General features: G+C 45.8%; 1 protein-coding gene across 1 annotated transcript; it reads right to left on the bottom strand.

Moving 5' to 3' along the window:
* Positions 1-43561: 43561 nt before the first annotated feature.
* LOC147693256 (uncharacterized) lies at positions 43562-118741 on the bottom strand. The gene is made up of 8 exons (XM_086933651.1): positions 118658-118741; positions 91308-91403; positions 84243-84338; positions 68399-68494; positions 63255-63350; positions 55175-55270; positions 49751-49846; positions 43562-43756 (listed from the first exon to the last, which is right to left on the bottom strand). Exons 1-8 carry the CDS (start codon positions 118722-118724, stop codon positions 43752-43754), a joined length of 648 nt encoding a protein of 215 aa, XP_086789777.1. The 5' UTR covers positions 118725-118741; the 3' UTR covers positions 43562-43751.
* Positions 118742-144179: the final 25438 nt, after the last annotated feature.

Genomic DNA, 144179 nt, shown 5'->3' with positions numbered 1-144179 from the left:
CGAAGCCCATGGAAACTGTCAGGCTGGGTTCACGCTATGTAACATGGCAAACTAAGGGGGTTGGGCGGTGGACGGGTCCCAGCATATCCTTCTTTGAGAGCCGGCACGTTCACCATCATGAACAAAACCATCATGAACATAAGGCTTGCTATAATGTTCTGTGCTCGGGAGGGTGGCAGCATCAGAAGACGTAGATGCGGGTAGGCCCAGTGGCACTACATGCTTGAAGATGCCCCTAAGCTCCTAACAAGACTTGGTTGTTTACATTCTTGGAGCAAAATTCATGCCGAGTTAAACATGGAAGCAGTGAGGAGGATCTTTGGGCTGGGTATGTAACGTCCTTCCACATATTTATAGTCATGGCTGGAAGAGTGCAAGGGTGGCCAATGTTAGATCTGGGGGTCTCTAGTTGGCAGAGGTAGGCACCAAAGTCCAAATATGGACCCTTGCTTCTACTCAGGGTAAGGGGGATACACTCTTTAGGTAACCCCTGCTCACCCCCTTGGTAGCTTGGCACGAGCAGACAGGCTTATCAAAGGCAATGGGTAAAGTGTTTGTACCAACACTTAAGCCTTTAGCCTATTTTGGGGCGTTCCGGATAGCAGAGCTAGTGCCAAGCTCCAACATGGACAGACAAGGAGGAATGACGTTGGGGGATGTGGTGGTGGCCAGTGAATTACTGCACGTGAGAGTGCGGAGGTCGAAAACAGACCCGCTAGGGAAAGGTGTCTGGGTGCAACTAAGAGCGGTTCAGGGGGCAGGTTACTGCCCGGCAATATTGATGGAGAAGTTCCTGCAGATCAGACCAGGGTGTGGGGATGATCGGCTGCTGGTACACGCAGCTGGTACACCTTTGACGAGATTTCAGTTCACACGATTATGTAAGCGGGCGGTGGAATTGTTGGATGAGGAAACAGCTCATTTCACATCACATTCATTCCGTATTGGGGCGGCCACTATGCAGCGGAATTGGGACTCTCATCGAGCGCAATTAAGAAGGTGGCAGGTGGAACTCATCGAGTTTTGAGCGCTATGTGTGACCACAGCTGGTGTAGGTAGGGTCCGTACTTGCGGCAGATTAGTATTTATGCACCTCTTTCTCTCTTTATTTTCTTTTTGGGTATCGCATGCAGGGGTGGCAAGTCAGAGGACACAAGTATGCTGGTGTGGAGATTCGGTCATATTCAGAGCAGGTTCAATGGTTCGGAGACAAGAACCACAAGAGGTGGACAAGACGCAAAGGGCCATGGGAGTCGTTCATAATTGGATAGGGATTGAGGGGCAATGGGCAGAGGATGTCTCAGCTCATTTGCGGAGTGCAATCAACAAAGATTTGCCTATTCCAGACATGCTGGTGATTCACTCGGGGGCCGAGAGCATGATCCCGGGGGCAGGAGGGGAGCGAAGGAGGCCTTATTCTCTCTTCTTACATGGATCAGGCAGGCATTGCCGGACACAACAATAATTTGGCCAGAGGTGCTCACTTGGAGAGTCTGGGGTGGTGACGTTCCATCAGCCATAGTGAACACGTCGATGAGGAAGATGAACTGTTGAGGGGGTCACAGATACGTGTTATCAGACATAGCCTGCTGCAGGCATTGAACTCGGATGAGTTTCGGGCAGAAGGGATACATCTGTCCAGGGCAGGGTTGGAAGTGTTTGTGCATACCATTCTGGGAGCCATTGCTTTACACCTGGGGAGAGGAGCAGGGCCTCAGTGAGGAAGCAGTGGTTGGAAGGGGGAAGGGCAAGAGCGCCAGTGGGGCTTCTTGCCCTGTGGCGGGGTCCCAGATAAGAGAAAAGGCCGGAAGACTCTTTTTGGCCAGAAAATGGATGACCCTGTAGCACGGAGGCAGTTATGGGGGCTCTGGGCTTGCGGGAGAGGGGGCCGTCCTGCTGGTGGTCCTGGACTCTCAGGCCCTACCCTGGTAGCTTGTGCTTGGAAAAGGGGGGGTGGTGTTGTGTCCTGCTGGTACAACACGCCTCCAAAGATGCCGAATTGTAAATACATGTTAACCTGTGGAGCATATGTATGGAGCGCATCATTTATGTGTGAATTTAATAAAATGGTCAATGTGGAAGGTTTTACCCACAAATAAAATGGTGTTTTGGTCAAATAATAAAGGTACGCAGAGGAAACCATTCAGTTGTAAGCGTTTCACTGGGGGATGGGTGATCAAAGGGTGGTGAGCAAATGGCGCGAGATATCCTCACTATCCCAACGCTTACTGGAGTGTCACTGGAATACTAGGGCGAACTCCCTTTACGTTTCTGCCAGGCCATGTCCTCAAATCCAGACCGGTGAGCATCATGCACACAGGAGTGACCTTGCATGGGTGCAAATGCACATCAGGGTTTCTCCCAAATATTTTTGACCTATGCAAAAACCCTCCCCTTTATTGTTGTTTTGTGTTTTTTGGCCAGTTTTCAATAGCGCAAACTCGACCCGACGGTATTGGAGTGCTTTGCACGAGCACCATTTACGTTACACAAGGACACATTCATTTTTGTTAGGCACGGGGAGATTAAGTGATTTGCCCAGAATCACAGGATGTTGAGCGTCAGTGCTGAGAATCTAACAGCGGTTCCCAGTTCCAGAGTGAGCTGCTCTGGCTGTTACGCCCGCTTCCTTTTTGTGAGGTGTTTCCTACCCATTCCGACCCTGGATAGGGATTTACTCCTGCTTCAGGCGGATGAACGCTCCTTCACCAGGTTCAAAATCAGCATCTCTGGCCGTTATGCCACAAACCATCCCCCTTACCTCCCCTCTTTCATATCCGTTACCTCTTCTCCCCTACCTTGCTATTGTCTCTGCCTCTCTCCCCCACATGCGTTCTCTCTTTTTTTTGCCCTTCTACCTTTTTCCTCTTTTCAAGCTCCTCTCTGTCACCCTCAGCATATGTCTGCATCTTTTTGACACCTTTCTCTCCCCATCTTATCTTAGTCTTTTCCCTCTTTCTCCATCTGTTCTTTCTCTCTCTCAGCTGGCTGAGCCTTGCTTTCCCCTTCTCTCCCTGTTCCAACCCTCGGTCTCTCCCTCTCTGTTTATATCCTTCTGTCTTCCTTTCTCCCCATCATGTCTCTCTCAGTTTCACTCTGGTAGTGCAACAGTCTGTGCACTCTAATTCCACGTCCACTCGCTCAGCGCTGCGTCTGGCACTATCATTCAGCTGTCTCATTCTGCCTGGGGAGTGTAGGTTGGATAGTTTTTTCATGGTTAAACACCTCCAGCTGCATGTGAATGTTTGCTCAATACTCCAGTGTGTAATACAACTACAGAACATGAACCTATTTTGGCTTGTGCTTCTGTCAGCGGTCTCTTTTGTAATTGTGAAGCCTCCTCAGAATGGTATGTAAAAATGACCTTTTGTCCTGAATTTTGACCCTTTGGCCTGAATTTTTTTTTATTATCAAAGTCCAGAATTTGCCTTCATGCCAGGGGGTCACCCTAGTCCCTAGGGGATAGGGCTCTGGGGTAGTTTCATCCAAGGACAGTCAACAGGATGTATGAGTGACAGGCCATGGAGAACGAGTGGGCGTGCACCAGAGGTCATCAGGGAAGGGTCACAAACCAGGGGTTGTCAGGGTTCCAAGTCTTTCAAAGTGACTGGCTTTACTCCAGGGTAAAACTGTACTTAACCTGCAGAGGGCGCTCCCACTACAGGTCAGAAAGTCCCTTATTCAGTGTCTGCACCCACCCCATAAACAGAACAGAATGTGTGGTTGTAAAGCGCACGTTCACCTAGAAGGATATCTTGGCGCTGAATAACAGATGTTTATTGTCACCCAACTCAATGATACTCATTTTATCGACCTCAGAAGAATGAAAGGCTGAGCAAACCCACGGGATTTGAATCTGTGACCATGAGGGCAAGCACCGGCCCCTACCATGGGCGCATTAGTCCACTAAGTCCCCTTCCCGGCAAAACAAGCATCTGCAATGCAATAGGTCTCGTTTTACATTGTAGTGAGGTTTTGTAGAGCGCCCGTTTTTGTCATTGCACAACATACGAACAAAGGGTTACAACTCAGTTCCCACAGTAAACTTCAAAAGGATTGCATTCATGTTTCAGAAGCCCGGAACATAATTACAGTAGCATTGCAGGTTCCCAACTGTAAAAGCACATTAACTTGCCGCTCGGCACATTCCACTCTGGTTGTAAACGGGCGAAGGGAGAGGATAGAAACAGGTGCAAGGAAGACAGACAACAGTTTGAAAAGAGTTTGGGGGAAATATCGGAAGCGTGATCACAGGATCAAAGTGTTCGAGCCGAGCAGATGCAAGGCTGAAACAATAGACCGGCACAGCAAGATTTCCTTCGAGCGGAGGCATCTGCCTTTGCAGTGCCATCCCCCTCGTCATAAAAGACGCACAGAAGGAATATGCATCTTCCGTAAGGCTTGGGAACCCCAGGGTCAAGAAGCGAACAGCTGCCTGTTCGCTGGCTACGTGAGGGCAAGAAACAAAATGGATGCCGTATCTAAAATGGAACCCGTGGGTTCAGATGAAGAAACCCTCAAATAGGGCGAACCCTTCCGAGTAGTGCAGCGAAAACGCATACACCCACTAAACTCGTCATTTGCGGTTCATAGATACCAAACTCGCCCATATTCGTTCATACTTAAAACGTCTTTACGATTCTCACGGAACCTCAGACGCCCCTTTTGCCCTCATGTAGGCAAGCACTAGTCAGAGTCAGAATCAATCTCGATATTCATCAGATCAGTCAGTTGTTGCTGAAACATTATTCTATCCATCAATGTCTCCTTGGTAACAGGTGGCCTTCTTATACACGTTGTAGCGCAAAGGCCACATAAGGCAGGACCACACTGCACGCAAAGACAACACGTGAACAGGAACGTTACAACAACCCCTATGATCATCAGAATCTTCCAACCCCAAGTCGACATCAGGCCCCAAAACCATCCTAGAAGCGTCCAATCACCTTCGTCCACGTGTATGGACTCCGAGATCTTATGCAACTTTGAGATGGCTTGATAGACAGTTGGAGCATTATCAGGTATGAAAATACAGCAGCTCGAATGGATCACCTTGCACACACCACCTCTATCTGCCAGTACAACGTCTAGAACCATACGGTTCTGCAACGTCATAAGTCTATCCGCCTGAAGCTCTGCCGTCAGGTTACCAAGGGCACTTGCAGTTATGTTGGCAGTTGCTTCTACTACACGGGTTAACTGTCTCAAGTTCCTACTATTAACCATAGGACCCCAAAACGGTAGAAAACCCTTAAAGAAGTCTCCTGCTTCTTGACCGGCAGTATCCTCTTTACTAATGACACCTCTCACAACTCTGGTCTTGTGATAATCTGAGGCAACTGTAAAAGTCGGTGGCAAAAGATTCGCGATATAACATGTGCCCGAGAAGTCAAGGGGCAACCACGTATGAGCACGATCATAACACACAAAGTAGGTACCCTTGGCAGTCAGGAAGACAGGGGAAGAGAGCATCGGTAAAACATACGTCTCAGCACAAGCACTCTTCCCAAGCTGAGCTCGCGGACTTCGACCACGGCCTTGTAGACAAAAGTGGCCTAAATGCGGTACGACCCAGATTGGAGACGAGCTCTTAAGCTGTCTTTCACCCACTGATATACTATACTCAACCTCACTCAGATCCTTGTATGCTCGCACCTCCTCCTCTGGGATAAGCGATGCGTCAAAAATATCTCTATCTAAGTCAGCAATAGTTTCAAGTTTCAAGTTTAAGTTTATTTGTTTGATTAATTAAAATCTTACAAAAAAGTACACTTTAAAAGAAAAAAGAAACAAAACAAAAAAAAAAAAATAGCTTCAACAATAAAAAGTTTAAGAGCATAAACAGATAATTTTACTAATCTTCTAAAAAGCTAAACTCTAAATAAGATTTGCCTTAAGGCCTTTTGTAATCACAGATAAAAATTTTACAAAAGCGGAGTTCATTAGTAGATCGTTCGTGCTTAAGCACGCCATTAGAGCTTGTCTACAAGTTCTTACACCTCTAGCATTGAATAACCGCCTGAGGATTACTTTCCTTTCTACTTCTATAGCAGGACACAAACATAAAAGATGCAACATATCTTCTTGGCCTCCTTTACACAATCTACAGATCATATTTCCTTCATTTAACTTCCACGGTGGAAGATGACACCAACCTGGCCATAGACCAAAGCGCACACTAATAAATGTTCGCTTACTTTGGACAGACCAAGGAGTTTCTAGATACTTCTGGACTTGTTTTTTCTTATAATCGTTTACAATTGGCCAGGAGTGTTTTCTTTTTACAAGTAGTTCTTTGTCTTTTAGCAGTGATAAATGAATGACCAGCTTATTAATTGTTTTTTTAAAACTTTCCTGGGTGATAGTATTTTCCCAAATTGATGTTAATCCAAAATCTTCTTTTGCTTTGTTTAAGTATACCCAGGCTTGAAGTTTCCTATTGTCTCTTACTTCTTTCCATAATGTTTGTGACAATTGATTAACCTGGTCATTTTTTACCCGGTTCCATACTTTTAAAATTTGGCCTTGCCGGGCATAAAGCTGATTATTTATCCCAAACTCCAGCCTTATTTGTGCCTGTGAAGCGTTACATGGTAGGTTGAAAAGAATTTTATATGTTTTTGCCACTGCATTGTTAATTAGCTCCGCATCCTTCCCATTTAGGACTTCGGCACCATATGTTAGAGTTGGTAGTAGTTTGGCAGATATGATTTTTAATAAAGGACCATATGTCAAGGCTGTTACTTTCTTTTGTATGGTTCTGAATGCGGCAACCAAGCTATTTGTTTTCCTAGAGATATCCTTCTTTTGGGGGAGAAAACTTCCGCTCTCGTTAAATAGGACACCAAGATACCGATAGCTATCAACTTGTTCTAATTGGGTTTGTCCCAGCATCCATTTATTTTTTTGTCTTCTGCTCCGTGTGACTACCATTATTTTTGTTTTTGACTCATTTATTACCATTTGGTTATCCTTTGCATACTTGAGTGATCGGTCAATCAGTCTTTGCAGTCCTACTTTTGTGTGGCTCATCAACACCACGTCGTCTGCATATAGCAAATTCGACATTTGTTTTCCCGCTAGCCTCGGTGGATGTGAGTTAACTTCATTCAATGATTCAGAGAGGTCGGCTATGAATAAGTTAAAAAGTAATGGTGCAAGGACACAACCCTGCTTGAGACCACGTGTCACCGGTATTTTTTTAGATAGTGATCGGCCGTCACCGAGCCGCACCCTGACCCAGGTTTCAGAGTACAGTAGTTTGATGAGGGTCAGTAATGAGCCCGGGATACCATAATCAACAAGTTTTCTCCATAGTAGGGACCTATTAACAAGATCGAAGGCCGATCTAAAATCAACAAAACAAAAATAGAGGGACTGTTTAGCTAAAAGTGCTTTATCCGTTAAAACTGATAGGATTAAAATGTTAGTAGAGGTTCCTAAGCCTTTAATGAACCCGGTTTGATTTGGGGGTAATATTAGCTTTTCTTTGACCCAATTAGAGAGAGATAATAATAAGAGGCCCGCAAATAGCTTGGCATCCGTGTCCTGGAGAGTGATCAAACGATAGTTCTCAGGTAGTTGCCAATTACCCTTTTTGTAGATTGGTGATATTAGTGACCCTCTCCAGGATACTGGTATGTGCCCTGATTGGATAACTTCGTTAAATACCATTGTCAGATAGGTAGCCCATAGGGCAGGGTCCTCTTTATAGACTGCAAATGGAATACCGTTTGGTCCCGGTGCTCCGTCTTTTTGTCTCTTTATTAAATTGGCTACCTCGCACTCTGTGAAGTTTTTCTCCAGATCAATTTCCTGTTCCCTCTCAGTGATCCCTGTATGATTGACATCCTGAGAGCAGAGATCTTCTTCGACATATAAGGTCTTTTTTAGGAATTTTACCCAGTCCTCCTCTGATATTGGTGACGCTATCACATGATTGTTAGGTCTGTTTATGGCATTAATTATTTTCCAAAATTCTCTGGAATTCGCTTGGTTACTTGCGTGATAGAGTTTTGCCCACAAGACCTGCTGCCTTAAGTTTTTTTCAGACCACAGTAATTTCCTCAAATTACTGTTCGCACTTTTAAGTTGCTTTCTAACTTCCTCGTTAGCTGGTAACCTAGTTAGCTGTGTCCTCAGTGTGTTGCGAGTTCGCCTAACTTTTTTAATGGTATACGGAAGATTAATATTAGTATCTCTATTTGTTTTCCTCCTTAGGTTGGATTTCCTGCAAGTCGGAGTACTTTCATCCAATTCAACTACTTTCTGGGTGAACTGTTCCCAATGCATAAGTATAGACTCGCTTGGATGATCCTTAAAGCATTCTTGTACCAATTTTTGGGCTTTTTTTTCCACCACATATTTTTTATCCGGTTTCCAAATGAGTTTCCTATGGTTAATTGTACAGATCTGACCTTGTGTAGTTAAATAGGTATGGTTTTTTGGCAGTTCCAAATAAATTTCCAATATTTGCTGGCTGTGGTCACTCTCCATAACTTGTTTTAATCTATAGGAACCAATTTTATCAAAAATGTCTATTGACAGTAATGTAAAGTCTATTCTTGATTTTGATTCATGGTTGCGGAATGACCATCCAGCGGGCTGATCGGTTGGGAACCTGCCATTTAGTGCTCGGAGACCCATGGCTTCCAGGTCCATCAGTAGGTTTTTTCCGATTGGGTTTTGTTTGGTATTTATGCTGAGGTCTAAAACTTGTTCAGGGATTGACCATTCATAATTTTGAGAGTAGATAAAATCGTCCCGTGTCATTTGAATCAGCAAATTTATATTAAAGTCCCCTGTAGCTAGAATATTCACAGACGGGTCAAGTACTATTTGTTCCAGTAGAAATGTTACTATTGCGACGCTTATGTTCTTGCGAGATGACTGGTTTGGTGGGATATATATGTTAAGTATTATTAATGTATTCCTGTTTTTTTGCTCACCGGTTGCAAATGTTACCTTAACTGCTTGTATATTTGCGTTATTTGTGTCCAGCTGTTTATGCAAAGTTTGCAAGTCAGCCCCAATGAATATTGCCAGACCCCCACAAGGACGTCCAAATTTGGAATATCTAATGGCTGGTACGTAGTATCCTTTGTAATTTTGTAGAAAGAAAGCGTCCGTTTCCCATGTCTCCTGTAAACATATGATTTGATAGTGAGTAGACAAGGATTCTACTTCCGCGTTTTTGATTTTTTTTCCTAATCCATTAATGTTCCAGGAACATATGGAAATCGGGCGTCGAGGGTAGCCCCTTACCTCAAAAAGTTTCTGTTTATTTTCTTGTCAGTGGTCGTGTAGTGCATTCCTTATCCAGTTTTCGTTTATTTGCTTAGATTCTACAATTTTTTGCTCTTCCGAAATCTCTTCTTTAGCCTCGTGTGAGCCACCCTGGGGGTTTTTTAATATGGAATATACCGGATTCTTCTTTGGTTCTTTGGGAGCTTTTCTTAGGAGTTCTTCCTTATTTGACGGCGTTGGATACGGTTTGGGGAGAGGTTGACTAATTTTTATCCCCCAACTTTGAAAAATGTCTTACTCTAGCATGATTTGATCCACTAAACAGGCTGTGTTTAACGTTAAGACTGTGAGTGGTTGAGTGCCCTCCAGGTTTTGTGCAAAGCCCACAGATTCAATGTCTTTTGTTGTTACTTTTTCTAATGAAGGTATTGATTTCATTAGTTGGAGGATATTACCTCTATTCAGGATGTCGTTGGAGCCTCTGGAATCGTATAGTGGCGTCAGTATTATTTGTGACAATGTCTTCGAGAGTAGTGAAACCGTTTTATTTTCAGTTTCATTTTGGTGAGTTTTACAGGTAATTAATTTGCCTTGCGCCGTCTTTGTAATTGTTAGTTCTTCGTTGTTACGTTGGAAGTCTCCAGTGGCCGTCATTTTATTTGATCGTTGTAGGTTAGTCTTGATTACACCTGACTGTTTTTGATTAGGGACTATGTTTTTATTTTGTTGCAGGGAGTTTGTAGGTTCGTTCAGAGAGATGTTTTTTTCTTGAGAAATTGTCCTCTGTATTCCTAAATCTAATTGATTTTTTTCCCCATTTAACAGTAAGGTAGACTCTACTTCAGAAAATCCAGTCTTTGTTTCATTCGGGTTACTTTGTATATCACTTAGCTGGCCCCAGGAGATACATCCATTTCCTTTTTGAGTGCGTATTACTTTACCATCCAGCGCCTTTTTTTGCTCCTCTTGATGCTGTTTTTTATTTTCCTTAGTATGTCTTTGTGACAGCTGTTTTTGATCTATACCGTCTTCAACTGTAGTTTCGTAGAGGACATGTGACTTATTTTCCATATCCTTTTGTGATGATTTGTTAAAGATGTCATAATATTTTTTGTTCTTTTCCACTTTTTCAGACTGGGTCACATCCGCCTCAGTTTTTTCTAAATCTATTTGTTCTTGTGAGAATTCTTCCAGTTTTGTTTCTAGTGTTTTCTTTGAAGGTGGATATATTTTTACCACATTATCGTTTTTTGTCTTGTTTCTAGCTTTACGAAGTTTTTTCCTTTGTCTCTTTGAAGTTTTATATCCTTGGCTGTTATCCGTTTCCTTTTCTATTTCAGTAATTATTTTCCCCTGAGTTTCTTGCGCGATAGTTGGTGACAGTTCAATAATCGCATTTTGACCTGTTGTATTTTCCATTTGTTTTGGTTGAATGGTTTCCACCTGCTCCCATTGCTTTTTTTCTGAGAGATTAAAATGATCGTAATTTGACTGCTGAGCCTGACATATTTCATCTTTTTTATTGTTATATTTTTTGTGAACTAAATCTTTCACATCCTCTAATATGGTGTTCACTACTTCAGGGATAGTGGAAAGTTTATTTATAATTGGTTCACAAGTGCATACGGATTTATTCATTTCTGCGTGTTTTTGGGCTTTAGTTATTAAGCGGTTTAGTTCTGTCAGTTTACGGTCTATTCCGGTAACCGCATTAGCCATTACTCCCAGTATTTCAATCTGAGTGTCCATTTTATTTGACTGATATGTCAGTGCTTCTAGTGTTAAAGTGGAAGTTTGGTAGAAGATATCCCATGTAGCTCCTGGGTCCATATTAGTTGATTCTTGCAATTTCCTCTTTTTCGTTATGTCCACTTTGACCTCTAGTGGGAAAGGAATTGGCATTTCCCGTTCTTTATTTATGGTATTATTTGTGTTTTTTTTTAATGAAATACATTCTGCTACATGTGGTTTCGTAGTGACAAGGTCATTATAGCTTACTTCATCCAATTTTCTCTTTTTTGTTATGTCATCTTTAACTTCTAATGATAGTGGGTTTATTGGTTCCATAATTTGTTGTTGCAGAGGGTTGATTTCAGCTGACTCTTCAATCCCTCTTTTGCCCTTATTTGTTATCTCTACATTTTTTTGCTGCAATGGGATGTGATGTGCTTAAACCCTACTTAGGTCAAAGTTTTCACATAAAGAGACCTTCTGGTTCTTTTCGTTTATTGGATTTTTTTCCTCGGTTGATTCGGATATTTCATCTATCTCTCCGATATTTTCCTTATGATTGAGCATGTTTAGCGGTTCAATTGGGGTTTGTAATTGGTTTTTGGATGTGTCAGACTCCATTGACATTAATACCCCGGCCGGGTCAGCTAAAAAGTCGAATTTCTGCGGTATTTTAGTTGATCTTTCAAACATCCTAGCAATTGGTGAGATTAAGGTTTGGTTTGATCCGTTTGCCTGCACTTTTATGTTTTGGACCTTCAGTGTTTTGTTCTTGCGCACCTTCTTTGTCTGGGGGCCTGTTGATCTTATCTTCCCAGAACGCATCCCCGGTTGTTTTGGTATTCGATTCCTCACTTGGGTTGAAGAGGCGTTGTTATCGCAGCGCGGTCTACCGCGCTCACACCTCTTACAAACTGAGTGTAATCTGCTGGCTCCAGGGTTCTCAGGCTTCTGACTCGATCTCACATGCGGCAAATCTGTCGCAGGCTGTGTTCCCAATTCAGATGAGACGTAGAGAAACTATAGTGGCTAAATGTGTAGTATTCACACCCTCAGTCTTCTACCCAAAGCCTAACCCTCACGTTAAACCCAACCCTCCCAAGCCTATCTGCCTCTTGGTAAAGGACAGCTGCCGTCAGGGAGGGAGCGGGGATAGGAGGGAGGCGTTGTTCAATATGACTGTTGTAGTGAAAAGATCTCTCTTGAGTTGAAGGGGGCAGGAATCGCGACCGTCCTCATAGGTAGCTCTTAGGTAGTTCTTGAGGCGCCTGTCTGCGGTCTTCTGCTGTTACTATTGTTAATGCTGGTGAGCCCCCCAGAACCAGCCCCCTCTCTCACTGCTCTGAGAGGGGGATGTAAAGGGGCTAGCGCGATCAGGCACCTTTGTTAACTTCTGCCACCGCCACCGCACCTCGTGCTACACCTGCTTTCTCCTGCTTTCTCCCGTCCTTGCGTGTAGCTAGTAAATGTGGCTAGTGGAGGCGAGTGCAGATGGCGGCAGGCAGGCAGGTAGGCAGGAAGGCGGACGGGCGGGCAGGCAGACGGGAGAGACAAGAAGACTTTAGTGTCCCCCCCCCTGACCCGATCTCCAGGTTGGCTGTAAGGCTCTACCCCCTCCCGCGGAGGTGAGCACAGTACCGGTCGGCGCACGCCAAACCGTCTCCACGCCTCCTGGTTCGTGATGCAAAGCTATGGCCCAGCTCTCGCACTCCCTCTCCCGCTGCAGCACCCGTCAGCACCCGTCAGCCAAACACAGACTCGCTCAGTTCTCAGTTCTGTGTGGCCCGCGGCCCCCAACGAGACACCAGCACAGGCTCACTGGCTAAGGGCTGTGTGCTGCGGGTTAATCACCACGAAATCCCGATACCTGATGTCCCAGGTCCGGGCTGCCTCCGTTCCGCTGTTCCGCTGTTCTCCGTTGGACCCGTGGGTCCGGGTTGCTGTGGTTCTCCGGTTCTCCGGTTTTCAGCGGTTCTCAGCGATTCTCTGCTGCCTCTATTGCTGAGACTGTCGTCCCGCGCTCGTTCACTTGCTCACACTGCAGCGGCTCTGCTGCTCTGCTGCTCTGGGGCCGCGCACGCGATCGCCACCTAGCGGACACCTGGTCACTCTGCATGCAGCGTCCCACAGTACCGTCAGAAACTTGCCCGAGTGCTCATCACTGCTATTGAGTTTTGAATAGGACAGCTATCGCCAAAGACTTGCGGTACGGGCCAGGACCCCAGTGTAGAGAGCGCGGTTCTCGATTGGGGTAGGAATCTAGTGCACTACGAAACATGGTTTGGAATGCTCGAGCTGACCCCTGGGGACCCCTGGGGACTATAAGGAAGGCCCAGATATGGAATACCCTTATCCATGGTATGTGGCATTAACCCACACACCCAACAGTTAGTAGTATTCATCACCAACTGATGTTGATGCAGAAGTTGGACAAAGGAGTTGTTCATGAATTCCGCACGTCTGATTTGTTCATGTTGTGGTAGAAGATGAAAGGAATGTGGGGAAACAGTGGAGACAACAGTTAAGTCGTAAGAAGGAGAAGTAGTGGGAGTAGGAGGTAATAGCGATTGAATCCCCAAAAACACTCCACCCACCAATAGCATAGAAACAGTTATGAACAACAGAAAAACCTGAAACAGAAAACATCTCGTATGCAGTACTCTGTGCAATTTACATCTTTGCGCCGACATTCTTTCTATTTCCGACAGCTTAGAAAACTCCATCCCCTAACGACCGTCCGTGGCGTTCTTGACGCACCTCGTTCTGTATAGCGATTATCGATTCCCAGGAGTTCCCAGAAATCAACAAAAGTAGCCGACCTAGTGTCAGAAACCTACTAAACAGAAGGAGGTACCCGCACGGCCAACCTCGATGGTATATTTTAATCAATTGAACATTCGATTTAATTTAGTCTTTTAGCTGCAAGAAAATAGGTACTCATATAATGTCCAATATCCACAATATTCACAGCAAAAAATAATGGTGTAATGTGATTTCAAAAATAAAACAAAAAAAATTAGTTTAGTAGTCTTTATCGCGCGGTCGAAGACAATATCGACTTTTTCCAGGTCGGGTTTGCTCTTCAAACAACGGTTCAGATGGCACACCAGTGTTCGATTGTTCAGGTGATAGTTCAGAACTCGAATTCTCCAATGCTGATGACGAAGGTGTAGTTTCAGATGATTCAACAGGAATGTCTCCTACAGGCTGAGCATCACTGAACAGCACATAACGCAAAATGGTATCGGTCTCAGACGAGGCGACTCCTTTCTTTATCCAAGTGTCTGCTGGCAACGGAAGCGGAACTTTCTTGGTGTGGGTGGCATGCACCCAATTCTTTCTGCCTTCCAGCCGAACTGCAGTTCTCGTCGCGAGCAGCACTTGGTGGGGTCCCACAAATCTCGGCTCAAGACTTCGTTTTCGTCCAAAATTTCTCGTGACCACCCAGTCACCGGGTTGGAGCCGATGACCAGGTCCTTCTGTCTGTGCCGGTAAAGCTTCAAAGACCTGTTGATGAATCAAACTCAATTTAGCAGTCAGATCATAAAGATAGTCAATCAACATTTGGTATTCGAGTCTATCGAATTCTTTTGGTCTCGGCACTCCCCAAACATTCGCAGGACGGCCAAACACAATCTCATATGGGCTAAGCCCTACTCGGGAGTGCACAGTCGCCCTAGTCGATAAGAGAGCTAGAGGCAAAGCGTCGGGCCATGATAAACCAGTCGTTGCCTGGATTTTGGCAAGCTTCAATTTCAAAGTACCATTATACCCTTCCACCAAACCCGCTGACTGGGGATGATTAGCACTATGAAATTTCTGACGTATTCCCAAGCTCTTACACACACTCTTCATCACACTTCCCACAAACTCACTTCCGTTATCCGACCATACAATCCGTGGCATACCATACCTTGGGAAATATTCCTTAAGCAGAACTTTTGCTGTGGACAGGGCAGTATTATCTTTAAGAGGGTAGGCCTCAATCCATCTGGAGAATGCACAAACTACAACTAAGACATACTTCAAATTATTGCATCTCTCCATATGGATGAAGTCCAACTGGATAACTTCAAAGGGACAGGTAGGAGGAGCAAAGTGGCCAGGTGGAGTGGGGGTGCCCTTACCAGGATTGTACATCAAGCATACCATGCAATTCTTAACCACTCTCTCCGCACACTTAGTAATCCCATCATTTTTCCATACAGGAGACAGCAGCTTACATATGCCTTTCGCGCTAATATGTGACGTGCCGTGAGCCATAGTGACAACGGCAAGCACATATGCATCCGGTAACATCCATCTCTTACTTTCTGACAAATCAACCCAACATCCAGTCTCATCTAACTTCCCCGTACTTTCTTTCCACTTAGTCTTCTCTACCTCAGTGGCCTCAATCTGTATCTCCTTCACACTCTCAACAGTGTCCTCACACACCCCAGTTTCCGCTGGCCATCTCACCGAACTCGCAACATACATTCGATTCGTCAAGTCTCTGGCTGTCTCTTTAGCAATCTCATCCGCAAACGCATTACCACGGCCAACATCGTCCATCACGTTCCGATGCGCACTACATTTAATGAATGCCACCTGCTAAGGCAATGTAAGTGCATCCAAAAGATCATTCACAAGCTGCCCATGCTGGATCTTCGTGCCATGCGACGTAAAGAATCCCCTTTCTCTCCACAATCGTCCAAAACTATGTGCCACGCCAAATGCATACTGACTGTCGGTAAACACATTCACCCGCTTTCCTCTAGACAACACACACGCTCTCGTTAATGCAATAAGCTCAGCCGCTTGGGCTGAATTCTGACTCAATCTCGCAGTCTCCACAACCGTACTCAAAGTCACTACAGCATACGCAGTCGTCACATCACCATTCGGCAACTTGAAACACGAACCATCAACACACAAAGTACCATCGGGATCTACCAATGGAGTGTTTTTCAGGTCAATACGACCTTTCGTCTCTTCTTCAGTTCTTAAGTAGCAGTCATGCGGTGCTACATCACCTGATTCCATGTTGATTGGCAACAATGTTGCTGGATTCAACACATTACAACGTTTTATCCGTATGTGACTTGCCAAAAGCGTCAACTCATAACCAGACAACCTTGCGCTCGTCAGATGTTGAGTTTTTGGCCGATTTAAGAGAGTGTCAACTGCATGCGGGACCATCACCGTAAGCATATTATCCATGACCTGACCTGCGGACTGTCGAATGGACACCGCAGCTGCCGCTGTTGCTCTTAAACAACTCGGCAATGCTCTAGCTACTGGGTCTAAGGTCGAGGAAAAATATGCGCATGGACGTTGTTTGTCACCAAATTGTTGCGTCAAGACACTCAACGCACAACCGTCCCTCTCGTGAACGTATAGTGTAAACGGCTTACCGTAATCAGGAGTGCCTAACACAGGAGCCGAACACAACGCATCACGCAATTCAGAAAAACCTTTCCGACACTCTTCAGTCCATGGCAAAGGAGTCGAGACATCCTTACACGTGAGAGCTAACAATGGCTTTGCCAACAATGAAAAATTTGGAATCCATTGTCTGCAGTATGACGCAATACCTAGAAAGGCACGTACATCTCTCTGAGTTTTTGGCACAGTCATTCGAGCAATCGCTGCAATTCTTTCTGGGGTAAACCTTCTTCCCTCCTTTGACAATAAGTGACCTAAATAGGTTACTTCTTGACAACAATATTGCAACTTAGAAGGCGACACCTTGTGATGTAAGTCACACAGGTGTTGTAGCAACATTACTGTAGCAGTTCTGCAAATATTCTCAGTATCAGCGGCCACTAACAGGTCATCTACATATTGGATCAAGGCCGCACCCGTCGGTAACACAAATGCATTGAGTTGACTTTTAAGGGCTTGACTGTAGATCGATGGACTCTCACAGTAACCCTGTGGTGCGCGTTTAAACCTAAAACTGCGACCACCTAATGAGAATCCGAACAAATCTCTGCTTTCCTCAGCGATCGGAATACTAAAGAAAGCATTCTTTAGGTCGATCACCGTGAACCAGGAGGCAGAGGCTGGAATCAGTGTCAATAAAGCTGTGATGTCAGGCACCACGGGAAACTGTGGGATCACCATTTTATTTACTTCTCTCAAATCGATTACAAAACGGTACACAGGAGGTTTGGAGGGTTCAGTTTGTTTCAAAATGGGTAACACAGGACTATTACACACATTTCCCCGAGTTTCTTCAATGACATCTTTGTCGATCAGATCATAAATGATCGCTAATAGCGCACGCTCGCCATCGAGAGAAATACGATACGGAGGTATACTTGGCAATCGCACATTCGATTTCAATTGGACCAAATAAGGTGGAATATCCAACAGGCCCACATCATTGGGACCCGTGGCCCATAAGGACGCAGGAAGGGAACTCAGTTCCGGCGGGAACTTATCAGTTGATAAGTACATAGGAAAGATCACTCTCTGACCTAATGTAAGTTCCACTCCCGCAGGAGAGCAATACAAAGTCGTGTATAATCGTTTCAATAAATCCAGACCCAAGAGATTCTCACCACAACCAGTAGATAAAATCAACGGAGCCTCTAGCTTGCGAGGCCCGATTGTAAGGGACAAAGGGCTAGAGACTGGGTTGCTAACCGGGGCGCCAGAGAATCCAATGGAAACATTCGTTAAGCCAGACAAAGGTGCGCCAGGGAGTTTAGAATGCATGATGGAACTTTTAGTTGCACCAGTGTCCAACAAAAAAAGCTCAACTACGCCTGATGTAGCAACCGCGACATACGGCCCTCTCTGATCAACCGGAACTGACACTACTCCCTCACTTTGTCGATGGCTGTCCTAGTAATTGTTGTCGGCATCAATCTCATGCTCAGTGTAATAATCATCCACATGGTACTGTGCAGATCGATCAGACCTTGCATTTCGCTGATCAAAACAATTGTTCTCGTCCGATGGAGCAGTAGAGCGCTCATTCTGATTTTGAGAAGTGCCACGACCTCTACCTCGAGATGCCTGCTGAGGACCACTACGGCCTCCTCGGGTCGAGACACCACTATTGCGGTCACGTAAAGCGGGGCAATTAAACTTCAAATGGCCCTCACACCTACAATATGCACACTGATTATACCCAAGCATAGATCTGGGTGCAGAGAAGTCAGGGCGTGACTGCGCCCTAGAAGACTGTGCTGGCTGTCGATACTGTTGTTGCGAATCATTTTGATTCGAACGCGGAGGATACGCTTGCTGCAACAAAACCTTTGTTTTAAGCTCCTTTGTTTTCTTATCTGAGCGATCACTTTCTTCTTCTTCCCTATTCTCATAGTATTGAGCCGTCGCTAATATTTGAGCAGTTGTTGAAACGACCCATGCACTTTCCGAATTTTTCAATTTGTTACATAGATCAGGCAATAAATTTAACACAAACTTATCAACGAACAACCGCTGACCTCCCTCAGTGCTCATATCCTGTCCACTATGATCGACAAATGCCTCCTCAAATCTAGTAAAGAAATCGGAGACACTCTCGTCTTTCTTTTGTTTGCAAGCCAACAGTTTGTCCCAATTCACCCTCATCGCTGGCATGAGTGTTTTCATGAGCGTGATGATTCTTTGGGGCAGATCCGTAATTAACTGTTCAGGCTTAGCCCCACCAACCTGTCGTCCATCAGCTGCTACTAGCGCAGCCCAATCACCGCCTAACTCAGCTAAATGATTCTCTTGGCGAATTTTCGCCCAAATCGGTTGCGGTACAACATTACCGAACAACATGTCGATATCAGCAAGGTTCATAATAGAAGCATCCACTAATTGGGACAACTCCTTATAATAACCGGCCGGATTCTTGCGTGGATCAGGCAAAGATTGCTTCACCTGCAAGACTTCTGATCGCTTCCATGGGAGGTGTATCCAAACTCTTTGGAAGTGTGGTAGAATCGGGGGAACAGCAGCAGCATTACCTGGCATCCACACTGGCGGAACCTCTCTTAGGGTACTGACCAGCTTGCTGATTATCGGAGTCGTCATCAAACAACATTCGAGAAGGCACTGCGGACCTAAAAGCTAACAACCGTTCTAATGCACGTCTCACATCCTTACCTACAATCATACCGGTCGTAAACTGACTCTGAAGTTCAATCAGTTCGAGCGGCACATTATCTAATTCCTCATTATCCCACTCTTCTTTCAAGGAATTGCACATTTCTTCGAACATGAATCTTTGTGTGGGCTCGTTAAACTGAGAAAACGTCTCGTAAACTATGCGTGAAGTGTACCTAGCAGGGTGTCTAATCCACCTACGCGCCATAGCTGCTAATGTCGCACCCTCCCTTCCACCAGGGATTTGACTCCGTCTCTGAGTAGGATCAGAGACATCAGATTGATATGCCGATCCGAGAAGCGGGGAATAAAGAGTAGCAACAGTAGTAGGGATACGATTATGAACGGAGGGAGAAGAGGTAAGAAGGACAGGAGCAACTACATTAGAAGTAAACGTAGGAACAGTAGGGTTAGTAGTAACAGTAGACAGAGAAGGTGCAGGCAAAGGAACAGTAGGAAGAGGAGCAGGTAGAGGAACAAAAACAGGACCAACGACAGGCTGACCAGCAGCCGCCGGAACGACAGGAGGAACGACAGGAGGAACGACAGGGGCTGTAGCACCCTGTGCGTAAGGAGGTGGTGATTTCATCAAATACGCTAACAAAGGATCTTCTTTCGATTCTTCCTCCTTTTTATCAGAATTTGATGGCAGAACCAGATAACATTTATCCACCATCATGTGATGCTGTCTAGTAGAAACTTCCTTTTCTTTATCCACTTTTTCTCGTATATATCGGTCTGCACCTTGCATCATTGTAAGGATACCTTCTCTCTTATTTTTCTTAAGCTGTTTGATTTCTTTCTGCTTGGCCTCTTTGCGCCATAACCGAAAGGAATCAAACATGGCCGGCCTAGCTTTCTTTTTAAACAATTTCGTTTCTAGATTATCTAAATCTCAAGGTCAAAACTTCCATGGGTTGGCCAACTAAGGACACCGTCTTTTCTAGTATAGAGGATCCAACATTCATTATATATAATAGGACCTACTTCGTGTCGACTATAGAGCTCATAAATCGGAGTTCCAACTGGAGGTATCGGACACGAGTCCTCCAACCGGGAATCCATACTGTTACATTTAAAGCAACCAAAGAAAAAACTACGGCTAGGCATCGTGCACACTAACCAAGTATCAAACTTCAAGGGTTATCGAAGTACGATATTCTCGCAAAACACGAGACCCTCGGTTTTGGCAATTGCAACTGTCAAACAACAACTAAGCACCAACAACAACTAAGAACCACAAATGCAATGGAACCATGCAAACCACCAAGAACCACTAAGCACACTGGGAGCGACCCACAAAATACTTAACTGAGAGCACAATGGCGTCACCAGGAAGGCCTGTCTATCGTCTCGCCGTACAAAGGACTACGCCAGGCGCCAAAATAGGTCGACAGTCAGGGCATCGGTCCGTCGCAGCCATCAGGAGGCGGGAATCTTCGCGGGAAAAATCTTCAGACCACTTATTTCGACAACAGGATCGATGAAGCGGGGTGCACCTTCCCTCGGAGATTTCACACGAAGTTCCTCACAATCGTCGGGCTTTGGACCGGTACCGTTGATGCCGCCCCACGTTGGGCGCCAACTGAAGGACTGGGCTAAATTAAGGCCCAGCGGTGCCAAGGAGCAACACCTAAAACCTTCGTGGGATACCTGTTCAGCGCACAAATTACAGAGACACGGGACACTTCCATCGGCATCAAAGATCAGCGTTTATTTACTGTAGGGATACAGAGATCGCGAGAAGTACACAGCGTGTAGGTTCTGAGAGTCTGCTTCAAATTGCAAATGTGGATCGCTCTTTTTATACACGTTTTTGTCATTGCACAACATACGAACAAAAGGTTACAACTCAGTTCCCACAGTAAACTTCAAAAGGATTGCATTCATGTTTCAGAAGCCTGGAACATAATTACAGTAGCATTGCCAGTTCCCAACTGTAAAAGCACATTAACTTGCCGCTCGGCACATTCCACTCTGGTTGTAAACGGGCGAAGGGAGAGGATAGAAACAGGTGCAAGGAAGACAGACAACAGTTTGAAAAGAGTGTGGGGGAAATATCGGAAGCGTGATCACAGGATCAAAGTGTTCGAGCCGAGCAGATGCGAGGCTGAAACAATAGACCGGCACAGCAAGATTTCCCTCGAGCGGAGGCATCTGCCTTTGCAGTGCCATCCCCCTCGTCATAAAAGACGCACAGAAGGAATATGCATCTTCCGTAAGGCTTGGGAACCCCAGGGTCAAGAAGCGAACAGCTGCCTGTTCGCTGGCCAGTGAGGGCAAGAAACAAAATGGATGCCGTATCTAAAATGGAACCCGTGGGTTCAGATGAAGAAACCCTCAAATAGGGCGAACCCTTCCAAGTAGTGCAGCGAAAACGCGTACACCCACTAAACTCGTCATTTGCGGTTCATAGATACCAAACTCGCCCATATTCGTTCATACTTAAAACGTCTATACGATTCTCACGGAACCTCAGTGGCATTGGGGTCCATGAGTGTGAGAGGCTCACTGTGACATGTTTATGGGTGTTAGAACCCACCCAGCTGAAAGAGCAAGGGCCATTTTTAGATCTCGCCTAGCTATCGCGTTAGCGATGCTTTGCAAGATATTTAGTGGGGCGTCTGAAAGTGCTCCTAAAGTCTGCAGGTGGATCAGGTAGAGTGCATGTGTGCCGGGCGCTCGCACCATTTGTCAGCCTGCAGCCTTTGGGAGCATTTTCGTGGCTGCTTTTATGTTCTCAGTGAGCCGCGTGGCCACTGAGAACATCAAAGCGGCCGCCAAAGTGGTCACCATTTGCCATCCGAGCCGCGCTTCTTGAATGAGCCATGTCTTTCGCCTTCCTATGCCTCGTTTTCATCCTCACTTGCTCTTGTGAAACTTCCATATAGCCTCCTAGTTTCTCTTCTTGTTCACTTGTCGCTATTTGTCCCTTACTTCGATCCTTCTTTTCTATTCCCTCTGAACCTCCTTGTATGCCCATCTCCTGTACCTTTCTTTTCTCCAACATTTGCCACGTCTGCTTTCCTCGTCTCCCCACACATTTGCCTCCCTTTACTCCTGTATCCTTAGCTCCTCGTTTCTCTCGCCTACTCCCACATCTTTCTTTTCTTTCTACCTTCTCACCCCCACTTCTCTTCATGCTCATATTTTCTCCACACATTTCTCTCACTTAATTCATCACTCATTCTCTCTTTGTTTCTGCTTACTGACTAAATCCAATCGCTTTACCTTTCCTTCTCGATTTTGCCCACAACTCTTTGCATACACATTTTCCCACTTTCCTCGTTACTTCACTCCCGTTCTACGCGCACTTTCCCTCTATCCACTTCTCTACTATTTCTTATCACCACATAATTACACTGCACTCAATGCAACATACACTCCAAATACCACTCAGTGCCATATAGTTACACGCCACATAATTACACTGCACTCAATGCAATATACACTCCAAACAATACCACTCAGTGCCACATAATTATACGCCACACAATTACACTCTACTGAATACGACATACACTCCACACAATACCACTCTGTGCCACATAATTATATGCTACATAATTACACTGCGTTCAACACAACATACATTCCAAATACCACTCAGTGCCACATAATTACACTGCACTCAATGCAACATACACTCCAAACACCACTTTGTGTCACATAATTACACGCCACATAATTACACAGAACTCAATGCAACATACACTCCAAATACCACTCAGTGCCACATAATTACACGCCACATAATTACACTCTACTGAATGCAACATACACTCCACACAATACAACTCAGTGCCAAATAATTTTATGCTACATAATTACACTGCACTCAATGCAACATACACTCCTAATACCACTCAGTTCCCCATAATTACACTCTACTGATTGCAACATACACTCCACACAATACCACTCAGTGCAACATAATTATATGCTACACAATTACACTGCACTCAATGCAAAATGCACTCCACACCATGACACAGTTTCACTAAGTATAATTTCACAGAACACCACAGTTCAAGAACACACAATTCAACTCCACACATTTCCAATACACACTGCATAATTACACTAAACATATTTGAACTCAAAAACTCCACAATCCACAACGTACCTCCAATCCACACCATATAGTGTCACCATCTGAGCACCAAACCTCATTCACCACCACCATTTTGCATCAGTGCACCACCTAAGCATCACGTCAGTCTGCCCTTGGAATCTGGCATCTGTTGATTCTCCCCTATGTAATGAGGACCACGGCAGGTATAATAAGGCCAGACATTGATGGCACAGTCTGGCTTATCACATGAGTACCCAGCATCAGCTTGGACCTGTTCAAGAATATACACAATCTTTCATATAAATACCCACTTTTGAGCAATTTTATATGAGCGGTTCACAGCATTGATTTGTGAACATATGCCATAACATATAACTTTACACATTATAATAACTGCTATCCAATATATCAATCTGGCCGCCATATATGACCCCTGGAACTGACTACACCATTTGCAGGCCATGTGCATATTAATTTGTTAAGTAAGAAAACACATTCTAATATGGTTGCCAGTATCCTCCTGGTAGTGATTCTTACAATGGATCGCATTTGCATTATTCAGACCAGATATGCATCTGCCCGGTGCTAGAGTGTGATCGCAGGAATTTACTGAGGAGGAAGTCCAATTCAAAAGGCATTCGCACCGGTCGCTCAGCAATACTAAAAACTGTGGACTCAGTTGATCTACAATTCATTTGTCAAATAATGGAATTTGTGACCAATTTTGAGAATTTATTGAAAGGATAATATAGGTTACAATTATAGTTCAGCAGATTCCGCTTAAAACAATGTTTTTAAAATGTGGTATCAATAGTTTACATCTAATTTATCGTAGCATGTGAATGAAATGCATTTTATGTTCTGGAACATTGTAATGGTTTTAATTAACTATACAATAAAGAATTTCTTCATTAAATTAAGACTTCATCTCCACATGCCGTGTAAAGCGCTCCAAGACCTGCAAGTTGCGTTTGCGCTATATAAATATGCAAAAAAAAAAAAATTTGAAGGGAGTCCAGGATTATGATGTTTGCGTAGTTGGCTGGCAAGAACATTCCTCAGAAATATGTTAGGGAGTACAGATTTCACTGGGACCAGTAATTTCTGATTTCTCTGGCTGGCCGTAACATCTCGTTTTTGTTGGCCTTGAAAAAGTCCATAGGCCGAAACATATGTCGGCTGCCAGTGAGTCCCTCTTTTTTATAAGACCGTAAAATAAAAGAAGAAAATCCTATTTCTAAACACTTTCCTCTGAGTCCTCACCTCCAAAACTCCCTTTTACTCATCCAAAAGCCTCCTCCTATTGCTAAGACCTAAAAAAAATTAATAATCTTTCACTCTTTTATCCCTCCACTATCCTTTTCAATCGAAATTAACAGACTAACTCGTTCACTTCTCAAATTCCATATTAAACTACACTAATATACTACCCAAATAACTGAATAACATATCCACTACTCAAATTACTTCATATTTATACTATACTAATTTTTAACAGTAATCCTTTATGGGTTCCGGAGTAGCGTGCTACTCGCCAGAAAAGCGATTCAACACCCATCATGGGTAACAAGTGCTATACTAATGCAAATCTTTCTTCCCCTTTTATCCCTCCGCTATCCTTCTCACTCCAAGTAACTGACTAATATCCACCACTGAAAGTACTTCATATTTCACCATATTAATTCACCACTAATCCTTTGTAGGTTTCCTGAATAGCGTGCGTCAACAAGCGCTATATAAATGCAAACCTTTGTCCTCCTCTATCCTTCTGCTATCATTCCAAATCCAAATAACTGACTAACCTATCCACCACTCAAAGTGTAGTTGCATGTTTCACTATACTAATTCAACACTAATCCTCTATGGGTCCCGGAGTAGCATGCTACTCGCCGAATAAGCGCTTCGATGCCTCGTCAGGGGTAGTATGCCCTATATAAATGCAATTAAAATACAAAGTTACTGTATGGACTACTTTTTGTGTGCCTCAGTACTTGTATATGTAAATAGAGTTCTGAATACAGGTAGTCTGTCTGTTCTTATACTAGATTGAACATGGCACTCATGCTGAGCTCCACAACATGCCATGTGAGTGTATACACAGGAGTGTGTTAAGGGTACCCTTTAAGAACCACAGACCTGGGTGTGCACAGGGATTCTCTGTGGCTGATATAAGCGAGTTGCTGGCTGACATGAGACACAGGCATATAATAATATAAGATGAGGCATGGTTCTTTTGATATAAGCGGGCTTTGTGAAACCTGGAACCTGAAGGTGTAGTAGAGCCTTTTAGGTCCCGCCTACGCAGCGAGCATGCGCTGTATAGGAAAAATACCTTTTAAAATCGACACAGCTTTGCTGGCAAAAAGGTGCACGTGTTGCATTGCTGTGAATGGCAACGCGTGCACATTTGGCGATTCCCCTGCGGGAGCGAGCTTTGAAACCATTTGGTTCCTGCTCGCTCTGGCAAGGGAAACCGGCACAGACCCCCTCCTCTCTCCCCTCCCCCTGCTGCCTCCTTTAAGTGTCGACATTTCAATGCCCCCCTCGTCCATTCTGCCCCAGTTTCTCTGGCCCCCACCCTCCTGCAAGCTTGGTTTCTCCTAGTGCAGATTCCTGCTCTCACTGTCTGTAGCTTTGCATCCCCAGCAAGTTCCCTGATGATAAAGAAATCCCTTTCGCTGGACTTTCTCAACGTTGGTTTTGATTTGATGACTCTCCGATCACTGATAACGTTGAAGCAACATGTGGCCGCTGTTTTACCGCCTTGGACTGACGCCATCTTGTTCTCTGCCCTCGTCCCTCACAGTGCCCCGAATGAGGTTCCTATTCATGGTGCGTGTCTTGCCACTGTGTGACGTGACTTCTGTTTACAGTTACTGACGAAATGGTAAACCAATAATAATCCATCCTTAGAATGACGTGCCGTTCACGTGGCCGAGGGACACCACCGTCAGGGTAGCTGTCAATAGTGCTGCAAGTGCAGTGGTACCGGGACCTATGGGGAGCACTGAACCCTGCTTATTACAGTAGGTTGCTATCCTGCCTGAAGTCAGGTGGCCTATTTTGATTGCCTACACTAGGCACTTTTACTATGCCAGGGCTCACCCTCTGGCGAGTTGATGCAAATTGGGCCTGTCATGACTGCCCTCAAGCTTTAGAACCTCCAGTACTGTCGATAACCAGGAACATGGTGGCCCAGGACTCCTGCGCTCTTACTCAGCGGTAAGCTGGGGTTTGCTCAGTTTTGCTAGCAAATAGATGTGTGTTTATCTGTGTTTATGTGAGCACCAGGCCTGGTGATAGTTTAATCATTACTTGCATCCCACTGAAAACCTAGGAATTTGAGCCAGAAAGGTTTGAAAGCTGCACGTTTCTTCATGTTTAGTAGTAGTGCTGCTGGTACGACTTAATCCCCTGACCCTGGCCCACGCCTTTGGCCTACCTGATGGAAACGTATGCTGGCCTCTCTGAGGGAGGCGGGCACGCACCTTATGTAATTGTTTCATTTTTAGAAAGTGTTAAAAGTAGTTAGAGGTATTTACAGTAAATATACATCAAAGAGGCCCCACTATAACGTGTACCTCAAAAAAGCAGTATTTTATTTGTTTCCTGGCGAAGGTTATATCATAAAATGAATCACCGTCAGCCACAGCCCATGCGAGGCAGAGCTGCTCAGAGGCGTGCGGGTGCCACCTGCTGGAGGATCGAGAGTATTGTCGATGTACCTGGCATCTTTAAACTTGCTCTGTCCTATGATATGGTGGAGGGGTTAACTTGAGAGCTCTCTAGTCTACATGTTTCAATAATGAAGCACTGAGGCATTGTGTGCGCTGGCTCTTCTAGGCTTTCCTGTGCCATTCATGTACACACTCCCTCTCTCTATGCCATTGGATAGTGCCTACACATGTTAGTAGAGCGCATTGAATATTAAGAGGAAAAGATGAATAAGCTCCCAGTTAACTTTTTTTCTTGGTATTGTTTTATTACATCTATTCCTCGGTATTCATTCAGAGCATCTTCTTTGGCACGCGGCAGCTTCAGCGGGAGATTCTGTGTATAAATGATCCGCCCCGCTGGATTCTGTGGTGGAAAATCTTCAAGTGTATCAGGGGGGTATCAACAACGGGGATGTGTTTTTAGTGCATACTTTTGTGATGTACTCAGAACACTCGCACTTTACACAATAAAGAGTTTCAGGTACTGTGTGTAGTGAGCCACCCGGCGACTGCAATACTCTGTAGTGCAGTCAACTCCCTGGGTCGGGCGCAGACCAGGGAGTATATAATAAAAGGTGATGTCAGCGCATGTGGATGACGGCACACACTGAGCAACTGAGTAGACATCCCTTATTGCAGCTTCACTGTCAGCAGTTAGGCCTCCCCTTTGCCTTACTTCCTAGAAGTCAGTTGAAGCCCCAACCGCATGCCCCAGGGATTGCCCCGTAAGCTCCTTAGACTACTGGTGCCTCTCAAGGTGTTAAATTGGCGACGAGGTGAGAGTGGCCAGCCTTCGTCTTCGGACGAGTGGTTGGGGCCTACACTGAGGGGTGCTGCGAGCCCGCCCCTTCCCTCAGCGTGTTCTCCTAGCCTGCTCAGCTGGTTGCCAGGTGGAAGGTGTCCGTGTCTGCCCAGGGAAAGGCGAGGCATGGTGCCTGGCGAGGATGGAGTGGCGTAGTTCTTTCACCCAGAGGCCTGGTGAATCAGCAACTGCCCAGGTAGGGTAATGGTATTCAGCTGGGGGTGTGGTGTACCCATCAGTGATGCCAGACTCACCAGACAGGGACGCCTCCCTGGGAGCCGGTGCTGCGGGTGGGCGGCCTGGTCACACAGCCGCAAAATCCCTCCTGGAATTCAGCCAATTAGCAGATCTGGTGACGGCGGCTCTGCGCTGGCGGAAATGACTGGGGTAGCTGAAAAACTATTTTGTTGCCACACGGGAGATGGACAATTCGGTAAAGCCGTTGCATCTGCTGCTGATGTGTGGTGATGAGCTGTATGACCTGTTCCAGGATCTGTCTGACACTGGTGACAGTGACGATTATGAGGAGTCAGTCCGGGCCCTGAATCGTCATTTTGAACCGCAGGTGAACCCGGATTTGAACATTTCAAGCTGCGGCAGGCAAAACAACTTGACGATGACATGTTCTTCGCACGGCTGAGAAAGTTGTCCACCACTTGTGTGGGTATCGATCGGCAGTTTGAGATCAGAGGCCAGCTTATTGTGGGGTGCAAGTCCATAGAGCTCCGCAAGCTGATCCTGCGACAGCCGGGGATCAAGTTGGATGATATTCTGGTCTTTGGACGGTCGCATGAGTTGGTCGACATGAGGGCGGGCGAGATGGAAGTGGCTCTGGCGCAGAGGTCCACGGGAGCACAGCCGCTGTTCCCGGCACCCATCAAGGAAGAAAGGGTTGAGGCACTCAAGAAGGGACATGGCCGAGAGGCCGGAGCCGGGGCCAAACGGGAGGAGAGGCGCCAGAGGCGCGAATCCCGGAACTGTGGCATGGGAGCGCATGCACCGAGGGTGTGCCCAGCCCAAGGGAGGCAGTGCCTCAAATGTAGCAAGTATGGACATTTGCGAAGGTGTGCTAGAGTGGGACACTGCAAGGTGGAGGTAGGCCTCTGGGACAGGGCCTCTCAAAGTTTGCAAAGGCGTAAAGGAGGAGGGCCACCTGAACAGCCGATGTCAGCAGCTGGCAGTCACAGAGGACGAGGTGGACAATGTATTTGTCATCTCCCACATCAGCCCGACGCCTCGACTGATGCCGATCGCGGCCAGGATTCTAACGTATGGAGGATACACCCCGATCCCACTGCAGGGAGTCATGGATGCAGAGGTCAAGTACAAGGACAGAGTCACTAACACTCGATTCTATGTCACGTGTGATCGGGTCACTGCTGAGTTGCCACACAGCTGAAGATCTGGGGTTGGTGATGTTCGCGAAACATATCCACCAGTCGCAGGCAGACCAGATCCTTGCAAAGTTCCCTGAGTTGTTCCAGGGTTGGCCTGCATGAAGGGAGTAGAGGTTCAGCTGCACATTGATGAGACTGTCAACTGGTGGCACTTCGCCACCGAAGAGTGCCGTTCCATCTCAGACCACAAGTGGAAGGCGAGAGGGTTACAGGTCCAACGCCATGGGTGTCGCCACTGGTAATAGCACCCGAGCCCAAACACCCGGTGGCCATTAGGCTGTGCATAGACATGAGACTACCAAACAAGGCCATCTGCCGGGAGAGGCACATCACCCCGACTATTGACGAGATTGTCACGGACCTCAATGGGGCACAATGGTTCTCAAAAGTAGAATTGAAATCTGGGTACCATCAACTGATGCTGGCGGAAGAGAGCCGATACATCACCACTTTCTCTACACATGTGGGACTGCGATGTTTCAAAAGAATGAGTTTTGGGGTGTCTTCGTCGATGGAAGTGTTTCAGGAAGCAGTCCGAGAGGCGCTGTCGGGCCTGGTGGGCGTCAATGTCAGCGATGATATCCTGATTTACTCAAAATCGCTGAACGAGCACCACGTGAGGTTGAGAGCTACTCTTCGGAGGCTGGTAGAACAAGGGCTGCCCCTGCATCACACCAAGTGTGACTTCTATGCCACAGAAGTAGAGTTCTTTGGGTATCGGTTCTCAGCCCGGGGGTTGCAAGTGGATCCGGCTAAGGTGGAGGCCATCAGAACAGTGGCGATTCCCCAAATGGCCTCCGAAGTACGAAGTTTCCTGGGAATTGCCAACTACTGTGACCGGTTCATTCCTCATTTGGCAACCATCTGGGAACCTCTTTGGCAGCTCACCAAGAAGGACGTCAAGTGGCACTGGTCTGACAAGGAAGCACAGGCGTTTTCTGATGTCAAGAAGGCTCTGCTGAAAGGTGCAACCATCGCATATTTTCGGCCGGGAGCAGCCACAGAGCTTATTGTGGACGCTAGCCCAGTGGGGTTAGGAGCAGTGTTACTACCGAGAACAAATCAAGATGAGTGGGTGCCCGTCGCCTATGCCAGCCGTGCCCTCATGCTGGTGGAAACCTGCTATGCACAGATAGAGAGGGAGGCCTTGGCCATCTGGTGGGCGTGTCAACACTTCAACATATGCCTGTGTGTACACACGTTCACGGTGGTGACAGATCACAAGCCGCTGGTGCCCCTCTTTGCGGGCACGGCCAGAATTGGGACTCCACTAATTGAGAGGTAGGCTGTCCAGATTCAGCAATACCAGTTTTAGGTGGTATACCGCCAGGGAGCGAGCAACCCGGCTGATTATCTATCATGGCACCCGCTGGCGCCGAGTGGAGTCCAGGGGCAGGAGGTGGATGAAGGAGCAGAGGCATTCGTAAGACAGGTGGTGGAGGAGGCCCATCCCCAGACCTTACTCTTAGAGGACATTAAGGAAGCGTCGCTGCGAGATGAGTGTCTACAGGAGGTTGCCCGCATGCTACGTGACTATCAGTGGAAGTTGTTCCTAAGGGGAAATGACAGGAGATCAACCGACAAGGAATATTGGGAAGGTCTTTGGAGGTGCAGAGAGGATCTGAGTGCGTCGGGGGATGGCATAATCTTGAGGGGCCCTCGCTTAGTGATACCGACAGCATTGCGGGGCTGAACAGTCGAGCTGGCACACCAGGGGCACCAAGGGATAGAGAAGACCAAGGCCCGCTTGAGAGCTAAAGTGTGGTTTCCACACATGGATCGGCTCTTGGAGGACAAAGTAAGAAAGTGCCAGGCATGGCTAGTGACGGGGGCTGACCCGCCGGAAACGCCTATCATAATGGAAGGGCCGAGCCAGTCACCATGGGCGCGAGTAAGTTTGGACTTTGGGGGCTTCCCAGATGGATGGCAAATGGCAGTGTTCTTAGACAGCCATTCAAAGTTTCCCGTGGTGGAGGTGGTCGCATCAACACTATTTGAGTGCATCCAGCCGGTACTGGAGAAGACTTGCCGGGAATGCCGGAGGAGTTCAGAACAGACAATGGGCCGCCATTCCAGGGACAGGAATTCCATGCTTTCCTCGATAGGCATGGCATGGCATACAACTTCGGAAAATAACTCCCCAATGGCCACAGGCGAATGGAGATGTTGAGCGTTTCAAGAGGACATTGAACAAAGCCTTAAGGATTGGAGTGGCTAAAGGCAACAACCTGGAATCATGTTTGCACCAGTTTCTAAGTGCATACCGTCAGACGCCTCACTGCACGGCCAAATGTGCGCCAAAAGACGACCTGCTAAAAAAAAGCGGTGCGGGATGGTATACCTAACAGCAAAGTATGGACTCCTGCGGTCCTGGATGTGGAGAGGTCCCAGGCCCACCGCCGACAGAACAAAGACCAAGCCAGCAAGAGGAGAGGGACTCGACGGGCGGACATCAAAGTAGGGGACTATGTGGTAGGAAAAGAATGACACCCGGGATCCAATTTTCGTACGCCGTTTGAGCACGAGCTCTGAAAGGTAGTGAAGGTCCAAGGAATTCTCGTTGTTGCGGAGAAGGGAAATAAGTGGATAGCCAGGAACATGCTATGTTTAAGAAGGCCTGTGGCCCGAGTGAGGCTGTGTTGGAGTTTGATAGAGATGTGGGAAGAAGTAGAAGCTGAAGTGCCGATGGATTGGAGCCAGACTGTCGAGGCCACCCCGGAAGAACAGCGGGATGTAGCAGAACAAAGTACCCAAGTCCACTGCTGTGACAGTCATCACTCGAGTGCCGAAAGCAGCGAGGACCGGGGCAGGCTCCACCACTATGGGCTATGTAATAATCCGGAGACGAGTTCCAGGTTGCGGGACTTCTTATGTTAAGGGCTGCTGGATAAAATGCTGAACATGTGACTGCATTGAAGACGCCTCGTGAGGCGATATCTGTAAGTGACTATAATGACATTCTGTTTTTGTTGTTTATTCTAAAATCCATAGATTGGATGGGATGTAGTGAGCCACCAGTCAACTCCCTGGGCTGGGCGCGGACCAGGGAGTATATAATAAAAGGTGTCGTCAGAGCACATGGCTGACGTCTAGAACCGAACAACTGAGTAGACGCCCCTTATTGCAGCTCCGCTGTCAGCAGTTAGGCCTCCCCGGTCCCTTATTTGCTAGAAGTCCGTTGAAGCCTCGGCCGTATGCCCCACGGATTGCCCAGTAAGCTCCTCAGACTACTGGTGCCTCTCGAGGCATTACACCGTGCACCGTAATAAAACTATGACTAAACGTAACTGAGCCGCCCAGGATGCGAGTTCCCGCTGTGAGCCCGCCATGTTATAGGCAGGCAGAGAGACACCATAGTTTCTGATCCAGAAGACTACGAAATTCAAGGAATTTCACTATTGTGGTATAGAATTCTGTTTGTTGCGCTGCCCAGGGCTTCTTCCATCCACTTTACTAAAACAGTGCTCTGGTGGGCAAATGTGAGTACTATTGGTTTCCTTACAGAAATCTACCAGTGTTAAAGCCGCTTTCTCTGATTTTGAGCCCCTGCTACTGCATTTTTATGATGCTGAAACTAATTAGCAGAACTATTCCCACGACCAAGATATTTGCAGTGGGACAGGAAGGCATGAATGTCAGAAGCTCAATATTAAAGTAAATAAAGGAATGCCCTAGTGTCCCCCTTTTTAATGCAGTGCTGTGTTGGGACATTGTTCCTGCTGCCTGCAAGCATTACTCAAAAGCACATTGGTGAAAGAAAGGCAGGGAGGCTGGACCCTGTAACAGTGAATGGTGTCCATCAGAAGCATTTCTTTCCTATGCTCTTTGGTGGCAGTGGCAGTTAATAAGGGCAGCTGCAGGAGAAACTTTTAATGAAGGCAAGGGCAGCGATGCGAGGACTTATTCTTTGGCCAGACCCAGTTTATGGCAGGCCAACTGATAAATATTCAGCCTTTCTATCAGACTCCGTGAGGACATCTTGAAATGGGACCGTGTAGTGGATATGGTAGTCAATATTATCCTTTTCAAAATACTATCAGTGTAACAGAGAGGCAGCAACTTCTCTCCAGTCACGCAGCTTTGTTTGGATCTCTTGCCATCTGTGGGAAGAGCAGGCTGTAGCTTTAACCGACAGTGCCAGTAGACCCATGTTTCCTCCTCCGTTCCTTAGCGAATACGGTTGTGGTGTTACCTGGTGTGTTCTTATAGGAACTTGAAACCATGGTGCTGTCTTGGACAACAGCACAGGTGCCACCCTCCTAGGCTCCGTGCCAGGTCACTGCAGCTTCTGGAAATATGGGTGCAGAAATCGGTGCATATCACCAACATCATTTGATGGAGAATGATTTTTACAACATATGCAGGAGCCTTTTTAGCTTTCTCTTTCCAAAGGTAGCAATTTTGGTCCGGTTAAAGATCCTATTGCAGTGTAGTACTGTTTGAATCCCATGGAGGGATTGGCACACAGAGATCTAGGTATTCTAACGTGATGGTAATGAAGCTGTGCATGAGATAGTACTCTGCAGTGAGTGGAAGACATTCCTCAAGTGAAGTGAACACAAAAGTGGGCAGGGCAAAAGGGGTCCCACTATCTCTTCTATCACCCAATTCATTCTCATAAAAGGGAGAAGAGTCTTCAGGTGATATCATGTTTAGGTCGAGTCTAGCACAGCGCATGCGCTGCACTAGGAAATCAACCTCTTGGAATCACTTCAGCTTTCTTCCGGTTTTGTAGAAGCTTGTGCGTGTGGTGCTCACACGCGATTGGCCTTTGCGTCGGGCTTCAGCACGCAATTGGCCAAAGGCGTGTGGATGTCTCAGCTTCTTTAGAAAGGTTTACTCCAAGAGCGTTTTTCTCTCTAGGAGCCAGCATCGGCGTGCAGAGGCCATCTGTTTTTAAGTAGCGTGCCCGCGCTGGTCTCCCACGCAGTGTTTCTCCCCCCCTGTGCAGGAAATGTATCCAGTTGCCCTCCAGTGTGTGTGCGTTAAGGTAATGAGATGTTGCAAGAACCTTAGCTCCCAAAACGTTTGTCAAAATAACTATAATGCATATGTGCCAGGAAAAGCAGCGGGCACTGTTTTACTTTAGGTGGACGGGACGTGTGGAAATGAATCCGTTCCGCATAAGTTTGTGCTGATGGGACAATAGCACACTGTAAGCATCCAATATGGGGCAAACTATTAAGGCTGCGGGAGGGTGGTTTGACGGCACAAAGCAATTTAACAAGTTATGCGTGGGGTTAGCTCCTCCTGCCCTCACGACACAAAATATCAATACTATCAACTTGTTGATGAGTTTAGGCGATGATGTGTGCTTTGGCTTGAGGATGAAGCTGTGTTTTGGTTAAGACACCCCCCTATGGGTTAATGGATAATCCAAGCACTCTTGGGCCGTCCTTTGCTTACTACCCTCGGCGCAGGGCTCACCTTCGGTTCCTCTGGTGTGTGTCTTCCATGAAAAGCACCTCGACCTCTACAGCAGGTGAGACCATGCGCTTGTGGCAAGCACTTTTTTTGACCGTGGGTCCGAATGCCCCACTTTTGATAAACATGGGGATTTGAAAGTAACTTTTTGCTTGGGTGTCTGCATTTTACTTTCTCCCCTTCTCGCTATGGCTTGTTTTGTTTCTACATTTTCTCCTTTACGTGCAGCCTTGGGGCCCCCTTTCACCGATTCAGGACCGCGTGGCTTATTGCTGGTAGTATAGACCCTGTTCTTCATGTCCACTGTATCTTACACCTGTTTTTTTGCTGCCGGTTTCTAAGTTGCATGAATGCATTAGTGGCGGCTGCGAACAATACTCTTGGAGCCTGGGAAATTGGAGATCTGTGTGAAGGCGGGGGAAGGAGGTGAGGCTCTGATGTCCCTCCCACTGATGACATCCTGAGGTGCCGAGTGATCATCACCCGGACGCCTTCGTGCCCAGGGCGTTTCTCTGGGCTCCTCCATGCCAGCAAATGTTGCAATACGAGGAGTTATAGAGGAGTTTATTATTCACATGTTAGTGCATGAAAAGAGGGCCTACCAGTTAGATGTCGAGCCTTGATAACATTTGTTTTTTAGGCTAACAGGGACTCTCTCTGTGCCGAGGATTCAGTTGTAAAACGACAGACTCGCTTTACTTTTGTAACACTTTCATCAGTCCCACCTGACACTTTCCTTCTCCCACAAACTCTCTCTTCATTTCTGTTTTCCTCTTCCTTTCACTCTTTCTCCATCTTCCCCTCCCCAGTAATTGACTCTCTCGCTCACTGGATTTTCTACAATAGCTCTTCAATCTTTTGTGGTACAGCACCCAGGATAACATGCTGCATAGCTAAACACTTATAAGGTCCCAAAGGCGAGACCTATTGGCTATGCCAATGCTTGTTTTTGATGTATGCGAGTTGCTGGCTGACATGAGACAGGCATATAATAAGACAAGGTCGGGTTATTTTGATAGGAGTGGGTTTTGTGAAACCCGGAAACGCAGGGTGTAGTGTAGCTTTTGTGGAGCATGCAGTGACAGTGCACGAGTTGCAGGCGGATGTGAGATACAGGCAACAGTGTATGCTAGCACAGGCGTGGTAGCAGTGATACAAGAGCCTTCAGCCTCTGTGGGGGATGGATAGGAAAATGGATAAATGAGGATTTGTGACTGTATGCGAGTCACGGGTGGACACGGAATATGATGTCAATCGAAATAAGACGAGCTGCATGATGATGTAAAGGGCTATCAGATATTAATCGGAACTCTACCATATACAGAGGGTCCTATAAGGATTTGATGATAGATTGGGGGACATCTGTTTACATTGAGTTTTAGCATCAATACATATTGGAAGTATCCTACATGAGCACTATGGTGATTAGTAGTGGGGCACAAACGGATAAACAAGGAAGGATGTGTGACACCAGATAGTGAGAAGAATGTATGAAACGATGCGCGTGAAAAATTGTAGTTGACAGACCAATTATATTATATGTCAGTTTAACATATAGAAATAGATAGAGTGGTACTGGGTAGTATCTTTAAATACAACATATATTTCTCTATTTCTCTACAGACAGATTGGTATAACAGCCACACAGCACCCTAGACTCCACACAGGATTGTGGGGCCACATGAGATTAGATTTAGTTTATTGTATACAACCATACTCTAGCTTATGTAGAGGCAGTTTCTGAAGGTGTTCATTCGTTTACAGACAATACGAGGACAATCCGACTTCTTTTTCTCATTTGCGTACATTACCTGAAGACTAGGCGAGTCTGACCTTTTGTGACAACTACGTGGACCCAGGGGTCACATCTACGAATGGGGACCCCAGTATGTGCATGTCAGAGGGTGACTTTACAAGTACCTTGACTTAATGAATAATAGTAATGGACTCCGTGTTTAACAACTAATACCATATTGATGGGAATTTGTAAATACATTGACTCACAATGTTTTTACTTCTGACCTAAAGTGCTCACTCTTCTACACATAGGGCCGAAGTTGATCATGTGATAATTTTTAGGGACTGACCCATGTGATGGTCTCTTAACTACTTAGGTGCTCCTTCCTAAATTGTGATTATATTAATGTTTGTGGCCCTGATGAGGTCTGAGGCAACATTATCAGCAATAGAAGAAACACCTGTTGGCGAGGGCAAAATGCATTCATGGATATCTAATAAAAAACATATGTTAAAACCACAACATCAACTCTGAATTCTAGAATTCTTGAAAAACCCCTTTTTGAACATAGTGATGCAACTAAACTTATGTTTGTGTGCATGGATTGTGTTGAAATGAAACCAGGAGATGGTGTTAGACAAGAATTCCTGACAAAGTTAGAATTGGAGTACATTATCTCATTGGAAACTATCTATCCAGGAGGTCTGAATCAGGGCAAAGAACTGTGGGTTCATTTGGATCAATAAGGGTATATCAATGTAGCAACACAATGTCAATGGACTGATTGATAAGCTGTCTCCAATTTGGAACGGTTTCTCCTTTCATTTACTTATTTTTCTTGTATATGTAAAATGTCATAGTTTGTTTCTTTTTTGTAAGCTTGGTATGATATACCCAAATTATCTGACACAGTTTTGCACAGATACTCATTTAGAGTAACTTTGGGGATGTTTATTGTGTTGCAAAATACGTGGTCTATCACTATTCTGTCCACATCAGTCATTTGAATGTATCATGATAGGTATAGTGCCTTTTTAATGAATAAACACCTTTTTTTAGATTTTTATTCTCTCAGATTTATCTTTGATTGCGTCCCCTGTGTCCATTGACATCCTACTGGTGAGAGGCGGTTTGTGTACGAATTTTGTACGAATGGTGTGATAAGTGTATCAATCCAAAGGGGCTTTTTTTGTGACTTTGATGTTTATGCCTTTGGAGTATAAACCATCTATAATGACAAATTGTCCACTGGGACTATATTGGTATAATTTTTAATTTAAAGAAATCTTTAATTAGTGATTGTCAGAATTTTCTGAAAGGATGGAATATGGGAAAGTATATGTGCAATATTCTAGTGTTTGACTTTCAGTAATATATTATGTATAATAAAGAAACCCTACTCAAATTTGGCAGCTGTTTGTATCCGAAAGTTGTAACAACGTTTGTAATCCTATTTTATGTTCTGTGCTGTGACTCAAGATGGCTGAATAAGTCAACGGTTTAGAAAAACGGACAAAATGCTGGTCAGAGAAAGGTTTTGTTTAGACTGAAATGTGTAATCTGTGTTTAACGCTATGCAACTGAACATATATATGCTGATTTTTTTTTTTTTTTTTTTTTTTAGTCGAGACATGTTCGGAGTCTCCGTTGCATCTGAATTTCGTATCAGTTGCCCAGCGGAAGTCAGCGCTGGCTGTGTGAGAGGGTCGTGGGCAGAACAGGGCAGCATTTTTTCATATATACATATAAGTATGATTAAAATTTAAAGTGAATCAAAAGTTAGATGTAAATGTAAGTTAAAAATAGCATTTTAATCTCAAAAAAACATTTGCCATGAATGGTGATGTCATTAATCCTGTCTTTCAGATACAATTATGGATCTTATCGATGATATCACAGAACAAGTCCTGAGCGATGTAATAGGTGCTGTCAAATGAGAGGGCAAAATCATACTTGGCTAGTAAGCAAGTTATAGTTACTTCATTCATCTATAACTGGAGAATACCCAACTATAATATCACTTAACCATGAAAAGCATATACTCAGGAGCCCAGTCAGATCCTTCCCCGCACGACATCTTCCACAGAGCAGCCGCCTCCATCGCCTCTCAGCTTTGTCGCACAATCAACTGTTCCCTCAAATCGGCCACCTTCCCCGAAGGCCGGAAACACGCCAAGATCAACCCCCTGCTAAAGAAGCCGCCCTCAAACCCGACTGACCTCAGGAACTCCAGGCACATCTCTCTCCACCCCTTCCCAGCCAAGTTAATCTAGAAGGCCGTTCACGCTCAACTTCGTCCACGTTCCTAGAAGTAAACCACGTCCTGGACACCTCCCAATCCGGAATCCATAGTAACTAAAGCACAAAGACCACATTCCTCGCCACACACTGATGACATACGCTCCCTCGACCAGTGTGAGACTGCAGCCCTCATCCTACTGGACATCTCGGCCGCCTTCGAGACTGTCTCCCACTGCATCCCAATGACGAGACTCCACAACGCTTGCATCCGCAACAAGGAACTGGACTGAATCCACTCCTTCCTCGCCAGCCGGATTCAGCAAGTCAAACCACCCCCATTCCTCTCAGAACCAACAGATCAGCTGCCGAGTGCCACAGGGTTCGTCCCCGAGACCCACCCTCTTCAACATCTACATGGACCCCTCACAATCATTGTCAGAAGCCACAAACTCAACATCGTCTCCTATGCTAACGACACCCAGCTGATCCTCTCCCTCATCAACGAACCCAAAACTACCAGAACCAACTTCCACAGCAGAATGAAGGTCGTTGCTACCTGGATGAAAGGTGCTGCCTCAAGCTGAACTCAAACAAGACTGAAATACTCATCCTGGGACCCACCCCTTCAGCCTGGGATGACTCTTGGTGGCTAGCCACTCTGGGATCCCCTCCTACCCAGTCGGACCATGCAACGCAACCTCAGCATCATACTGGACTCACGGACCACGCTAGCACGCTCTCGCTTTTACTTGAAACTTGCAATTTTTTAAATCGCCGCTTTACTGATGTAAATGTCTAATATTTGCACGGTATATTTTTAACTTTTGTGGGCACATTAGCTAAGTCACCTGTGTAGATATCACGGCTTACCTCCCCGTTCCACCGCAGCTTGTGCAGTTTGTTGTGGAGGGAGTGTCTAACGCGGTACAGAGGGAGCCCTTTCACCCTCACTTCCGGGGGCCATCTTGGAGAGCTGACAGTCTAGTGGTTGGACTAGGACCATCAGCAGCCTCCTATTTAAAGCTCACATGGAGCAAACGCGCAGCGGTTACGCGCAGCGGGCGCGCCATAGGTGCGCCGGAGGTTCGCCAGAGGTGAGCCCATCTTTGCCCATCCGTGACCATCCGGGGCCTGGGGCCAGAACCCCTGGCCAGAATGTTTTATTCAAGGGGTGACTTACTACAGCTTAACTTGGGTAAGTCCCATCTGGAGCCGGCTACCATACATCGGTTGGGTTGCGAGGGTCTGCTAATCTCACCTAGGTGCATTGGAGGGCGACAGCGCACTCCCAACACACATACCCTGAGCCACAGGTTGGAGGTCTTCACACTTCTGGAAGACGGGGAGTTAGACGTCCTCGCGCTTACAGAAACATGGCTGGAGGATTGCTCAGCGCCAGATTTAGTGGCGGCCCTTCCAGATAACTATCTGGCTATCCATTTTAACAGAGAGGGAGCCAAGAGAGGAGGAGGAGTAGCCCTTTTTTATCAGTCATGCCTCTGTGCCGACAGGTTCCTCTCTGAAACCCTTGGAGGAGCAGAGGTCATGGGGGTCAAGCTCAGGAGGGGAGCGGTCTGTGTGGTGTTCTTGGTGGTATATCGGCCGCCTTGGGCGTCGCCAGACTCCCCCACTCTCTTCGTGAGATTGGTTCAGGACTTGTGCACAAGATATGATAAAATGGTGATCGTGGGGGACTTCAATTATCATTGGGAAAAATCTCCTAAAGAAGGACAAGCATTACAGATCGAGGAGGCGGTCTCCTCCTTAGGTCTTACTCAACAGGTCAAGGGACCGACACATGAGAAAGGTCATGTGCTCGACTTGGTCTGGACCACCATGCCAGCCCAGGGCACTACGGAAATTCTCCCTTGTGCTTGGTCCGACCATTCTCTAATAAAGGGTAGACTCATACTGAGGGGCCCCCTGTCCAAACCTGGGGAGGGCTGGAAAACGGCCCGCAAATGGAGAAATCTTGATGGGGAAAAATTGGTCCACCTCTTAGAACACCACCCTTCAGCAAAAGAGCAGGATGACAACGTTGATGCTCTATGTGGACATCTCCAGCATAAACTGGGGAGTGCCATTGATGTGGTGGCACCTCTTCGCAGGATGAAGAAGGTGGCGAGAGGAGCTGGGGCGCCTTGGTATAATTATTCTCCGAGGGAGATGAAACGTGGGGTGAGGAGGAAAGAACGGGCATGGCGTAAAAAATATGACGCCATCTCCAAACAAGAATACGTCTCATCTTTAGCCCACTACAAACTAGCCATACAATCTAGGAAGGCTGCTTTCTTCGAGGAAAGAATAGCTGCTGCAAGAAATCCGCAAAAAGAAATCTTTCGCGTCCTGGCGGAGCTCAGGGTGAACAAAGAGCAAAGCCCTGAGTTCACTCAGGAGGACTGTCAGAGGTTTCAGGATTTCTTCGTGAAGAAGATATCCGATATCTTGGACGAAATTGCGGAAACTGCACCCCTCGAATGTCCTCGCCTACCGGACCTTATCGTCCCGTTAAACATCTCACCTCTAGCTGAGTTCTCCCCTATCTCCAAACAGGAATTACTTAAAATCATAGGCCGAGTTAAATCGGGCTCCTTGGTGGACCCTTGCCCTCCTGACATATTCAAGGTGGCATTACCAGGAATAGAGGAAGAGGTTCTGCATCTATTGAACACTTCTCTACGCACAGGACAGATCCCTCTAGCTTTTAAAGAGGCTCGTCTGATCCACTTACTGAAGAAACCTGGTGCAGACACAAAATGTCTGAAAAATTTCCGGCCCATCTCTCAGCTGCCTTTTTTGGCTAAAGTGGTTGAGCAGCATGTGTTAGCTCTACTATCGGGCCATCTAGAGAGCAACAACCTGCTGGAGACCAATCAGGCAGGGTTCCGTGCTAATCATAGCACGGAACTAGTTATGCTATCCATTCTAGATGAGTTAAGAACGCGGGCTGATGTAAAAACATCGAGCGCCCTGATACTACTGGATCTCTCCGCGGCATTTGATACCGTGTGTCACAAACAGCTTCTGTCGCGGTTGAGATCCTTTGGCGTCATGGGTACAGCACATGCATGGCTCACATCATTTTTGCAGGGTAGGACACAACGAGTGCAGCTGGGTGACCTGCTTTCCACCCCTGCTCCGATCACCTGTGGGGTCCCACAGGGCTCGGCCTTGTCACCCCTACTCTTCAACATCTACTTGCAGCCACTAATTGCTCTCCTGAACAGGATGGATTGCCTAGTGTACAACTATGCCGATGACACCCAGATTATCATCCGGCTGGATGACGGTCCGGGAGCATCCACTAGGTTACAGGACATATTGAAAACCACAGTCAATTGGATGTCCGAGAATTCTCTGAAAGTAAATCCGGATAAGACGGAAGTGTTGCCCATCTCCATCTCGGGCAACCCTTGGAGCGAGAAATTCTGGCCTAGGGAGCTGGGCGCACCACCAAAACCGGCAGCCGCAGTCAAGAGCTTAGGCCTATATGTGGATAATAAATTATCCATGGAAAAACAAGTTACCACTGTAGTGGGTACTTGTATAGGCCTCCTAAGACAACTAAGGAAGATCTCTGCCCTACTCTCATTCCCTACTTTGAGACACGTGGTCTCAGCCACAATTTTGGCTAGGCTGGACTACGGGAACTCCCTATACTTAGGTTTGCCACAGCGGCTGCTGGACAAACTACAGGGAGTCATGAATGACGCAGCTAGGCTGATATTTAAAAAACCCAGGACTGCCCATGCCTCTCCCCTGATGCAGGAGCTGCACTGGCTCCCAATTCGTCAGAGAATGGTCTTCAAAGGACTGTGTATTGCTCACAAGTCGCTGTATGGAAAGGCACCAAAATACTTGAAATCTCGACTATCCCCCTACACACCGGGCAGGACTTTGCGTTCGGACGCCACTCTTCTGTCCCAATCCCGCTTCAAATTGACCACGGTGGGGGGCCGTGCATTTTCCAACACGCTCCCAGCTTTATGGAACAAATTGGATCCAGAGCTCAGGAAGGAAAGTAATTTACTTTCCTTCAGAAAAAAACTAAAAACTGTTTTGTTTAAACAAGCATGGAGCAGATCTTAGGTGCACAGTTGGTTTCAAGTGAATGCAACATCTTATCACGTAAATCTGGACAGACAGCGCTTAGAGACCCCTGTGGTTATAACGCGCCATATAAATTAAATAAATAGCTCACAATGAACCGTCAAATGAATGCAGCTTCCTCAGCCGGATTCCACACTCTCCGCCTGCTTCAAAAGACATTCAGATGGATCCTCACAGGATCAAGAAAGACTGTCACACACAATCATCACCAGCAGACTCAACTACAGCAACGCACTCTAAGCCGGCGACAACCAGAAAACATCTCAAGAAACTACAGAACGTCCAAAATGCAGTAGCCAGACTGGTCCTCGACATCCCCCGCCACAGCCACAACACCCAACTCCTTCGACAACTCCACAGGCTCCCAGTCAACAAGAGAATCACCTTCAAGCTCCTCACACATGTCTAAAAAGCTCTCCACAATGAAGCACCAGCATACCTGAACCACTGCCTTGCATTCCACGTACCCACCAGACAACTCTGTTCTGCCCAACTTGCCCTAGCCTCCGTCCCCAGGATCCACAAGACCAGAACCAGAGGAAGATTGTTCTCCTTCCTTGTCACAAAGACCTGGAACACCCTGCCCCTCCACCTCAGCAATCTGCGTAACTGACCCTATTCAAGAAGGCCCTCAAGACCTAGCTCTTCCAATGATCCTACAACCTGAAGGACCAGCAGCCCCCCCCAGTGACTGGAGGACCCCACAGGTGAGTAACTGCGCTATACAAGCCCCTGATTGATTGTTTGACTTCAACAATATAAGAATTTAAATATAAACTTAGAAATGTTGTAATATTGTTTCTGTTCTATGTATTGAATAATTTATTTTCAAGTTGCATTTTTATATGAAAATATTATATACTGCTCACCCAAGCCCACAAGACCCTTCACAACAACGGTATGCATCATGAATGCGTAGGTTATGAATTTATGAAGATTTGTGTCGTCAACGCATGAACTTATCTGCAATATATTAAAGAGCAGGATTCTGATATTAAAAAACATCTCTTTATTTTTCCAGTTATGCATCAGTGTACCAAGCAATATCATAAATGACAAGTTGCGACAAACAGCATCCGCAAACAATGCCACAACTGCTCCATTCTCAATTGGCGCGAAGAGAGAAGACCCAGGGCCTGGTGGACATCGAATGTTGAGACCCTGGATGCAGATGATCCTATTATTCTGAAAAACAAGGATACAATTCAATAAAAGGCCATGCATGGTTTGTACGCAAAGTTAAGGATCAATGAGGCAGCACAACAAGGTAATCTGCATAAGAATGGTTAACCTGGCCAATGTTGAACCTGGACCAGAAGCTCTTGACTAGTTTAGAAGTGTACTGAAAAATCTCCACTTCAGTCTGCCACATATTCACAAAGGGATTACTGGTAGCAACAAATACATTCACGGTTGTGGATTCCTCCACTATGAATGGAGAGACACCCGCAGTCATAAATCCCACTAAGGGGAACTCTAATATCACCCCCTCCCTCCAAATGGCCAGAGATTTATTTGAGCCAAGGGCTGGATCACTCGGTTTTGATGGGGTGGGGGAGAAGTGCTTTCTCCTAAGGCAAAATGTTTTACTGAAGAAAGTAGGAAAATAAAAAAAATATGTTTGCACAGCGGGTTCCATTACAGGGAAATCTTCAAAGCCTAGATTTAGGCAAAGGTGTAGAGGAAATAGGAGCACAGATACCATGTGACATTCTCAGTAGTTTAATAAACACACAAAAGATGATGGGAGACATGCTTTCAAAGTGTATGACCACGGACACTCACTATCATTCTAATCCAGCATTCTTATTACCCCATCATGCCATCTCAGGTAGCACCATATGCAAACCAGTCTTGACCCTGCGCCAATAGGAACAGTCCAGCCCGAACAGCCAGGGGAGTTCCTTCCTGAACCATAACACAAGTAACGCAAGACTAGTTTCGCACTAATTGGGGCTCATCAGTTGGGTGTAGGTTGCTACTAGTCGCACTGACTACGGGACCCGCGTCTGAGCATAACTTTGCCACTTAAGGCTGTACATCAAAATGTGATGGAAGGAACGCTTGCACCGTGGCTAGACCCAGGTCAAGCTGGTTGTAGGGCTCCGCACTGCACTACTGTGGTCCTGATAACTGTTCAAAAAGAGCTTTGCATGATCATTGGCCGAGGAAGAGCTGCCACTGAGTCTTCTTGACCTTTCTACAGCCAATGACCAGATTTATCTTTACTTGTAAGGCCGGGCGTCAAAGGGGAGTCCAAGGGTTGGACTGGTCTTTCTTAGTGGGCTGTACCCAGGAGCTCTGCATCCCACCCCTCCCAATCTATTTACTACATACCATCTTTCATGTTTGTCTTATACCCTGTTGGTTCCAAACCTTGATAGAAACACCACTGGAGTCCATAATACATTACAAAGGGGATTCAGAGCACTTGCATGCTGGATGACAAGAAAAAGCCTTAAACTTAACTCAAACATAACTCTAAGGGTGCTGGGTTATCTGGGTCATCTATTTCATTCTCAGGTTGCTGACTTGACACACTGGGTCTCAACCCAGCTTCTTTCAGGACTCTTACAAATCCTGGGATGATATTTGATGAGGACATTTCCTTAAAGATCCTGATTACTGAGGCATCGGAGGGCTGCTTCTTTCACCTCAGAGTTTTAGGGGAAAGAATTTCTATCATCGCTGACAACACTAGCTATCCCACTATTCAAGCCATAGTGGGTGCAAGAATAAATTATGCAGTCCACTGTCAAATATGGACAAGTCACCAGAATAGCCGATGTACAAGATGTGACAACATCTATGCTTTGGTACTTATGACATCAGATGTTCCAACCTACTCTTAGGCCCTAAGATCAAAACGTGTGACTTAAACAAAAGCCTAAATTTACTACTCCTAAATGGCCTTTGTGAATACCGAAAGTCGTAAAGTTAGACTTTAGTCTGTTAACTTTTGTGAATCAGGCCCCAGGTATGTAACCCTTGCTAAAAGACACAAGGTGCAGAGGTCTAAGGCCAGCATTGAGGAAAATCACTGGTGAGGGGTGGAATGCAGGAATTGATCTGTGCATTTGGTAATTACTGGGCCACATTTCAGACCCTTGTTTTTTGTCAATGTGCTACTTTAAACAAAGATTGGCCAGATGTAAATCAGTCTTGATTCCACTCCAATAGGAACAGTCCACCCTGTAGTGCCAGGCCAGATCCACCTCGGAGGAAATGCAAGAAAACCCAGGCAAGATTTAAATTCGTAATGGGATGGTTTAAATGTCATTGTGAACCTAAGAGTGAATGGGATGGGTAGTGAATGAATGTAGGGGGTATGCTTGAGTGTCAAGTGCTATGTGTGAATGTGAAGGGGTGTGCATCAAAATGAAGGGGTATGTGTGAATTTGAGAAGGGTATGGGTGAATGAAGGGGTGTATATCAACATACAAAGCTAAGTGTGAGTGTGAAAGGACATGTATGAATGTGAAACGGATAAATGTGAATGAAGAGATGTTTGAATGTGAAGGGGGTATAAGTGAATGCCAACGACATGAATGTCAAAGGGTATGTGAGTGTGAAAGAGTAAATGTGAAAGGGTATTAGTGAATGCATAGCGATATATGTGATATGAAGGTGTATGTGTGAATGTGATGGGGCATGTGTGAAATTAAATGGGTACGTTTGAATATGACCGGTCTTATTTGAAAGTGTATGGGAGGTCTAAATGTGAAAGGGTAGGGGTGAAGCGGTATATGTGAATCAGAGTGGCATGTGTGAATGTGAAGGGGTGCAATCCCTCACGGCGCATGCCTGAGCAACGTGGTCTTAACAACAACCGTGTCTTAATTATGCGTGTCTTAACTATGCATGCCTTTACCACGCATGCTTTTACAACTGATTTAGTTGAAATAGCATTTTTGGTAAAGGCGTATGTGCGGTTAAAGTTATGCCCTAGCATCCCCTTAGTCCTAAAACCTATCCTAAATCCCAGCCCCCTGCCCAGAGTACAACCCTAGCCCTAAAAACACCCCAGCCCCACACCCTGACTTCTGAAAGCCCGGACCCAGCTCTAAAAATGAAGCCCCCCCCCCCCCCTCCCAGGCACTGAGCCCTAAAAACCCAGCTCCCAGCTTTGAAATTGACCCAAACACCCGGAGCCCTAAAACCTTCGCCCTGGACCTAAAAAAACACCAGACTCCCGCCCTAAACGTCCCTGCAGCTGTAAAGTACCCTGACCCCTGTCTTGAAGGCCTAAAACACGGACCTGCAGCCTACCCGGGCCCCCCCACTGAGCCCTAAAACAGGCCTCTCTGCCCTATAAAGTATCCTGACCACCGGCCCGGAGCCTTAAAGCCCTAAAAAGTTACCCGACCCTCAACTCCCAGAAATCATACTCACCAAGCCGTTCCTCGTCCAGGCAGGAAGTCACCTCTGACCTTCCGCCTCGAGTAATGAGCGCTAACTACTACTAACGTCTAAACCACGCATTTGTGTGGTAAAAAAAATAAGCGGGGTAAAGACATATGCGGGGTAAAGGCATATGCGGGGTAAAGGCATATGCGGGGTTCCGCCTGCGTTGTTTAGTCATGCACAGTTTAGGCTGTGTGGTTAAGGCTGTTTCATGTATGTGAATGGTATGTGTGAATGTGAAAGGGTATGTGTGAGTGTGAAGGGTCATGCACGAAATTCAATGGGTATGTTTGCATATGACATGATTTATGTGAAAGTGAGTGGTATGTGTGCCTCTCTTCTTCGTCTCACCTGTCCCCTCTCTCTCCCCACCGTATGTTTCCATTGCATTCTTCATTTCTGTCACTAACTGTTTCTCTGTCGCCCTAGTCTCAGTGCTTTATCTTTCTTTCTCACTAACTCTCACTCAGTGCCTCTGTCCGAGTGTGTCATGTTACTTCCTGTGATATCACTGATGTCAAAGGGTGTGTGATGTCACTTCCTGTGATGTCATTAATGTCAAAGGGTGTGTGATGTCACTTCACTAACCCTAGTATTTCAGGGGATCAACGTCCAGGGCAGCACTGTTTATCAGGGGTGACCACGGGCCTAGAAACGGACGGATATTTGATCTGATGGCGGTGTGTGGAGATATGATTTATTTGGGGCACTAAAGCCATAATTGGTGACCTCGAGGATGTGGAGCCGGAGGGCATCTGTAGGCATTACCTACACCCACCCTGGTCTCCGCAGGTGTGGGGTTGGGACTGCAGCCTTACATGTGCCTTCTCCACACTTCCTTCTGTGCAGTCAGTCTTTCATGAGATGCTGCAGACACAAGACGGGGTGAACCTGGGGGTGTGGAGAGACCCCCCCCCCCTCTGTATTTAGAGCAGGGACTCCCTTCCTTCCACCTACTTGAGGCAAAAAGAATCAGGGAAGTGTCCCCTGTGCCCTGGCAGGGTGTCTACTTGGATGTAATGACGCTGTACGTGTGTGTAATCTGGCTTCAGGGCGCTTTAAACCCCAGCCCACTGGGAGCAGCACCTGGATGTGCACTAGAGGCCCTGGGGGGGGGGTCGCTGCATGGAAATCTCTTATCTGACCTAACATTAACCCTTCTACTGCCTAATGAATACCTTGTCGACTCCATAAACACAATTTAAAGGTGTCATACCAAGTTCTACACGTCTAAGAACAGTTGGGCATATTTACTAGGGGATGGTGCAGCGCAGCATTGAGCCGAAATTGCTAACAGCACACTGCGCCATTCTGAAAAGGCAGGGCTGTGCCGTATTTACGATAATACGGCATAGCCCTGCATTTCCTCTAGCGCTGGCTCTTAGTTCAGCTGCAGCACCAACGCAGGAACCCTTGCATCATAGTGAAAAGGTGATCCGTTGAGGGGATAATTGTTAATGAGCAGGAAGGTATCCCTTCCTGCACATAAACAATCACTAATGGTGATTAGTAACTCCCATGTGTGCTGCATTGTGCAGCACACTTACAAGTTTATTTTTTTAATGGTTGTTTATGTGCAGGAAGGGACACCTTCCTGCACATGAACCATCATTCATGGCGATTCGCTCTTGCTCTGTGTGCTGCAGAATGCAACAGATAGAAACAGCAAAAACGAGGAGAAAAAACTATTTTTGTTTCGCCAGATTTAGACCAAGTTTGTTATTTTTGTCTTCATTTTGGGGCTGCCTCCCATTTACACCACCCTTGTAAATAGGGGGCAGCGTCAACATCAAAGAGTGTTGCGACCAAATGCCCAATGCAACAACCTTTCCCAGCCCTTTCACACTCATTGTAGCGTGAAAGGGGGCATTTACAAGGCGGCGTTAAGTGGCTTAACGTCGCTGTGTTATTAACGTGAAGAGTTTGTGGCCAAGGAAACGTCGCAAGAAGTGACGTTCCTGCAGCAATAAGCCTTCGTATATATGCCCCAGTGTGACTTTCAGCTTTGTTTGAGGTTTACCACCAGTTGATATCTAGAATCAGATTTATAGAATTGTAAAGCAAACAAAAAATGTTTTAAAGTTTCTTTGGGGTTATGCTAAACTGATATTCATTCCAAAGGGACTGGTTCAATTCTAAGTGTGGACTATGAGAGTTTAATATATGTCCCTGTTCGTGACATCGTTGTGAATTAAATATGCTAACTTGTCCCATTGCTATATTTCCCAGGACTTGTGGCCAGTGTTGATGTAGTTCTATGTCTCGGTGCTTTTGAATTCAGCTGCACCTGCAGTCTGGCTTGCTTTGATCTGCCAACAATCACCACCAGACTTAACCCCTTTCATGCGGCCGCGATTCTGCCGCAGAATCGCGAGTGGGCGGCTTTATGACGGCCCCCAGTGGTCATCAGCATGGAAGGGTTTAAATAGTAATATTGCCCTTTATAAACACAAAACATAAAATATACAAATAAGGCTATACCGCAGTTCTATATTAATGCACACTATAAACAAAATATGTACAACTCGCACACCATATTTGATCATCTTAGTCAGTGATCTACCACATGATCTCATCACATGCCTCCATTTTACTACAAGACACAGATGCATTAAGGCTTTATTGCATCAGACAAAGGCTCAAGGCAGCATCACAGCCCAGGGTGGGACCCTCACAACCCTTGGGAGGAGGAGTCCCACCATGGGAGGACCACAAGACTGGCTGCCAGCCTTCTCTTCTCAAGCTGCCCATTTCCTATCACGCGTCAATACTCACCGGGACTTGGTTCGCACACATGTCCACAGTCATTCCTTACGCAGGTCTGACCCTCAGGACAATATCCTCCTCGTCCACACCGTTCAGCGCACAATCCTACACGTAGAAAAGAGCAATACGGCAGTATGAATAGACGTTATTAACATGGTAAAAACCTGTGAGTGCCCCATTCTGTCACCATAGTAATGAAATAGCATCTTATTGCCTGAAGATGTTCATGAGTAATGGCAGACGGGAGTCGATAAGCCATTCCCTCAGAACCATGAACCTCCATTGGGGCATATCACCAACAACCGGTGATAATTATCGCTAAGCGCACTTAGCACTAGGATAATTATTGCCGGTTTCTATCGCTGAGATAGCACGCTATCAGCGACGCTCATATCAAAAGCAATAGGAATACCAGCGATAGCTGATGAATGTGCGATTACCTTTTTCCTGGATTTCCAGCGATAAACTGGGATACATATGATTAAATAGGCAGGATATAACCACGGCCTGACTGGGAACGAAAACTGGCCCTGGGAAAGTGCTCGGCCGGCCGCCCAAGCCCTCCAGAAAAGTGGGAGGGGGTGACCGAGCACTTTGACTGGGCCGCTTTTCAGCTGCAAAAACGGCCCTGTAACAAAAACAGCCCCCAGGGGCCCAAAATCGCCCCCCACCCTTGCTGCCCACAGGGGGATTGCACGGTGCCCGCAATGGCCAGTCCGGGCCTGGAAATACCAGTAGGTTTGTATATAAAGGGGTATACGTGAATGGAAATGGTATGTGTGAGTGTGTAAGGGTATTTGTGAATGTAAACGGGCATGTGAGATATTATAAAAGTATTTGTGAAGGGTATTCCTGAATGTGAAGGGGTATATATGAACATTCAAAGATGTGTGAATGTGAAAGACCTATATGAATGTAAAGGGTATGATTGAATGTGAAGGGGTAAAATTCAATGTGAATGACGTGCTAATATGGAAGGGCATGTGTGAGTGTGAAAGGGTAAATGTGATATGAAAGTGTATGTGTGAATGTGATGGGGCATGCATGAAAGTGAATGGGCATGTTTGAATACAACAGGATTCATTTGAAAGTGTATGGTAAGTCTAAATGTTAAAGGGTATGGGACAACGTGAAGGGGTATATGTGAATCAGAGTGGTGTGTGAATGTAAAGGGGTGTATGTGAATCAGAGTGGTGTGTGTGATTGTGATGGGGTGTATGTGAATGGAAAAGGGTATTGTTAATGTGATGTTTATCTGAATGGCTTGTGTGAATGTGAAAGGGTATGTGAATGTGAAAGGGTATGTGAGTGAAGGATCATGCAGGTATGATTTTCTCCCTCTTTTCCCTTCAGATTCCTTCTGCTTCTTTGGATTTCTCCTTCACACCATTTTTCCTTCTCTGGTAATCTGCGAAATCTTCCCTTCCCACACCTCCTTCCTTCTCTCGCTGCATCTCACACTTCCCCTTTCACTGTATCATACTGTTCCACTCTTCTTCTCTCGTGTTTCTCCATCTGTCCTCTAGTCTCTCCATCTGTCTTTCCTCACTCTCTGCCTCTTGCTCTCTCTTATCTCACTTGCCCTCTCACTATCTCTTCTCTCCCAATTTGTCCTTCATAACTCACAATTTTCCCTTTCTCATTCTCCTTTCCTCTTCTCACCATCTCTCTCTGCCTATCTATCTATCGATCTCTTGGTCTGTCTCGCTGTCTCTCTCTCTCTCTCTCTATCTCATCCCCATTGTGGGGCAGAGAGACAGATACACATTGAAAGGGTAAATCACACCCATATGAACACACCTAGCTCATACCTCTGCAGAGGGGAGTGGGCAACCACCCCCTTGCTTTTGTCTTTTTATCTGCTGACCTCACATCATTTAGGGCTCACCAGGGGGTGCGGTTCTGGGGTTACCCTTTCAGACCCCTAGCACTGCCTTTCCAAACTCTGGCCTCACAGGTGGCAAAAGAGGCATGAACAGCATGTAACCCATGCAGTAATTCTGCTGTTTAATTTCTACAGCTCTGATTGGGACATTACACTCTGTTTGGTAAAAGAAATGCATGTCGAATCAGCACTAATGGAGGGTATATTTAATGCATTGTTGCATATTGATTTATATTGGTGGGTTGACCATTTATTTAACAATGTTTTACGTAACTCTCCCTTTTATTTATCAATACATACACTAGGTGCCACATTGATCAAAGTGTTGCGTTGCCCTTGCATCGCGCAATGTAACGCAACAGTAATGCAAAACTAAAGTCAGATTTACTGAGCCACGCATGGCCCCCTTGCACGTCCCTGTGGGGCTTGGTAAATCTGGAGTAACGCAACAGTAATGCAAAACTAAAGTCAGATTCACCGAGCCATGCACGGCCCCCTTGCACGTCCCTGTGGGGTTCGGTAAATCTGAAGTAACGCAACAGCAATGCAAAACTAAAGTCAGATTTACCGAGCCACGCATGGCCCCCTTGCATGTCCCTGTGGGGCTTGGTAAATCTGGAGTAACGCAAGACCGCAGAAGTCGCAGCTTCCATTACTCTGCCCATGGAGGCGTTCCATGGGTGGAGTCACATCCGCCATGAATTTAGGCGCAGACCCAGATTCACCATGAGTGTCTGACCTGGAATATGTCAAAATTCGACGCCTTCCCAAGGGAGGTGTAACGAGGGGAAATATCATGATTTTTCCTTGACTTTTATTTCTTTCTCTGCGTGCTGCATTCATGAGGAAAAGCATCAGGTGTCCCTTCCTGCCCCAAAACAATCCTGCTTAAAACAGGCACACTTGCAGCATGATGCAAAGCAGCCTTCACTGCGCTCGACAGCCAAAAGCACAGCCGTGCACGGAGAGGCAGGAATGCACCATATAATGTTATATATGGGGCATTCCTGCCCTCTCCCTTTTAGGCGGTGCAGCGCCGCAAAGTAGCTGCTGCGTTGCCTGAAAAATGTAATATCGTTCTTGAGTGGAGTGGCATCAATTATTGTGATGTCATCAGGCTCAAGGTCATGTTGCATCACTTTCTGGGATTCAAAGTCATATAATATCACTTCCTGTGCTATCATTGATCTCAAAGGGTGTGTGATGTCACTTCCTGTGATATCATGGATGTCAAAGGGTGTGTGATGTCATTTTCACTAACCCTGGTATTTCAGGGGATCAACAACAAATAAGCTCTCGCAACTACATGTGTGTATATCAAAACAAGGTTCAATGACCAACAGTAAAAGGAAACGCAGACGCAGGTTCTTTGGTGTGATACTTCTTGTTACAGCAAGATGTTAACTTTTCTCCAGACTTAAGAATGATATCAATCGCCGACACGTGTTTCGTCGTGTGCGGGTGAGTCAAACACGACTCTTCAGGGCTTATACTCCCAATCCACAGTGTGGTTGGAGTAAGTCTGGGTCTTTACAAGCTCAGTTTCAGGCAATGGGTATTCTGTGTGTTCATACACAGACGAGGCTGGTTAATAAGGTAATCAATGGTAGTATAGGAGTGGAGTTATCAAATCCCATTGGCAATCTTGTAGAGATAATGTAGCGCTGTATCCCGCTATGTCGTCAGGCGGTGAGCCGGGAGGGGATTCTTAAATCGTGCCTAAATGAGGTAATGAGTCTGTATCCTCTGAGGCGGTGTGCCGCTTCATGCAATCCCTCCTCTGTTTGTTCCCGGCGGTCGTCTCTCGTGTACGAAACTGAGCTTGTAAAGACCCAGACTTACTCCAACCACACTGTGGATTGGGAGTATAAGCCCTGAAGAGTCGTGTTTGACTCACCCGCACACGACGAAACACGTGTCGGCAATTGATATCATTCTTAAGTCTGGAGAAAAGTTAACATCTTGCTGTAACAAGAAGTATCACACCAAAGAACCTGCGTCTGCGTTTCCTTTTACTGTTGGTCATTGAACCTTGTTTTGATACACACATGTAGTTGCGAGAGCTTATTTGTTGTTTAATTGTCTTGTCTTTGACTTGTTTGGACGGTTAAGGGCGTTTTGCCGTCTGCTCTTTACGCACTACACAACGATACGTTTGCTCCTTACACACTTTGTAACGTTTCAACCCAGGCAGTGCGCCCCCTTAGTCCTATTTTTCTAAAAAACCCCATGCTCAGTATTTCAGGGGATCAACGTCCAGGGCAGCCCTGTTGATCAGAACTGATCACGCGCCTAGAAGCGGGCGGATATTTGATCTGATGGCCGGTGTGTGGAGCTGGGATTTATTTGGGGCACTAAAGCCATAAATGGTGACGTCGAGGCTGTGGAGCCGGAGGGGAGCTGTAGGCATTACCTTCACCCACCCTCGTCTCCGCAGGGGTGGGGTTGGGACTGCAGCCTTACATGTGCCTTCTCCACACCTCCTTCTGTGCAGTCAGCCTTTCATTATACTGAGATGCTGCGGACACAAGACGGGGGTGAACCTGGTGGTGTGGAGAGACCCATCCCCCTCTATATTTAGAGCAGGGACTCCCTTTCTTCCCCCTACTTGAGGGAAGAGGAATCAGGGAAGTGTCCCCTGTGCCCTGGCAGGATGGCTGCGTGGATGGAATGACGCTGTACTTGTGTAAGCTGGCCTCAGGGCGCTTTAAACCCAGCCCACTGGGAGCAGCCCCTGGATGTGCACCTGAGGCCCCGCGGGGGCTGCTTATGAACATTAACTCTTTCCCCTCCTAATGAATACCTAGTTTACTCTCTAAATAAAAAATTTGATACCAACTTCCACACTTCTGTTTAAGATCAGTGTGGCTTTCAGCTGTTTGAGGCATACCACCAATTGACATTTTGAAAAACCTACACAGGATTTATAAAACGGTAAAGCAAACCAAATTTTTTTTTATTTCTTTGGGATTCTGCTCAAATGTTTATTTTAATTTGGCTGATTTTATATATATTGGGATGTCCCTGTCTAAGACCACATTGTGATTTAAATATGGTAACTTATCCCATTGCTATATTTCCCAGGTCTTGCGTCCAGTGTTGATGTAGTTCTATGTGTCGGTGCTTTTGGATTCAGCAGCACCATTAGTCTGGTTTGCTTTGAACGGCCAACAAACATTACCCGACTTAAATAGTAATCTTGCCCTTTATAAACACAGCATATAAAATATACTAATACTATACCTTAGTTATATATTAATGCACACTATAAACAAAATATGTACAACTTACACATGTTTGATCATTTTAGCCAACACTGTGTATCCAGTGATCAGTCTCATGATCTCATCACATGCCTCCATTTTAGTAGGAGACACTGGTGCATTAAAGCTTTATTGCTTCAGATAAAGGCTCAAGGCAGCATCACAGCCCAGGGTGGGACCCTCACAACCCTTGGAAGGAGGGGTTCCACCATGGCAGGACCACAAGACTTGCTGCCAGCCTTTTCTTCTCAAGCTGCCCATTTCCTATCACGCGTCAATACTTACTAGGACTTGGTTCGCACACATGTCCACAGTCATTCCTTACGCAGGTCTGACCCGCAGGACAATATCCTCCTCGTCCACACCGTTCAGCGCACAGTCCTACACCGAGAAAAGAGAAATACAGCAGTATGAATAGACGTTATTAACATGGTAAAAACCTGTGAGTGCCCCATCCTGTCACCATAGTAATGAAATAGCATCTTATTGCCTGAAGATGTTCATGAGTAATGGCAGACGGGGGTCGATACGCCATTCCCTCAGAACCTTGAACCTTCATTGGGGCATATAACCAACAACCGGCGATAATTATCGCTAAGCGCAGTTAGCGCTAGGATAATTATCGCCGGCTATCGCTAGTTTCTATCGCTGAGATAGCGCGCTATCAGCGACGCTTATCTGAAAAGCGATAGGAATACCAGCGATAGCTGATGAAGGTGCGATTATCGCTGGAAATCCAGGAAAAAGGTAAACTGGGATACATAGGATTAAATAGGCAGGATATAACCAGGGCCGGACTGGGAATGAAAACTGGCCCTGGCAAAGTGCTCGGCCGGCCGCCAAACCCCACCCCCCCCCCCCTCCCGGAAAAGGGGTAGGGGGAGACAGAGCTCCAGCTCCTTGCCTGGGCCGCTTTTCGGCAGATTTTGTTACAGGGCCGATTTTGCTGCAAAAACGGCCCTGTAAAAAAATCGGCCCCCACCCTTGCGGCGAACCGGGGGATTGCAAAGTGCCCGCAATGGCCAGTCCGGGCCTGGATATAACAGTATGTTTGTATATAAAGGGGTATACGTGAATGGAAATGGTATGTGTGAGTGTGGAAGGGTATTTGTGAATGTAAACGGGCATGTGTGAATATAAAAGTATTTGTGAAGGGTATTCGAGAATGTGAAGGGGTATATATGAACATTCAAAGATGTGTGAATGTGAAAGACCTATATGAATGTAAAGGGTATGATTGAATGTGAAGGGGTATAATTCAATGTGAATGACATGCTAATATGGAAAGGCATGCGTGAGTGTGAAAGGGTAAAAGTGATATAACAGTGTATGTGTGAATGTGATGGGGCATGCATGAAAGTCAATGGGCATGTTTAAATATGACAGGGTTCATTTGAAAGTGTATGGTAGGTCTAAATGTTAAAGGGTATGGGACAACGTGAAGGGGTGTATGTGAATCAGTGGTGTGTGTGAATGTGAAGGGGTGTATGTGAATCAGAGTGGTGTGTGTGAATGTGAAGGGGTGTATGTGAATCTGAGTGGTGTGTGTGAATGTGAAGGGGTGTATGTGAATCAGAGTGGTGTGTGTGAATGTGAAGGGGTGTATGTGAATCTGAGTGGTGTGTGTGAATGTGAAGGGGTGTATGTGAATGGAAAAGGGTATTGTTAATGTGAATATGTTTATGTGAATGGCATGTGTGAAAGTGAAAGGATATGTGTGAAAGTGAAAGGATATGTGTGAGTGTGAAGGATCATGCATGAAATTCACTTGGTATGAATTTCTCCCTCCTCCTCTTTTCCCTTCTGATTCCTTCTGCTTCTTTGGATTTCTTCTCTTTCAAACAATTTCCCTCTGTTAATCTGCGAAATCTCCTTCCCACACCTCCATCCTTCTCTCGCTGTATCTCTCACACTTCCCCTTTCACTGTCATACTGTTCCACTCTTCTCTCTCGTGTTTCTCCATCTCTCCTCTAATCTCTCCATCTCTGTATTTCCTCACTCTCTGCCTCTTGCTCTTATCTCACTTGCCCTCTCACTATCTCCCAATTTGTCCATCTTTGTAACTCACAAATTTCCCTTTTTCATTCTCCTTTCCCCTCTCACCATCTCTCTCTCACTATCTATCCATCTCTCTGTCTGTCTCGCGGTCTATCTCATCCCCTTTCTCATTCTCCTTTTCTCCTCACCATCTTCCTCTCTCTGCCTATCTATCCATCCATCCATCCATATCTCTATCTGTCTCTCTGTCTCTCTATCTCATCCCCACTGTGGGGCAGAGAGACAGATACACATTGAAAGGGTAAATCACACCCATATGAACACAGCTAGCATATACCTCTGCAGAGGGGAGTGGGCAAGCACCCCCTTGTTTTCGTCTTTTGATCTGCAGACCTCAAATCATTTAGGGCTCACCAGGGGGTGCGGCTCTGGGGTTACCCTTTCAGACCCCTAACACTGCCTTTGCAAACTCTGGCCTCACAGGTGGCAAAAGAGGCATGAACAGTATGTAACCCATGCAGTAATTCTGCTGTTTAATTTCTACAGCTCTGATTGGGACATTACACTTTGTTTGGTAAAAGAAATGCATGTCAAATCAGCACTCTTAGAATATATCATGAAATGAAAAATGCTAATTTTTTTAACCTGTTTTCATGCTTCGGTACGGTTGAGAAAACAAAAAAAAGCATCGGCAAAGTCAATAGGTTTGACCTTTGCAAACTGGTGAGCTGTTTATGTTTTATTACTGTGAGAATAAAACACCAGGAAATGCTGCTTCAACACAACACAATATGCTGGAGTATAATTTTAATAGAGCAAAGGGGGTGCTTTCAGCAAGCAACTGTACATAGGAAAGACATAGAAATTACACCTGGGTGACATTTTAATTATGCTGCAATATTCAAAGTAATTTCACATTACTCTGATGTGAAATTACTGGAAATTAAGAGATTATGTCCACTTTCATAATTTTGCATAATCTTGAGCAAAAATGCCTGCACAAGAGTACAGCAACAGAGCACAGGGGAGGGCTGGCCGCTGCTCTTCCTGTTCTGTTGCATTTAGCGATATTTTCTTAGCGCAAATTGCATCATTGGGACAATTTGGAAACTAGGATTCATTTTGTGCAACGAAAAATAGCACTAAATGCAGGGTTAAGAACTGCACGCGAGTCCGAATAACTCTGCTGTAACTTGCCATAATGACGCTATTGCAAACTATGCGTGTTACACTCACTCCTAATAGAATCGCTTTTCACCTGTAATTCACCGTAATTTATAACATTAATGTTGTGTGTATAATCTTGTGTAATGGTTCATTTTTCTTTTTTGTTTTTTCACGGACTCAGGGGCATATTTACAAGCCCCTATCGCCACAAGAATGTCACTTTTTTTACATTCCTGTGGCGATACGGGCTTCACCTTATTTAAAAGGCAATGCTAAGCTACCTAAAATAGCTAAATGCGGTCTTGTAAATAAGGCACCCTTTCACGCCATATTGAGCGTGAAATGGGTTGTCAATGAGGGTTATGGTGAGATTCCGGCCGCAACACCCATTGATTTTGACGCTGCCCCCTATAAGTGTGGCCTAAATATAGGGCTGCGCCAAAATTAAGACCAAAAAAATCTGGTTTTAACATGGCGCAACAAGACATGCTTTATTTTGCCTCGTATTTGATGTTTTTATATGTGCTGCATGTTGCAGTACACATTAAAACAGCAAAAAACCATGCATGATTGTTTGTGCAGGAAGGTGTCCCTTGCTGCACATTATCAATCATTTAAAAAAACAAGCATTTGCAATAGGTCTCGCATTTACACGCTTCTGAACTATTGGCATTGTAATTGGCAATGCCTTTTATTTATGTTTTGGTTTTTAAAACCTAAATAAAGGCATTGGGGCCGATTCACAGAACTTATCTGAGATAAAATCCTAAGCTTACTACTTTTGGTATTCACAGAAGGCATGTAGTAGTAAAGTTAGGACTCCTAACTGTGTCCATTTTTTGTATATGCGGGATTCACTGTTCAGAGTGAGTAAATCATGTGTGTGCACGAGTGGTGTATGTGTGTGCAGGCGTGTGTGTGGACGTGTGCTTTTTTATTTTCAGATTTCTCATTGCATGAAGGTGACAAAACTTCTAAAACGGTCTCACGGACACACCTAATGATATGTTTCAAATACCCAGAACCCTCTATGTTTCACAAGTGTGGCACCTCCTTAATCTAGCCAATTTTGGAGGGTATATTTATTGCATTGTTGCATATTGCTTTAGATTGGTCGGGTTGACCATTTTCTTAAATATCTTTTATGTAACTGTCCCTTTTATCTATCAATACATACAGGGTATGATTGAATGTGAAGGGGTAAAATTCAATGTGAATGACGTGCTAATATGGAAGGGCATGTGTGAGTGTGAAAGGGTAAATGTGATATGAAAGTGTATGTGTGAATGTGATGGGGCATGCATGAAAGTGAATGGGCATGTTTGAATATAACAGGATTCATTTGAAAGTGTATGGTAAGTCTAAATGTTAAAGGGTATGGGACAACGTGAAGGGGTATATGTGAATCAGAGTGGTGTGTGAATGTAAAGGGGTGTATGTGAATCAGAGTGGTGTGTGTGATTGTGATGGGGTGTATGTGAATGGAAAAGGGTATTGTTAGTGTGATGTTTATCTGAATGGCTTGTGTGAATGTGAAAGGTTATGTGAATGTGAAAGGGTATGTGAGTGAAGGATCATGCAGGTATGATTTTCTCCCTCTTTTCCCTTCAGATTCCTTCTGCTTCTATGGATTTCTCCTTCACACCATTTTTCCTTCTCTGGTAATCTGCGAAATCTTCCCTTCCCACACCGCCTTCCTTCTCTCGCTGCATCTCTCACACTTCCCCTTTCACTGTATCATACTGTTCCACTCTTCTTCTCTTGTGTTTCTCCATCTGTCCTCTAGTCTCCCCATCTGTCTTTCCTCACTCTCTGCCTCTTGCTCTCTTATCTCACTTGCCCTCTCACTATCTCTTCTCTCCCAATTTGTCCTTCATAACTCACAATTTTCCCTTTCTCATTCTCCTTTCCTCTTCTCACCATCTCTCTCTGCCTATCTATCTATCGATCTCTTGGTCTGTCTCGCTGTCTCTCTCTCTCTCTCTATCTCATCCCCATTGTGGGGCAGAGAGACAGATACACATTGAAAGGGTAAATCACACCCATATGAACACACCTAGCTCATACCTCTGCAGAGGGGAGTGGGCAACCACCCCCTTGCTTTTGTCTTTTGATCTGCTGACCTCACATCATTTAGGGCTCACCAGGGGGTGCGGTTCTGGGGTTACCCTTTCAGACCCCTAGCACTGCCTTTCCAAACTCTGGCCTCACAGGTGGCAAAAGAGGCATGAACAGCATGTAACCCATGCAGTAATTCTGCTGTTTAATTTCTACAGCTCTGATTGGGACATTACACTCTGTTTGGTAAAAGAAATGCATGTCGAATCAGCACTAATGGAGGGTATATTTAATGCATTGTTGCATATTGATTTATATTGGTGGGTTGACCATTTATTTAACAATGTTTTACGTAACTCTCCCTTTTATTTATCAATACATACACTAGGTGCCACATTGATCAAAGTGTTGCGTTGCCCTTGCATCGCGCAATGTAACGCAAAACTAAAGTCAGATTTACTGAGCCATGCACGGCCCCCTTGCACGTCCCTGTGGGGTTCAGTAAATCTGAAGTAACGCAACAGCAATGCAAAACTAAAGTCAGATTTACTGAGCCACGCATGGCCCCCTTGCACGTCCCTGTGGGGCTCAGTAAATCTGGAGTAACGCAACAGTAATGCAAAACTAAAGTCAGATTTACCGCGCCACGCATGGCCCCCTTGCACGTCCCTGTGGGGTTTGGTAAATCTGGAGTAACGCAACAGTAATGCAAAACTAAAGTCAGATTTACCGAGCCACGCATGGCCCCCTTGCATGTCCCTGTGGGGTTTGGTAAATCTGGAGTAACGCAACAGTAATGCAAAACTAAAGTCAGATTTACCGAGCCACGCATGGCCACCTTGCACGTCCCTGTGGGGCTCGGTAAATCTGGAATAACGCAACAGTAATGCAAAACTAAAGTCAGATTTACCGAGCCACGCATGGCCCCCTTGCATGTCCCTGTGGGGCTCGGTAAATCTGGAGTAACGCAACAGTAATGCCAAACTAAAGTCAGATTTACCGAGCCACGCATGGCCCCCTTGCACGTCCCTGTGGGGCTCGGTAAATCTGGAGTAACGCAAGACCGCAGAAGTCGCAGCTTCTATTACTCTGCCCATGGAGGCGTTCCATGGGTGGAGTCACATCCGCCATGAATTTAGGCGCAGACCCAGATTCACCATGAGTGTCTGACCAGGAATATGTCAAAATTCGACGCCTTCCCAAGGGAGGTGTAACGAGGAGAAATATCTTGATTTTTCCTTGACTTTTATTTCTCTTACTATGCGTGCTGCATTCATGAGGAAAAGCATCAGGTGTCCCTTACTGCCCCAAACAATCCTGCTTAGAAGCAGGCACACTTGCAGCATGATGCAAAGCGGCCTTCACTGCACTAGACAGCCAAAAGTACACCCGTGCAAGGAGAGGACAGGAACGCACCATATAATGTTATATATGGGGCATTTCTGCCCTCTCCCTTTTAGGCGGTGCGGCACAGCAAAGTAGCTGCTGCGTTGCCTGAAAAATGTAATATTGTTCTTGAGTGGAGTGGCATCAATTATTGTGATGTCATCAGGCTCAAGGTCATGTTGCATCACTTTCTGGGATTCAAAGTCATATAATATCACTTCCTGTGCTATCATTGATCTCAAAGGGTGTGTGATGTCACTTCCTGTTATATCATTTATGCCAAAAGGGTGGGTGATATCACTTCGTCTGATATCATTGTTGTCAAAGGGTGTGTGATGTCACTTCCTGTGCTATCATTGATCTCAAAGGGTGTGTGATGTCACTTCCTGTGATATCATTGATGTCAAAGGGTGTGTGATGTCATTTTCACTAACCCTGGTATTTCAGGGGATCAACGTCCAGGGCAGCCCTGTTTATCAGAACTGATCACGCGCCTAGAAGCGGGCGGATATTTGATCTGATGGCCGGTGTGTGGAGCTGGGATTTATTTGGGGCACTAAAGCCATAAATGGTGACGTCGAGGCTGTGGAGCCGGAGGGGAGCTGTAGGCATTACCTTCACCCACCCTCGTCTCCGCAGGGGTGGGGTTGGGACTGCAGCCTTACATGTGCCTTCTCCACACCTCCTTCTGTGCAGTCAGCCTTTCATTATACTGAGATGCTGCGGACACAAGACGGGGGTGAACCTGGTGGTGTGGAGAGACCCCCCCCTCTATATTTAGAGCAGGGACTCCCTTTCTTCCCCCTACTTGAGGGAAGAGGAATCAGGGAAGTGTCCCCTGTGCCCTGGCAGGATGGCTGCGTGGATGGAATGACGCTGTACTTGTGTAAGCTGGCCTCAGGGCGCTTTAAACCCAGCCCACTGGGAGCAGCCCCTGGATGTGCACCTGAGGCCCCGCGGGGGCTGCTTATGAACATTAACTCTTTCCCCTCCTAATGAATACCTAGTTTACTCTAAATAAAAAATTTGATACCAACTTCCACACTTCTGTTTAAGATCAGTGTGGCTTTCAGCTGTTTGAGGCATACCACCAATTGACATTTTGAAAAACCTACACAGGATTTATAAAACGGTAAAGCAAACCAAATTTTTTTTTTTATTTCTTTGGGATTCTGCTCAAATGTTTATTTTAATTTGGCTGATTTTATATATATTGGGATGGTCCTGTCTAAGACCACATTGTGATTTAAATATGGTAACTTATCCCATTGCTATATTTCCCAGGTCTTGCGTCCAGTGTTGATGTAGTTCTATGTGTCGGTGCTTTTGGATTCAGCAACACCATTAGTCTGGTTTGCTTTGAACGGCCAACAAACATTACCCGACTTAAATAGTAATCTTGTCCTTTATAAACACAGCATATAAAATATACTAATACTATACCTTAGTTATATATTAATGCACACTATAAACAAAATATGTACAACTTACACATGTTTGATCATTTTAGCCAACACTGTGTATCCAGTGATCAGTCTCATGATATCCCATCATATCACATGTCTCCATTTTAGTAGGAGACACTGGTGCATTAAAGCTTTATTGCTTCAGATAAAGGCTCAAGGCAGCATCACAGCCCAGGGTGGGACCCTCACAACCCTTGGAAGGAGGGGTTCCACCATGGCAGGACCACAAGACTTGCTGCCAGCCTTTTCTTCTCAAGCTGCCCATTTCCTATCACGCGTCAATACTTACTAGGACTTGGTTCGCACACATGTCCACAGTCATTCCTTACGCAGGTCTGACCCGCAGGACAATATCCTCCTCGTCCACACCGTTCAGCGCACAGTCCTACACCGAGAAAAGAGAAATACAGCAGTATGAATAGACGTTATTAACATGGTAAAAACCTGTGAGTGCCCCATCCTGTCACCATAGTAATGAAATAGCATCTTATTGCCTGAAGATGTTCATGAGTAATGGCAGACGGGGGTCGATACGCCATTCCCTCAGAACCTTGAACCTTCATTGGGGCATATAACCAACAACCGGCGATAATTATCGCTAAGCGCAGTTAGCGCTAGGATAATTATCGCCGGCTATCGCTAGTTTCTATCGCTGAGATAGCGCGCTATCAGCGACGCTTATCTGAAAAGCGATAGGAATACCAGCGATAGCTGATGAAGGTGCGATTATCGCTGGAAATCCAGGAAAAAGGTAAACTGGGATACATAGGATTAAATAGGCAGGATATAACCAGGGCCGGACTGGGAATGAAAACTGGCCCTGGCAAAGTGCTCGGCCGGCCGCCAAACCCCACCCCCCCCCCCTCCCGGAAAAGGGGTAGGGGGAGACAGAGCTCCAGCTCCTTGCCTGGGCCGCTTTTCGGCAGATTTTGTTACAGGGCCGATTTTGCTGCAAAAACGGCCCTGTAAAAAAATCGGCCCCCACCCTTGCGGCGAACCGGGGGATTGCAAAGTGCCCGCAATGGCCAGTCCGGGCCTGGATATAACAGTATGTTTGTATATAAAGGGGTATACGTGAATGGAAATGGTATGTGTGAGTGTGTAAGGGTATTTGTGAATGTAAACGGGCATGTGTGAATATAAAAGAGTATTTGTGAAGGGTATTCGAGAATGTGAAGGGGTATATATGAACATTCAAAGGTGTGTGAATGTGAAAGACCTATATGAATGTAAAGGGTATGATTGAATGTGAAGGGGTATAATTCAATGTGAATGACGTGCTAATATGGAAAGGCATGCGTGAGTGTGAAAGGGTAAAAGTGATATAACAGTGTATGTGTGAATGTGATGGGGCATGCATGAAAGTCAATGGGCATGTTTAAATATGACAGGGTTCATTTGAAAGTGTATGGTAGGTCTAAATGTTAAAGGGTATGGGACAACGTGAAGGGGTGTATGTGAATCAGTGGTGTGTGAATGTGAAGGGGTGTATGTGAATCAGAGTGGTGTGTGTGAATGTGAAGGGGTGTATGTGAATCTGAGTGGTGTGTGTGAATGTGAAGGGGTGTATGTGAAACAGAGTGGTATGTGAATCAGAGTGGTATGTGTGAATGTGAAGGGGTGTATTTGAATGGAAAAGGGTATTGTTAATGTGAATATGTTTATGTGAATGGCATGTGTGAAAGTGAAAGGATGTGTGAGTGTGAAGGATCATGCATGAAATTCACTTGGTATGAATTTCTCCCTCCTCCTCTTTTCCCTTCTGATTCCTTCTGCTTCTTTGGATTTCTTCTCTTTCAAACAATTTCCCTCTGTTAATCTGCGAAATCTTCTTCCCACACCTCCATCCTTCTCTCGCTGTATCTCTCACACTTCCCCTTTCACTGTCATACTGTTCCACTCTTCTCTCGTGTTTCTCCATCTCTCCTCTAATCTCTCCATCTCTGTATTTCCTCACTCTCTGCCTCTTGCTCTTATCTCACTTGCCCTCTCACTATCTCCCAATTTGTCCATCTTTGTAACTCACAAATTTCCCTTTTTCATTCTCCTTTCCCCTCTCACCATCTCTCTCTCACTATCTATCCATCTCTCTGTCTGTCTCGCGGTCTATCTCATCCCCTTTCTCATTCTCCTTTTCTCCTCACCATCTCCCTCTCTCTGCCTATCTATCTATCCATCCATCCATCCATCCATATCTCTATCTGTCTCTCTGTCTCTCTATCTCATCCCCACTGTGGGGCAGAGAGACAGATACACATTGAAAGGGTAAATCACACCCATATGAACACAGCTAGCATATACCTCTGCAGAGGGGAGTGGGCAAGCACCCCCTTGTTTTTGTCTTTTGATCTGCAGACCTCAAATCATTTAGGGCTCACCAGGGGGTGCGGCTCTGGGGTTACCCTTTCAGACCCCTAACACTGCCTTTGCAAACTCTGGCCTCACAGGTGGCAAAAGAGGCATGAACAGTATGTAACCCATGCAGTAATTCTGCTGTTTAATTTCTACAGCTCTGATTGGGACATTACACTCTGTTTGGTAAAAGAAATGCATGTCGAATCAGCACTAATGGAGGGTATATTTAATGCATTGTTGCATATTGATTTATATTGGTGGGTTGACCATTTATTTAACAATGTTTTACGTAACTCTCCCTTTTATTTATCAATACATACACTAGGTGCCACATTGATCAAAGTGTTGCGTTGCCCTTGCATCGCGCAATGTAACGCAAAACTAAAGTCAGATTTACTGAGCCATGCACGGCCCCCTTGCACGTCCCTGTGGGGTTCGGTAAATCTGAAGTAACGCAACAGCAATGCAAAACTAAAGTCAGATTTACTGAGCCACGCATGGCCCCCTTGCACGTCCCTGTGGGGCTCAGTAAATCTGGAGTAACGCAACAGTAATGCAAAACTAAAGTCAGATTTACCGCGCCACGCATGGCCCCCTTGCACGTCCCTGTGGGGTTTGGTAAATCTGGAGTAACGCAACAGTAATGCAAAACTAAAGTCAGATTTACCGAGCCACGCATGGCCCCCTTGCATGTCCCTGTGGGGTTTGGTAAATCTGGAGTAACGCAACAGTAATGCAAAACTAAAGTCAGATTTACCGAGCCACGCATGGCCACCTTGCACGTCCCTGTGGGGCTCGGTAAATCTGGAATAACGCAACAGTAATGCAAAACTAAAGTCAGATTTACCGAGCCACGCATGGCCCCCTTGCATGTCCCTGTGGGGCTCGGTAAATCTGGAGTAACGCAACAGTAATGCCAAACTAAAGTCAGATTTACCGAGCCACGCATGGCCCCCTTGCACGTCCCTGTGGGGCTCGGTAAATCTGGAGTAACGCAAGACCGCAGAAGTCGCAGCTTCTATTACTCTGCCCATGGAGGCGTTCCATGGGTGGAGTCACATCCGCCATGAATTTAGGCGCAGACCCAGATTCACCATGAGTGTCTGACCAGGAATATGTCAAAATTCGACGCCTTCCCAAGGGAGGTGTAACGAGGAGAAATATCTTGATTTTTCCTTGACTTTTATTTCTCTTACTATGCGTGCTGCATTCATGAGGAAAAGCATCAGGTGTCCCTTACTGCCCCAAACAATCCTGCTTAGAAGCAGGCACACTTGCAGCATGATGCAAAGCGGCCTTCACTGCACTAGACAGCCAAAAGTACACCCGTGCAAGGAGAGGACAGGAACGCACCATATAATGTTATATATGGGGCATTTCTGCCCTCTCCCTTTTAGGCGGTGCGGCACCGCAAAGTAGCTGCTGCGTTGCCTGAAAAATGTAATATTGTTCTTGAGTGGAGTGGCATCAATTATTGTGATGTCATCAGGCTCAAGGTCATGTTGCATCACTTTCTGGGATTCAAAGTCATATAATATCACTTCCTGTGCTATCATTGATCTCAAAGGGTGTGTGATGTCACTTCCTGTTATATCATTTATGCCAAAAGGGTGGGTGATATCACTTCCTCTGATATCATTGTTGTCAAAGGGTGTGTGATGTCACTTCCTGTGCTATCATTGATCTCAAAGGGTGTGTGATGTCACTTCCTGTGATATCATTGATGTCAAAGGGTGTGTGATGTCATTTTCACTAACCCTGGTATTTCAGGGGATCAACGTCCAGGGCAGCCCTGTTTATCAGAACTGATCACGCGCCTAGAAGCGGGCGGATATTTGATCTGATGGCCGGTGTGTGGAGCTGGGATTTATTTGGGGCACTAAAGCCATAAATGGTGACGTCGAGGCTGTGGAGCCGGAGGGGAGCTGTAGGCATTACCTTCACCCACCCTCGTCTCCGCAGGGGTGGGGTTGGGACTGCAGCCTTACATGTGCCTTCTCCACACCTCCTTCTGTGCAGTCAGCCTTTCATTATACTGAGATGCTGCGGACACAAGACGGGGGTGAACCTGGTGGTGTGGAGAGACCCCCCCCTCTATATTTAGAGTAGGGACTCCCTTTCTTCCCCCTACTTGAGGGAAGAGGAATCAGGGAAGTGTCCCCTGTGCCCTGGCAGGATGGCTGCGTGGATGGAATGACGCTGTACTTGTGTAAGCTGGCCTCAGGGCGCTTTAAACCCAGCCCACTGGGAGCAGCCCCTGGATGTGCACCTGAGGCCCCGCGGGGGCTGCTTATGAACATTAACTCTTTCCCCTCCTAATGAATACCTAGTTTACTCTAAATAAAAAATTTGATACCAACTTCCACACTTCTGTTTAAGATCAGTGTGGCTTTCAGCTGTTTGAGGCATACCACCAATTGACATTTTGAAAAACCTACACAGGATTTATAAAACGGTAAAGCAAACCAAATTTTTTTTTTTATTTCTTTGGGATTCTGCTCAAATGTTTATTTTAATTTGGCTGATTTTATATATATTGGGATGGTCCTGTCTAAGACCACATTGTGATTTAAATATGGTAACTTATCCCATTGCTATATTTCCCAGGTCTTGCGTCCAGTGTTGATGTAGTTCTATGTGTCGGTGCTTTTGGATTCAGCAACACCATTAGTCTGGTTTGCTTTGAACGGCCAACAAACATTACCCGACTTAAATAGTAATCTTGCCCTTTATAAACACAGCATATAAAATATACTAATACTATACCTTAGTTATATATTAATGCACACTATAAACAAAATATGTACAACTTACACATGTTTGATCATTTTAGCCAACACTGTGTATCCAGTGATCAGTCTCATGATATCCCATCATATCACATGTCTCCATTTTAGTAGGAGACACTGGTGCATTAAAGCTTTATTGCTTCAGATAAAGGCTCAAGGCAGCATCACAGCCCAGGGTGGGACCCTCACAACCCTTGGAAGGAGGGGTTCCACCATGGCAGGACCACAAGACTTGCTGCCAGCCTTTTCTTCTCAAGCTGCCCATTTCCTATCACGCGTCAATACTTACTAGGACTTGGTTCGCACACATGTCCACAGTCATTCCTTACGCAGGTCTGACCCGCAGGACAATATCCTCCTCGTCCACACCGTTCAGCGCACAGTCCTACACCGAGAAAAGAGAAATACAGCAGTATGAATAGACGTTATTAACATGGTAAAAACCTGTGAGTGCCCCATCCTGTCACCATAGTAATGAAATAGCATCTTATTGCCTGAAGATGTTCATGAGTAATGGCAGACGGGGGTCGATACGCCATTCCCTCAGAACCTTGAACCTTCATTGGGGCATATAACCAACAACCGGCGATAAATTATCGCTAAGCGCAGTTAGCGCTAGGATAATTATCGCCGGCTATCGCTAGTTTCTATCGCTGAGATAGCGCGCTATCAGCGACGCTTATCTGAAAAGCGATAGGAATACCAGCGATAGCTGATGAAGGTGCGATTATCGCTGGAAATCCAGGAAAAAGGTAAACTGGGATACATAGGATTAAATAGGCAGGATATAACCAGGGCCGGACTGGGAATGAAAACTGGCCCTGGCAAAGTGCTCGGCCGGCCGCCAAACCCCACCCCCCCCCCCTCCCGGAAAAGGGGTAGGGGGAGACAGAGCTCCAGCTCCTTGCCTGGGCCGCTTTTCGGCAGATTTTGTTACAGGGCCGATTTTGCTGCAAAAACGGCCCTGTAAAAAAATCGGCCCCCACCCTTGCGGCGAACCGGGGGATTGCAAAGTGCCCGCAATGGCCAGTCCGGGCCTGGATATAACAGTATGTTTGTATATAAAGGGGTATACGTGAATGGAAATGGTATGTGTGAGTGTGTAAGGGTATTTGTGAATGTAAACGGGCATGTGTGAATATAAAAGAGTATTTGTGAAGGGTATTCGAGAATGTGAAGGGGTATATATGAACATTCAAAGGTGTGTGAATGTGAAAGACCTATATGAATGTAAAGGGTATGATTGAATGTGAAGGGGTATAATTCAATGTGAATGACGTGCTAATATGGAAAGGCATGCGTGAGTGTGAAAGGGTAAAAGTGATATAACAGTGTATGTGTGAATGTGATGGGGCATGCATGAAAGTCAATGGGCATGTTTAAATATGACAGGGTTCATTTGAAAGTGTATGGTAGGTCTAAATGTTAAAGGGTATGGGACAACGTGAAGGGGTGTATGTGAATCAGTGGTGTGTGTGAATGTGAAGGGGTGTATGTGAATCAGAGTGGTGTGTGTGAATGTGAAGGGGTGTATGTGAATCTGAGTGGTGTGTGTGAATGTGAAGGGGTGTATGTGAATCAGAATGGTATGTGTGAATGTGAAGGGGTGTATGTGAAACAGAGTGGTATGTGAATCAGAGTGGTATGTGTGAATGTGAAGGGGTGTATTTGAATGGAAAAGGGTATTGTTAATGTGAATATGTTTATGTGAATGGCATGTGTGAAAGTGAAAGGATGTGTGAGTGTGAAGGATCATGCATGAAATTCACTTGGTATGAATTTCTCCCTCCTCCTCTTTTCCCTTCTGATTCCTTCTGCTTCTTTGGATTTCTTCTCTTTCAAACAATTTCCCTCTGTTAATCTGCGAAATCTCCTTCCCACACCTCCATCCTTCTCTCGCTGTATCTCTCACACTTCCCCTTTCACTGTCATACTGTTCCACTCTTCTCTCTCGTGTTTCTCCATCTCTCCTCTAATCTCTCCATCTCTGTATTTCCTCACTCTCTGCCTCTTGCTCTTATCTCACTTGCCCTCTCACTATCTCCCAATTTGTCCATCTTTGTAACTCACAAATTTCCCTTTTTCATTCTCCTTTCCCCTCTCACCATCTCTCTCTCACTATCTATCCATCTCTCTGTCTGTCTCGCGGTCTATCTCATCCCCTTTCTCATTCTCCTTTTCTCCTCACCATCTCCCTCTCTCTGCCTATCTATCTATCCATCCATCCATCCATCCATATCTCTATCTGTCTCTCTGTCTCTCTATCTCATCCCCACTGTGGGGCAGAGAGACAGATACACATTGAAAGGGTAAATCACACCCATATGAACACAGCTAGCATATACCTCTGCAGAGGGGAGTGGGCAAGCACCCCCTTGTTTTTGTCTTTTGATCTGCAGACCTCAAATCATTTAGGGCTCACCAGGGGGTGCGGCTCTGGGGTTACCCTTTCAGACCCCTAACACTGCCTTTGCAAACTCTGGCCTCACAGGTGGCAAAAGAGGCATGAACAGTATGTAACCCATGCAGTAATTCTGCTGTTTAATTTCTACAGCTCTGATTGGGACATTACACTTTGTTTGGTAAAAGAAATGCATGTCAAATCAGCACTCTTAGAATATATCATGAAATGAAAAATGCTAATTTTTTTTAACCTGTTTTCATGCTTCGGTACGGTTGAGAAAACAAAAAACAAGCATCGGCAAAGTCAATAGGTTTGACCTTTGCAAACTGGTGAGCTGTTTATGTTTTATTACTGTGAGAATAAAACACCAGGAAATGCTGCTTCAACACAACACAATATGCTGGAGTATAATTTTAATAGAGCAAAGGGGGTGCTTTCAGCAAGCAACTGTACATAGGACAGACATAGAAATTACACCTGGGTGACATTTTAATTATGCTGAAATATTCAAAGTAATTTCACATTACTCTGATGTGAAATTACTGGAAATTAAGAGATTATGTCCACTTTCATAATTTTGCATAATCTTGAGCAAAAATGCCTGCACAAGAGTACAGCAACAGAGCACAGGGGAGGGCTGGCCGCTGCTCTTCCTGTTCTGTTGCATTTAGCGATATTTTCTTAGCGCAAATTGCAAAGTCAAAGTCAAAAAGCTTTATTTCGATAAAATTCCATTATCATAAAAGCAAGTTTTTGTTAAAAAAAAAAAAAAATTGTAGTTAATAATAAATTTGGCAACACATTTCCAGTTAATAGCAAGAAAGTATAACATTTACTAGAATTAATATTGTTAAAAAGAGATTAAACAGAGTATTTAAGCTTTCTGGCTCGAATAGCCCAAGCCCAAAATAAAAATTTTGCTAGGGCACAGGCGTAGGGTACATAGCTGTCCGAAACAAGAATCCTAATTGCCACATCATGGCTCCTGGTTCCCAATTGCCGGCACAAGTTCTTCAGCCACGCCCTTCTTGGATTGGCATATTCCTTGCAGACGAATAAGAAGTGGGCTAATGTCTCTGGGTGGGCTAAACATGATGGGCACAAATCAGTTTTATCTGTGCAGGATTTCCATGATTTGGTGAAAGTATTCAATGGCAAGGTGCCCGTTCTAAATTTAAAATACAAAGAGCGGGCAAACGGTTTCCCGATTATGTCTAAGTAGGGTTCTCGTCTGGGACAGTCTTTAAACGTTACAAAATCCTCTGTGAGCCTACCAATGGATGTGCTAGAGTGCCTTTGGGAGCGAATCCAATCCCGGTAAAGGTTTTTAAGTACTTGTTTAGGAGGAGAGGTTCTGCTTGACCAGAAATCCAATAGGCCCAAGTTCGACAATAAGATTTTCATGTCTGCTAACCATTTGATTCTGGCCCAGTGTGGTGACGCCATTATTTCTTCCAGGCCTCTGGCTTAGGCATTAAGTTCCTCTACCCGCCAAATACGAGCCCATAATAGGAGAGGACGGAATTTCGCAATTTCGCCAATCTGGGTGCAGCCAAGGTCCATAAATAAGGGTAGAAGTGGGGTGCTTTGAGGGAGGGACATTATTTGTCTACAGAAATTGTTCTCAGATTTTTGTAAAGCTTGAGAAGATGCAAAGCCCCAAAGTTCAGCTCCATATAGTGCAGAGCTGACACCCTTGGCAGCGTAGATCTCTAGGACTGTTCCTATTGGTTTGAACGAACTGGAACGTTGCTCCCTCAATAGGGCACCTGTGATCCTTTTGTGGTTCAGCAGCATCTTATCTAGATGGAGGGTCCAATCCATTTTGTCTGAGATACGTATCCCTAAATAATCAAATGCTTTAACCCTTTCCAGGAACTCGGAGTTTAGGATAGGGGGACGCACTTGCTGTTTAGGGGGATTAAGGACGAGGTATTTTGTTTTATTGGTATTTATAACCAAGCCCCGGTCAGTACAAAAGGTTTGGAAATTATCCAAGGGTTTCTGTAGTCCCATTGGGGTCTTGGAGATTAGGAGCGTGTCGTCCGCGAAGAGGAGGGTCGGTATACGTACCCCCGCCAGGGATGGTTCGTCGGATGGTGATTTGAGTAGGTGCTCAACCACCCCATTGATGTACAAAGAGAAAAGGGTGGGAGCCAGAACACATCCCTGGCGTACCCCTCTCTCGACCGGAATACAGCCCGTTTTCTCCCCTCCAGAGCCCCACCTAATTTGGGCAAAGCTGTCCTGATGGAGCCTGACCAATAGGGATAAAAGATACTCTGGAAGCCCCATGTTGGCCAACACCTTCCACAACGAGTCCCTGGGGACAAGGTCAAAGGCAGTCTTTAAGTCGATGAATGCGAGATAAAGACTGCCCTTGCCTATCACTACCACCTTCCAGTAAATCATCATAAGCCTGAAGGCCTGCTCTATCGTTCCGGTGCCTACTCTAAAACCGGCCTGAAAGTCGGTAAGTATTTTATTTTCATCTACCCAGTTGAGTATCCTGAGTAGAATAACTTTACCGACAACTTTTTGGCTTACATCTAGTAAGCTAATCGGCCTATAATTGGACGGGTCATCCCTAGGGCCTTTCTTGTGGATGGGAACCACCTCTGCCCCCTTCCAAGACACGGGAATTGGGGCACCCCTACAGATGGCAAGAAGGAGGGAGTGTATTAATTTGCCCCAATTAACACCATCAGATTTTAGCAGGTCCCCGGGGATGCCATCTGGTCCTGCGGCTTTTTGTGGAATGATGGAGTTAATAGCATATTCTACTTCCTTCAAAGTAAAGTCAGGGTCACTAGGGAGGTGAATATAGTTAGTGAAGGGAGAGGATTGGAGAGACCCTCTTCCGTTCAGGTCATTATGGCAGGAATAAAGTTTGGAAAAATGAGCCTCCCATACCTCGCCCGAGATACTGCAGGTTATAAGGTCGCTATCCGGTCTATTTCGTGCCCTTATGGTATCCCAGAAGGATTTAGAGTCTTTTTTCATACTGGCTTCCTTAAGGGTTAGCCAGTAGGCATCCTCCCACTCTCTTTTAGCTACCTGTAGGGCCTTTTTATGGTCTCTTCTGGCAATTTGAATTGTTAGGGGCAACTTCCCTTTGACTGCCTCTATTAGGCATGATTTGGCCTTCCTGCATGTTGCCGAATACCAATCGTGTTTGCCTTTAGGTTGAGGTTTCTGTTTCCCTGATGGCAGTTGTTCCCAAAAGAGGTCCCCAATAGTTTTTACAGCAGCTTCAAAAATAGCGGTAGCCTTGTCTGCTGCTATGGTAAGATCAATAGAGCTAATTTCAGCCTGCGTGCCCTTAACCACTTCGTCTATTGTGGATAGTTTGTCGGTGTTACACATAAACTTACTCCACTTTAGACGCCTGCCACAAGTGGCAACAGTAATCCCCTGTGGGCGGCTTAGAGAGGCTGGCAGTACTTCAATGTGCCAAGGATTTTTTAGGGATAAGGAGAGTGGGTTATGGTCGCTCTCTATGGTATTGGTAATAACCATGTCGTTAACATGGCTCCAGAGGCCCCTATCCAGCAGAATGTAGTCAATCCGTGTGCATTGACCAACTCTGTTAAATGTGGGAGCACCCAGGAGGTCAGATCGAGTGCGACCATTAGCAGCTCTTAATCCAAACTCCAGTGTGAGTGCATTTAGATGGATTGCACTGCGAGTCCAGCGCTTGATGGGTGGGATAGAGAGGGTAGGGATACCCCATCTACTATCCTCTTCTCCTAGGTCTGGTATTCCTTCTAGGGGGAGTGGTTCATATGTACAATTAAAATCCCCAGCTACTAGGATATGGCCATGTCCACTCTGCTCTCCCAGCTGAGCCTCAAGCTCCATCATTGTGGGTGAAATGCACCCATTTTTTGTTCCCCTGATGTAAACATTGTAAAGGTCAACAGTTATACTTCCTCGTAGGCCCAATAGGGAGACACCAAGGATATCCGGAGTTCCTGCCTTCTTGGTGGTTATCCTGCAGTTAAGCAGGATACTTATCCAAATAATTAGCCCCCCCGATGGCCGCCCCTTCCCTGCCTTGGATTTTATTGCTGGTGTGGAAAAGGTGACAAACCCCACCCGGTGCAGTGGTTCAGTGGCCCATGTCTCTTGAAATATACAGATTTTGTGGGCATCAACCAGAGCATTCCACTCTGGGAGGCCTAGTTTCCTTGAGATCCCAGCAAGGTTCCAACTAAGAATTTTTAACTCGCCATGTGCTGAGTTTCCGTCTGGAATCACAGTACAATGGGGGTTGGATGAAACTACACTATCCCTAGTTAGTGTAGGTGATGACACCTCTAAGATTGTAGGGAGAGATGTGTCCAGCACTGCGTCCTTCATGGCGATATTGGCATGAGGGAGGTCAGTGTCTGAGCCTCCCTTAGAAGAAAGTCAATCAACCTCATCCAGTACACAGTATCTATTTGGGTGGGCAAACTGTGTATAGGAGGGGTTAAGGGACAGAGATGAAAATGGATCCTGCCGTGGCTGTTGCCATTGATGATGATTGGCAGTAAGTGGTGGCTGAGGCGGTTGTTGCCACTGCTGGGTAGGTTGGAAAAAAGGTGGTAAGGGGTGGAAAGGTTGTTGCCACTGGGGGCCCACATGGTGCGGGACAAAAGGTGGAAAGTAGGGCGGCTGCTGCCAGTGGTTAGGGGCATATCGGGGGGGACGTACAGGCTCTTGATTACTTGGAATGATTGGCCGGTGGAAGTTGGGTCTTGTCGAGTTGGGGAGGAAGTAGGACAAGGGGAGTGGTTTGATCTGGGTGGCAGGACCGCTGTTAGGTGCATTACAAATAAAAGTCGCAGCCCCCACATCCCTGAAATTAACAGTAATTACATCCCCTGGTATTGTTTTCTTACCCCTACCCACCCAATCCCCTCTACGTACAGTGAGAATTTCCCCACTCATACTACTAGGTAGTGGTTTATGTATTTGGAGCCACTGTGCACATTTATTTCTTAACTCTACATAGGTCTCTTTAACTCCTTCCTTCAGTGGGGGGGACAGCAGTCAACACAATCACAAAAGGAGAAACTTCTGGTGGCAGACTAATAGACTTGTAGCGGGTCTGCCTTGGCTTAGGGGTTTCAGAGTTGCTAGTAGAGTGAGAGGCTAGGATATTCGTAGGTTTCCCTTTGGGGCCCGTAGTTTGGGAGGTGTTGGATTTGGTACCAACGGCTGATTGCTGCACGGATGGAGGATTGCTCACCGCTTTTGTATTGGGGATAGGTGGCGGCTGAGCAAGGTTGTTCCCTGAATGGGGAGAATGTAATGCAGCTTGGTCCTTGGAAGATGGCAAGAGGTTCGCTTTACCAGTTATGGGCTTGATGACCTTGGCTGGCGGTTGGGGGTTGACAGTAGTTCCCCGTGCCCTTGTTGCTGGACAGGCCCAGGCTCATTAGACTTGTTGGGCCATTTAGTATTAATGAGCGATGTTAGCCTATCAAGTTTAGAAATCAAGGGTTTGATTTGGGCCGCTATTGTGGCTTCAAGATCATGCTTGAGATCAGTGACCATGTTTTCGACCCAACATGGAATACCAGGCGCTGTATGTGGAGTAGGTGTTATCAAATTGTGGTTACTAACTTTGACTTTAGTCTTCTCCTTGGGTTTAGACTCCTTAGTTTTTGGCTTAGTCACTACTTTTGTTGGAATAAAAGTGACCTTTCCCCTGGAATCACTAGGCACATGAGGAGTCGACTTGGCAGTTAACCCATCCAGGCCCGGCTCCGTCTCTCTGGGTGTCCGACAGGCTTCTAGGTCTGGGGTCGCCTCCAGATCCACAAAGGACGGGTCCGACTCCGAACAGGTAACCGACAAGTCAACAGCACTCGGTACTGTAACAGTGCCTATAGTGGTCAAGGGCAAGGGCAAAGAGCAATTATTCGAAGCTTGCTGAGAGGGTGAATTTGCATTTGCAAGGGAGCCCAGGGAGGAGCGCTTGGCGTTCATAAGGTCCAGGGAGACTCTTTGCTCTAGGAGTACAATGCTCTTATCAATTGTCTCATTTACCCGTGAGATGAAAAGGTCAATGGGACCAGTCACTTGTGCTACCTCCGTAGCTTTTTTGGTACAGCTTCTTGTTTTGTGCCGCATGCTTGGCGTTGGCAATGAAAAGTGCTAAACCAGGTGTTGAAAGGCTGTGGCCTCGAGAGGCTAAGCGGCAATCGGCCTACCTGGATGGTGGTTTCAGGGCGATGAGACAGGGATTCGGGGCCTGGGCCGTCCTCTGCCGTCCTTGAACGGCCTTAAACGGCCCGCTCTTTGCCCGGTCTTCGCCCCGGCCGTTGCCCCGCGCGCGTCCCGCGTGCGCGTTACCCACGCAAGTTATGAAGGCAGGGCAGGAGAAGGGGCGGGAAGAGGACCAGCTGCGGCCGATCCCCGCCGCTCGGAATGCTGGTCCTCGCAGTCCCGCCTCTACCCTTGTCAGCAGGCTGTTAAAGTCCAAAGGGCGCGTTGGTGCACAATGCACAGGTAGAGAGTAAAAAAGTGATTCTCCCAAGGAAGTCTCGCCTACGAGCGGCACCCGCGAAGCGGGGGCCGCGAGGCGTTGCAGGAAGGTCGGGCAGCAGCGCTCAGGGACAGCGCTTCCTTGTATGATGCATCATTGGGACAATTTGGAAACTAGGATTCATTTTGTGCAACGAAAAATAGCACTAAATGCAGGGTTAAGAACTGCACGCGAGTCCGAATAACTCTGCTGTAACTTGCCATAATGACGCTATTGCAAACTATGCGTGTTACACTCACTCCTAATAGAATCGCTTTTCACCTGTAATTCACCGTAATTTATAACATTAATGTTGTGTGTATAATCTTGTGTAATGGTTCATTTTTCTTTTTTGTTTTTTCACGGACTCAGGGGCATATTTACAAGCCCCTATCGCCACAAGAATGTCACTTTTTTTACATTCCTGTGGCGATACGGGCTTCACCTTATTTAAACGGCAATGCTAAGCTACCTAAAATAGCTAAATGCGGTCTTGTAAATAAGGCACCCTTTCACGCCATATTGAACGTGAAATGGGTTGTCAATGAGGGTTATGGTGAGATTCCGGCCGCAACACCCATTGATTTTGACGCTGCCCCCTATAAGTGTGGCCTAAATATAGGGCTGCGCCAAACTTAAGACCAAAAAAATCTGGTTTTAACATGGCGCAACAAGACATGCTTTATTTCGCCTCGTATTTGATGTTTTTATATGTGCTGCATGTTGCAGTACACATTAAAACAGCAAAAAACCATGCATGATTGTTTGTGCAGGAAGGTGTCCCTTGCTGCACATTATCAATCATTTAAAAAACAAGCATTTGCAATAGGTCTCGCATTTACACGCTTCTGAACTATTGGCATTGTAATTGGCAATGCCTTTTATTTATGTTTTGGTTTTTAAAACCTAAATAAAGGCATTGGGGCCGATTCACAGAACTTATCTGAGATAAAATCCTAAGCTTACTACTTTTGGTATTCACAGAAGGCATGTAGTAGTAAAGTTAGGACTCCTAACTGTGTCCATTTTTTGTATATGCGGGATTCACTGTTCAGAGTGAGTAAATCATGTGTGTGCACGAGTGGTGTATGTGTGTGCAGGCGTGTGTGTGTGGACGTGTGCTTTTTTATTTTCAGATTTCTCATTGCATGAAGGTGACAAAACTTCTAAAACGGTCTCACGGACACACCTAATGATATGTTTCAAATACCCAGAACCCTCTATGTTTCACAAGTGTGGCACCTCCTTAATCTAGCCAATTTTGGAGGGTATATTTATTGCATTGTTGCATATTGCTTTAGATTGGTCGGGTTGACCATTTTCTTAAATATGTTTTATGTAACTGTCCCTTTTATCTATCAATACATACACTAGGTGCCACATTTATCAATCATAAAATTTGTATAGCGCGCTACTCACCCGCTAGGGTATCAAGGCGCTGGGAAGGGGGTGTGGGGGGAGTCGCTACTGCTCGAACAGCCAGGTCTTGAGTTGTTTCCTGAAGGAGAGGTGGTCCTGGGTCAGCCGTAGGTGGGTGGGGAGGGAGTTCCATGTCTTGGCCGCGAGGTAGGAGAAGGTTCTTCCTCCGGCAGTGGCTTTGCGAATTCGTGGGACGGAGGCGAGGGCGAGGATGGCGGATCGGAGCTGGCGGGTGTGTAGAATGTGAGGCGGTTGTTGAGGTATTTGGGGCCCATGTCGTGGAGAGCCTTGAGTGCGTGGGTGAGGAGTCTGAACGTGATCCTCTTGCTGATGGGGAGCCTGTGCAGGTCTTTCAGATGGGCAGAGATGTGGCTGTGACGGGGGATGTCCAGGATGAGTCGTGCCGCCGCGTTCTGTATGCGCTGGTGTCTTTTCTGGAGTTTAGCAGTGGTTCCAGCATAGACTGTTCCCGTAGTCCAGACGGCTGGTGACGAGGGCCTGGGTGACAGTCTTCCTGGTTTCGGTGGGGATCCACTGGAAGATCTTTCGGAGCATGCGCAGGGTGTTGAAACAGGATGACGAGGCGGCGTGGACTTGCTTGGTCATCATGAGGGAGGAGTCCAGGATGAAGCCCAGGTTGCGTGCATGGTCCGTTGCCTTGGGAGCGGTGCCCAGGGCCGGGGGCCACCAGGAGTTGTCCCGGGAAGAGGGGGATGGGCCCAGGATGAGGACTTCCGTCTTGTCAGAGTTCAGTTTCAGACGGCTGAGCTTCATCCATTCCGCAACATTTTTCATTCCTTCCTGGAGGCTGGCTCTGGCGGTGTCGTTGGTGAGGGAGAGGATCAGCTGGGTGTCGTCAGCCTAGGAGATGATGTTGAGGTTGTGTTGGCGTGTGATGGCTGTGACGGGGCTCATGTAGACGTTGAAGAGGGTGGGGCTGAGCAAGGATCCTTGTGGAACGCCGCAGATGACTGGTGGCCGCGGATCGGAACGGGGGAGGCGGACTATCTGGGTTCTTCCGGCGAGGAACGAGATGATCCACTTCAAGGCAGTTACTTGGATTACGGTGTTGCTGAGGTGCTGTATCTGGGTGCGGTGGCATACGGTGTCGAAGGCTGCTGAGAGGTCCAGGAGGATGAGGGCAGATGTTTCCCTGTTATCGAGCAGGGACCTGATGTCGGTAGCAGCGATGAGGGTGGTCTCGGTGCGGTGGCTTGCTCGGAAACTGGACTGTGTTCAAAGTATTGAGTTGTCTTTGCATCACGCAATGTAATGCAAAAGTAATGCAAAAGTAATGCAAAAGTAATGCAAAAGTAATGCAAAAGTAAAGTCAGATTTACCGCGCCACGCGTGGCCCCCCTTGCACGTCCCTGTGGGGTTTGGTAAATCTGGCGTAATGCAACAGTAATGCAAAACTAAAGTCAGATTTACCGCGCCACGCGTGGCCCCCTTGCACGTCCCTGTGGGGTTTGGTAAATCTGGCGTAATGCAACAGTAATGCAAAACTAAAGTCAGATTTACCGAGCCGCGCATGGCCCCCCCTTGCACGTCCCTGTGGGGTACGGTAAATCTGGAGTAACGCAACAGTAATGCAAAACTAAAGTCAGATTTACTGAGCCACGAATGGCCCCCTTGCACGTCCCTGTGGCACTTGGTAAATTTGGAGTAACGCAAGACAGAAGAAGTCTCAGCTTCCATTACTCTCCCCATGGAGGCGTTCCATGGGTGGAGTCGCATCCGCCATGAATTTAGGCGCAGTCCCAGATTCACCATGAGTGTTAGACCGGAGAATATGTCAAAATTCGACACCTTCCCAAGGGTAGTGTAAGGAGGAGAAATACTTTGATTTTTCCTTGACTTTTATTTCTCTTTCTATGTGTGCTGCATTCATGAGGAAAAGCATCAGGTGTCCCTTCCTGACCAAAACAATCCTGCTTAGCAAACAGGCACACTTGCAGCATGGTGCAAAGCTGCCTTCACTGCGGCGCTAGACAGCCAAAAGTACACCCGTGCAAGGAGAGGACAGGAATGCACCATATAATGTTATATATGGGGCATTCCTACCCTCTCCCTTTTAGGCGGTGCAGCGCCACAAAGTAGCTGCTGCGATGCCTGAAAAATGTAATCATTTAGTTCGAGTGTAGTGGTATCAATTATTGTGATGTCAGGCTCAAGGTCATGTCGCATCACTTCCTGGGATTCAAAGTCATATAATGTCACTTCCTGAGATATCATTGATGTCAAAGGGTGAGTGATGTCACTTTCACTAACCCTGGTATTTCAAGGGGGGGGGGGGGGGATCACCGTCCAGGGCAGTCCAGTTTATCAGAACTGACCACGTGCCTGAGAGGCCCTCCCGTGCCTAGGGGAGGGGGGCCTTTAGTGGCATTACGGGCAAGAGGCGGCGAGAAAGAGGCTGGGCAAGCAGTAGACATGTGGTCAAGGGGAGTGGGAGGGGTTAGCAGGAAATGCGAGGAGGTAGGGCGAGCTCTCAGGCGACCCCTCCCCAGGGAAAGGGATAAGAACACTGACCACGAGTGAAAAAACCTTTGTCCTCTTGCCTCGGGCACGGTGGGTCACAGCTAGAAAAAAGTTGAAGTTGCGGCGGGCACCGGGGTGAGGGGGCCTCACAGCGTAGCAAAGCAGACCTGGTTCGTATTTAGGGCAGTTTGTCGACGCTTAATTGATATTATGTTGATAATGTGGAATTGAGTAGGGGGCCGGCGTGGGTTTAGACGGCGGTATTTCCTTATTGAGCGTGGGGTTTGAGGCCAGGGCCTGACCTGCTTCATGTAATTTTGGGAATTAGCTATTGATTGAGGAGAGGGAGGGCAAGAGCGCCAGTTGGCTCCTCGTCCGGAGGCGGGTTCCCAGCCAAGAAAATTGTTGGGGACTCCTTTTTTGGCGGGGACTGGCTCATCCTGGAAAAAGTAGGGCAGTCAATGGGGCTCCGGGCTGGTGGGAGAGGGGGCAGTCTTGCTGGTGGTCCTGGACTCTCCGGCCCTACCCGAGATGCAGGTGCTTGGAAGAAGCAATTTGGGGAAAGCTGGGGCTCAAGGAAAGGTGCAAAGCAGTACCAGGTGGCCGCGTCTAGGGGGTAGACGACGGGTAGTTACATGGAATGGAAGCAATGGAGATGGGTTGTGGCCTGCTGGTACAACCCACATCCAAGGTGGATCTGGAGATCCTGAATTGTAAATACAATTGTAACCTGTGGTGCAAACGAATACTGCACGACCCTATGTTTATCAATGTGTGTTGGATGGTTTTAATAAAGTTGGTCTAATGTGGACAATGCATCAACAAATAAAGAGGGGTTATCTGAGAGAATTAATAAAGACTACACAGTGAAAACCAGCCACTTTGTATGGTGCCTTTTGTGGGGGAAAAAGGGGGGGCAAAGTATGATGAGACTAATTGCACGTTATATGCCTACTATAGAAACGGACAGATATTTGATCTGATGGTCAGTGTGTGGAGCTGGGATTTATTTGGGGCACTAAAGCCATAAATAGTGACCACGAGGCTGTGGAGCCGGAGGGGAGCTGTAGGCATTACCTACACCCACCCTTGTCTCCGCAGTGGTGGGGTTGGGACTGCAACCTTACATGTGCCTTCTCCACACTTCCTTCTGTGCAGTCATTCTTTCATTAGACTGAGATGCTGCGGACACAAGACGGGGTGAACCTGGGGGTGTGGAGAGGACAACCCCTCCCCCCCCATCTATATTTAGGGCAGGGACTCCCTTCCTTCCCCCTACTTGAGGAAAAAGCAATCAGTGAAGTGTCCCCTGTGCCTTGGCAGGGTGTCTGCTTGGATGTAATGATGCTGTACTTGTGTAGCTTGCTTCAGGGCGCTTTAAACCCAGCCCACTGGGAGCAGCCTCTGGATGTGCACCAGAGGTCCCCCTTGGGGTGCTTATGAACATTAACCCCTTCACCTCCTAATGAATACCTTGTTTACTCTCTAAACACAATGTTTGTGATACCAACTTCCACACATCTGTTTAAGATCAGTGTGGCTTTCAGCTGTTTGAGGCATACCACCAATTGACATTTGGAAAAACCTATATGCGATTTAAAAAATCGTAAAGGAAACCCCCAATTCTTTTTTTTTTAAATTTGTTTGGGATTCTGCTAAAATGTTTTTTATTTTAATTTGGCTGATTTCATAATATATATTGGGATGTCCCTGTCTAAGATATTGTGATTTAAATATAGTAACTTGTCCCTTTGCTATATTTCCCAGGACTTGTGTCCAGGGTTAATGTAGTTATATGGGTCTGTGCTTTTGAATCCAGCAGCACCTGTAGTCTGGTTTGCTTTGAACTGCCAACAAACATAACCTGACTTAAATAGTAATATTGCCCTTCATATACACAACAAATAAAATAAATATACAAATAAGACTATACCGTAGTTATATATTAAAGCACACTATAAACAAAATATGTACAACTCACACATGTTTGATCATCTTAGCCAGCGCTGTGTATCCAGTGATCAGTCTCATGATATGGCGTATCGGGAGAGTGAGGACTGGATAGCCAGTCTGTACATCCAGGGATAAGTTTATATGTATCAAAAGGACTAGCTAAAAGTGACGTGTAGGTTTATTCTCGGATAGGTCTCGTCAGTTGACACCTGTTGGGTGTCTTTATAAAGGCGTCACCCACCAACCTAGTTGGTGGCATGCTTCATCGGGCCACCACAGTGACACCTGGTATGTCCCGGGTGTGCTTCGACGCCTGATTACAGCAGAGCAGGTATATCGCTAAAAGTGCAGTGTTGTGAAATAGTGAAGTGAGATTAAAACTGCTTTGCAGGGGTCCCAATACCAGAGGGTTAAATTAGACTTTAATAAATGGGCCCCTGTCAGCGGTTAAAAACAAGGCAGTGTGGATGCATTGGTGGCAGATTACCACATCCAGCATCCTGTGTGGGTCGACATGTTTCAGCCAGTGCATTCTGTACCCTGGCTTTCCTCAGGACCATTTTATAAGTGCGGGTGCATGTTTAAAACGTATTTTAAAGTAGTGAGTGTTAATTGACTAAGTGTTGCACTCACTAGGGTGCTCTATATGTTAAAGGAGGGGATTCCCTCAAGCATACGCTAGCAATTGGCCCACGAGGCTTCCAGGAGTGTAGCGGCAAGGCGTATGACTAAGAGTCATACGCCTTGTGAGCACAGCACACAGGTTCCCCGCAGGTCCTGACTGAGAGTCTTAGTCATACGCCACCAATGCATCCACACTGCCTTGTTTTTAACTGCTGACAGGGGCCCATTTATTAAAGTCTAATTTAACCCCCGGGTATTGGGACCCCTGCCAAGCCGCTTTATCCTCACTTCACTCACAACACTGCACTTTCAGCGATATACCTGCTCTGCTGTAATCAGGCTCCGAAGCACACCCGGGACATACCAGGTGTCACTGTGGTGGGCCCGATGATGAAGCATGCCACCAACTAGGTTGGTGGATGAGGGCTTTTTATAAAGACACCCAACAGGTGCCAACTGACAAGACATATCAGAATAAACGTTCAAGTCACTTTTAGCTAGTCCTTTTTGATACATATACAGTCTCATGATATCCCTTCACATGCCTCCATTTTAGTAGGACACTGGTACATTAAAGCTTTATTGCATCAGACAAAGGCTCAAGGCAGCATCACAGCCCAGGGTGGGACCCTCATAACCCTTGGGAGGAGGGGTTCCACCATGGCAGGACCACAAGACTTGCTGCCAGCCTTCTCTTCTCAAGCTGCCCATTTCCTATCACGCATCAATACTCACTAGGACTTGGTTCGCACACATGTCCACAGTCATTCCTTACGCAGGTCTGACCCTCAGGACAATATCCTCCTCGTCCACACCGTTCAGCACACAGTCCTACACCGAGAAAAGAGAAATACGGCAGTATGAATTGACATTATTAACATTTTAAAAACCTGTGAATGCCCCATTCTGTCACCATAGTAATAAAACAGCATCTTATTGCCTGAAGATGTTCATGAGTAATGGCAGGCGGGAGTCGATACGCCATTCCCTCAGAACTATGAACCTTCATTGGGGCATATAACCAACAACCGGTGATAATTATCGCTAAGCGCACTTAGCGCTAGGATAATTATCGCCGGCTATCGCTGGTTTCTATCGCTGAGATAGCACGCTATCAGCGACGCTCATTACAGAAGCAATAGGAATACCAGCGATAGCTGATGAAGGTGCGATTATCGCTGGAAATCCAGGAAAAAGGTAAACTGTGATACATATGATTAAATAGGTAGTCTATAACCAGGGAAGGACTGAGAACGAAAACCGGCCCTGGCAAAGTGCTCGGCTGGCCACCCGCCCCCCCTCCGGAAAAGGGGGAGGGGGTGACTGAGCTCTTTGCCTGGGCCGCTTTCGGGCAGATTTGTTACAGGGCCGAAAACGGCACTGTAACAAAAACTGCCCCCAGGGGCCCAAAATCGGCCCCCACCCTTGCGGACCACAGGGGGATTGCACTGTGCCCGCAATGGCCAGTCCGGGCCTGGATATAACAGTTTGTTTGTATATAAAGGGGTATACGTGAATGGAAATGGTATGTGCGAGTGTGTAAGGGTATATGTGAATGTAAACGGGCATGTGATAATAGTAAGGGTATATGTGAATGTAAACGGGCATGTGATAATATAAAAGTATTTGTGAAGAGTATGCATTAATGTGAAGGGGTATATATGAACATTCAAAGCTATGTGTGAATGTGAAAGGCCTATATGAATGTAAAGGGTATGATTAAATGTGAAGGGGTAAAATTCAATGTGAATGACGTGCTAATAAGGGCATGTGTAAGTGTGAAAGGGTTAATGTGATATGAAAGTGTGATATGAAAGTGTATGTGTGAATGTGATGGGGCATGCATGAATGAAAGTGAATGGGTATGTTTGAATAAGACAGGATTCATTTGAAAGTGTATGGTAGGTCTAAATGTTAAAGGGTATAGGACAACGTGAAGGGGTATATGTGAATCAGAGTGGTGTGTGTGAATGTGAAGGGGTGTATGTGAATCAGAGTGGTGTGTTTGAATGTGAAGGGGTGTATGTGAATCAGAGTGGTGTGTTTGAATGTGAAGGGGTGTATGTGAATCAGAATGGTGTGTTTGAATGTGAAGGGGTGTATGTGAATCAGAGTGGTGTGTTTGAATGTGAAGGGGTGTATGTGAATCAGAATGGTGTGTTTGAATGTGAAGGGGTGTATGTGAATCAGAATGGTGTGTTTGAATGTGAAGGGGTGTATGTGAATGGAAAAGGGTATTGTTAATGTGATGTTTATGTGAATGGCATGTGTGAATGTGAAAGGGTATGTGCGAGTGTGAAGGATCATGCATGAAATTCACTCTTCTCTCTCGTGTTTCTCCATCTGTCCTCTAATCTCGGTCTTTCCTCACTCTCTGCCTTTTGCTCTTTTATCTCACTTGCCCTCTCACTATCTCTTCTCTCTCCCAATTGTCCATCTTTGTAACTCCCAATTTTTCCTTTCTCATTCTCCTTTCCCCTTCTCACCCTCTCTCTCTGCCTATCAATCCATCTCTATGTCTGTCTCGCTGTCTGTCTATCTCATCCCCACTGTGGGGCAGAGAGACAGATACACATTGAAAGGGTAAATCACACCCATATGAACACAGCTAGCTCATACCTCTGCAGAGGGGAGTGGGCAAGCACCCCCTTGTTTTTGTCTTTTGATCTGCAGACCTCACATCATTTAAGGCTCACCAGGGGGTGCGGCTCTGGGGTTACCCTTTCAGACCCCTAGCACTGCCTTTGCAAACTCTGGCCTCACAGGTGGCAAAAGAGGCATGAACAGCATGCACCACATGCAGTAATTGTGCTGTTTAATTTCTACAGCTCTGATTGGAACATTACACTTTGTTTATAAAAGAAATGCATATCAAATCAGCACTCTTAGAATAGATCATGAAATGAAAAATGCAAATTTTTTTAACCTGTTTTCATGCTTCGGTACGGTTGTGAAAACAAAAAACAAGCATCGGCAAAGTCAATAGGTTTGACCTTTGCAAACTGGTGAGATGTTTATGTTTTATTACTGTGAGAATATAACACCAGGAAATGCTGCTTCAACACAGCACAATATGCTGGAGTATAATTTTAATAGAGCAGAGGGGGTCCTTTCAGCAAGCAATTGTACATAAGACAGACATAGAAATTACACCTGGGTGACATTTTAATTATGCTGAAATATTCAAAGTAATTTCCGTAATTTCACATTACTCTGTGATGTGAAATAACTGGAAATTAAGCGATTAGGTCCACTTGCATAATTTTGCATAATCTTGAGCAAAAATGCCAGCACAAGAGTACAGCAACAGAGCACGGGGATGGCTGGCCGCTGCTCTTCCACTTCTGTTGCATTTAGCGCTATTATCTTAGCACAAATTGCATCATTGGGTCCATTTTGGAAATGAGGATGCATTTTGTGCTACGGAAATAGCACTAAATGCAGGGTTAAGAACTGCACGCGAGTCCGAACATTTTTGCTGTAACTTACCATAATAACGCTATTGCAAACTATGCGTGTTACACTCACTCCTAATAGAAACCCTTTTTACCAGTAATTCACCGTAATTTAGAACATTAATGTTGTGTATATAATCTTGTGTAATGGTTCATTTTTCTATGTTGTTTTCACGGGCTCTGGGGCATATTTACAAGCCCCTATCGCCACAAGAATATCACTTTATTTTACAATCCTGTGACGATACGGGCTTCACCTTATTTAAAAACCAGTGCTAAGCTACCTAAAATAGCTAAATGTCGTCTTGTAAATAAGGCACCCTTTCACGCCATATTCAGTGTGAAATGGTTGTCAATGAGGGTTGTTGTGAGATTCCCGCCGCAACACCCATTGATTTTGACACTGCCCCATATTTACAAGGGTGGCCTAAATATAGGGCTGCGCCAAAATTAAGACCAAAAAAACTGGTTTTAACATGGCGCAACAAGGACACATGCTTTATTTTGCCTCGTATTTGCTGTTCATATGTGCTGCATGTTGCAGTACACATTAAAACAGCAAAACACCATGCATGATTGTTGATGTGCAGGACGGTGTCCCTTGCTGCACATAAACAATCATTTAAAAAACAAGTATTTGCAATAGGTCTCGCATTTACACGCTTTTGAACTATTGGCATTGTAAATGACAATGCCTTTTATTTATGTTTTGGTTTTTAAAACCTAAATAAAAGGCATTGTGGTCGATTCGCAGAACTTATCTGAGATAAAATCTTAAGCTTACTACTTTTGGTATTCACAGAAGGCATGTAGTAGTAAAGTTAGGACTCCTAACTTTCCATTTTTTGTATATGCAGGATTCACTGTTCAGAATGAGTAAATCATGTGTGTGTGCTTGAGTGGTGTATGTGTGTGCAGGCGTGTGTGGACGTGTGCTTTTTTATTTTCAGATTTTTCTCATTGCATGAAGGTGACGAAGCTTCTAAAACTGTCTCACGGACACACCTAATGATGTTTCAAATACCCAGTCCCCTCTATGTTTCACAAGTGTGGCACCTCCTTACAAGTCATCAAAACTCACGTTATGTAAACAATGAAACTGGCTAAATCAAGCCACTAATGGAGGCTATATTTAATGCATTGTTGCATATTGATTTATATTGGTGGGGTTGACCATTTATTTAACAATGTTTTATGTAACTGTCCCTTTTATTTATCAATACATACACTAGGTGCCACATTGATCAAAGTGTTGCGTTGCCCTTGCATCGCGCAATGTAACGCAACAGTAATGCAAAACTAAAGTCAGATTTACTGCGCCACGCATGGCCCCCTTGCACGTCCCTGTGGCACTCGGTAAATCTGGAGTAACGCAACAGTAATGCAAAACTAAAGTCAGATTTACCGAGCCATGCATGGCCCCTTGCACGTCCCTGTGGCACTCGGTAAATCTGGAGTAACGCAACAGTAATGCAAAACTAAAGTCGATTTACCACGCCACGCATGGCCCCGTGCATGTCCCTGTGGGGCTCGGTAAATCTGGAGTGACGCAAGACAGCAGAAGTCGCAGCATTGTGGTTCCGTGAATTCTGGACCCGTGTCATAAACATAGTCGAATCATGACGATTTTGGTATCAATAGACCGAGAATGATGAGTATACTATATACGAGTGTTTTCATCATGTTCGAGTGACGTGATCACCCTGAAATCAGAGATTCCGTCCTGAACCCTCGGGTTCCATTTTGTGCATGGCAGACATTTTGTGGTTCCCCTCACATAGGCCGATGACTAAGGCCAAAAACGAGTCTTAGAGACACATACACCTTTGCTGACTTCTGTGTGACCTGGGCAAGCTGACTCCCCTTGCCGGAGCCAAACCTGTTCGGCCAGTTCCTTTCCCAGTGGCCGAACGAGATGGAGATCAAGGCACAGCCTACCATAAACCCTTTATTACACACAGCTATGTCTAATCTTACAGACACCTGTCTCTGCTCTTTGCTTTATGACCTGCTTTACGATGAGGAGGTTCCCATTTTTATTAGGGGACTGACCATCTATCTGATGAAGAAAGTTGGGTTTTGCCAAGTCATTGATGGTGGGCTGGACAAAGAAATGTGGGCTTGTCAGGCAATGCCTTTTGTCGTATACACATGGGATTGGTTTATTGTAAATAAGGAATGTTTGCCTGAAGCACAATATTTGGTATAAAAGGAGTGACTTGCTTTGTAAAGTTGAGCAGTCTCCTGAGAATATACACCGTGTTGTACTTCTAGGATATCTGTTACTGGCTGCGGCCAATAAATTTGATCTTTGAAGTCACCAAGAAGATTCTGCGTTTCTGTAGTCTGAGACAGGAGAACACGAAGTCTTTGGGTGTGTCCCCTGGCACCGCTGGGTTCTAAAAACCCAGTACTTCAGCGTCCATTACTCTGCCCATGGAGGCGTTCCATGGGTGGAGTCACATCCGCCATGAATTTAGGCGCAGTCCCAGATTCACCATGAGTGTTAGACCTGGAATATGTCAAAATCCAACGCCTTCCCAAGGGAGGTGTAACGAGGAGAAATATCTTGATTTTTCCTTGACTTTTATTTCTCTTACTATGCGTGCTGCATTCATGAGGAAAAGCATCAGGTGTCCCTTCCTGCCCCCAAACAATCCTGCATAGAAGCAGGCACACTTGCAGCATGATGCAAAGCCGCCTTCACTGCGCTAGACAGCCAAAAGCACACCCGTGCAAGGAGGACAGGAATGCACCATATAATGTTATATATGGGGCATTCCTGCCCTCTCCCTTTTAGGCGGTGCGGCGCCGCAAAGTAGCTGCTGCGTTGCCTGAAAAATGTAATCATTTTGTTCTTGAGGGGAGTGGCATCAATTATTGTGATGTCATCAGGCTCAAGGTCATGTCGCATCACTTCCTGGGATTCAAAGTCATATGTCACTTCCTGTGGTATTATTGATGTCAAAGGGTGTGTGATGTCACTTCACTAGTATTTCAGTGGGGGGTGGGGGGGGGGGGGTGATCACCGCCCAGGGCAGCCCTGTTTATCAGAACTGACCACCCGCTTAGAAACGGACGGATATTTGATCTGATGGTCAGTGTATGGAGCTGGGATTTATTTGGGGCACTAAAGCCATAAATAGTGACCTAGAGGCTGTGGAGCCGCAGGGGAGCTGTAGGCATTACCTACAGTCACCCTTGTCTCCGCAGGGGTGGGGTTGGGACTGCATCCTTACATGTGCCTTCTCCACACTTCCTTCTGTGCCGTCAGTGTTTCATTAGACTGACATGCTGCCTGACATGCTGCGGACACAAGACGGGGGTGAACCTGGGGGTGTGGAGAGACCCCCCCTCTATAGTTAGAGCGGGGACTCCCTTCCCCCTACTGGAGGCAAAAGGAATCAGGGAAGTGTCCCCTGTGCCCTGGCAGGGTGTCTGCTTGGATGTAATGATGCTGTACGTGTGTAATCTGGCTTCAGGGCGCTTTAAACCCAGCCCACTCGGAGCAGCCTGAGGATATGCACCAGAGGCCCCGCGGGGGCTGCTTACAAACATTAACACTTTCCCTTCCTAATGAATACCTAGTTTACTCTAAACACAATTTCAAGGGGTGATACCAACTTCCACACCTGTTTAAGATCAGTGTGCCTTTCAGCTGTTTGAGGCATACCACCAATTGACATTTGGAAAAACCTACACTTTATTTTTAAAATCGAAAAGCAACATTTTTTTTTTTATTTCTTTAGGATTATGCTAAAATGTTTATTTTAATTTGGCTGATTTCATAATATATATTGGGATGTCCCTGTCGAAGACATCATTGTGATTTAAATATGGTAACTTGTTCCATTGCTATATTTCCCAGGACTTGTGTCCAGTGTTAATGTGGTTATATGTGTCTGTGCTTTTGAATTCAGCAGTGCCTGTAGTCTGGTTTGCTTTACACTGTCAACAAACATCACTTGACTTAAAAAGTAATAGTGCCCTTTATAAACACAATAAATAAAATATACAAATAAGACTATACCTTAGTTCTATATTAATGCAAGCTTTATACAAAAAATGTACAACTCACACATCATGTTTGATCATCTTAGCCAACGCTGTGTGGCCAGTGATCAGCCTCATGATATCCCATCACATCACATGCCTCCATTTTAGTAGGAGACACTGGTGCATTGAAACTTTATTGCTTCAGACAAAAGCTCAAGGCAGCATCACAGCCCAGGGTGGGACCCTCACAACCCTTGAAAGGAGGGGTTCCACCATGGCAGGACCACAAGACTTGCTGCCAGCCTTCTCTTCTCAAGCTGCCCATTTCCTATCACGAGTCAATACTCACCAGGACTTGGTTCGCACACATGTCCACAGTCATTCCTTACGCAGGTCTGACCCTCAGGACAATATCCTCCTCGTCCACACCGTTCAGCGCACAGTCCTACACCGAGAAATGAGAAATACGGCAGTATGAATTGACATTATTAACATGTTAAAAACCTGTGAGTGCCCCATTCTATCACCATAGTAATGAAACAGCATCTTATTGCCTGAAGATGTTCATGAGTAATGGCAGACGGGGTCGATACGCCATTCCCTCAGAACTATGAACCTTCATTGGGGCATATAACCAACAACCGGTGATAATTATCGCTAAGTACATATCAACAAACAGTTAAAAACAATCCAAAGATTCATTTGACAAGTAAGAAGTCCAGTACACGATATAAGTTAAAAAATAGAAAGCAGCGGGCAACATGAACATAAGCAATATAAAAATTACATTAAAAACATAAATAATTTCATTGTAATTTCATTGTAGAATTAAAAAAAAAAAATAATGCCTAAGGCGTTTAGCAGCATAGTTATCCATCCATACTTTTCCTTAAGGTGATAGCGGATTTAAAAAAATTACAGACAAATAAAGTGCAGTCACAATTCAGCAGTTGAAGATAGTAAAGTGCAGGTTTGATTTGTGCAAAATTCAGTTTTTTGAGGCACGGCTTAAGATATAGTTTCTGTGGTAGAGTATAATAAGGGCAAATAAATAAAAAGTGTGCCAGATCTTGCGGAGACTTCCCGTCGCAGCCGCAAGCTGGCAACACCTCACCCCGATGAGCCCCACTTGGAACCGCCAGTAGGAGATGGAATAGATCAAAGCGGAACCTTGTTAGCAAGAAACGTTCATAGCCAGTCATGTGCCATGACAAATAAGGTTCCATTTGTGGACAGGTTTTGAGAAATAAGTGTTTCCTAACACTGTCCTTCTGTAACTGGACCTCTTCTCTATCTGAACATCTTAGTATTAGCATAGCATTTTTTACAAAGGTAACATCGGGTTTCATAATCAGGTTGGGAGTAAAAAACAAGTCAGGCCGGCCAATTTCCGTCAGACAGTCCTTTATATACTTCAACCACGGAACTTTAAACCTCCCATCAAGTGTTAGAGCTTCTTTTAATAAGGCTTGGGTGAGAGGTAGATCTGTATTAAGCCAACAATTCAACTAACACAGTACTGGGTTCACTGCTATTCTGTCACTTAAATAAGGGACACCCAGCTCCTCGTGTACCGAAAAGTTCCCAGTACCCCTTGGTAGCCTCAATATCTTTTTTTAGGACATTGTTTTCTGTGACCTCTAGGTCCTTTATCTTACAGTAGCCCCAAAGCTCACTACCATAGCAGGCGACAGCAACACTTTTTGCCTGATATAGTTTGAGCAAGGCGGCCGTTGGGCAATTTCCAATTTTTTTCGCAAAGCCAACAATGGCTGCATTAACACGTATTGCCTCACCCTTCTTTTTAGTGACTGCGGGACCCCAAGATAATTTATGATCCAGGCGGACTCCAAGGTATGAAAAACTATTAGTAGTAGGGATTTTATTTCTATTTATTCTATTTTGGGGTTTTGTAAAGCGCATGGTGACGCACAACGGCGTGTCCCCGCGCTGAGGAGCTACTTTATTCCTGGACCCTACAAAAGCGGCACACCTACTGGGCGAATAGAGCAGTTTTGAGCTTAGCTCTGAAAATTGACTCAGATGGCTCTAGTCGTAGCGCCATGGGCAGCTGATTCCATCTGGCGGCTGCAAGGTATCTAAAAGATCTACCCCCCATCCGAGCTCTGGATACCTTAGGGACAGCCAGGAGTCCAGAGCCAGAAGATCTTAGAGAGCGGGGAGGATCATAAGGTGTCAAGAGTCCTTGTAGAGGGAGAGGGGATTTCCCATGAATGATCCGATGGCACGTGCAGAGTGCTTTGAATTCTACCCTGCTTCTGACCGGGAGCCAGTGCAAGGACCGGAGAGCCGCTGCAGAAGCAGCTCTTCTGGGTAATCTAAGCACCAGTCGTGCAGCAGCGTTCTGTAGGACCTGTAAGCGGCTGAGATTCTTCTCCAGGGTACCTAAATACAGAAGATTGCCATAGTCCATCTTCGAAGTGACTAGTGCATGTACCAAGGTCTGTCGGGCTCTCACAGGCAAGAACTTCAGCGTCTTTCTGAGGCTTTTGAGGGTCCCAAAGCATTGTCCCACCACCTGATTGATCTGAGGGCCAAAGGTGAGGGCGGCATCAAACCAAATGCCCAGATTCCTTGCTTTTTGGCAAGGGGTGGGTGTTGGGCCCAGGGAAGATGGCCACCATGCCGACGTCCACGCAGACTGGCGGCCCCCCACGACCAGCACCTCGGTCTTGCCTCCATTAAGCTTGAGGCAGTTGGCGGACATCCAGGCAGCCAGGTCTTGCATGCATGCTCTGAAGATGTCCGCCGAAAGATCGGGTGCGCGCGATAGGGAGATAACCAGCTGCGTGTCATCGGCATACGACACCAAGCTGAGGCCGTGACTCTCTACTAAGGTGGCAATTGGAGCGACATAAAGATTAAAGAGTGTTGGACTCAGGGACGAGCCCTGCAGCACCCCCTGGTCCAAAGGAATTCTCACCATTTATGCAAAAAGAGTTAGTTTTCCGTATACCCTGACCTATTTTCATGGCGTAGGACTTAGAGTTGTTAATACTTAGGCCACGGGACTCCATGAACTCAAAGAAGGAATTTAGTAATTTCTGAAGGCCATTTGCTGTTCTAGAGACGAGTACAGCATCATCTGCATAAAGCAGCACTGGAACCCCTTTGCGCTCTACAAAAGGGTAGTCTGCTTCGGTCTTTAAAAGAAATTCCTCCAATTCGTTGATATACAAATTGAAGAGGAATGGAGCCAGGATGCACCCCTGTCGTACACCCCGATTAATTCTGAATTTGTCCGTTACTTTTAAATCTTGGGTGTAGCGAACATTGACTCTTGTATCTGAATGCAGATCTGCCAAAAAATTAACAAGATTCCTCTCTACGCCCATTTTTATCAGAGTAGCCCATAAAATGCCTCTGTCCACACAATCGAAGGCGGACGATAGGTCCATAAATGCCAAATAGACAGTTCCTTTCTTGGCCAGGGTATATTTACTTAGAATCAAATACAGGTTCAGACACTGTGTGATTGTCGAATGACCGGGTCTGAATCCGTATTGTATAGGTGATAAAATATTGTTTGCTTTGGCCCATGTGGATAGCCTATTTATGATTATTCCACCTACCACTTTAGCTACTGAATTTATTAAAGATATCGGCCTGTAACATGATGGGCTACTACGGTCGCCCTTTTTAAAAACAGGGACTATAGTCGATAACCCCCACGCTTTTGGGCACCCCGTATTCACTGCTGCATTCACTACCGCCGTGAGGACGTGAGCCCAGAAGGAAACACTGGACTTAAAGAGGTCCGGTGGTAAACCATCTGGGCCAGGGGCCTTATTACTAGTTAGTCCCTGGATACCCCTTTCAACCTCATTAACTAAAAAGCATAGAGAATTTACAGATGGGGTTTAAAAAACATTTTCTGCCCGTTGCTCATTACTTTTAAAAATCATACTGTAGTGAGACATCCACTCCTCCTCTGGGATGTTAGTGCCAAGGGCTATATCATTAGGGTTATCAAACAAAGGTGTGTTGATAATTTGCCAAAACGTACTACTATTCCCGAACACTGAGGGGTCAAGGAGGGACTCTATGGTTTTAGCCTTGATTTCTTTTTTCCTAACGGCTAATGCCTTCTTATAAATCAAACGGAGATTTCTAATTTGATCAAAATCTCTAGGTTTAATTTTTAAGGCATTCTTCAAGTCTACTTGCCTTTGAGCAGTTATGATCAAACCATTTAGAGTTATTTTCACTTTGTCCTTTTGTTGGTACTGTTAACATAGTGCCAATTGTTGAAACTATCCCCTCAAAACCAGACATTCTCGGAGGGTGAATGGGAAGATGTACAAGTTAACAGCTCCTTCTCACATGCATTATTTATTTTAGTATATAGCATATCTTGATTTATCATTGCCCACTTTATACGGCGTCTGCCATTTATACAGCTCATCGTTACCCGGTCAATTCGGGGCAGTTGTTTAAATAAGGTCCCGCCCAGATTGATAGTTAGGGGGTTGTGATCACTGTGAACACTCAACAGAATGGTAAAGTTCGAGACCCATATTGCAAGATCAGTAGAAACTAATATGTAGTCTATAAAAGATCCCTGGCCAAGTCCTTTAAAGGTTGGAACATCATAGACTTTTGTTTGAGACAAAGGACATGTCTACAATTAAGTTATTTTCATTCACTAGGTCATTTAAGTTCTTGCCTCCCCTAGTATGGGCAAAGTGGAAACCTATGTTGTTACAACCCAAGGAACCCATTGGGGTAGAGCCAGGATTACTGCATGGGTGTACATTAAAATCACCTACAATCAACAACTTCTGTGACACGGTGCATGCAGTTTCTCAACATCTCTGTTAAGGACACAATATTACAATCACCATTACCGTTGTTAGCATTGTAAAAATTAATCAGGGTCAAAACACTTTTGCCACTCTTTAGTTCAAGCATCTGAATGTTCCGATTGTCATTATAACAGACGCTTATTTTACAGCACAAACCTAATTTAATGAAGATGGCCAAGCCCCCCTTTGCTCTTCCCCTAGTTGATGCAGCAGCTGGTATGATAAAGCTTTGAAAACCCTCAATATGGGCATTATTTTCCTCCAGCCATGTCTCCTGAAGGCATATAATTGTGTATTTTTTACTAGATAGTAACCAAGCAAGATCACATAATTTATCGGCCAAGCCGGCTATGTTCCAAGATACTAAGCTCATACTACAGTCGCCAGATACTGCATCTATGAGAGTTTCGCTAGTAGTTGGCGCTATCAATGGATTAGTTATATCTGTATATATAACCCCCTGGTTCACAGTGCTGGCCACATCTAGATCCAAGTTGGCCAAGGTGGTATTATGGGCCTCAGGTAAGGCAGGGGATTTGTGGTTATTGAATAAAGAGTCCATAATTGACAATGGTTTTCTAGGGTTGTCTAGCTTGGTCTTCAGGGCGGGGGTTACTATGGCTTAGTTATGTACCCCACCTTGTGCGAAATTAGGTTCTACTAAAACGTCAAATGTTGGTACAGAAGAGCCAGCCTGTAGTCAGTCCACCTCCTCCAGATCACTTTGATTATAGAAAGCGTCAAACCTATTAGTAATAGGTACATTGTAATAGGATTTTGGATCTATGAATTGGGGGTGTTCTGGATGGTAGTACGTCCCCTGGGCAGCCTCCCAGTTCTCTAGATAGGAACCTTCATATATAGCCTCTCTAGGTTCCCAGGATGTATTCCTTCTGTACTGTCGCTGTTCCCCTACAATGTGGTGGCCTTGATTTCTTGATGTTATCCCATTGTGATATTGATTAAAATTATCTGGGGCTCTTGCATGCTCAGCGATGGAAAAAGAATGCACTGATGTTAGAGGATGGTTATTCGGGGGGTAGAAATAACTCAGATCCTTAGTACGGATCAGGCTGCTAATGGAGCTATCCTTCCAATCCGTTATCAGCTTTGCCATGCGGCCATCCTTAAAATTAACTACAACACAGTCGCCCTCGGTGGACTTTAATCTGTTACCCACCCAATCCACTCTTCTAACGTTTGTTATTCTACCACTAATGTATGGGGGGGGGGGAAAAAAAAAATCGGTCTATGGACAGTTAGCCAGTGGCTTACTTTATTTCTCAGTTCTACAAAGCTTTCTGTTTTGCCTGGCTCAAGTTGTGGTACCCCAATCATTACTATAGTGTGCCGATGAGAATCAGGTGGGAGGTGAATATGGGTGGCTTTTTTTGATTTTATTGTTGTAGGTATTTGTTTAGGGCGTGTGTCAGGAGCAACATTGTGTGATTGTTGCTCTTTGTGAGGTGAATATGGGTGACTTTTTTTGATTTTATTGTTGTAGGTATTTGTTTAGGGCGTGTGTCAGGAGCAACATTTTGTGTGATTGTTGCTCCTTGTGGCTCAATTTGACCACCACAAGGCTCAAAGGATGTACCTTCCGCGGCCCATTCACTTTCATCAATGTCAGAGATGTGGCTCTCAGGCAAAGGAACCTGGGGTTGCACTGTGTCTGTTGTTGTCTTGAATCTGTGGTGTTATAATATTTTGCTCTGATGTATTTACAGGTAAAGTGGGTGTCGAGACAGAACTGCTACTTGGGACAGTGGTATTGATTTGTGTCTTCAAAATGTTTGTTTGCTTGAGATTACTTTTAGATGGTCTGGAGCTCTCCTTTGGTAATGGGCCGGAGAGGGTCTTTAGAATACGAGGTGTCCTTTCTATGTTGCTTTTCAAATTTTCCAAAGGTTTGCTCTAAGCTCGTGATTTTATCACACAAAGGTTGCAATAAAGATTTAATCAATTCTTCCAGGTCAGTTGATGTTAAGTTATCCACTACACTAGCTTTTTCAATCTGGCACATTTGCGCTGAGTAGGTCTTGGTATGATCTGCCTGTACATCATTTGATGTACTAGTGTTCTTGGTTGCAAGTATAGAGGTAGGATTTTGTATGACATTAGATGCTTTAGCCATCCTAAAATTTAGCCAGACATCCTTAGCCGATGGCTTATGAATACCTAATGGTCTATAAATTTTCCTTACTAATGATTTAGTTTTTGTGCGTTTTTGTTGGTGCTTACTCTTGTTGGGTGATAATATTTTATCAACAATTATTACATTTACATTTGGCAAGCTATCAACACAGGTGCCCCTTTGCAAATTTGGTGTAGATATACCGGGTTGAGGAGAACAGACTCCCTCCGAGTTGGAAACAAGCACCGGACTTTGTTCTAAACTATTTACGATTATAGGAGATGACAGCAAAACAGGTTTCTTGCTGCTTTTTTGTCCACTAGGCAACCCTGTAAATGATTGCATTAGAAGAGATTCCTCCTGATTGAATGAGGAGTCCGTGGTGTTGTTGATTGCGGTGGTATTTGCAGTAGTGTGCTTTGATAAATTAGGAAAACACAGGTCCGAGGTTAATGATAGACGCCTCTCCGTATTTTGGATAGCATCAGCAACTACACTTATAGTTTTTTGTAACATTAGATCTATAGCAGTTAATGTCGGCAAAGGTGTAGATGGTAAGGTCTTATTTCTAGTGGATGATCTCGTAGCTACTGGAGTCTTACTTTAGTCATTTTGGCAAAATAATCCGTATTTAGTACAGAATAAAATTTTAACGACTAGAGCCGGAGATAAAGCGGAATGAAAAGGAAATCACAGTCACCTTGCTCCTGGGGATTGTGCGCCGTTAGGGAGGGGGCCCGTCCCGTCTCCTTTGGTCCCCTGAGGGCCACAGAGGGCCCGCCCTTTGCCCAGGCTTGGCCCCGGGCGCTCCCGCGACGCGGGGGTGACGCTTCCTTTATGCGCCGCCTGGCGCGATGAGAAGGCGGCTGGCGCCGCTAGGCCTGCTGGGGGGTGTAGTATTAGAGTCCCCCTCCGCTCGGCGGCCGCAGTTCTTGCTCAAAAGCGGCAGCGGGAGGGGGACGCTGCAGGCAGGCAGGCTTATGGGGGTCAGCACTCCGTCGTGGGGATCCTTGTTAGGCACTCTCGGGCTCTGGCGCTGCTCGGGTCAGTTTCTCCGCGTACCATAGTAATGAAATAGCATCTTATTGCCTGATGTTCAGGAGTAATGGCAGGCGGGAGTCGATACGCCATTCCCTCAGAACCTTGAACCTTCACTGACTTTTCTCAACACTGAAATCCAAATCCCACCTGCCTCATTCTGAATCCACCCCCTAGAGAGAGACCCTCCCTTGGTATGTTCTAGACTCAAACATGAACAACAAGTCACCAAAATGGCGGCTGTAAAAGTAGTGACATCTTTGCTTTGTGACTCATGACATCAGAAGTCTCCCCCCAACTCTTAGCCCCTAAGCATGAAGTAGTCTCCTACTTGATGCAGAAGGGACAAGAGAAGGGTAAACAGATCAAATTGTATAAGGTAAACTGTGCTCAGAAAGACAGTGTCCTTTCCCTTCATGCCACTGCTGTCCTGACCTCAGAGCAGCGACAGCAAGGCTGGTGCCAGGGTTTAAAAGGTTAATGCAGGGGTAGAAGTGCCTGCCTCTGATTGGATGACCGAGGGCTCAGATCAGATGATGCCCCCCTCGTATGGACAGCTGGGCAGGGCATTCACCTCAAGCTCCCTACAACGCATCTCCCCGCTCTGTGGCACGCTGGGTCCTGCCATGCGATCACCAGGTATTGAGCTCTTGCTAAAAGACACAAGGTGCAGTGACCTAAGACCAGTGTTGAGGAAAAGCGATGGCGATTGGTGGAATGCAGGAATTCATCTGTGCATTTGGTAATTACTGGGGCCACATTTCAGACCCTTGTTTTTTGTCACGATCCTACTTTAGACACAGAGCAGCCATATGTAAATCAGTCTTGATTCCAAACCAATAGAAAGAGTCCACCCTGGACTGCCAGGTCCACCTCATAGGAAATGCAAGAAAACCCAGACCAGTTTCGACCTGTTTTGGCTTCATAATGTGATGGTTTAAAGGTCATTGTGAACCTATGGTTCAAGGTTCAAAGACATTATTCGGATAACATATCCATAAAAGCACAGCTACTCCGCAGGTTAAATGTTTACAAATAAGAGAGTCATAGTAAAATCCCTTAGCAACATACAGTATACAATAATCTGTCAAATTTGTGCAAAAATACATGGATAAATATAGAAACTCAAAGATTGGACGTGTACGGTGGACGGCCGGGGGCCGTCCTAACCCTGCCCACTCATTAACTCACCAGCACTGCGTCGGAATTGTTAAACCTCCTCTATTCAGGCGATCAGCCCGAAGGAGGCAAACCTTTTAGTTTTTTGTGACCGTGGCCTGGAACGAGCTCTCTGCGAGACTGAGGGACACGTACCTAGAACCCCCTTTTCGGGAAACAGCTGAAGGCATGGCTTTTTTTCAGCCCCTGACCCCATCTGCCACTCTCTCATGTGAAGAACCCAGGGTTTTACATGGGAAAAAACTGGGGGGTCACCTGGCATGACGTCATGCTGTAACCTCTCCACTAGTGGGAAGCGATCAGTGTGAGCAGCGCACATCGTTGTGCCCACTGTCACTGCAGTCAATCTGTGCCAGAGCACAAAACAGAGCCCGACAGACACGTTTCGAACAGGCCCGGCTCCAGGAATTTTTCTTTGGGTGGGCCAAGGGTGCATTTGGGTGGGCCACTGCAGGCTTGATTTGTCGCATATATGTCTGGGCAGGTCTGCTTCAGGGCCCTCCTTTCTCTCTTCTTATTCTTACAACGCCCAGTAAGACGCACTCTTTTCCAAATCTCTTGCTAAATATTATCACCCTCAAAACGTGTTTTTTCCATGTAATGTTCCTTTGATGGGAAGAGGAGGTTTCTGAGGTGGGAGTATCAGGCAAGTGACACTTCTCTGGCTCAATCTGTGTGAGCCTTCAGGGAGAATGCTCTTCATTACTACATCCACCTGACCCCAGACTCTGCAACACACTCACTCCCTTACAGGCTTGATTATCCACTACTCCTCTCCTCCTCCAGTTCACCTAATCTCACAGCTGACCTTGGGCCCCAGCCCCATATAAGGCACAATCAGGCTCCACTTTCATTTTTCCCAGTAAAAACATTAGTAAAATCACCTTCAAACTTAAAAACATTGAATATAGCACTAAATATAATTAGCACGCACTTTAAAGTATGTTCCACAGTAGCCCTTATGACCCGACTGCTAATTAAATAAACAAAAACAGAAAGGCAGTGACGGCGCTGATGCAAAAGTCTTTCTTGGGGCCACACCAATAACCTCTTTCTCCGTAAATACCTTTACTACTCATCCTTCCATGGCCCCCCTATTGACCTCCTCCTCAGATTCCCTCACTGCCACACGCCACAAGTGCCCCTCATCTCCCCATAGCCACTCCCCTTATGACCTCCTCCTCGAATTCCCTCACTGCCAACCTCCACCAGTGCCCCTCATCTCTCCCTAGCTCCCCCTCCACCCTTGAACTCTCCCTCGGATTCCCTCACTGCCAATTTCCACCAGTGTCCCTCATCTCTCCCTAGCTCCCCCTCCACCCTTGAACTCTCCCTCGGATTCCCTCACTGCCACCCGCCACAAGTGCCCCTCATCTCTCCCTAGCTCCCCCTCCACCCTTGAACTCTCCCTCGGATTCCCTCACTTCCACCCTCCACCAGTGCCCCCCATCTCTCCCTAGCTCCCCCTCCAGCCATGAACTCCTCCTCGGATTCCCACACTTCCTCACTGCCAACCTCCAACAGTGCCCCTCATCTCTCCCTAGCTCCCCCTCCACCCATGAACTCTTCCTCGGATTCCCTCACTGCCAACCTCAAAAGTGCCCCTCATCTCTCCCTAGCTCCCCCCTCCACCCATGAACTCTTCCTCGGATTCCCTCACTTCCACCCTCCACCAATGCCCCTCATCTTTACGTAGCCCCTACCTTATATGCATGTCCTTTGCTGGATAGCGCTACTCATATCGGTGTAGTGTGTGTCAGTACTTTACACCACGCACACATTATACAGAGACAATGAACCATACAAGTATGTTAATCAGACTACAGGGAATGTCAGATAAGCCAATGAGGATTGCAAGGTGTAGGATTCACATGTTATCCATACTGGTAGGCGGGATATTTTAAGAGGGTTTTGTCTGGGGAAACACAACCGTAGGATTTAAAGAGTATTCCATGGGGGTCATCTTTACTGATAGAAATGTATATCTGCCCACATACTCATTTTAGCAACATTAGAATAATGAAAGGCTGGGGCAGTTCTAACCAACTATATCACAAAACAAAAACAAGCATTTACAATGCAATGGTTTCGCCTTTCGTTTGAGCTATTGGCATTGTAAATGACAACATTTGTATTTATGTGTTGGTTTTGAAAACAGATAAATAAATGGCATTGTCATTTATATTGCCATTAGCTTAATCTCTCGCAAATGTGAGCCCTATTGAACCCTACGGACGAGCTCAGCAGACAGCAATTACTAGCACACACACACACCCAGAGCCACACACACAAACACACACCCAGAGCCAGCCACACACACACACACTCAGGCCCAGCCACACACACACACACACACACCCAGAGCCAGCCACACACACACACACACACACACAGAGCCAGCCACACACACACACACACACACACAGAGCCAGCCACACACACACACCCAGAGCCAGCCACACACACACACACCCAGAGCCAGCCACACACACACACACACACACAGAGCCAGCCACACACACACACACACACCCAGAGCCAGCCACACACACACACACACACACACCCAGGCCCAGCCACACACACACACACACACACACAGAGCCAGCCACACACACACACACACACACACCCAGAGCCAGCCACACACACACACACCCAGAGCCAGCCACACACACACACACACACACACAGAGCCAGCCACACACACACACACACACCCAGGCCCAGCCACACACACACACACACACACCCAGAGCCAGCCACACACACACACACACACACAGAGCCAGCCACACACACACACACACACACACACAGAGCCAGCCACACACACACACCCAGAGCCAGCCACACACACACACACCCAGAGCCAGCCACACACACACACACCCAGAGCCAGCCACACACACACACACCCAGAGCCAGCCACACACACACACACCCAGAGCCAGCCACACACACACACACCCAGAGCCAGCCACACACACACACACCCAGAGCCAGCCACACACACACACACCCAGAGCCAGCCACACACCCCCAGAGCCAGCCATACACACACACACACACACACCCCCAGAGCCAGCCATACACACACACACACCCCCAGAGCCAGCCACACACACACACACACCCCCAGAGCCAGCCACACACACACACACACCCAGAGCCAGCCACACACACACACCCAGAGCCAGCCACACACACACACCCAGAGCCAGCCACACACACACACACACACACACCCAGCCACACACACCCACCCAGAGCCAGCCACACACACCCACCCAGAGCCAGCCACACACACACACCCAGAGCCAGCCACACACACCCACCCAGAGCCAGCCACACACACCCACCCAGAGCCAGCCACACACACCCACCCAGAGCCAGCCACACACACACCCCCAGAGCCAGCCACACACACACACCCCCAGAGCCAGCCACACACACACACCCCCAGAGCCAGCCACACACACCCCCCCCCAGAGCCAGCCACACACACCCCCAGAGCCAGCCACACACACACCCCCCCAGAGCCAGCCACACACACACCCCCCCCCCAGAGCCAGCCACACACACACCCCCCCCCAGAGCCAGCCACACACACACCCCCCCAGAGCCAGCCACACACACACACCCCCAGAGCCAGCCACACACACACACCCCCAGAGCCAGCCACACCCACCCCCCCAGAGCCAGCCACACCCACCCCCCCAGAGCCAGCCACACACACCCACCCCCCCAGAGCCAGCCACACACACACACACCCAGAGCCAGCCACAGCCACACACACACACACACACACCCAGAGCCAGCCACAGCCACACACACACACACACACACACACACACACCCAGAGCCAGCCACACACACACACCCAGAGCCAGCCACACACACATTTCTGCAGTGAGGGTGAATATGTAGTGCTGCAGAGGAGGCCACAGTGTGCAGTGCTGCAGAGGAGGCCACAGTGTGCAGTGCTGCAGAGGAGGCCACAGTGTGCAGTGCTGCAGAGGAGGCCACAGTGTGCAGTGCTGCAGAGGAGGCCACAGTGTGCAGTGCTGCAGAGGAGGCCACAGTGTGCAGTGCTGCAGAGGAGGCCACAGTGTGCAGTGCTGTAGAGGAGGCCACAGTGTGCAGTGCTGCAGAGGAGGCCACAGTGTGCAGTGCTGCAGAGGAGGCCACAGTGTGCAGTGCTGCAGAGGAGGCCACAGTGTGCAGTGCTGCAGAGGAGGCCACAGTGTGCAGTGCTGTAGAGGAGGCCACAGTGTGCAGTGCTGTAATTAGAGTCGGTCTGGGCAGTGATGTAATGATCACCTTGCAGTGTTGCCCTCTAGTGCAGTGCTGCTGAGGGGGGTACTGTTTGTAGTGTGGTAATGAGGATTATTCTGTGCATTTCTCCATTAAGCGCTTCTTTGTGTAGCACTGCAAGGAGGGCTGTTCTGTGCAGCCCTGCAGTGAGGGTCACGCTCTACAGTGAGGTCTCTCCAGTGCAGTAATAATGGCGGTCCCTCTGTGCAGTGCTGCTGTGGGGGTGTCTTGGTGTACTGGAGGGATGCTGTTCAGCCCTGCAGTGAGGGTCACGCTCTACAGTGAGGTCTCTCCAGTGCAGTAATAATGGCGGTCCCTCTGTGCAGTGCTGCTGTGGGGGTGTCTTGGTATACTGGAGGGATGCTGTTCAGCCCTGCAGTGAGGGTCAGGCTCTACAGTGAGGTCTCTCCAGTGCAGTAACAATGACTGTCACTCTGTGCAGTGCTGCGGTGAGGGTGTCTTGGTATACTGGAGGGATGCTGTTCAGCCCTGTAGTGAGGGCCAGGCTCTACAGTGCTGCAGTGAGGTCTCTCTAATGCTGCAGTGAGATCCCTGTCGAGTGATGCAGTGAGGGCATAGTCTGCAGTGCTGCACTGAGTCAGTGCCACCATGTGCATTGCTACAGTGACAGTCACTCTGTGCATACAGGCCAACATTTTAGAGGAGGGAGGTGGGAGAGTCTAAAAACACAATCAGGAGCATGGATTTACCCCTTTCACTTCTATTGAAACAGATGCTGTTCAGGCGGTAGACGGCCTAAAGAAAAGCATTTTTTTGCTCAAAAAAATAGCATCCCGCCGGAATCGGGCCCACGAGCATGCATGCTCTGTGTAGAGCTGCACTGTGTGACCCCGTAGAGTTCTGAGGGTGAATGTGCTATGCTGCTGTTAGGATCACACTGCCCCGAGTACTGCAGTGAAAATGACTCAGTGCAGTGCAACAGTGCAGCAGTGATGTCTGCGTGATGTGCAGCGCTGTCTGTTTCACGTTGAATGTTGCTCTGTCCCCTTCAGAAATAGCCTGAGACCATGTATGTTGTGAAGAATGATGGGCAGAGGCCAGACTGAAGGAAAGGAATGTTCGGGTTCCAAATTAGAGTGAAGTGTGTTCCCTTATTTCTTGTCTTTCCTTCTCCTAGTGCAGGAATGGATAAGTCACTGAAGGTTGGAACAAGGGCGGGGGAAGATGGCTGGCTGTGACCGGCCGGACGGCGGAGCAAAACCCGGCCGGCGGGCGGAGCACAAGGGCGGGGGAAGAGTGGCTGGCTGTGCCCGGCCGGACGGCGAAGCAAAACCCGGCCGCCGGGCGGAGCACAAGGACGGGGGAATGGATAGTCTCCTTTCTCGACGGAAGAACACAAAGAGTCCGCCTACCACCGTACAAGTCAGAGGCCACCAAAGTCATCTGCGGCGTTCCTCAAGGATCCTCACTGAGCCTGACTCTCTTCAACGTCTACATGAGCCCCCTCGCGGCCATCGCACGGCAACACAACCTCAACATAATCTCCTAGGCTGACGACACCCTCCCTGACCAACTACCCCGCCACCGCCAGAGCCAACCTACACGAAGGGATGAGAGAGGTAGCTGAGTGGATGACGACGAGCTGCCTGAAGCTGAACACAGATAAGACGGAGGTCCTCATCCTGGGCTCCTCGCCCTCCGCCTGGGATGACTCCTGGTGGCCCCCCGCCCTGGGCACCGCACCCAAACCGACGGACCACGCACGCAACCTGGGTTTCATCTTGGACTCCTCCCTCTCCATGATCAGGCAAGTCAACGCCGTCTCCTCGTCATGCTTCAACATCCTGCGCATGCTGCGGAAGATCTTCTGGTGGATCCCCACAGAGACCAGGAAGACCATCACCCAGGCCCTCGTCACCAGCCGACTGGACTACGGCAACGCACTCTACGCCGGAACCACCGCCAAGATCCAGAAGAGGCTCCAGCGCATCCAGAACGCCTCAGCCAGACTCATCCTCGACATCCCACGACACAGCCACATCTCCGGAGGCCTCCACTGGCTCCCGGTCAACAAGAGAATCACCTTCCGCCTCCTTACCCACGCACACAAAGCTCTCCACGACCAAGAGCTACCTCAACAACCGAATCAACTTCTACGCTCCCAAACGCCACATCCGATCCGCCAGCCACGCCCTCGCCGCCGTCCCACGCATCTGCAGAGCCACTACAGGAGGAAGGTCCTTCTCCTACCTGGCCGCCAAGACCTGGAACTCCCTCCCGGCCGACCTGCGCCTGACCCAAGACCACCTCTCCTTCAGGAAGAAGCTCAAGACCTGGCTGTTCGAGCAGTAGCGGCAACCCCCCCCCCCCCCCCCCGAAAGCGCCTCGAGACCCTACGGGTAGGTAGCGCGCTCTATAAAGGTCTTTGATTGATTGATTGGGAAGAGTACAGTAAAGGCTAATCACCTCGGAAACACAGATTCCGAAAAAAGACTGTAAAAAGACTGTAAATAAACTAACATAGACCTATGCTGTCCCTGAGATGGAATTAAGAGTACAGCACTAATGCAATCTCCAAACAAACGAACAGCCAGGGAAGTAACTGCCGACAATAGCAGTCACACGGAGCACGGACAGCGGGGTGGGCGGGAACGGACAGCGGGGGGGGGGGGTTGAACGGACAGCGGGGGGGGGTGGCAGGAACGGGCACACGAACAGCGGGAGGGGGGGCAGGAACGGAGAGCGGGACATTGCGCAACCCACCCCTGAAAAGGACAGTTCCGAAATGGCAAAAACAAAACTTTAAAAAAAAAAAAAAAAGGAACCGCCGCATGACGTGGGCAAAATGCGAAAAACTGTCAGGAACGCCCATGAATCTGGTCCGGCCATGACGTACAGATCTCTGTTCCAATGGCTAGCCTCCATTTATGGAGCTAGCCAATGGAACAGAGGGGCGGGACTAAACACACACTGTAAACATAAGATTTCGCCTGTGCGAACGCTGCTTGCACAGCTTTCGACAAGCGAAACCTAAAAAGTGAAGTTCTAACTGTACCATCCATGTTTGTATGCAGCTCTTTGATGACAGTTCATTGGTTACTGTCCTAGGTTAGGATTGTAACTTCTGAACTCCAAGTAGCACAAGGATCTCAGTGACAGAAGCAGTAACCCACTGAGCTATCCACATAAAACACAGTTCATCTGCATTTAAAAACTACTAACATACCAATGATTGCTCTCCAGCAGGATCATTAATCACCAGCGTTATCTGGACACTTTGTATTGTCTTATTGTTGTCCTGCATCGGCCATTGATAATGATAACAAGCATTGGCCTAGCCATAAGTTCGCGCCTTTGGGACCTTATAAGTGTTTAGTTATCCAGCACAATATCCTTGGTGCAACAACATCAACTGTTGCCTTTGGGACCTTATAAGTGTTCAGCCATGCAAGACCTATTGGCTATGCCAATGCTGGTTTCTTCTGCTTTGTTTTTCTAGAACAGTGATATGCAGAAGGACGATATGGCAAAATGTTTTTTTTGTGCACTTCATGCAATTAAAGAGCGTTATTTTTAAAATTACTTACGCTAAACTGATATAAATATATTTTGCAACAAATATCCAACGGCTTTTTAGTGTGTTTAATTTTACAATACAAACTCTACTTTTATTCTCCACACCTGCACCGATCCTATCTATTTCATATGAAAAAGCAAAATACCAAGGATATTTGAGATCATGGGAATTGCGCCCAAACATCAGAGGCAAATTCAAGGCTGAATAAGTCCCCTTCATGTGGAGACTCCAACTTTACACTCTTCTACCCGGAGTACAAGTCCAACGGCATCCACAATATTCTCAATTGTGGTAACAAGCCACTGGTCTGCTAAACGGTATAACCACACAAGACATCACATCGATAGAATTCATTGCACCATGTCATGGCCAAATATTCATTGCACCAAGTCATGGCCAAATAAATGAAACCACAAAGGTCACTTGGAGATAGGCAGAGGTAACGAACACCATCCTAGGGCACACAGACACCTTCAAGCAGTGGGGCATACTGCTACAACCTGGCAGGGTAGCGGGATACCCACATGTCTTGTTGGCAAATCAAGAACCTAGGCACACACGGGCAGAAATGTACTCAGTCCTCAGGGGCACATGCAATAAAACTCCCACCCGCGAAGACAAACAAAGAAAATTGAGAGAAGACTGGCGCACACCAAATAGGGATCGGGAGGAGGTCTGCACATGGTCATGGTTGGCAGGCACCCTAAATACAACTCGCCTGTTACGATGACAGAATAGCAGTGTAAAGGCCCTAAATATGTGCCCTCTAAAGATATGCTCTTGGAACATAAACGGAATAGCCAACAAACTGGAAGACAAAGCCATAATCTCTCATTTTCAGGAATTCGAGATACTACTACTTCAAGAGACATGGCTGCTCGAACCACAGCAAATCGAAGGCTTCAAAACTCATCATATTCCAGCACAAAAACTGAAATCTTCGGGAAGAGGCAGTGGTGGCCTAGCAATTTACATATCCATCAAAAATGCAATTGCTTCATTGGACTTAGGTGGTTCATCACATTCCCTCCAGTGCGTGGGAATTTCCTTTACCTCCGACAAAGCCCAGCGCAGGACCCTGCTCTTAATGAATGCCTATGTCCGTCCAAACACAGTATCAAGGCAATCTTTCTCAGAAGAAGCAATAGCAACTGTACTAAGAGTGAAAATCGGATCCCTCGAACCAGAAATAATACTATCAGGTGATTTCAACATGTGGCTAATGTCGGACCCAGGCAAAAACGAGATAACCAAATCACATGATAGCATTTGGGTCATACCCCCGCAGGACCCCCCAGGTTGGCACAAGAATGACTCCAAAGGACGCTCCTTACAAGGCAACCTGGAAAATCTGGGCCTCAGAGCCTTAAACGGGCGCTTTCCTCTAGACAAGCCACCTTGCTTCTCCTATCTGAGTAAAAATGGTGCTTCGCTAATTGACTATACCTTTGTCAGTCTTCCACTTCTCCGCCAAATAGGTTTTAGCCTTGGAAGCAGAACTGAAAGTGACCACCGGCCACAAGAAATATCGCTTATGACCAGATTAATTCAACATGAAGAAGATAGGTCACTGCCATCTGACTGCTACACGATAAACTTAAAACCCATCAAGTGCTCCTTCAGCAACTTTCAACAAATAGCAGCAGATGCCAAACTTATTATGGAGAGCACCAGGAGGCCCACAAATGATGAAATCGCTACCTGGTCAACATTTGCAATCGAACTGATCGACAAACATGCAAAACCAATAAGGCAGGCGAACTTGTACGGGCAAAGGCAGACGCCTAGTCGCTACCCCGCAATACAATCTGCTACAAGAAACATGAATCTAACATGGCGGGCTTTAAAAACAAATCCAACGGATCCTCAGTTATTAACAAATTTGAGAGAGGCTCGCAGCTACCTAAAGAAGGCTAAAAGAGAACAACGCAGAAGTCTCTGGAACTCCTTCTGGGCTAGGCTGCAAAATGACATTAAAACAAACAATTCCGCTAGGTTCTGGCGAACCATCAATAGCATTTCTGGGCGAGCCCCGAAAGCCGCGTCCTCATGCATACTGGAGACTGAGTGGGTCGCCTCTCTGTAGCTTCACTTTAATGACCAAAAAGTAAAAACCCTGCGTCAGAATCTTAATGTCGAAGACATTCTCACTCAAAAAGCGGCAGCTAAGCCAACTGATTGTAACATCAAATCCCCTTCAATGAAGGAATCTTTCCACGTTAGCCAGAAAACTGCACAACCAAATGAGTGCCCCACGTCGCAAAGCAACAAAGAATAAAACAATCGAGGTGGCCCAAATTGAAAAACTGATCAAAAAGGGTCGGAAGGACGGTGCCCCAGGCCCTGGTGGAATTCCTCAGGCTCTGTTTAAGGAGGACACAACCTTCTGGGCCTCGAAGCTAACCACCCTCTTCAACTGTATCCTGCAAAATAAAAATCATACCACCCTCCTGGCAGGGATCCATTTTGGCACCAATCTTCAAAGGCGGGGATAAAAAAATCTCCCGGGAACTATCGCCTTGTTATAGCCCTCATTGACAAAACCCCTCCAGTGATAAACGTAGAAAGAGCAGGCAAAAGCCTGCGTGGGTTTCTTGGCATAAAAGCCACAATAATTTCCCAGTAATTGGCACAACGGGTTATAGAACATAACCTGTTGGAACATGTCAGAGGAGGAAACACTTTCCTTTTCTGAGGCACACATCAAAAATTTGATTTCGGGACCTTCTCCGTTCTCCTCCATCAAACTCAGCACAAACGCACAACAACAAAATGAAAGTGATAAGTTATTAAGACTGCACAAGAAACACACGCACAGAATTGCACGGGCATTTTTTGTTTGAACACCTCAAGGCAGGTACCATCCCTTGGGGTCTTCAAGTTAAAAACGTACCGGTGGTGTTCACAGAGGACCCAGTATACAAAAAGGGCTTTAGCTACTTAGCGACAAAGTGTAGCAGAGACCTTATGGTCCATACTGTTGAAACAGCTAAGAGAATTTGCCAAAAAGAACAGGAAGAGATAGAGGCGTTGATTAAAGCCATAGAGGACAACCATACTGTAGACGAAGCAAAAGCTTTACTCGAAAAAATTGATAAGGAAATTGCCACATTTAGAGACAACACCATTAACTTCAGGTCCAACAAATTTGACAAAGACGTTAAGGACTTCAAAATTGAGTCAGTTTACCCGTACTTAAAAGAGGACTACTACACCCAAACGGAATCTCAACGAGCTTTATCACAATATCAGGGGAGGTCCAAAAACAGATTTGTGACTCTCAGAGAGTTCATCATCAGAATCTGTTAACGATTCAGACCCAAGGGAGGGATCTTCCAAACGAAATCCTTTTTTAGAGAAGGGCGAAGGCAGAGGCAGAGTCAGATTCAAACCTCAGCCCCAACCATGGGAAATGAGAACACGAAGAACCCAGTACAAGACATAAACCTCACCTCTATAGTGAATATATCAAATAAAGAATTAACTGTACACGAAAAATCTGTTCTTGAATTAGGACTCAAATTCGTGCCAACAACCAACACCGATCTGACGAATCTGAAAATAGAAGCACTAGAGTTCTGTCGTAAACTGAGATTAAAGGCATTTTTCCACAATAAAGGGGACACCAGAGTAGCAGAACCCTCTAACCTGTCTAACAAATCCACATTCGTTCCCCCAACGTATACAATCCCAAAGGAAATAATAGCCTCTGAACAGATCGTTCTATCCTCCATCACACAGTTAAGCAAACAAAAAATGTTCCTCAAGAGGAACATCAGTAGAGAACAACAAACGGCACTGAACAATTTACGCAATGATGATTTCATAGTGTTAAAACCCGCTGACAAGGGGGGCGCACTGGTGGTCTGGGCCAGAGATAAATATATCGCAGAAGCCAACAGTCAAATCAAGAACACCGATTGGTATAGAGAAGTCAAAGAGGATCCGACTCCACAAATAAAAGCTGAGATTCAGACAAAACTTATAGAGGGTCGGGACAAGGGGATATTAGGAACGAAGGAGTTTCAATATCTTGACAAAAAGAGTCCACGTATTCCAGTTATCTATTTTCTCCCGAAAATACATAAGAGGTTAACTGAACCACCCGGAAGGCCCATAGTCTCCGGGTGGGATTCATTATTGGAACCATTGGCCAAGTATGTGGATGTGTTCCTTAAACCTTTTTTGCCTGAAGTAACATCATATCTCAAAGATACTATGGATTTTATTAATAAGGTTAAAGGGGTCCCATTTGATGGAATTCAAGAGTTGATGGTATCCTTCGATGTCACCTCTCTATATACCCAGATCCCTCAGGAAGAGGGACTGGAAGCAATGGAGTATTACCTAGACACACGACCCCGACCACAAAGAGTCCCCACAGACATCATTGATTTAGCGAGAATAGCTCTCAAAAGAAATTATTTCCGGTTCATGGACGCGTTCTACATGCAGGTGAAGGGGACCGCCATGGGGTGTCCTTATGCCCCAGAGATGGCGGTTCTCTTCATGGCCCTGTATGAGGAGCGCTTCATTTACCACAACAACCCATTTCAACAAAACATATCAACATGGTATCGTTTCATTGATGATATCTGGTGTCAATGGAAAGGGTCTGAAGAAATGCTCGCCCAATTCCACCAGTGGCTCAACACCAGACAAAGTTCACGATGACACATAGCAGAACATCTCTTACCTTCCTTGATGTGGTGGTTTTTCCCCATGAAAACAAATTGACAACCACCTTACATCGCAAAAATACGGACAAGAACACAATTTTGCATTGCGCAAGCTACCACCCCAAAAGTTTGAAATCTAATTTGCCGTACGGACAAATGTTGAGAATCCGACGTAACTGTTCCAGAAAGGAAGATTTCATAACTCACTCCCAAATACTTAGTGATCAACTCCAACAAAGAGGTTACCCTCGGAAACTATTGAAACATTCAACCACACGGGCATGGCACACCCCACGAGAAGAACTATTGAGAAAAAAAGACACCAAACCCCTTGAAAGGCCGGTATGTGTTACTACATTCGGGCCATATACCAACAAACTGAAGTCTATTATTCTAAAAAAATTGGCATTTGATCACGAATTCTGAAGTTCCAATGGAGAAGCCGTTCGCTTTAAAGAAGAATAGAAGCATTGCACAACACATCGTAAGAGCTGACCTGGGAGTCAGCAAAGCCAAAACGGACTTACGCACGCTGTGGAAATTACCACCCATAACAGGCCATCACAAATGTGGTTCGTGTGCGTCCTGCCCTAACACAATCGAAGGGGAGGAATTCCAATTCAACACAATAAAATGGACACATAAAGGATTCTCAAATTGCAAAACAAATAATGTAATATACGCATTATGTGCCCCTGTCCTAAGCTGTACACTGGGAAAACTACCCAAAAAGTTAATCAGCGAATAGCTCAACACAGATCCAGAATCAGACACAAAGTGCTGTCTGCGCCCATGGTACAGCACTTTGTGGAACATCAACACATTGAGACAGATTTCAAATGGACAGTATTACAAGCTATGAAAGTTCCTCCTAGAGGAGGAAACATCGATGCCATGCTACTGAAAAAAGAAGCCTATTTAATTCTCAAATTTAATTGTGTGATGGATGGGTTGAACGAAATGTCAGAACTGCAAAGATCTAATTGAGCCCCCTGCCAACCCACCGTTTGCCAAGAAGCACTATTTATTAGAATATGCCAGTCATTGCGCTAACCACCTTGTCATCCAGTCCAAAAAATTGAAGACATAATTAAGCGCATAAAACGGCAACATGCGGAACACTACAAGTCCCATAATGCCTAGCAGCATATTAAAACAGGAAATAGAGTTCCACTGGGTGTTGGAAATCTGACTTGAACAGATCAGCGTTAGGAGTGACAGTCACGCGGCCCCATGGAGTCTCGATCACTGCTTTAGAGAAATACAGACAGAGGTAAGAAGCCTGCAACGAACAGACCGAAGCACAGTTTAAACAAAAATATGGATCGTTAAGTAATGGTCGACACCCTTGTGCTTAACTTACAGAATTGCCAACCGGTCTAGAGAAACAACGGCCCAAACGAAAGAAAGTGTAGCAGTGCCTGAGTCCCTCACCACGCCACACACAAGTAAGCACGATAGCGTTAGAATGCGTGTTTAAAATCCAAGCATTTTTTACCCGCGGACTGATTTAAACTTTTATTCAAACAGAACGCAAACACCGCGGAACTCCAAACAGATTTCCATAAACGGTTACTTCAATCCATCGAGTGATTAGAAACACACAGTCAACAAGTAAGTGATAGCGCATCGTAAACTTGGACACAAAATGTGCAAACAAGTGCTAGAAATTCATAAACTCATGAAACCACCATCCTTTAATTTCATTCAGGCAATGGTGAAAACCAAGGATAATTTGATGCCCCGCTTTTGAAAATTACAGCCCACAACATCGTGAGAAAAGGTAAAATTCCCCCACAGGTTTTACCTATGTAAGATGTAAGCTGAACAGTTTAGAGAAAAGGAGATACTAAATGTCCCCCAATTTTACACCACAGGTACACAGCCCAGTCCTGAGGAAGAACCCTATTAACAGAAAGAAGGGTTTGGAAACGCGTCGGCTATTCTGCTGTTTCAAAGAGGCAACCCAAATGTCAGGGGTTAGCACACAAGCATAGGGCGATGCAACTAAAGTCATATCGCCCAATGTGTCTGGTCCATCTAACAATGATTACTTGCTCATAAGGATCAGTACCTGAATAAATCTAGGTGTACATGATTTAATGTTTGTTTTATATTGAAATAGTGAAAGTGTAACCACACATGATTGTTTTCTTATTTGTTTTGCCAGAAAATACAGAAAGTATTGTAATGCATGAAACCTTATATGTATTGTTTCCACAGCAAAAGGAATGTTTAATCCTCTGTAGCTTGCATAAAATGTAAATATGTTTTGAAAATTTGAAATAATGACAAATGTAAACACAATACCTTCATGAATTAACAAAAAGAAGGTACACACCAGCTGAATAAACAAGCTGTTGTGAATTGAATCCGAGCCCTGGCACTTTCTTTTTGATATAACTCATTGACAATGAAGCAAAGTATTTTGCTGGTTTGCTTCTTAACTCACTTAGGGCATGGGCTGATGATCATTCTGTAATTCCTCCGAACCAAACTGGTTTCACAAGTAACACCGGCACCTCTGTCAATCTTATGACCCTCTCTTGTCTGATCGATCAGGCAGAGGTAAGCACTTGCCCACTTTATATGGGATTTATTGATTATAAAGCTGCCTTCGACAAGGTGAATAGAGCTAAGCTCTGGCAGAAGCTGTACAGGCTAAACATCCCAAATGATCTCCTAAGAGCCATACAGCTTCTCCATCAGGACACATGGGTCAGGATAAAGATTGGGGACGGGTCCAGACTATCATGTCCAATTCCAACGACAAAAGGGCTCAAACAAGGATGTGTCCTTGCCCCCACACTTTTTAACTTGTTCCTATCCGATCTTCCAGAAGCCTTAAATAAGGTAAATTCTCATTCTCCCAAAGTAGCTGGTTTCTTGTTGTCAAATCTTTTATACGCTGATGTTGTACTTCTTAGCAAAACAAAGATCGGCCTGCAAAGACTCATGGACGCCATCTCTGACTATTCAAATAAGAACGAGCTCCAGATAAACAGCAAGAAGACCAAAATTTTGGCGGTTCGTTCAAGAAAGGGCAAGAAGCTGGTTTGGGTCTTTAATCAAGAAAGGATTGCTGAATCCAAATGCCACAAGTACCTTGGAGTCTTTTAACAACAACGGAAGATACAAAACACACTTAGAACAAAAAAAAGAAGGGTTCTGCGCTTGCTTTCACAATCAGTTCTATACATAAGAAACTACAAGGCCCAACGTTCGCTCCAACAATCCAGGTAGCGCAAGCAAAAATTATTCCCACATTAACCTACGGAAGCGAGGTTCTAAAAGGCTTGGATAGCGGCCAACTGGACAAAATTATTACAAAAATGTGTAGAATAGTGTTCAAGCTACGAAGTCAAACATCACCGGCCCAAATTAGGTTGGAACTGGGAATTTGCCACCAATCACTTGCCAGAGCCTTGAGTTTTCTAATGTGCTGTCATAAATTGAGGTCATCGAAGGAAGGCAGCCTAGCGCAACATCTATGGTCTTGCCTTCAAATGAATCTATGGCGAGCAGGGCATACATATTGGGAAAGAGGATTAAGAACACTAGGCCTGAAAGACCTTTGGGGAATGCAAGTAAGCCATAATGAATTCAAACGACTAGCGAAAATAAGCACAAAAAAAGCTCTCTTCCGTAGAAGACAAGGCTCGGCTGGCAAAAAGAAGTCACGGATGGATATCCTTGCAATCCTATGCCCAGTTGACCCCACAGGAGTACCTAACTCAACCATTCACTGCACGAACAAAATTAAGTTTCCTAAAGTTTAGAATGGGAGTAATTAACCTGTTGGTCCATTTGCCAAAATGGAAAAGGGCCCACGGACAGGAACAATGCAGACTCTGCGGGAATCACAAAGAAGACATAGTACACATCCTTTGTCTTTGCCCAAACCTGCTGAACGAAAGACGGTCTCTCCTGAGGAAACTCTGGAACACAAACATGATTAGATCGTGTAGAGCAGCAGTCTTGGCTTGCTTTGACCCTCGGAACACTAAACTAAACTGTGCTCTAGTAAGGGTTTTGGAACAAGCAGATAAAAAAACTTGGTGAGGTGTCCCAAGTACGCGATTTCTCACCAGCACAATTATTAGCCCAGTTCCAACTGCCACCTTACTGTATAATGGACATGATCCTTAGCTCTCCTTTTTATAAGTAGGTTTTTACACATTTTTATAATCTTCATAACGCATATGATCCTATACTTATTTTTATATGTATTTATTGATATATCGTTCTTAAAATTCTGTAACTTGCAAAGGTTTTTTTAATCATGCAATAAAGATTTCTACTCACTTAAAGGATATTTGAGTATCGTGGGAAGGCAAGCGTGTGATCATGTATTATAAGGAATAAAGTACACCCTAGCATGCATTAATGCGATATTGCAAGTTACCTCTACAATCTTCTAAAGGAACTTTACCTTCAGCCTCATTCTTCTATATAGTCGTGGAACTCGTCTGTAACTTGCTAAATCCTTAATATGTACAAGAGGGTTATTTAAGCTATATGTAATATACCGACTTGTAGGTTTTTTCAGCCAGCTTTTTTCATTCATCAGTCTGTTGTGTTATTCAGGTTTTTACTGCGCCCTCTACAGCGGTCAGCCCAATTCAGCCCCAGGATGGCTTCCCTGTGAACAATGCCCTTTGTTCATTTGACCCGGAGCCTAAACCCACCCAAAGGAGTTCCGTCAAGTGTCAGCGACTGCTGCGCAACTAATGTGTGCTTTCTCAGATCAAATATCTTTGCTTTCAGCCAATATTATTTTAGACTGAGGAGGGCTGGCCAACTTCCCCAACACTAGATTTCGCACAATTCTTAACAGATCCCATAAAAATTACAGTCGAGATTAAAATTCTGGAAAAAAAGTTAATACTGCGACTAGGACAAAAATGATGAGGCAATTTCGCTATGAAAACGAAGACCGGCTTATAAAAACGGTAACGTCCATTTGTGATGAGAAATGTATCTTATACTGCGCCGACTTATTCACGCGTTTGCTATAAAAAAAAATACAGATGGGCGAGCCCAAGTACTCATGGGACAAGCAGAGCCAGACCCGAGCGGAGGGCATGTAGGTCGTTATGATGAGCTAAAGGTAGTGCCTTCCTTCTTCGGTGCTTTCACTGTTTTAGCTCAATTCACCTCCTCAGAACCTATGAAAGTGTTTTAGGCCAATCTGCTTTCGTCGCCTCTGAAAACCAGCATTTCATTTTTATTCCATTTCTTTTGTGCAGTTTTATATAGCGCCAACTGGGCCTGAAGGTATTGGAGCGCTTTTCATGAGCACTCGTAACATTAACACAAGGCGCCAGGCATTTTTAAGCACAGAGAGAATAGGTGATTTGCCCAAAATCACAGGACGTTAAGCCACACCGAGACGGTTACCAAGGTCCAAAGTCAGCACTTCTGGTCATTACGCCACACCCTCCCACCATACTCTGTTAAAACGTTATATTTAAAGACAGAGCGGCTAACGGCCTGGTGTTTCTAGAGTTGCAACACAATGCAGCTTTTTTCCATTGTGTGAGGGTGGGGGGGGGGGGGGTTGAAGCACTTTGAGCCAGCGTGCCTTCAAGCCCTCGGTGCCTGGCCCACCCGCTAAAACCGGGCCTGGTTTCGAAGCCCCCTTGAAAAAACTGCCGGAGCTCAGATCCGGTGAGACCCGGCCCTCTTAAAGCCCTGGAAGAACCCTCAAAGGCCCCCAGAGCCCCTGCTTTACTCAAAAGTCCTTCCTCTGCCTTCGTATAGCACGTAGCGCCAAGGTGCTCCCTTAGGAGTGACAGCAGCGCTTAACGAATCCCTAATTCAATTCAATGAAATACCCCACCCCGCCCCCTCGCTGTTTCCAGCACTTGTCCCCGGTGCTCATGTATGTTCCTGTGTTTGGATTCAGCAGCCCCTGCAGTCTGGGGCCTCTCGAGCTGCCAACAAACATCACCTGCCTCAGAAAGTGATCTTGGTTCGGGCTCTTACCTCGTGACGCTGAGAACACGGCCCCGGCACAGAGAGCGATTAGGAGCAGGGAGCCGGCGACCTTCATGCTTCTGGAGTCGGCGGGAGTGAACCTGGGGCGGAGCCCCGATGCCTTTTATCCATCCCTTGATTGGACGCCTGAGTGACGTCACCCAGGGCCAGGTGAAGCAGGGGCCACACTTCCCACCCCATTGGTAGTTCATGGTTTCCTTATTATTCCAGTGTTCCTGTTGCATTAGAGCCGCGTCTGACTCCATGATTGACGCCGCGTGTGATCCTCGGCCGCTGCTCACCTGGGGGTCCTTTGCAACCTGTCCCTCTCATCCGGGTTCTTCCGGGGCTTTCCTAGCACAGATGAAAACTCTCCGACATCTGGGAAAAGCCCAGTATCGACGCCGTGTTACATTTCTTCTTTTAATCGTTTTAATCCATTGAAGGTTCGAGCCTTGCCCCCCCCCCCATGTTTCTTATATCCCTCTCAGCTTCTTTGCATTCGATGTAAACATTGGTCAGTTAAAAACATGTTGAGTGACAGGAGACTGCAGAGCCACGAGCCCCATGAATATTGATTGTGGACGTAATTTGCAACCCCCTGAGGTTGGCTGGGAATACAGGGACGGTGGCCTGCGAGGGACACCCGACCACCATGGCTGTGTTTGCATTTCTAAAGCAGGCCTTATTTTATTTTTTTATTTTTATTTACTGCATTTTTATAACGCGCGGACTTTACCCAAGGTAAAAAAAAAAAAGCACACTTTATCCGATTTAAAAAAAATCATAAAAGGCACATACAATACATATACATTAAAATAACAGTTCATTTATGTGCAAAATCAGTGAAGGCCCTAATTAAACTGTACTGCATCTTGTTTGACTCATAGAATTAAAATCTATTAAAACGATACCGTATTTACAATAAAATGTTCAGTGGTACACGTTTATTCCTAGTTCTAAAGGCTTCCGCTAGAAAACTGGCAACACTAAAAGTAATGTAAATATTGCCCAACATCTGGAGGTAAATTAATGCGGGTCTGACTTGAATAAAGCCAGCCTCCCTCAAAACAGGTAACAAGTGTTTTTTCCTGGCGGCAGTATAAAACCCACAAAACATCGTGAAATGCATGGTATCTTGCTTTGAAAAATTATCACACTCACAAGGGGGGGCATCTTCTGAATTATCCCATGATGGGTAACATCCTAAAGAGAATTGAACCAGATTAAACCTGAATCTTACTAATAGGAATCTATGAAGAGGTCTTGTAACACTTTTCAAGTATGGTTCCAGGGAGGGAGTAGTGATTAACATAGAGTGTACTCTTACAGTTGGTTTCATTATTTCCTTCTCCTCTCTATTAAGACGGACTCTCTCCATAAAATGGACCTTGATCCACTTTACATCTCTCCTGATGTTAGATGGAGATAAAAAAAGTTCCGGTCTACCTAGAGCAGAAAATGTACTTTTTAAATACTTCAGCCAAGGTATTTTCATGGCATGGTCCAAAGAGTTAACTCTGGATTTAGCCATGTCTTTGCCCAAAGTAGGAGAGGTGCCAGGTTCAACTTGTCTACAATGTAAGGCAAACCCACTTCCTCGTGGATGGAAAAGGTAGGGGTCGATTTGGGGACTGAGAGCAGTTGTCTGATTATCCCATTTTCTACCCTTTGGATTTTGTCTTGGGTAGCGTAGCCCCACAAGGCGGCCCCATAGGTGGCAATGGGAATGCACTTGGTGTTATAAACCTTTAAAAGCGCTTCCATCGGCCTCGCCCCCAACCTTTTGGTAAAAGCAACAGTGCAGATGTCGAACGGGCCAAGGATAAACTCTTCACCTTCATCTGGGGGGCCCAGGACCCCCTTTCATCAAAAAGGACCCCCAGGTAAGGGAAGACCGGAACCCTTGAGACCACCTCGCCCTGGCATATGAAGGTTTTAGATCTAAACTTTCCTCTTTGTTTACCCACTATCATAGAATGAGATTTTTTAGCATTTACCTTCAAGTCAATGTTTTCCATGAAGGAACCAAAGCGATCCAATAATGTCTTTAGACCAATGCCTGTGCGGGCAATCAGTACGGCATCGTCCGCGTATAGGAGGGCCGGGACCTGCAGTCCTCCCACACGCGGAGCGTCTACCCCCCCTCCTCTAGATGTTTTCCCCACCCGTTTATGTAAATGGTGAAAAGGAGGGGGGCCAGGATGCACCCTTGGCGGACCCCTTTCTCCGACCTAAAAGTATCCGTGCACCTCCCCTCATTTATGACCCTAACCTTGGCGAATAGCTCCTGATGTAAAGAGGCCATGAAAGCGACCAGGGAAGGATCTATCCCCATCTCAAGAAGGATTAACCACAATTTGGACCTATTTACCAAGTCGAAGGCCGAGGAGAGGTCCATGAAAGCCAAATAAAGAGACCCCTCCCCGGCCACCGCATATTTAGCGATTAATAGGTGCAGATTCAAACATTGGTCCAGGGTACCTCGTTTCTCTCTGAACCCGTATTGTATGTTTGAAAGCCCCCCACAGACCTCCAGATTTCCACTAAGTTTTGACAATAAGACTCTGCCTAGGATTTTAATGGGTGAGTCAAGGAGGGAAATTGGTCTGTAAGACCCCGGGTCCTCACGTTGTCCCTTTTTAAAAATTGGCACTATAATGGAGGTTGCCCAGGTATTGGGAACATGTTGTCATTTGCTGCCCTAAAAACTTTGGTTAGTACCTGAGACCAAATTATCGGAGAATGTCTAAATAGGTCTGCAGGTACGCCATCGGCACCCGGCGCCTTGTTTTTTGAGGTCTCCAAAATGGCCTTCAATACTTCCTCCTCAGAAAACTCTACCGGGGGGACACCCGGGCAACCATTTGGCCGCACGGGGCTGTACTATTTTTGTCACTATAGACGTCTTTAAAATGAAGGACCCACTTCTCGTCCGGGATGACGCAGTCAGTAGCTTCGTTATGTGTCCCGGCAAAAAATGGGTGATTTATAATCTCCCAAAATTTCTTGCAGTCCCGCAAGACGTCGATAGAGAGAAGTTTGTCCCACGCATCACTTTTAATAACATCTTTTCTCCCCTTTAGGGTCAGTTTATATTCCCTCCTCAAATTGGCAATAAGGGCCTTATCCCTCGGTATGTCTTTTAACGCACGCTTCAAACGAGTATTTATTCGTGAACAGTCAGCGTCAAACCACTTTGACGTACTAGGCAATCTCTTGGTGGGCTTGACTGTCAGGTCCCTCGATATTTGGACACATATAGATTCAAAAGCCTGTATGATTGTACGATTGGGGGCCTCTTGATTTAAACATGTCTCTATGTCTCCCTCGATTTTAGGCAATAAAGTTGCCATAAAATCATCTGGGATCACCTTGCCCCACCTGAGCCGCCTACCCTGATCAGTAGGCACAAGTGCCGCCTGCACATGGGGGCGGCCCAGGCCCTCACGTTTAAGGTCACCCCAATACCAGAATAGCCTAGCGCTTCGTTGTGAGTAGGATAAAGTTTTCCGATCACCATTGTGATTTTTTCTACAAAAAACAGCACCTTTTGGTCTGTCTTTGTATACACCTTTAATTTACGGAGCTAGAGATGTGACACATGATCACCAACCAATGAGATTCAGCCCATGTGACCCAACGTAGACCGTTCACTTTTCTTTAACCTCCCTTGTCCCAGTGTCATTTCGTATTTACGGGCCGCGGGAGAGACAGCGTTAGGTTTGCTGTGGGGAGCCGCCAGCAGAACTGTAAGTGATATTGGCGATCCAGTTTTTTGTTAAACTTGGTAATTAGGGCACCTACCTTTTGATCCTAAACGTAGTCGGCACTACCGTACGAGTAATGAGGAGATGACCTAAGAAATGCCTTTCGGTAATGGGCGGAAGGTCAACTAACGAGCGGCATTTTTGTTTATTTATTTTTCCTTATAGACGCTGGCGTGAAGAATTCCAACCGCCGCGCGCCCAGGAAGCCCGATGCCGTGCTTCTTTACGTAAGTGAATTACGAAGCGCAGCACCGTCTCCTTAAGGCCATAGGAATTTATAGGTTTCATCTATCCTTTTCACGTAAATCACACTACCCTCACTTGCCCCCCAGTCACATTCAGCGCTACGAGGCCTCCGGGTAGTCTGCGCCTAATAAAACCCATTTAATAATAATAATAATAATAATTTGGAACTATTAGAATATAAACGCTACATCCACCCTTTAGATTTTACAATATCTATCAAGAGCCCGAGCACGCAATACTCTACTGTTTGACCAGTATAGTTAATGCTGAATCGTGTACCATACAGAGGAGATGTGAAACCTAACTGAAAGAAATACTTATCGCTGCTGAAATATTGTTTTCTTTCCCTCCCTCTCTCTAGTTCGTAGACCTTGACATGACGATCTATTCTGTCATGGGCGTTTGAAGCTCGATATATTAAACCAATGTGTAAGTAAATATGAAACATCAAATATAGAAATCTATTAGTAGGAAGTTTAAGAACTGCAGAAACTATGAGAACAACATGTTGCTTATAGGACTAATATTTGGAATCTTGAACTCACTCTTACAGAGGAAACTCGTTTCTTGTTTTTAATCAATCCGTAATCTATTTTTTTTTTTGTTTAAGAAATTTTTATTAAGCATTAAAGAGTGATACAAAAAATATGTCATGAAAAATTAGGAAAAAGTACATATGAGTGTAATAATAATGAAAGACATCAATCTACAGTAATTTATACAGAGAGAAAGAAAAAAGAAAAAGGTATGGACAGATAGAAAGGAGAGAGGAAAGGATCAGAAAGGAGAGAGGAAAAGGGAGAAAGCAGAGGACAGGAAAAGAGGAGAGAGGAGAGAGGTGGGAGAAGAAAAAGGAAGAGAAAAGGAGGGATCATGAGGAATGAGAAGCACGCGGTAAGGGGGGAGGATTGGATGAGAGGTATGAAGTAAAAGGAAGCCATAATAAGTCAGATTTAATTTTCAAAGGAACAGAGGTAGAAGAGGCAATAGAAATTCTATGTTCGTCACAAATATAATTCCACCAAGTGTGAACCGAGAGTTTCGAATTATCTTTCCAACACGATAAAACAACTTTAAATGCAAGTGCAATAAAAAGATCTAACAGTTTAGCAGAAGAAGGTGTAATAATATCAATATCATCAGCTAAGGAACCTAAAAATATGTGTATAAAGGACAATTGTGAAGAAAAAGATAACATTTTCATGCATATATTCCAAACATTAGTCCAGAAAGACAAAACTGGGGAACAATAGTAAAGTTGGTGTTGTAGAGTACCAGGAACTGTGGAACAGGACCAACACAAAGGAGAAGATGTTGGAGAAAATTTATGAATAGAAACCGGGGTAATAACAACTCTGTGGTAAATAAAAAGTAAGGATTGGGTAATGCGTGCAGCAACAGAAACTTTGAAGAGTCGAGACCATAAACGATCCCATAGCGCAGTGTCAAAGGAGACATCCAAATCATTTTCCCATGCAGTTTCCACTGTAGACTTAGTGCGGACAGAGCAATTAGATAATAAGAGCGAATATACAAGAGCAGCTTTAGGTTGTTGGGAAGAGAAGAGAGGGTAAAGTGGAGTGAGAGGAGTGAAAGAAGAAAAAGAATCGGAAGAAGAGGATAATGAAGATAGATGAGACTGAATAGCAGAGTTTATAATAGAGTATTCAGCAAGAAAAGAAGAGGGCAAGTTAAACTTATTTTGTAGATCTACAAACGAGAGAAGATTAGAATCAAGAAAAAATTGATGTACAAACATTATATCCTTTTCTTTCCAGTGTTTAAAATAGAATGATTTACCTTTATATCTGAGAAATTTGTTGTACCAAACTACAGATGATAAAAAACATTGTAGAGGGGAAAGGGAGGAGGAAAAAACATTTTGCAATGTAGATTGGCAATATTTCAAAATAGGATATTTGGATATAAAGGTACAATTTGACATGAAAGGAACATGTTGAAATGAGAAATCCTTCAGAAAGGAGCGTTCCAAGAGCACCCATTTAGGAACAGGAGTATCAAGGAAATCATAAGCCAAGGAGAAGGATTGTTTGATAAGGAAGGCAGAGTGGTAAGAGCAAAAATCAGGGAAACGAACACCACCCTCATTTTTAGGACGCACTAACTTATGTAATCCTATGCGGGGATGTTTATTGTTCCACAAAAATTTTGTACACAGTGAATTAATACGGGAAATATAGGATTTAGGAATTTTGAAAGGGAGCATAGATACTGTATATAAAACATGAGGGGTAATCATCATTTTGATGGTGTCCAATCTGCCCCACCAAGAAAGAAATAAGGGAGACCAAATCTGTAGAAGTGATTGAATTTTGTTAAGTAACGATTCAAATGTAAATTTAAGGGTATCTTTTAGAGAGGAAGAAAACCATATACCGAGGTATTTGAGTTTAGATGGGCACCATGCAAAATCAGTGTTACTGAACATATATTGAAAACACAAAGAGTTAAGGGGGAGCACTTCAGTTTTGGAGAGGTTGAGCTTATATCCCGATACAGAGGAATATAACTGAACTTCATCTAAGAAGGGCGGAAGGGAAGATTCAGGGTTAGACATGTATATGAGGACATCATCAGCATACGCTGAGAGTTTAGCTTCAATAGAAGAAAATTTTAAACCAGTTATATGGGGATTGGAACGAATACGTTGCAAAAAGGGTTCAAGGCAAAGGATAAATAATAAAGGGGAAAGGGGACATCCTTGTCTTGTGCCTCTTGTTAAAGAGAAAAATCTGGAAAATTGATTATTAACAAAAATACTGGCACGAGGGGAAGAGTAAAGGGGTTTGACCAATGCTATAAACTTTGGACCGAAACCAAACCAAGTAAGGGTTTGAAACATGTACTGCCAATTAATACGATCAAAAGCTTTTTCAGCATCTAGGGATAGGGCCGCCAATGGGATTTTGACATTTTTACTATAAGAGAGGACATTGGAAAAAAGACGTGCGTTATCAGCAGCAAGTCTGCCCTTAACAAACCCCACCTGGTCTGTGTTGATTAAGCGAGGTATAACAGAATCAAGGCGAGAGGAAAGAATTTTAGCAAAAATTTTACAATCATAATTAATTAAGGAAATGGGGCGGAAATTTTTACATTGGGTATGATCCTTATCAGGTTTCGGGATGATGACAATGAGGGCGTCTAAAAAGGACCCAGAGGCCTTAGTTTCAGAGATAAAGGAGTTAAATAATTGAAGGAGCTTGGGAGCAAAAAAAGAATGAAAGGCGGAGTAAAATTCAATCGGTAGGCCATCAGGACCGGGGGCTTTTGATTTTTTAAGGGAATGAATAGCTGAGGTAATCTCTTGGAGGGTAATTTCACGTTCTAGGTGCGAAAATTCATCAGGAAGGGCTGGGGGAGAGGGAAGACCGTCAAAAAAAGTTGTTAGGTTGGCATCTGTAGGATGAGTATCATCTGTATATAAGGCTTGGTAGTAGTTGTGGAAAACTTCAGCAATATCTTCATCAGAGGTGACCAGCTTATTGAGTGAGTCGTTAAAGATTGGGCCAATAGCTTTACGTTCCGATTTGATTTTCAAGTAGTTGGCCAACATTTTACCTGCCTTGTTCTGACCCCCATGATATTTAGATTTTATTTTAAGAAGAGTATGACATGCTTCATTAGTTATAATTTTATTGAGTTCAGTTTTGGCCTGAATCAGGTCCTGAAGGGCAGATGGGGATTTGGAGGAGAAATATGTATGTTCAAGGGTTTTAATATGTTTAAGTTGGTCTTCATACTTTTGCTTGTTAAGCTTCTTTTTGGCAGAAACATAGGAAATCGTAAAAGCACGAAAAGAAGCCTTAAAAGCATCCCAAGTGTTTGGAATGGAAGTGTCAACGGGGTTATTAAGGGAAAAATATTCATTAAAAAACTCAGTACATTTTTTCATAAAAGTGGCATCAGATAAAAGAAAAGAGTTAAATTTCCATCTACTAAAAGTGGAGGGAGTAATGGATAAATCCAGGGTAGTGTAGACCGGTGCATGGTCAGAAATAAAGATAGAACCAATAACAGATTTTTGAAGGGAGGGAAGGAGAGACTTACTAATCATAATATAATCAATCCTTGAGCGTGTGTGGTGAACATTAGAAAAAAAAGTATATTCAAGTAAATCAGGATTACACACTTTCTAAGAGTCATGCAAAGGTCGAGAGGCAATGGCAGATTGAAAAGCCTTATGGGTTTTATCAGGTTGGAATTTACTTGAAGACAATCGGTCTGAAAAAGGATCCAGCCATTGGTTAAAGTCACCAGCAACGATGAAATTAGGGCAGTCAATGGATGAAATAAGTAATTTAATGTCTTTCCAAAATTTGGGATCTGGACGAACAGGGCCATAAATATTTAATAAGACCATCGTCTTGTTCTGAATAACAACCTTTGCCATTACCCAACGACCATCATCATCATTGTGAGAGGAAATAATTTGAGCATTCAAAGACTTATGAAATAATATAGCAACCCCCCCTTTTTTGTTGACCGCAGGAGAAAATACAACCTGACCCACCCATTGTCTTTTCAATTTAAGGGAATCAATGTCTGAGCAATGAGTTTCTTGAAGAAAGGCAACCTGTGAATGAAATTTGGTTAAGTGAGACAATACCTTCTGACGCTTGACAGGATGACCAAGACCACGAACATTCCAAGAGACAAAATTACACATGTCGGATGACGGGAGGAATGGGCGAAGAGTGGATGCAACACACAGCAAGGAGATCACTACATAGAAGAAGACAAAAAATAACGGTTAAGCTTTGGGGTAGGGTAACGCTCATTTCAAGAGGGGAAAGAAAAGACAAGTAGCATGGGAAAAAGATATACGGAAGTAAAGAAAACAGCAGAGGTAGCTTGGGAAGAAGGAAGCAAGAAGAGAGAAAAAAGAGAAAAAAAGAGGGAAGAGACAGAAAGATGAAAAGATAATGAAGAAACAGACCAAGGCACAAAGGCTTGATCTGAGAAGAAAACAGTAACCAAAACATGCGAGACGCGGGTACACCAGGGAGAAGACATGTCCCACAAGCAAACCAGATACGGACATATGAAAAAAGGATATACACAAGGATGTGAGAGAGAGGTTAATAGCAAGATAGGAAGGGGATACACGTTAAGAGTGGATATATGAATTGGAGGAGTGAGTTTAGAAAAGGAGCAACATTGAAAAACAAAAAGGCATTAGCTGGCAGTTTCCATGGTAGAAGGAGTGATACTCATCAAATAGTCTCGAAGTTTCTGGGGATCATCATACGACTTGGTACGCCCATTGTGTGTGATCTTGCAGAAACATGGATGAAGAATTCCATATTGAATATTGAGTTGACGCATCGTGGGACGAAGGTTCAGGAATTCCTTACGACGAGCGTTGGTAGCAGAAGAGAGGTCTTGAGAAATGAAGATGTTGTGACCACACCACTGAAGGCGACGTTTGGCCCTGGCAGCTTTTAGAACATTCATGAGTTCTGTGAACTCCAAGAATAGCATGATGATTCCACGTGGTTTGGTTGCGTTGGAATTGATGCGGCCAAGACGATGTGCTCTCTGGATGTTGAGAGGATGAGTTGATGGGGAGAGTTCCAAAAGTTCCTGAAGAAGTTTTCGAATAAAAGAGACCATGTCGGACCCCTCCAAATTTTCCGGAACACCATAAACGCGTAGGTTGTTGCGTCTATTTCTATTTTCCAAATCCTCAGTGTGCAATTTGAGTTTGTGGATTTCCTGTTCCAAAAGTGGAATCCGGGTTGAGAGGTCTTGGACATCACTAACCCGTTGCTCCAAGTTTAAAACCTTATTCTCCATGACGACCCATCGTTCCTCGATTTGTTGAAGCTTAGCGTTGGTAGCAGACATAAAAGGTTGAAGACCTCGCACCTCCTCAAGGATTGAGTCAAGAACAGGATTGTTCGAAGTGTTAATGGGGGAGGGAGGATCATTCTTTTGCCTTTTAGGTTTTGTTCCTGTTTGCGACAATTTCGGCGAAGTAGAGAGATTCGCCATAATGCAGGATGATGGAAGGAAGCTGTGATCACTGCTGCTGTCAACAATAAAATATAATGTGGACGCCCAAATGTAATAGGTGCACACCTCGTGGCAGAAAAAATAGGGCACTGAAAGGCACTGCTTATCAGTGCACAGTTGAAAAAACGGCCACACGAGGACAAACAATAGGCATTCACTGACTTAAATAGTTGACATTATGACAAACCGTCATGGCGTTATGGAGTGTTAGAATAAAAAAAAAAATGTAGCGCCAAGACATTCACCAGGCAGCACGAACAACGCATTGAGGCATTGGAAATAAACCGATGGTCGTTGGAGAACAAAGGAACAAGAAGCGTGTAGTAACGCTGAGGTAAAAGTCAAGTGTGGAAGCAAAACCTACATATCACGTCAAAAACGACATGTGAAAGATGGCGTCACCTTTTCCTGACAGAGAGCACAGAGTTATTGAAGAGCATAATTAGGAGGCAACCAAAAATGCCAGGAACAGCAAAAAAGACGTCATGGTAGTGCAGAATATGGGCAAAGATGAAGAAAAATGCCCAGTATAAGGAAGGGAGATGCAGCAGATATCAAAAACGGCGACACGGGCGCAGCGCACAAAATGGCGGCCGCCCGCGTCGCATCTGAAGGAAAGATTACCGCTGTGCATTTAAAGTCCTCCTTGCACGAAAATCACCTCCGACGGCTGCATCTGGGTCGCGTTGCCTTCCGCTGTCAATGAAGCCGCTTCCGATGGCAAAAGAGCAGGATAAAACGCTCTCACGGCATCATTGAAGAAAGTCCGTCACGGAGCTCACGGGAGAAGCGTCTTCTCCGTCTGGCGCGCAAGCCACGCCCCCAATCCGTAATCTATAACAGGTCTGGAAATTGAACCAGACATTGTGTATAGCTCAGAATTAACGTGCCGTCATAGTGGATTAGAGGGCACTGAATTCGAATCTCTCCGCTTATAATAAACGATTAAGTGTTGAGAGTGAATGAGGTTCATTGTAATCTCTGGGTGGCACAAAGTTGGGTCCAACCAGTATTCACAATTTTTCACTTTTTATTGTAATGCATGCTGTGGAGGGAAAGTGTGTTCTTTTGATAAGTAATACTTAAATTTCAATTTCATGAGTGATGATATGCTTATATTATGTTTTATTTTTTTAATTATTTTTCAGATCTAGGATACTCACAATTGAGTACATGCACTTGAATGTCTACGTGCAGCTATTACAAGTTTGTAATTCCCTTTTTCTACCTGGTTTTTGGTTTGGTGCCTTAGGGTGCACCCCTACCGAGGTAAGATTATTTGTTGGTCCTGAGGAATGCTGAGCGATATTGAGGCTCTATAGCTGAAACATGTCGACCCCTGTAGGACATAGGGTCCAAATTTGCACGATCCTATACATGTCGTTTTTTCACTTTGTTTTTAACTGAGTTAGAGCTAACCCCTTATTAAAAAGAATTTATTCAGGGAGTAGCCAATACTCATTTTAACTTGCACTGATCTTTTGATTATCAATCACGTACTAATAAGAACCCGATGAAGACAACTGGCTACCTACCTTGTGGAGGTGCCTGAGGGTTCTCTTTTTCACTCAATACTAGCACTTCTGGTTACACACGTCCCTTGTTCTTCCCTTAAATCTTCCCACCACAGTGTGTGTTTCACTCCCCTCCTTTTTCTTTGGTGGCGGAGACTAATCTACCTGTTTCCTAATATTTTTTCCTCCCCGGTTTTCATAAATGTGTTTGGGAGTTTCTTCTCCTTTTTAGGTTGCTCTCTTGTTGTTTAGTTGCACCCCAATACATCACCAATAGCACAGGGTTATGATCACTATAGGATGAGGAAATTGTCCTATAGGTTTTTACCTTAGTGTTTAGCCCATGGGTGGTGAATATATAATCGATTATGGACCCTTGAGGCTTTCCTTTATAGGTGGGGACTCTATCCCCCCGCCTGTATTGAGAGATTCATAGAGATTAAAACTGGCCAATAGTACTTCCAGCGCTTCACCTGATTTTGTATGTTCAAAATGGGGAATAGATACCCCTAAAGGTCCCGCGTGTTCACCTATATAACAGGGAAGGTTACATAAATGGATATTAAAATCGCCCAACACAATGAGCTCAAAAGCAGTGTGCTTATTAAGACTGAAGTTATATAAACATTTCTCTAGGGGTGCAATGTGATCAGTGTCCATTGCCCTCTCCCAGGAATTATAAAAATGTATTAAAAGGATGGAACAGATCGGTGAAACAGTCCATTCCACAATCAAAAGATTAGAGGAGCCTGACTCTAGTTGCTTAAACGACCCCGCTAGATGTAGGGAGAAGAGAAAAATTAGACCCCCCTTAGCTCTCCCCGCCGAACTAGGTGTCGCTGGTACAAAGAAGCTATGAAAACCATCTAGCCAAATGTTTACTGAGGTTTCCCAGGATTCTTGGATGGCTATCACATCAAAGGAAGAGATAAAATTGATCCATAACGGGTCTTCCCTTTTAGCTCTCAAGCCTGCAACAATCCAACTAAGGAATTTGCATGATGCTTTGTCCTCCTCCTGCGAAGTCCCAGTTAAGGAGGCGGATAGTGTAATAGTGGAGTTACTAGAGACTCGCCTCAAATCAGACCTGTTAACAGGGGACCCCAACCGTCATTCGCAGTCATCCAGACCGGAGAATGCTTCAAATCTGTTAATTGTCTCAAAGGGCGTAAAGGGCAGCAAATGGTCCATTCCCCTAAATCCTTGCAGGTGGTCTGAACTTCTGTAGTTATTCCCGTGCCCCCTGTTAGGTACGGTATTCCACCCAAATACGTTTTTTGGCATTATTGGACTGGGGGCCTGCCACATATGTTGGTTGTTAAGTGTTACGGGAGGATTATTCAAAAGACCAGAAGGTACCCCAAAGGACATTATGGGAGTCACCTGGGATCTTGGGTAGAAGTAGGTTAAATCACAAGGAACAATGGTGGTTGCACCAGAGGTCCTTGGCATCCAGTTTAGGATGTGTCTAACCGCACCTGGGTCTCTAAATTGTATGATTATTAAATCACCCTCTATATCTTTCACTTGCATCCCCAGCCAGGAGAGCCGCCGCACATGGACAATCTCTCCGTTGATATTACATGGGTGCGGTCTGTGCTGGCTGAGCCAGTGCATGGTTATATTTTTTAATTGGCTGAAGCCTTCCCTCTTAGCGTCTTCTAAAGTAGGAACACCCATAAGTACAACAACATAGGGGACCGCGTCAGGTGGTAATTCGACTTGGCGGCCCCTCTGATTTCCTGCTCTATCTGGATGTGCCCTCCCCCCTGCCACCTTCTTATTTCCGGTGACAGCTATACCAGCCCCCTTCGGAATTTCCTTACAGATGTGTTGGGCAAGTTGATGAGTTGCCTTGGGTAGATTCACCCCTTGGTGGTTACGACTCCCCGGGTTGCCAGATGGATTTGAATCTTTTTGGTTTGAAGGGGTAGAGGTTGGGACTACGGCTGCGGGGGGTAAGGCAGGCTTTGCTGGTTCTTTCAATAGACCTGCTTTGTTTGTATTGGCCGTTTCTATGTCCCCCAGTCGTTGCTCTAACCTCTTCAGCCTCTCTAATATGGGAGATGTGAATTCCCTGAGTAAATGTTCAATGCTGTCGAGGGAGAGAGTGGACGATTGTTCCTTGGGTGTTTGATTTCTAGTAGATATTAAACCAGGTCTAGCTCCAGTCATTGTAGGGGTGTTTATAGGGGATATTGTTTCATGTAATACCTCCTGGGCCGGGTCGAGAGATAATGTAGCGTTTATAGTGAGAGCGGGTGTAGCAGTAACCTTTCTATCCTTTCCAAAGTCTGTTTGGCTGATCTTAACACTTTATTGAACCCTTCCCCTCCTCTGTCTCTTATTTGGTGGCGGTCCAAAGACTTTAACAACATCCTGCTTTCCAGCTTTCTTTTTCCCCACTGCTACTCGAGGATTGTCGGGTTTTATTTCTATTAAAGTGCTAATGTCACTAATGATCGATGTATTATTTTTTTCTACACTATTAAGGGCAGTCGATGAAGGGGGCGTATCACGCAGAAGCGTAGGAATTCCCTGTGTAGATAGCGGGTCCTCGATTCCTTGTGTCAGGCCTACACCCGCTGGGTTGAACTGGGATAATGCGACCACAGGGGATCTGTTTTTAATAGATTCAATAGAACGGCGACGATCAGCCTTTCGTTCTGCCAGATCGCATTCCCTTTCCATATCGGGAGCAGGTTTTCTAAAATAATTATCCAAGGTACCTTTGCTATTTCCCCTTACGTCAGACAGCAGGTTTTTTTCGTGGCTAGTAGCCATGGGGACTGAGAGGGTCAGTGTTGTTGTGAATATATAGCAGGACTAGTGTTATCTAGATTAATAACTTTGTTTTTCCAAAGAATAGCCTTAAGTAATATAAATACAAACCCCAGGTAAATACCCCTCCAACCTTGTACCCAGTATATGGAAATTATTAGTGGGGCAACCAGTGAGGAGGTCCTATAGGTTAACACTGGGTATGAGGCACTCTTTGGAGTAAGGCATTAGATAAACAATTCCAATGGATAGATGTGGTATAAGCGCATAACATGGGTGCACAATGTCAAAAACTGGACAGTCTTACTTGTTGAAGTGGAAATAAGAGCGGGGACAGTAGATGTTAGAGACCTGGCCATGTCCAGCCTCCTTCAGCCACCGAACGGCCACAAAACGGCCCGCCCTTTGCCCAGGCTTCGCCCGCGCGCGTCCCGCGTGCGCGGGCTGGGGAGCAGTAGAAGTAAGAGAAAAAAAAATAAAAAAGGAATTGGGGAGGGGCGGGAAGAGGACCAGCTGTGGCCGATCCACGCCGCACTGCACGCTGGTCCTCGCAGTCCCATCGTCACCCTGTGGGTAGGAGTCCCAAGTGCCAAAGTTCAATGCTGCAGCAGTTCCTCGCAGCGTCACGGGCAACACTCCCACGATGACAGAGACACGAGCGGCTCCCGCAAAGCGGGGGCCGCGAGAAGTGGGCAGCTTTTAATCCGATGAATCCCGCAAAGAGTCTATGATCCAGGGCATTAGCGGCACGCCCTCTGCTAACTTCCAGAGAAAAGGTATCCACCGAGCAGCGTCTGCACAGAGATTATATTCAGCTGGGGAGGGGCGGGAAGAGGACCAGCTGCGGCCGATCCACGCCGCACTGCACGCTGGTCCTCGCAGTCCCGTCCCGTCGTCACCCTGTAGGTAGGAGTCCCAAGTGCCAAAGTTCAATGCTGCAGCAGTTCCTCGCAGCGTCACGGGCAACACTCCCATGATGACAGAGACACGAGCGGGGGCCGCGAGAAGTGGGCAGCTTTTAATCCGATGAATCCCGCAAAGAGTCTATGATCCAGGGCATTAGCGGCGCGCCCTCTGCTAACTTCCAGAGAAAAGGTATCCCGAAGGTGTCAGAGCACTGTACAATAGAACCAGTTACGTTACGTGAGAGAACTGTTGCAGGAATAGAACAAATAAAAATGGCCTGAACAGAGTGTACAAGCAAAAGTAAGAATACATATGACTCATTTTACAATGACTAAAGAACTTCCTGGCGAGCAATAGCAGGCCATAGAATCAAAACAATGCAGGCAAAAGGAAAACAATTTCAAACACATCAAACACAGGGTGTACAGCAAAATATAAACATATGTGACAAATTTACAAAGACTAAAGAACTTCCTGGCAGGGTCTGAGGAGGAGGGAATTATTTCTGAAAGTGTCTTTGGAATAAAAGAGATTTGAGGTCCGCTTTAGAGATCTGGATGAAGGTGATGGCACGGAGCGAAGGAGGAAGCGAGTTCCAGGTTCTTGTCTGCCTTGTCCTTCAGAGGAGCTGGGAAAGCTTAAACAAGCATTTGCAATGCAATAGGTCTCGCATTAGGAAAGTTTGAGCTATTGGTATTGTAAATGACACATTTTTTATTTATGCGTTAGTTTTGAAAATAGCGAAATTAATAGCTTTGTCATTTACAATCCCAATAGTTTTAACTTTCGCAAATGTGACACCTATAGCATTTGTAATGCAATATGTGTTGTATTTACATGACTTAGATATATTGATATTACAAATAACAGTGGCTTTTAATTTTTTTAATAATTAATACTTAAATAAAAGGTATTGTAATTTATAATGGCAATAGCTTAAACGTTTGTAAATAACTTTTGTGAAGATTGTGTTAAGTGTATTTTATTGTGACGAAAATCCAAGAACAGAAATGAAATATTAACATCTTTTTGTGACATTTGTAATAAAGCTTGAAACATTGAGAGAACATATTTGAACCAGTTGTTGTTGAATGGTTGCACAGCTTGATGCTGTGATAACGCAGAGTGATGTTGTGGTTGCCCTGAGTGATGCTGTGGAGGCCCTGCGTGATGTTGTGGAGGCCCTGAGTGATGTTGTGGTGCCCCTGAGTGATGCTGTTGTGGCCCTGAGTGATGCTGTGGAGGCCTTGAGTGATGCTGTGGAGGCTCTGAGTGATGCTGTGGAGGCCCTGAGTGATGCTGTGGAGGCCCTGAGTGATGTTGTGGTGCCCCTGAGTGATGCTGTTGTGGCCCTGAGTGATGCTGTGGAGGCCTTGAGTGATGCTGTGGAGGCCCTGAGTGATGCTGTGGAGGCCCTGAGTGATGCTGTGGAGGCCCTGAGTGATGCTGTGGAGGCCCTGAGTGATGTTGTGGTGCCCCTGAGTGATGCTGTTGTGGCCCTGAGTGATGCTGTTGAGGCCCTGAGTGATGATGTGGAGGCCCTGTGTGATGCTGTGGTGGTGCTGAGTGATGCTGTGGTGGTTCTGAGTGATGCTGTGGTGGTGCTGAGTGATGCTGTGGTGGTGCTGAGTGCTGAGTGGTGCTGTGGTGGTGCTGAGTGATGCTGTAGTGGTGCTGATGGATGCTCTGGTGGTGCTGAGGGGTGCTGTGGTGGTGCTGAGTGATGCTGTGGTGGTGCTGAGTGGTGCTGTCGTGGTGCTGAGTGATGCTGGAGTGGCGCTGAGTGATGCTGTGGTGGTGTTGAGTGGTGCTGTGGTGAGAATGGGGTAAAGGGTGGAGGGAATCAAGAGGTATCAGAAACCCAGGAGGAGGAGGGAGCAGGAGAGGCGCAGAAAAGAGGAGCATGGAGGGAAGGGAGAAGAAAAGTATGTTAAAGGGGAGGAGACATGAGAAACACAAAGAAATAGAAGAGGGCAGTAAAGAACAAATAGAAGAGAAGAGAAAATAGAACAGGAGAATGGAGACAGCATATAGGGGTAAGGAGTGGAGGGAGGAAGGAAGGAAGGAAGGAAGGAAGGAAGGAAGGAAGGAAGGAAGGAAATTGAAGCAATAAAAGGTTTGTGAAGGCAGGAAGGAGTGCAGATGGCAGAGGGGGAAGAGTTGAAATGGAAAGGAAGGTGAGAACAGGAGAGGGGTAACGTATGCAAGGCACAGTGTAAAATATGAGAGGAGAGAGGGAAACAAGGAGGTGAAGAGAGAAGAAACTGTGAGTGGAGGTACCCCAGAGAGAGAAGGGGAGGATGGGGCAGAGAAAGGAGGAGTAAAACGACCTATGGATGGAATAAGGAGAGGATGGGCATTGGGAGAGAATGATGGAATACCTGGAGAGGGAACAGGTGGAGAGTTGGTCATCTAAAAAGGAGAGAGTGCAGGAAGAGAAGAGAACTAAAACATCAGAAAAGAGGATTTGAGATGTAGGGGAGAAGATGATGTAATTATAGAAGGGTAGAATGAAAGCAAGGGCTGCAAAGGGAGAGAAGTAAATACAAGGGTGGCTAGAGCGTAAAGATCGCCCATGCTATATTGCTGCTCTCTGTTGGATTCTGTCAAAGACATGTTGCCTGTTATGTTATGTTATGGCTGGTTATGTTGGTTTGCTGCTCTCTGTATTATGCTAGGTAACTGACTATTTGGCTTGTTTGTACATCTTTTTAGCACACCTTGCTTTGTTTCTGTGACTTAAAAATAATCAGGATTCGTATGGCTTTCGTTTGGGCTCTGCGTCGGTCGGCAGTCCAGTATTCACGAATGAACGCTTGTAGCACTCTTCTCTTGAGGTGTCCGTGTCAGAAACCATGTCCTTCCTTTATGTTTACGCCATCTTTGCAAACGCTTCTTACATTTCAAGGAATGCATGCTGTTAGTGTCTATTGAAAGTATAAGAATAATACCGATGAGCCTTGACCCAAAACACACAAGTACCAGCCAGCTGCCAGTGCTTTTCCTTCATACAAAATAGTTTGACTTGGACGGTATAAAAGGCAGATTGCGTGTTTGCTCCAAAATAGGCGGAGTGGGAGCAGCCCTGAAGCCGGGGTTGAAAAGGTGGCCGCAATGTACGTAATAAAAAAGAAAAAAAGAGGCAAGCAACTAAACATTAAATATAATTAGCAGCGTTTCACGAGGTTTATGGGTCGTTCTTTTAACAATATTTACACATCGAACCATTCTAAAAAGCGCAGGTCGTCACATCATTTGATATCTGGATGAGATAGTTGAACGATTAATTTAAAATCATAATAGACTTAATTTTCGGAATTCTAATTTGCCTTTTTATGGTAAAAGAGCAATGGATGTTAAGGTACAACAAATACCCAGCATTGGTAAGGAGCATCCAGGAGGGGGCTCTCTAGCTTCATGGAAATAAGTTGTCACCCGCTTTACATTGTGTGCAGCATGTGGTACAGAAAACAGTGCGCTAGAGGAACAAGACGTGTGCGTGACGAAAACTGCAGTGGGGCGGGACTTCCGTTTCCTGCTGGAAGCTCGTGCCCACGGAGTGGCTGACTAGGAGAGGAGCAGTGGTGACGCGGGGCTCCCATGCCCGAGGGAGAGCCCCGCGGTGGCGGCTGAAGTCCGGAGTTTCGCCGATGCGGTAAGTGGGGCTTAGTTGTAGTGGGGGGGTGGGGGATGTGCGCGTGTATGGGTGTAGCTGTGTGTGTGTATATGTGGGTCTGGGGGGGTGCGTGCGTGGCTGTGTGCGCGTGAGCCCCTGGGGGGGATGCGTGTGTGTGTGCCTGCCTGCGTGTGTGTGTGTGTGTTTGCGCACTTCAGGGAATCTGAGGCAGGGGATGTGCACTATAACTTGTTTGGAGAGTAACTATAACTCGCGCCAGTCCACACCCTGCTAATTACCTCACATATTGTATCAGTTATTTTTATTTTGAAGGTTTTATATAGCGCAAACATAACTCTTTCGGGTATCAGAGCGCTTTACAAGTGAGGTAATTAAACAAAAGAGACAATGTACAAAAGGAACATAGTATTTAAAAATAATGTCTTGTGTTCCAGCTGGTTGTTCTAAGAGTCCGATACAATGTTCAAGTGAATTTCGTCATGAGAAGAGATTTGACTTTTTTTGAAGGAGGCAGTTGAGGGGTCAAGTCTCGTTTCGCATTCAAAATCCTTGGAGCAAATCCAAAGAAGGCGCGGTTATAGGTTTTCTTCTTGGCAAATCTTTGAGGCTTTAGAAGAAGGTTGCTGGCGCTCCTGGGTGAACTGTTTCCGCACGAAGGCTCCAGTTTCTGGGCCAGATACCTCAGGGTGTTGTGATAATTGGATTATTATTATTATTATTATAAACACTTGTAGAGCGCACGGTAACCCTACGGGCATCCTGGGGCTAAAGAACTATACAGCCCAGAGGCTGTCAGCTACACATGAGAGAGCGGCATGTTATCCAGAGAATCTACTTGTACCCCCCCCCCACGGAAAGGCGTATTATATCAAGGGGAATAACCATGTCTTAATTTTCTTACGGAACTGCAGCAAGCCTTGTTTTTGCCTGATTTCTAAGGGGAGGTTATTCCAAAGGCGAGCCGCTGCCACGCTGAAGGCTCTTCCTCCCAGGGTCACCCTCCTTATTTTGGGCACTCTTACACAATTGGTAGTAGCGGAGCGGAGATTCCAGGTAGGCTTGTACCACTGAAATCTATCCTGAAGTGGCTTAGGGCCTTGTTCATAAAGTGCTTTATACACAATACACAAAGATTTGAAACTGATCCGTTGGGCTACTGGGAGCCAATGTAGATCCGCCAGTGCTTGTGTTGTTGAGGAGCCGCGAGGTCGGGAGAGTGCTAGCTTCGCTGCTGCCGCCTGGATACTTTGTAGTCTGGTAATCAGATACCCTGGGGATTCCAAGAGCAAGGCTTTGCAGTAATCCAGGTGGCTAAGGATGGTACTTCTAACGACCGTTGCTCTAACCTGAATAGGCAGCAACGGCAGCACCTTACAAAGACCTCGAATTATGGAGAAACAAGTACCCACTAGTTTATTAACATGGGTCTCCAAGTTAAGATTCTCAATAAAACTGACCCCCAGGTTATGTACCGTGTTCACTGGGGTCAGTGTGCCATCTGAAGTTAAGGGCTAGAAATCTATTGGCAGGCTTCGGGCAATCCTCCCCGTCCTACACTGTAGGACCTCCGTTTTCTCACTGTTGAACTGGAGAGAGTTTGCCTTCAGCCACTTTGTTGTTTCATGCATACAAGCATAAAAAAAATCTAATGATTCCGCCTGGTCCCCCTCCAGGGATATCAACAGCTGTGTATCGTCGGCATAATTAATCACGCTGATGTTATATGCCTTAATGATACCCAGCAAGGGCTGCATATACGCATTAAACAAAATAGGGCTGATTGACGACCTCTGCGGTACCCCATGAGGAACTTCCACCATTTCTGACCAGTACGGGGGGAGTGCCACCGCCTGTCCTCTATCCGACAGATAAGATCGCAGCCACCTAAGTGCTACTCCTTTCACTCCAAAGGTCTCTAACCTTGAGAGCAGAGTGTCGTGGTTCACCGTATCGGACAGGTCCAGCAGGATTAAAATTTCCGGCTGGACCCTGTCCATCTGCATCCGAAGGTCATCCAACACCACCACTAAGGCTGATTCTGTCCCATGACCCGGTCGGAAACCGAACTGCTCCCCTTCCAAGATGTTATTAGTCTCCAGAAATTGAGACAAGGTCCTGCTAACCAAACGTTCCAGGACCTTGACTGGGTAAGGCAGGAGGGAAATTGGTCGGTAGTTCTTATAGCTGCATGGGTCAAGGGTAGATTTCTTCAAAAGCGGAGTAATGACAGCCCGCTTCCATTCCACAGGCACAATCCCTGGGTCAATAGACTGGCAGCATAGCTGTCGTAGAATGGGAAAGATCTCTGTCCCAAACTCCTTCATCAGCCTGTGGGGTAGTGAGTCCAAAGCGGAGCCAGAAGAGACCCCTAAGGCCACCATAATGAACTCCTCCTCCGACGGGGTTGGAAACCTATCCAGGGAGACCCCGGAAGCGACTATCTCAATAACTCTCTCCTCATTTAGTCCTCTGGCCCCCCCTGTCTGGGCCGCTGAGGTAGGTTGAGATTGTTCCTTCATACTTTCCACAATTTTATTTATTTTATCTAGGAAAAACATGCCTGTCCATTGCACAATTTCTGGGACGGTTTAATTTTACTCATGGTACACTCAGGGTTAGTCATATCTTTCACTATTTTAAACATGTCCCTGGATTTATTGGAGCTCTTTAGTATAATGGATGCAAAGTACTCTGCCTTGGCAGTGGATATTTCTAGTTTGTATTTTATAATTGTACACCTCCAGCTAAGTCGATCTTCTTCCAAATACTCCCTCCTCCACTGTTTTTCTTCCTTTTTACACGAGAGCTTGAGGCTCCTCAGTCTCTCCGTGTACCAAGGGGCAGATGGATTTCCGCTTTTCTTAATGACTTTGACTGGAGCGATCTGATCCAGCTCCGTAATTGGGTATTCGGAGAATGCCGTATAGTTCTCTGTTATCTGCTTCTCAGAGTTAAACAGAGCCTCCATATGAAACACCGGGCTTTATGAGTCATGCTGGGGGGTTTTAGTTGAATTCTTGCTTCGAAGGGCAGCCAATTGAGCGCTTTGAAGTCTGAGGAGTTGTGGCTATTTCTTTTGGAGCCTGTGATGAGCCTGGCCGCTGAGTTGAGAGATGCTCTTAGGGGGGCTGTTGTAGATCTTGGGTGTCCACAGAGAGTTGCACTACCATATTCTAATCTGGGAATTACTCGTGCTTGGACTGCCGGCTTGAAGTCATTTACTGGGAGGAAGGGTTTTAATTTTCTCAGAGTGCTAATCTGAAAGTTTGCTCCTTTTGCTGCGGCACTGATATGTTTTTGCCTGTTTAGGTTACTGTCCAGAGTTACTCCCAGTGATTTTGCTGAATCGATTAGAAGAGGTTGGCAAATGAGCGCTGTAAGTTGTTTAAGCCATTCGTGTATGGTGGCCGATTGGTTAGGTGGGGTGATTAGTAAGAATTCAGTTTTGAGGGCGTTTAGTTTGAGGTGGTTTTCAGTCAACCATGACTGAGTCTTTTGTAAAGTTAGATTGAGAGATTTGATGTCATCCGGAGAATATATCTTTAAGTATAGTTGCGTGTCGTCTGCGTACATGTGAAAGTGGATATTTGATGAGTCGAGAATCTCATTGAGCGGCTCCATGAATAGGTTAAACAGTGTAGGTGAGAGGGAGGAGCCCTGTGGGACTCCTAATGTGACTAGGACGGTCGTGGACAGAGAGATTGGTTGACCTTGAACCTTTGGGATCTATTCAGGAGGAAATAGGTAAACCAATTTAGTACTGACCCTGATAAGCCCATTATGTACTGCAAGAGATCTAGAAGATTATCATGTTTAATGGTGTCAAAGGCCGAAGATAAGTCAAGCAGGATAAGTAGGCAGGTTTCGATCTGGTCTGGGATTCTTAGTGCGTCATCTACTATGTGGGTCATAGCCGATTCAGTACTATGCCCTGCCCGGAAGTCAGATTGGAATTTATTGAGCAGGTGGAAATTGGTGATGTGGTTGTCTAACTGACTGAGAACACATTTTTCTAGGAGTTTAGCTAGAGTTGGGATGTTGGAAATTTGTTGGTAGTTATTTAGGTCCGTGGGGTCAGCTGTAATTTTTTTTGAGGATGGGGGAAACTTGTCCTGATTTGAGAATTTCAGGAATCATTTCTTGGATTAAGGAGGCATTGATAATCGTTTTCCAAAGTGGCAGTAGTGCCGGTATGATGTCTTTGAGGTAGTTTGCTGGAAGGGGTCTGAGAAGTGGTTGGAGGGGTTCAAGGACGTCAGTGCTTTTAGAATTGCTTCTTCTCTATAGTTTGTGAAGGTGGCCCAGGAGGCCTTATTTTTGAGGGCGAGTTAGATGAGTCGGTGATTGGGGTTGCTAGAATGTGAGATGACGAGTCCTTCTGAGTGTTAGACTGAGCTAATGAGGCCTTAAGTAGGTCAGTTTTCAGGAGTTCTGTTTTTTTCATGAAGGAGGAAAATTCTTCGCATCTGTGTGGCGTACATTCTCCAGCTTGGGGAGGGCGAGCTAGGCCACCAGATTGAGTGTTGACTAGTTCAAATAGTTTTTGGGGTTGGTTCTTGGCTTGATCTAGCTGATTTTTTAAAAGTTTTGCTTTTGAGTGTCTGGTCTTTCTATGGTACGAGTTTCTGGTCGATCTGAGCAGTTTGAAGTGATCTGTGGATGACGATGACCTCCAACGCCTTTCAGCTAATCTAAGGGCTCATCTGTCTTCGTTGAGTCTGCCGTCATACCAAGGTTTAGACTCTTTTGTGGAGATCCTCTTCAGATGTAGAGACGCGGTTGTATCTAAAATCGAGGACATAGAGTTAACCCCTTAAGTGCTGCCGTCGGCCAATGGTCGTCGCGAGCACTATCTTGCCAGTGCTACAGCTTTCAAGGCTCTCCAGAGAGCCGATATGGAGGTGACGGAGCCATCATTGGTGGCGACGAAGTCAGAAATGCATTTATGGATTTGTGTGGTGACGGCCAGTCTTTTCAACATGGTTTTGTTAAGCCGCCATGAGCCTGGGGTGCGTGTGGTCGTGGGTATGGTAAGCGTCAAAAATCTAAGGCAGGCACGGCGCTGCGGGACCCGCGAAGCGGGTTCCGCGAGTTGTGAAATAAAAAGCTAGGAAAGCCTGCAGCAGGAAGCGCTCCAAAGTCCAAACGATATCCCACAGCAGTTGACAGGCAGAGTTCTTATCAGGCTGATGGTGGGGCGGGGGAGCATGGAGAGCGGCCAGGTGTCAGGAGGCTCGGGTTACCGGGACTTCTGGGATATGAAGTCCGGGACCTGTCGCTCGCAGCCTTGCTCGCACTCAGACACCCACAGAAACAGTCCCAAAGTCCTCTAAGGCAGGCACGGCGCTGCGGGACCCACGAAGCGGGTTCTGCGAATTGTGAAATAAAAGGCTAGGAAAGCCTGCAGCAGGAAGCGCTCCAAAGTCCAAAAGATATTTATCACTAATGACATGCAAAGTGGGCGTGCCAAGATGTTAGCGACTGGAAACAGTCGCTAACATCGCTATCTCCTATTACCAACTTTAGGAGATATTCGCGCTAAGCGCGAATATCTACAAAAGCTAACACCTGCCCCTGAGCAGTTCTTAGCCATGTTATCCAATGGTAGGTGGATAACATGGCTAAGAGCATTAGCTCGGTAATGCATGAATATTGCGGACTTTTCAGCGATATTCATGCATTTCTGCCGATTTTTATCGCTTAGGACAGTGTTTCCCAAACTGTGGTCCGCGGACCCCCAGTGGTCCCTGACACATTCCCAGGGGGTCCACAGGCAGCAGTTTTAAAAGCACTGCAAAGTATCTGTTTAATTAGCTGTGTTCAAAGAACAATAAAAGTGTCAAGATAACAACAGTGATTAATGTCCCTGCTGGAGAGACATGAGAGTTTTGTCCAGTGGCAGCTTTTACTGAACTAATGTAGCACAGAGGGTTAATATGCCTACTGCAAAGAACTTGTATCATGTATTTTCAAAAACTGTATTTTATATGGAAACTGTCATCAAACAGCTGCTTGCAAACTGCAAGTACAAGTTAGTTACTTATGTTTTTTCTCAGTCTTTCATTATCCTGATGCTTCTAAAAAGGTTTATTTGGGTTGAAATACATTTTTAATATTAAAGCCAATGCTAACCACTGTTATGTTCTGAATCCTAACTTTGTGCTTCTCCAGACCAAGCACTCTTTAAAAATGCCTACCAGTATGGATGACATGTGTATCCCACACATTGTAGTCCCCTTTGTATTATGTAACATTTTCTATACACTGACTGACACATATGATTCACTGTCTATAGATGTGTGTGATGTAAAGTGCTCTGACATCCTACAATAGTATGAGAGATGCTATAAAAAATGAAATACACGTGACAGAGCGGGGCTATGGAGAGATGAGAAGCACTGTTGGAGGGTGATACTGGGGGAATCATTGAAGAACCCCCAGAAAGATTGTCACATTCTTGTGCATAGTCAGGTCTTCATTTACGATTCTTTAAAAGCTAATACAATTTAATATATAATGATAAATGTGTTGTGGAATGCACCATTATTTCCTAAATTTCTTAAGGGGAGAGCCTCCCAAAGCCCCCTTTGTAGGGGTCAGGCTCAATCACTGCACTTGGTGTGCACCGTATGGGCACT

Source organism: Lissotriton vulgaris, chromosome 8 (assembly GCF_964263255.1).
Source record: "Lissotriton vulgaris chromosome 8, aLisVul1.2, whole genome shotgun sequence".
NCBI lineage: Eukaryota > Metazoa > Chordata > Amphibia > Caudata > Salamandridae > Lissotriton > Lissotriton vulgaris.
This window is presented reverse-complemented; position numbering and strand designations above follow the sequence as displayed.

Bases quoted from the DNA above. Each gene is read 5' to 3' on its own strand.
- LOC147693256 (XM_086933651.1), bottom strand. From the start codon at position 118,724: ATGAAGGTCGCCGGCTCCCTGCTCCTAATCGCTCTCTGTGCCGGGGCC. The intron at 91,404-118,657 runs GTAAGAGCCCGA...TTCTCGGTGTAG, and splicing joins CGTGTTCTCAGCGTCACGAG to GACTGTGCGCTGAACGGTGT. The intron at 49,847-55,174 runs GTAAGTATTGAC...TTCTACGTGTAG, and splicing joins TGTGTGCGAACCAAGTCCTA to GATTGTGCGCTGAACGGTGT.